The sequence below is a fragment of the Lolium rigidum genome, chromosome 7 (genome assembly GCF_022539505.1).
Source record: "Lolium rigidum isolate FL_2022 chromosome 7, APGP_CSIRO_Lrig_0.1, whole genome shotgun sequence".
NCBI lineage: Eukaryota > Viridiplantae > Streptophyta > Magnoliopsida > Poales > Poaceae > Lolium > Lolium rigidum.
The window spans coordinates 144581082-144686109 of record NC_061514.1 but is presented as its reverse complement, the minus strand read 5'-3'; the positions used below and the strand labels follow the sequence as shown (position 1 = coordinate 144686109).

General features: G+C 46.5%; 3 protein-coding genes, 1 long non-coding RNA gene and 1 pseudogene across 10 annotated transcripts; 2 read left to right on the top strand and 3 right to left on the bottom strand.

The window, feature by feature from the left end:
• Positions 1-29915: 29915 nt before the first annotated feature.
• On the bottom strand, positions 29916-30975 carry LOC124672120 (annotated as a pseudogene).
• A 5848-nt stretch (positions 30976-36823) lies between these two features.
• LOC124674043 lies at positions 36824-48288 on the top strand. 7 transcript variants are annotated; one of them, XR_006992919.1, is made up of 12 exons: positions 36824-37018; positions 37100-37258; positions 37532-37633; positions 37719-38022; positions 40887-40948; positions 42769-43119; positions 43694-43778; positions 44845-45048; positions 45179-45234; positions 45615-45663; positions 46009-47559; positions 47979-48288. It is a non-coding gene; the product is annotated as an uncharacterized LOC124674043 (long non-coding RNA). The 7 variants fall into 7 exon arrangements; XR_006992917.1 differs by having other exon boundaries at positions 47940-48288; XR_006992922.1 differs by having other exon boundaries at positions 36826-37018; positions 46009-46090.
• Positions 48289-51444: 3156 nt separating this feature from the next.
• Positions 51445-52848, bottom strand: LOC124672117 (tyrosine--tRNA ligase 1, cytoplasmic-like). Its single transcript, XM_047208399.1, has 2 exons — positions 51992-52848; positions 51445-51790 (listed from the first exon to the last, which is right to left on the bottom strand). The coding sequence occupies exons 1-2, from the start codon at positions 52846-52848 to the stop codon at positions 51445-51447; spliced, it is 1203 nt and encodes a 400-aa protein (XP_047064355.1).
• A 3242-nt stretch (positions 52849-56090) lies between these two features.
• Positions 56091-57254, bottom strand: LOC124672116 (tyrosine--tRNA ligase 2, cytoplasmic-like). Its single transcript, XM_047208398.1, has one exon. The coding sequence runs from the start codon at positions 57252-57254 to the stop codon at positions 56091-56093; it is 1164 nt and encodes a 387-aa protein (XP_047064354.1).
• Positions 57255-74827: 17573 nt separating this feature from the next.
• Positions 74828-76371, top strand: LOC124672115 (protein NRT1/ PTR FAMILY 3.1-like). The gene is made up of 2 exons (XM_047208397.1): positions 74828-74915; positions 75374-76371. Exons 1-2 carry the CDS (start codon positions 74828-74830, stop codon positions 76369-76371), a joined length of 1086 nt encoding a protein of 361 aa, XP_047064353.1.
• Positions 76372-105028: the final 28657 nt, after the last annotated feature.

Here is a 105028-nt window from a genome sequence, read left to right as displayed (position 1 = left end):
AATCCTTGACACGCTGGATGGATCATGCAAAACAAAGTAAACTACGGGCGAAAATGCAGGCAGAAAACCCTGGGGGAAGTCTCTGGAGCCAAGTTGTCTAGCACTCCTGAAATTGGACGCCTGGCAGTTGGGCTGACGTAGTCAGTCTAATCGGCCATGCTTTTGTGATGGATGGCGCTGGTGACGAAGCCTAAAATTGTCACGCGATTATCGTGTCCTACTCCTAGTACCCCGACCGAAACAGCTAGGTGCTCTTCCGTGTGGGCCGTCTATCCTCACCCATCTACTCCTTCTTTCTTCGGAATTTCTATTAAAAGAAGCGACTCTTTCTTCCCACCTTTGATCGAAAGAATTTCTTGATTTGCAAAAGCTACGACCTGGAATGGAACACGTCGTAATTAAAGCTACGACCTGGAACACGTCTTACGACTCACTCCTAGTACATGTGCTCACGATGGATGGATTACCACATTTCCAGCCTAGAATGTACACATCTTATGGCCATCCTGTATCGATGAATTTTCCTTAACACATCGTGTGCTCAACTTGTTCTCTGGCAGGGCACCGATTTATAGTATGACAGCACAAGCAGTAGTTCTTTTTCAACCACAAATTCAAACCAGGGTATGAACCACGTCGATTTCTGTTACCATCATAAGCAGACTACGAAGTCCTCCTATGAAGACATCATGTGTTCATAGGTCCAGACACCCCGAGCTCATTATTAACGTTGTTGGTCTTGTTGGATAGTTACGTGTATTTCAACATTTTGCTTTAAGCATTATTTTTTTAAAGAGCGGCTGTTTCTGAACTCGGGCCGGATAAGTGTGCCGATGTTTCTATTGGACTGTCTCGTTGGCCTTTCAGCTGTTCATTTCCTCTTTTTTTTTTTTGATAATAAAGGAAACATATCGAAATCAAGACATCAATGATGCACATACCCAAGAAGACAAAAAAAGAGAGGAAAAGAACAAAAAAAACCACCAGCGATGAGCAACTCGTAGCAGTAAGAAACAACCACCACTATCGACAACACATGCGGAAGTGGGTATCCAACGTCGACACCTTCAGAAGGAACAGTGTTCAAGCGCCAACATCGCTCAATCTAACCACCAAAGTCACATCATCGGATTTCGCCCTTGCCATTTCCATGTACAATCAACGAAGGTTAGACCTAGGGGTTTTACCTATTTTTTTTCTTCTTCCAATAAAACGAATATATTGAAATCAAGATATCAATTACACCTGACCTTTGCAACAACATAATGTCCCAAACTAGTCAAGACATCAAGGACACGCACTTGTAGCATCAGAAACAACCACCGCTACTAACAACAAAACCGGTTCTCCAACATTGCGACACCTTCAGGCGGCACAATGTTCAAGCGTCGCGACACACTCAACCCCCAAGAAGAGGAATCACACGCTTTCTTTCACCATGTACAGACAAACCAGAGCTTGTGATGCGCCTCTCGACACCTACATGGGACCCTGCGACCGCGGCCAGGGCAGGAGGCACCAGAATCGCAATCATCACGAAGAACAAGGCGTAGCATCACCGACCCGTAGAGGGTTGCCCCCACGCGACCACCTCGATGTGGCTCGTCTCATCCACATAGGCGGTACAACTCACCTACCCCCTAAGAGTGTCGCCTCCGTATCATACCGTATGTGACCAAACCAGAGGGGGCGCTGTCAGAAGGGGGGCCACCACATTTCCGAGTTATATAGTTTCTCCGACGAGCGTAACATGTACATGATCACTGTGCAGCCTTCTGAGCTCGGCAAGAGGGCTCGCTAGGCGACAAGGGGTGTCATTGTGGAAAGCGTGATACGCACGACATCTCTTTTTAGAACCAAAACCCTAATTGCCTGAGAGGGACCCGCTAGGGCAGCACAGAGACTATAGGCTGCTCTAGGTTGGCCTAACCACCCCATGAGCCTCGTGGTTTCTTAGCTCGCGGACAAAGCTAACTACACCAGTTCGAGAAAGCAAGGTACAATGATAAAGATAATTCAACACACAAATGTGTGATGGATTGTTAGATTTGATTGGTGTCATTCAGTTGTCCATCACCGAGGCGGTTGTTCTTCCGTACAAGCCATTCTGTCGGCTAGGAACATATGGCGGTTGCCTGCCTACTAGGATATGGCAGCTTGGCGAATTCTCCAGAACAAGAAGAGTCATATTTGGTCACAATATGTAACATCCCAAATTTTAAAACAAAGAGAAAATGAATTTCCTTTTTTCCAAAAATGGGAACCAACAAAAACATTTATTGAATAAGGTGCTATGCATAGTATTCAAGCATATAGGTGCGATCCTTGCCATGATGATTGTTGGTATGCTTATCAAATGTTCCAAAACCCTAAACCTCACCCTTCTTTTCACAATCCAAAATAAAACAAAATAAAAATAAATTAAATTAAAAAGAAAAGGCCTATGTAAGCCTATGGCTATTTTTGCAAATAATCAACTATGCCATGCTCTACCTTGTTTAGATGGTTTGAAAAACCTCAAAAAGACCAACCTATCATTTACCAACTAAATCTAAGGTGAAATAAAAAGAAAATAAAAAGATACATAGAGGCATATGTGGCACATAGCCATAATGGCAAATCTTGACCTATGCACTTCTACCTTGCCCAAATGGTTTGAAACTATCACTAAACCCCATCTAACCCTAAATGGACCCTAGACCATGCCCAAGTAAAGCAAGTGGAACAAAATAGAAGAATAAGGAAAATTGGAATATCACCTCATATGAGGCTATGGCCATTTTTGCAAATCTTCACCCAAGGCCATATTGAATTGTGCCAATGGTTGGGAAACATAAATAAACCAATAACAAACACTTTGGAACCAAAGAAACTCAAATCAAATCAAAGCAAAATTCAAATTCAAGTGACATGTGATAATGGTCACTTGTGCCATTTTTAACATCTTACCCACTTTGAGCCCTTGTATTAAAAGATTTCTAAACTAAACATTCTCAAGTCTTTGCACCTCATCTAAGACCTCATCAAGATGAACACTTTTTGTGTTGACCACCATGGTTGACTCTGCCTCCATTGCTTAATATAAAAGTGACAAGTGGCAACCTTGAAACAAAGAGAAGATCATCCACTTTTTGAAATTTCACAAACCAAGACCATTTTGCACACCACCAGCACCATTATGCTCCAAATATTATTCAAATCAACTCCACCAAAAATCTCTGCAAAATTCAAAATAATGGTTCATGCGGCCATTTGGTCGAGCACCTTGTGTGCAAAAATCAGTAAAGTGGACACATGCTATTACCCATCAGATTTTGGGTTAAACCTAGGACCACTTGTGATCATCAACACCCTGGTACTTCCTCTGCATCAAGCCATGACTTTGAAACCCCTTTTTCAGTGGAGACATGCTCCCTTTTCCTCCATGCCGAGCACACTTGCCACCCCATGCCACTCCTCCTCTCCTTTCCTCTCTGGACCACTTCACCATGTCAACAAGATTGCCCACACTCCACTGAGCATGCTGGTACCTTCCCTGACCAGAGACACGCACGACATTGGCCAGCCCAGACATGCCCAGACCGCGCCCAGACATGCCAGGCCACGCCAGAGCGCGCACGGGCACAGCCCTGGACGCGCCAGAGCACGCCGTCGCGCCATCGATGTCGTCCTCCCCTCGCATTCTCCTCTCGCATGCGCGACCACCAGGACCACTGCTACCTCGCAGACACACTCGAATGCACGCGGAGGCCCTGTCGCCGTCGTCCCCTTCAATGGATCTCCGCCGTACCCGTGGCAGACATGGAAGCCACCCGAGCCGTCCCCTCCTCCTTTCTCTGCGCCAGCACGTCCTTGAGCATCGCCATGATGTCGGCAACCGCACGCCCACCTCCCCTTGCCCCTTCGCGCACCAGAACCGCCGCGCCATGATCGACCTGCCCGCACCCCTCGGCCACCTCGCGCCGCTATAAAAGGAGAGCCCCCGCGCCTCAGTTCACCACACCAAACTTGCTCCTCTCCCTTCACTCGATCTCCTCCACTCCTCTCCCATCCACATTGTCCACCGGAGCGAGCCAATTCGTCGCCGGAGCCCGCGGAACTACCGCAGACGCCGCCGTTGATTGGCGCCACCTCGAGCGATGCCACCTGTACCAGCAGCTTCCCCATCCTCGACAACCTCCTCCTGCACCTCGCCAACCCTCGCCGGAGCGCCGGTGAGCTCGCCGGACCCCAACCCTCGCCGCCAGTAAGCTCCCTTCTCGCCGGAGACGACGACGCTCCTCAGCCGTCGATCGTCGATGTCGAGGGTGCTCCTCGGCAATGCCCTCCGATTGGGGCTTAAGGTTGATGGAAACATGTAGGCTGACACGAGACATCGGTTAACAGACAAGCGGGGAGAGCGATTTACCCAGGTTCGGGGCCCTCGATGAGGTAGAACCCTTACGTCCTGCCTGTCTGATCTTGATTATGAAAATATTGGGTTACAATGGGGTGCCGAAGGTTTCGGCTGTGATCTCGTCGAGAGGCTAAGTACTACGGCAACCTAGCTCTAGACTTCTGGTGGCTAAAGTTGCTAAGATTGATTGTCCCCCTCGGCAGCCCCTCTCATGGCCTTTATATAGGAGGCCAGGTCTCAAGAGATATGCCCGGGTACGACTAGGTTTACAAGAGACCTAGCACTAAACTTTCCTTGTTCGGCTCCTCTTCGTCTTGTTCTTCAAGGAATCTTCTCCAGCACCGTCCTAGTGGCCCACCTTGCCATCGGGTATCTTCATGGGCCTCCATTTGAGCCGTACAGGATAGGGCAATATCGGTTACCCGAAGGGTAATACCCACGTCAGTAGTCCCCGAGTGTCTAACCGAAGATTTTTCGGGTAGAGACTAAAGCATGCCTCCACCAAGCATTCTTCTCTCTTGATTGCTTCTTGTCCATCTTGTAATAGCTTCATCTTCTTTTATCGAGTGCGCGTCCAGCGCTCCCGATAGGAGTAGCCCCCGAGTCTAGATACGGATGCTTGCAATCCGTGTGTAGACTCAAGTTGTGCCACTCGAATGTCTTCTTCTGCCGAAGTTTCTTGCAAGTCTTCATAGGTCCCCCGATACATACATATCAGGGCTTGTACTTTTCAATAAAGTTTGAACGCGTAAAGGATATTGAGTAACGTGCCCAGCTTTGCTGATTAACTGTCGTTGACAAAACAACGTTACTCTACTCAGAATCAAGTCCCCGTACATGATCCTGGAGTGCCACACAGTTTTATCGGGTGCGCGTCCAGCGCTCCCGATGGGAGTAGCCCCCAAGTCTGGGCACGGGCACTTGTGACCGGGTGCAGACTCGAGCTGAGTTTTTCTTCAAATATTTCTTCACAGGAATATCTTCGAATCCATATTTATCGGGTGCGCGTCCAGCGCTCCCGATGGGAGTAGCCCCCGAGTCTAGGTGCGGGTGCTTGCGATCCGTGCGTAGACTCAAGTTGTCCACTTGATGCTTCTCATTTTTCTTCGGACGCTTCCAAAGGGTTTTACGACGTCACTGATGACGCAATCACTACCACGACAAGACGTGACCTGACGGGCCCATCCTAGTTCTGCGAGGGCAGTTTTTAGGAAATGACCAATGCATGCGCATTAACCGAGGTGCCTCCTCGATTTCCGCACATCATGGGAATAATGGGCCGCCTGCTCCGTTCTCTGTAGAGTGACACGTGTACGACTAGATCTTGTCCACCTCCCATGATGTCTTTTAAGGTTAAGGCCACGATCTTCCAGCGGTCTTACGGTATAAACAGGGGGCCTTCGTCATTTTTTACTTTTTACGCCTCTATACTGCTCATCTTCTTCCTAGCCTTCCTCTTCACCTCTGTTCCTTTCCTCGAAAGCTCCGGACGCCATGGGCAAGAAGAAGAGTGGTAGCGCCTGATACGTCCAAAACGTATCTACTTTCCCGAACACTTTTGCTATTGTTTTGCCTCTAATTTGTGTATTTTGGATGCAATTAATACGGACTAACGCTGTTTTCAGCAGAATTGCTCTGGTGTCTCGTTTTTGTGCAGAAATTCAACTTTCAGGAAAATCCTCGGAATTTATGGTGAAGGGCTTATTTTTCCAGAAGAATCATGGAGCCAGAAGGGCAGGCCTGGGGAGGCCCAGGGCCCCCACACACGCGGCCTGGAGGGGGGGCGCGCCGCCCTAGCGTGTGGCCCCCTCGGCTGGCCTCCGATGCCCTCCTCTGGACTACTTAACACCTTCGACCTAAAAACGCACGGGGGTTAGACGAAATCGCCAGAAGACATCCAGTACGCCGCCACCATCGCGAAACTCCGTCTCGGGACCAGAAACTCCGTTCTGGCACTCCGCCGGGACGGGGAATTGGAGGAGATCATCGCCATCATCACCACCGACGCCTCTCCATCGACCAGCCATGTTTCCCCCATCCATGTGTGAGTAATTCCCCGCTGTAGGCTGAAGGGGATGGTAGGGATTGGATGAGATTGGTCATGTAATAGCATAAGATTGTTATGGCATAGTGCCTAGTGTCCGTAATTGGTACTTTGATGATATTGTTGCAATTTGTTATGCTTAATGCTTGTCACTAGGGCCCGAGTGCCATGATCTCAGATCTGAACATGTTATTGTTTCATGATGATATTCATTGTTTTATGATCTTACCTGCAAGTTGTATACACGTATTGTTGTCCGGAATCCGAGACCCCAAAGTGACAGAAATTGGGACAACCGAAGGGGAAGGCGGTGATATGAGGATCACATGTGTTCACGGAGTGTTAATGCTTTGCTCCGGTGCTCTATTAAAAGGAGTACCTTAATTTCCAGTAGATTCCCTAGAGGCCCGGCTGCCACCGGCTGGTAGGACAAAAGATCTTGTGCAAGTTTCTCATTGCGACTAAATATGGAACACATGCCTATTGATTGATTAGTACTTGGATACCGTTTTATTATTATCTGCAAATGCCCTGCTTTGATTGTTACATGAGTTTCTCTCATCCATGCAACGCCCGTTCATCCATCCCTGTGCCTACAGTATTTTAATCCTGATGTTTACTATAATCACTACTGCTGTCTTTGTTACACTGCTGCTGTTATTTCACTACTGCTATCGCTATAAAGCGTTACTATCGATAAACTCTTGCGAGCAAGTCTGTTTCCAGGTGCAACTGAATTGACAACTTCGTTGTTAAGGCTTACAAGTATTCTTTACCTCCCCTTGTGTCGAATCAATAAATTTGGGTTTTACTTCCCTCGAAGACTGTTGCGATCCCCTATACTTGTGGGTTATCAAGACTATTTTCTGGCGCCGTTGCCGGGAAGCATAGCTTTATTTGCAAGTTCACTTGGATTGATATTGTTCGCTGCAAATTCTCCATCATGGGTAAACCTCGCGATACTAAAGTCGCCATATTACCATCCACTACAAGAAAAGGTACAACTCGAGTACCTCTGTCTGCTCTTGATTCACCATCTGTGATAGATAAACTTGTTTCACCACCACAAGCCTCACATGCTGGTACTTCTGCTAGATCTGAAAATTCTTCTTATAATTTTGATGATGCTTCTGCTGTGCTTGATAATGATGGTTCGTTAGGATCTTTTCTAGATGCTACGATTGCTAGGTCTAGACAAATTGAAAATATTGAAACTCCTAATGAAAATGCTGCTACACTCGTTAATTCACCCGAGTCCGTTGAATACTCTAGTGATGATCTTGATGAAGATTATGTAGAACTTGATGATGATTTCATTGATAAATGCAATGCTACTACCGATGCAAGTAATATTAAAAAGCTTCTTGCACAACGTGTCGTTAGATATAAACTGTCTCCTGATCCTAAATTTGCCACATCTCCTATAAACGTTAAGGATAAGGATTATGATTTTTCTCTTGATTTATCTCATATATCTATTGTGGAGAAAACACCTTTTTGTGGTACTGAAAAAGAAAGTGTTGTAAAACACATGATTGAGCTGTCTACTCTGAGTAACTTGTTTTCTGATGATGTTAAAAAGCGTACTTATTTCGTTGCTAAAATTTTTCCTTTCTCATTAAAGGATGATGCTAAAACTTGGTACAATAGTTTGCCACCTAATTCCATTGATAGTCCAAAAGATTTGCTTGATGTTTTCTTTCGAAAATACTTTCCTGCTAGTGCTCAACATATTGCTTTGCAGAGAATTTATAATTTTGACCAAGGAGATGGAGAGAAGTTGCCTGAGGCTTGGGCGAGATTATGCTCTCTTATTAGAGCTCGGCCTGGACATGATCTGGAAAAACATGATTTACTTGATATATTTTATAGTGGACTAACCATTGAGTCTAGGGCATACCTGGATAGTTGTGCTGGTTGTGTTTTCAGGAAAAGAACTCCAGACGACGCTGAAGAATTATTGGCTAGAATAGGCCGGAATCATGATGATTGGGCTACACCTGAACCAACCCCGACACCAATATTGAAGAAGAGGGGTATGATTAAATTAAATGATGAAGATATGAGGGAAGCCAAGAAATCTCTTAAAGAAAAAGGTATTAAATCCGAAGATGTGAAGAATTTACCTCGCATAGAAGATTTATGCAAGATAACTCCCCCTTCATCCATGATTGAGGTACACTCTCTTCAACGCTTTACTAGGGAAGATATTCCGTATTCAAAACCTCCTGATCAATGCTTAGATGAGTTTGATAATTATATTGTTAAGAAAAATTATTTTAATATGAGAGTAGAGAATCATTTAATGGAAAATTCTCGAGCTATTAGTGAATTGCATGGTATTGTGGAGAGAACCTCCAATGATGTTAAGATGCTTGTTAAACATTTCATATGGTTCAAACTCAAATTGATCAACTCACTAAAGTGCAAAATGACTTGTTAAAAAATAATTCTAAAGAAAAACATGCTTATGAAGTAACAACTAGAGGCGGTGTTTCTACCCAGGATCCTCTATATCCCGAAGGGCATCCCAAAAGAGTTGAACAAGATTCTCAACGAACTGAAACTAGTGCTTCATCTAAGAAAAAGAAAAAAAAACATAAAACTGTTGTAGAATCCTCTGAGCCTGTTAATGATCCTAATAGTATTTCTATTTCTGATGCTGAAACTGAAAGTGGTAATGAACATGATAAAGATAATGATAAGAATGATGCTTTTGATAAAGAAGAGGTTGAAGAAGAACCTGAAAAACATGCTAAAAATAAAAAGTATACTAAAGAAGATTTTATTGCTAAGAAACATGGTAATGAAAGAGAACCTTGGGTTCAAAAGCAAATGCCTTTTCCTGCTAAGAAACTAAAATCAAAGGAAGAAGAACACTATAATAAATTTTGTGATTGGATGAAACCTTTATTCTTGCAATCCCTTTGACTGATGCTATTAAATTGCCTCCTTATTCAAAGTATATGAAAGATATTGTCACTAACAAAACGAAAATTCCTAATGAGGAGATTTCCACTATGCTTGCTAATTACTCTTTCAATGGTAAGGTTCCAAAGAAGCTTGGCGACCCGTGTATTCCGACTATTCCTTGTTCTATTAAGAATAATTATGTTAGAACTCGCTCTATGTGATTTGGGAGCGGGTGTTAGTGTTATGCCTTTCTCTCTTTATAAGAGACTTTATTTAGATAAGTTGATACCGACTGATATATCTTTGCAAATGGCTAATAAATCTGCTGCTATTCCTGTTGGTATATGTGAGGATCTTCCTGTTCAAGTTACTAATAATTGCTTAATATTAACTGATTTTGTTGTGTTGGAAATGTCTGAAGATGATAATATGTCTATTATTCTTGGGAGACCTTTTCTTAACACCGCAGGGGCTGTTATTGATTGCAATAAAAGAAAAGTTACTTTCAATGTCGATGATAAGGAGCATACCGTTTATTTTCCCAAGAGGATTGACAAAGTATGTGGAGTTAATACAATTTCTAATGTGAGAACTATCAAAGTGGGAACTATTGATTGTCCTATATATGAGCCTAAAGAAGAATATCAAACTCTTGTGATTGGATCCATATCAATACAATACAAGGTAACATGATTTATTTGAGGTTTAATTCTTCTTATGCTATGTAAAATTTATTTGGTGGCAAGACTTGATCAACCTTGTTAACAAATTCATTTTATATGCATAGAGGAACTAAACAACATCTCTTTCTTCCTCCATTTGTTCTAGTTGCTGTAGTACTTTTGTTTTGCAAAGTTCTTTAGTTAATTAGGGATTTCAAAAATCTTTTTCTGCCCAGTAATAATAAATTTAATACCCAGAAATGTGCATTTTTCAAAGTTTTCAAAAATTCACAAAAATTATACCATTGGTCTTATTTTTCGAAGAGGCACTGGGAGCACCTGGGAATGACCAGTGGGGCACCCCAGGGTGGCACCCCACAGGCCGGCGCGGCCAGCAAGGGGGGCGCGCCACCCTGGTGTGTGGGCCCCTCCTTGCCCCACCACTTCATCTCTTTCTCCCATCTCATTCTCTCTCCCGAAAAAACTCGCACCAGCTTTCTCTCACTCACGTTTCTGCTCAAGAGCTCAAGATTTCTCGATCTCTTTGCTCAGCCCAGATTTCTGTCTGAAATTTGGCACATTTTCTCTCCGGTATGTGACTCCTTCGATTATCCAAGTAGAATTTTGTTTGGTTGAGTATATCTTGAATATTTTGCTGCTGTAGGTAACATGTTTAGTGAGCTTGCATGCTTGTTCTAAGTGGTAAAAACTAGTTTTAATGCATGTTTAGTACTCTAGCAAGTTCATATAGTAGTTTCCCTCAATTATATGTCACCAAATCAAATTTTATAATGTTTGTTGAAAAATTTCAGAAAAGGAAGATGGATAACCATAACTTTGGAGAAGTGTTTGAAAGGGAGATGACAAGCACGGGGAGGCCCTCAAGGTCATCCACTCGGATTAGACGGTCCTATAATGAGGATGTCATCGCACCGAGCTTCGAAGCCGAAGAGGATGATACGTCTCCGACGTATCGATAATTTCTTATGTTCCATGCCACATTATTGATGATATCTACATGTTTTATACACATTATATGTCGTATTTATGCATTTTTCGGCACTAACCTATTAACGAGATGCCGAAGAGCCAGTTGTTGTTTTCTGCTGTTTTTGGTTTCGTAAATCCTAGTAAGGAAATATTCTCGGAATTGGAAGAAATCAACGCCCGGGGTCCTATTTTGCCACGAAGCTTCCAGAAGACCGAGGGAGAGTCGAAGTGGGGCCACGAGGTGGCGACACACCAGGGCGGCGCGGCCCAAGCCCTGGCCGCGCCGGCCTGCTGTGTGGGGCCCCCGTGACGCCCCTTTACCTGCCCTTCCGCCTACTTAAAGCCTCCGTCGCGAAACCCCCAGTACCGAGAGCCACGATACGGAAAACGTTCCAGAGACGCCGCCGCCAATCCCATCTCGGGGGATTCAGGAGATCGCCTCCGGCACCCTACCGGAGAGGGGAATCATCTCCCGGAGGACTCTTCACCGCCATGGTCGCCTCCGGGGTGATGAGTGAGTAGTTCACCCCTGGACTATGGGTCCATAGCAGTAGCTAGATGGTCGTCTTCTCCTCATGTGCTTCATTGTCGGATCTTGTGAGCTGCCTAACATGATCAAGATCATCTATCTGTAATGCTATATGTTGTGTTTGTCGGGATCCGATGGATAGAGAATACTATGTTATGTTGATTATCAATCTATTACCTATGTGTTGTTTATGATCTTGCATGCTCTCCGTTATTAGTAGAGGCTCCGGCCAAGTTTTTACTCTTAACTCCAAGAGGGAGTATTTATGCTCGATAGTGGGTTCATGCCTCCATTAAATCTGGGACGAGTGACAGAAAGTTCTAAGGTTGTGGATGTGCTGTTGCCACTAGGGATAAAACATTGATGCTATGTCCGAGGATGTAGTTATTGATTACATTACGCACCATACTTAATGCAATTGTCTGTTATTTGCAGCTTAATATTGGAAGGGGTTCGGATGATAACCGGAAGGTGGACTTTTTAGGCATAGATGCATGCTGGATAGCGGTCTATGTACTTTGTCGTAATGCCCAATTAAATCTCACAATATTCATCATATCATGTATGTGCATGGTCATGCCCTCTCTATTTGTCAATTGCCCGACTGTAATTTGTTCACCCAACATGCTATTTATCTTATGGGAGAGACACCTCTAGTGAACTGTGGACCCCGGTCCATTCTTTTACATTGAATACAATCTACCTGCAATACTTGTTCTACTCGTTTTCCGCAAACAATCATCATCCACACTATACATCTAATCCTTTGTTACAGACAAGCCGGTGAGATTGACAACCTCACTCGTTTCGTTGCAGCAAAGTACTTTGGTTGTGTTGTGCAGGGTTCCACGTTGGCGCCGGAATCCCTCGTGTTGCGCCGCACTACATCCCGCCGCCATCAACCTTCAACGTGCTTCTTGGCTCCTCCTGGTTCGATAAACCTTGGTTTCTTTCTGAGGGAAAACTTGCCGCTGTACGCATCACACCTTCCTCTTGGGGTTCCCAACGGACGCGTGCTGCACGCGCATCATAGGACAATGGAGTCCCTAACGCTTCATCTTTTCCATGTTATGACTTTTTGAGTAATGCAGGGTTGCTGGATGATTTCTTGGTCCTCATCAATAATGTGGGCTTAACCGCCTACATGGAGGACGAGAGAGATCAATACTACATGCTTACTAAAATCTTTGTTGAGAGCTTTCAATTCAACAACAAACACTACCAACCATCAGTTACATTCAGGATTTATGATGATCCTATTACTATGAAGTTGAAGGATTTTTGTACTGCATTGGATATTGCCCCTGTATGTACAGCAAAGAAGATCGAGAGCAATCCCAAGAATTTGTTGGAGCTCTATCGAGGAGTCACCAATGATGATTGTCGCACCATTCAGCGCGGCAAGATAAGAAACATTCAACTCCCTGCTATTAAATATTTCGCATACTATCTTGCTACTAGCATTCTTGGTAGGGAGAACACTAGCAATATTTCTAGTTACCATCTTGCTTTCTTAGTTGCTGCACTTACTGGAGAGACAACTTATCATCTTGGTGCCCTAGTTGCTCGCCGTTTGTCTAACAAAGGGCCTATTTTTGGAGGAATTATTGCCTCACGCATTTTAGCATATGTAGATCTTCCTCTTGACCCTACTGATGTGAAATTAACTCCTATAAGGCTTGATATTGCTGCTATGAAGAGTCATCAATTTGTTATAGCTGACTCTAGTTTAGATAATATTGTCTATAGAATGTTGTTTGCTGACGGGAAAGAAAGGGAAGTCCCATTGCCGCAGCCAGATTTGTTCAGTATTCACAGGGAACCATGGTCGCGCTCTAAGGAGGAGGTGGATGAGCAGCTGAAGATACATGGCTTCCACCAGCAGCATGACTCCGAGGACGCCGAGCCCTCCTACGACTACATCGTCACGTATCCGGGTGCTTCTTCCAGCACATACCCGGATCCATCTTCGTCGTACTACGGAGGTGCTACTTCATGGGCACCATGGGATTGAACTCCACTTAGGCCAAAAGCCTAAGCTTGGGGGGAGGTATACCGACATCACTCATTCTTTGCATATTATAGTTGCTGGATACTTGTACATACTTGTTTAGCTTCTTAAAGTGGTTTTCTAATAAGAGGGAGATGATATTTGGGGAAGTGCTGATTGAAAACAGATTCTGGATTGATACCAAAAAAATTCTAAAAAACAGCCAGAATGTTATTTTGCGAAGCCAATTTTTGTGCATGTTCCCCAGGTTGTTATCTAACTTTCATTAGTTGAACACTTTTCGAGCTGAGCAGCGGAAGAATTTCTTAAAAATCGATTACTGTACTGCTGTCAAGTTTGACGAATTTCTGCTGCTTTGTGTTTATGTGACTCTTCTAGTTTTCATTTTCATGTTTTTTGCTTTGTTTCTTTCCTAAAACACAAAAAGACCAAAAATATTTCTGTTGTTTCTCTTCACCATTTGTTTACTTTGGTTTCTTGCTTTTATTTTGCTTTGTTTGCTATTGTTGGTTTGCTATAAGAAAATCCAAAAAGATTTTGCTTTGTTTGCTTGTTTCCTTTTGTTCTTGTTTCCAATTCGAAAACACCAAAAATATTTGCTGTTCTTCTTTGGTTTTGTAAAGTTCATTATGGAGTTCAGAGGTCTTCGGTGGCGGGAGCTTGGTTTTCATTTCATAATATTCAATCTACACAAGTGAAAAGGCAATAATGACGATCTACGACAATCCGACTGTGGTGAGAGGCTGGTATGAACTCTATTTGTTTTCATTTTTGTACATATACTCATCCATGTGAGCATGCTTAGTTGGTTCATGTGAGGTATATGTTATTTAAGAAAGTCTAGTGGTTCATGATCTCTCATTATTAGCTCCAATTTATTAATATGAGTAGCATATCATAAATATTTGCTTGCATTGCTTTATTCATAGATAGGTATGACATTGTGGTATCCTCCTCTGAATAATTCACTTGAATCAACTTTGCACATGCTCACGCATGCATATGACTGAACAAAAGTCAATTAAGCCGCGATGATTTACTTTACCTCAGAGTTCTTGTATCACTTTTATGCCTCCGTTAATTTATTTTGTCGCAAGCATGATTATGACGAGTTCATTGCTCTCTTGATTGTTGCTTCCCAGTCTATTGCTAGCCTTCACTTGTACTGAGCGGGAACGCTGCTCGTGCTTCCAAACCCCTGAAAACCAAGTTATTCCAAAGTGTCCACCATAAATACCTATGCATGGAATTTCAAACCATTCCAAGTAAATTCTCATGTGCTACCTTTAAACCTTCAAAATGCTTCTCAATTTGTGTCAATGTTTTATAGCTCATGAGGAAATATGTGGTGTTTATCTTTCAATCTTGTCATTTACTCCTGACAGACTTTCATAATGGACTAGTGGCACATCCGCTTATCCAATAATTTTGCAAAAAGAGCCGGCAACGGGGTTCCCAACCCCAATTAATCAACTTTCATTAATAATTCTCTTCACATGTTTTGCCCTCGATTTATCGATAAGCAACTTAAATTGCAAATAGACACTCCTCCATGGTATGTGATTGATGGAAGGCACCCGAGGATTTGGTTAGCCATGGCTTGCGTAAGCATAGGTTGGGGGAGTGTCATCCATAATAAAACTAAAGTACGTGTGTAAACAAAAGAGAAGAGGGATGATTTACCTTGTCTGGTAGAGATAACGTCCTTCATGGGAGCCGCTCTTGAAAGTCCGGTTGACGAGGTAGTTAGAGTACCCACTATCATTCGTTGACAACAACAAACACCTCTCAAAATAATTTTACTCCTGTTTTACAAATGAAAAGCTCTAGCACATGTTAATCCCTACTTTCCTCTGCGAAGGGTCAATCTTTTACTTTTACATTGAGTCACCATCCTTTCTTTGAGCACTTTCTTGAGAGCACAACTGTCATTCTTAGTATAATATGCTTGTCCCAAAATGTGATTAACTGTGGTATAACTTTGATGCTTTTATCTTTGATAACCTCTACTTCCAGTCTTCCATGAACTTCAAAGGTGCCCGAGCATTTATGTTTTGCTGTACAAATACGGGCAAGCAAGATACCACTTTATCATATCCTTTTATGAACATTGCAATCCTGCTGATAGACATGATTCATGATGCTCATTATTAATTTGTTGGTACCTTTTCCATGATTGACATAGCTATTAGATGATTTTATTTGCATGCATCTTATTATGAAATGCTTAAGTACTTGCCATATCATGAGAATATTTACACCATATGAACAAATGTGTTCGTGAAAGTTCTTTTATCGCACTCAGTTGTTAACTGAATTGCTTGAGGACAAGCAATAAGCTAAGCTTGGGGGGAGTTGATACGTCCAAAACGTATCTACTTTCCCGAACAATTTTGCTATTGTCTTGCCTCTAATTTGTGTATTTTGGATGCAACTAATACGGACTAACGCTGTTTTCAGCAGAATTGCTCTGGTGTCTCGTTTTTGTGCAGAAATTAAACTTTCAGGAAAATCCTGGGAATTTATGGTGAAGGGCTTATTTTTCCAGAAGAATCACGGAGCCAGAAGGGCAGGCCTGGGGGAGGCCCAGGGCCCCCACACACTAGGCCTGGAGGGGGGGCGCGCCGCCCTAGCGTGTGGCCCCCTCGGCTGGCCTCCGACGCCCTCCTCTGGACTACTTAACGCCTTCGACCTAAAAACGGACGGGGGGTTAGACGAAATCGCGAGAAGACATCCAGTACGCCGCCACCATCGCGAAACTCCGTCTCGGGACCAGAAACTCCGTTCTGGCACTCCGCCGGGACGGGGAATTGGAGGAGATCATCGCCATCATCACCACCGACGCCTCTCCATCGACCAGCCATGTTTCCCCCATCCATGTGTGAGTAATTCCCCCGTTGTAGGCTGAAGGGGATGGTAGGGATTGGATGAGATTGGTCATGTAATAGCATAAGATTGTTAGGGCATAGTACCTAGTGTCCGTAATTGGTACTTTGATGATATTGTTGCAACTTGTTATGCTTAATGCTTGTCACTAGGGCCCGAGTGCCATGATCTCAGATCTGAACATGTTATTGTTTCATGATGATATTCATTGTTTTATGATCTTACCGGCAAGTTGTATACACGTATTGTTGTCCGGAACCCGAGGCCCCAAAGTGACAGAAATTGGGACAACCGAAGGGGAAGGCGGTGATATGAGGATCACATGTGTTCACGGAGTGTTAATGCTTTGCTCCGGTGCTCTATTAAAAGGAGTACCTTAATTTCTAGTAGATTCCCTAGAGGCCCGGCTGCCACCGGCTGGTAGGACAAAAGATGTTGTGCAAGTTTCTCATTGCGAACACGTACGACTAAATATGGAACACATGCCTATTGATTGATTAGTACTTGGATACCGTTTTATTATTATCTGCAAATGCCCTGCTTTGATTGTTACATGAGTTTCTCTCATCCATGCAACGCCCGTTCATCCATCCATGTGCATACAGTATTTTAATCATGTTGTTTACTATAATCACTACTGCTATCTTTGTTACACTGCTGTTGTTATTTCACTACTGCTACTGCTATAAAACTGTTACTACTGATAAACTCTTGCGAGCAAGTCTGTTTCCAGGTGCAGCTGAATTGACAACTCCGTTGTTAAGGCTTACAAGTATTCTTTACTTCCCCTTGTGTCGAATCAATAAATTTGGGTTTTACTTCCCTCGAAGACTGTTGCGATCCCCTATACTTGTGGGTTATCAGCGCCTCGGGCACGACCAAGGTTAGCCGTGATTGGGGCGCCTCTACCATCACCAATCGCGAGGTGAGCAAGCTCCGCTCCCTCGGCTTCATCTCCTCTTCCGACGATGATATTTGTCTTCCAGGTCCTTCCTCTCGCCAAAATCCTCCAATGGGCTTTACCATCATGTTCGTCGCCTTTCTGTTTTGCGGGCTTTCGCTTCCTGCCCACGAATTTCTTCGTTCTCTAATGTTTTTCTATGGGATCCAGCTTTGGCAGCTGACCCCAAATTCTATTCTCCACCTTTCTATTTTCATCACTGTCTGTGAAGCCTTCCTCGGCATTGATCCCCACTGGGGTCTTTGGAGGAAAAATTTCTATGTCAAGCGCCATAACGACAACAATGCCCCCCCCCCCCCCCGTCGTTGGTGGCGTTGGCTTTGTTGTTAGAAAGGAGGTTGATTACCTCAACTTTCCGATGAAAGAATCTGTCCAGGGCTGGCGCCATAAATGGTTCTACCTGCGGGATACTCCAGTACCTGGGCGGCGTTCCAACCTTCCTCCCTTCAAAGATGTCTTGGTAGCCCAGCCAAAGAAATTTTGGCGCAACACCTTGTCTCCCGAAGAAAGCGCTACAGCCGACGAGTTGTTCGAGCAAGTTGTTGACCTGAAGAATGCAGGAGGGCTGATGATGTGTGGCACTGAGGTAATTTCAGTGTTCCTGAAACGTCGGGTGCAACCGCTGATGTCTTGGCCTCACCAACTATGGATGTACAACGGGAAGAATGATGCGTCGAGAGTAAGTTCTGCCGATCTATCGGATGAAGACCTTCACGATGAAGTGCGGCGTCTTACTTGCTTCAGCATGAAGGACACCATTGTTCTTACTTCTGCCCGCTCTCCATATGACCTCAAACACCTTCCGGCTGAGGTAATTTTTACTGTTCTCGCTTTTGTTATTAGCATTGTGCTGCTCTTCAACCTCTCATTAATTTCTCTCTTGTCAACAGGCCTCTACCGTGGCTCAATGTTATCCTCCCACACCCGAGAGTGGCGTGGAACCAGAGGATGATGATGAAGACTCTGATGAGACCGAGGACGCCCATCACATTATCGAGGACAACGACGTCCAAGAGGATGAAGCCCCCGACGATGATGCTCTTACCAGAAGCAGGCGGTGCAAAAGGATCAATGAAGATTTGATTACAACGGCTGAATCGAGTCCCATCAGACAAGATAAGGATGCCGATGAAACTGCATCGCCTCCTCCTGCCGCCAAAAGTTCAACAAGCCTTTTTGCCATGGAGGATGACTTGGACCTGTGAGTATTTGTCTTTTCTTTCATAGTCAATTCTAGGTCATCCCGCATGATGAACGTCTTTGCTTTTCAAGCAGTTCTGACGATGACGACGATGTTCCTCCCGCAAAGAGGGCTAAGTTATACTTCGAGAAACCTGCGTCATCCAAGGAGCCGAATCCTTCTCCCGCCAAATCGACGCCGCCCTCACGGACGACCGTAGAGAAGATTTCAGTGTCGAAGGTTATCCCTTCTGGCAACGCACCCGCTCCATCGGCTGCTCGCAACCATGTAAGTAATGTATCTATTTTGGCTTCTGATGCATTTTCATGTTCGACTGAGGTTTCTTGACCCTTTGCTTTGCAGCCAATTTATGCCACGGTTGACGCTGTAGCAGAGTTTGCTGAGCAATTCACCCGCCTGGAGTCTGAAAACGCTCATCTTTGGAAGACCATCAAAACTTCGGCTGACCAGGTGTTGGAGGCCAACATGCTCGCCACTGACGCTCAGAAGGAAAATACCCTGCTAAAGGAGGAGCTGAAGAAGCTGAAGTAAAAAATGAAGGATGATCAAGATGCTAGGCGCAAGGCTGCGATTGCTGCCGATGAAAAGGAAGGCGTCCTCCGTGAATCCATTGCAAACTTAATGGGTGAGTTTTTCCGCGCATATCTTTTTCCCAATACTTTCCTCCAAGTTGCTTACCTGTTTTCCTTCAGGCGCTGCTGATCTGAGCATCAACCGAGCTAGCAAGCTTCGAGAGGATTCCATGGTCGACGCTTTGTCACTTGCTGCCGAATCCAACATCCAAGTCCTCGGGGTTTTGCAACAGACCAAGGGAGCACTGTCGAGGTTATTCTCGATGATATTCCCAAAGATGAAGCAGGACAAGACCCTTGGCGAGATGGCAGATGCTTTCCTCATCGATCCTTCTGAACCTGTGGAGGTACTTAAGCGTCATTCCCGTTTATTTGGGGCGGTACTTACTTTCCAGCTGCTGATGGGTCATGGGCTGGGCTCTGAACTAGAAAGGTTGTCTAAGGCATTGCCCGTAGATGACAATGATTGCTTAATCAATCTCGAGCCCTTCAAACAATCAGCAGTAACATGTGCCAATCAACTCCTCAAGCTGGTTGACGAGGCGAAGACCAAGACTGCTCCTGGCTCATCATCGGCTGCTCCTTGAATGATCACTTGCTTTATCAATTTGTAATTAAGACCCGATACAGTTTATTCTACTCGCCTTTTACTTTTGGCTCTGTTGCCAGTACCAACAACCTTTTGAATGTGATATATACACTGCTGCCCTCCCGATGGGAGTTTTTTATTAATGTTTTTCTGAACTGAGACTTGTACTGCAGATGCCTTCGTCTTCTTCTTCTCGTGCCGATCCTTCTTTGAATCTTTCGGCTAACGACAAATCCGAACTTGTTCGACGTTTGCACGATCAAATATCTCGATTGAGCAAAGATATTACCACCCTTCATGCAATGGCAGCATTGGTGAAAAGAAAAGGTGAGATTGCGACTGCGATTGAACAGCACGCTCTCGATCGTCTCCGTGTTGCTACTGAAAGCTTGAGCTGTAAGTGTCTACCATCCGTCAATTTTATCGAAGCTTGAATATCTTGTTGCTGATCTTTGCCTCTCGACAGTTGCGGCTCCTGATGAATCGGAGGAAAACAAGAGGATCCATGAGAAGAACGAAGCGATGACCGATGTTGCTCACCCGAAGCATGAGTTGTGGTCCAATCGCCCGAAAGCTGTTGGCGTGGCCAAATTTGAACATCGAGCAGAGAAGATGCACTATTACTTCAATAAGTTCCATGCACATCTCTCGATGGTCTGGAGAACACTGTTTCCTTTGGACCAAGCACCCGAAACTTTGTCTGCCCTGTTCACTCGGTTCAAGACCCCTGAAAGGATTCGGCTGTTGGTGCGAAAAGAGCTCCTGGCCGGCGCTGAACTTGCCCTTGCTTCGGTGTTAGCATGTCATCCGACCTTGGATTTGGAGGCCATAGCAAACACCAATAGGAGTTTAGACCAATATTATGATCTTGCTCGAAGTCCTGCGTACATCATCATCTCTCGGATGGAAACATGTATTGAGAGGGATCTGAAGGCCCGAGAAGACCAGAGAAACCTGCCATGAATTTACGTATGTAATGACATTGTACCTGCAAGGGATAATCTTATATAAATGTAATATGTGTTTTGTACATCATGCACTTTTGGTGAATTTGCTAATTCGATTGATAATTTTTTGTTTTGTCGGGGGCGGCTGAGTGATCAAGTCAACCTGCTCACCCGACGACTCCGTTGTAATTGCAAGTTTATTGCGTAGTCGATATGTAAGTTCTGTATGAGCGATACCCGTCGAATAATCGAGGGATTTAGACGCTTGGCTTCGTCACGCGGTGCACCGGTTTGAGCCTTTTTTACGATAGTAAGTCCATCGTCTGCAGCGCTCGCGTATTTTCTCGAGGCTTGGATGGGTTGTTGTGTGTCATTAACCTTAGCTCCCGATGGCAGTATTTAATTAATAACACTGTGCGCGCGTGTTTCTGGCCAGCGCTCCCGATAGGAGTAAGAGCCAATGACAAGGGCCCCGAACAATTTGTTCGGATGATGAGGCCTGGAACAATAAAGGTAGAAAACCTGGTTAGAATTTTTATTCATAACATAAGACAGGCTTAAGAACTATCGAATAACAGGAGGGGGATAATTATATCCTATGCGTAGAAACGTCGCAGATGTGCAACGTTCCATGGGTTTTCAACGTCTTTTCCCGAAGCTGGATTCTTGAGCCGATAAGCTCCCCCTGGTATCACTTTAGTAATGATGAACGGGCCTTCCCATGGAGATTCGAGCTTCGAGGGTTTCTCCTGCTTCAGGCGCAATACCATATCTCCAACATTGAAGCTTCGATTGCGTATTCGTCGACTATGATAGTTTCGTAGCGCCTGCTGATACACCGCTGTTCTTTCCAGGGCAATATCCCGAGCTTCATCGAAGAGATCCACAGCATTCTGCAGCGCGCTATTGGAAGTAGCTTCCGTGTACGCGGTCACCCGAGGGGCTTCAAACCGGACATCGGCTGGCAACACAGCTTCGGCTCCGTACACCAGGAAGAACGGGGTGTACAGGGTTGATCTATTGGGTGTGGTACGCAAACTCCAAAGCACAGATGGTAATTCTTCGACCCATGCTCCAGCTGCACCCGTAAGGCGTTTCTTGAGGCCGTCTCCGATGAGGCCATTGATCCTTTCAACCTTCCCGTTTGTCTGGGGATGTGCCACCGATGCGAATTTTAGCTTGATGCCACCATCGTCGCAAAACTTCCGGAGCTTTTTGGAGTCAAAATTTGTTCCGTTGTCTGTGACGATACTATGAGGCATGCCAAATCGACAAGTTATTCCTTTGAAGAATTGGACGGCAGTTTCGGCTTCCTGGTTTCGAGCAGTGCGGCTTCAATCCATTTGGTAAACTTGTCGACTACGACCAACAGGTACGTGTGACCCCCAGGCGATGACCTCGGCAGTGGCCCAACCTGATCGAGTCCCCACTGTGCGAAGGGCCACGCAAGTGGTATCGTCACCAGATCTGTTGCAGGAGCGTGAGGTCTTGGTGCAAAACGTTGACAAGGGTCGCATTTCATGACCAGGTCCCGCGCGTCTGATGCTGCCGTTGGCCAGTAAAATCCTGCTCTGAAAGCTTTCGCCACGAGGGCCCTGCTGCCTGCGTGATGCCCGCAGGTTCCTTCATGTATTTCCCGTAACAGAGCCTTTCCGTCGTCGATGGCGATGCACCTTTGAAATATACCAGAGATACTGCGCTTGTAGAGTTCTCCATTTACCACGGTGAAGGCTTTCGACCGCCTCACAATTCTCCTAGCTTCCACCGGATCCTCCGGTAGCTGTTGATTTATCAGGTATGCTAAAAAGGGTTTGGTCCACAAAGGTTCGAGTAGGAGGACCTGCTCTGTAGGTTGAGGTGGAGGTTCTTCGACATCTTGCTGCGAGCTAGTCTCTGAATCGCCAGCCGATGGTTTTGGAGGTGCCGATGCTTTTTCCTTTATCGATCGCTGAGTCATGACTTCGTAAAACACCCCTTCTGGAATGGAAGAACATGTGGAACCAATGTTTGCCAGAGCATCGGCTTCCTCGTTCTTTGGCTCTGCCGATATGCTTAAGTTCACACCCTTCAAATTTGGCTTCCATATTCTGGTATAGCTGATGGTAGGCTATCATGTTGTCGCTGACCGTGTCGCACAAATTCATCGACTGCTGCACCACCAGGTTCGAGTCTCCATAGATCTCCAGGCGAGTGGCGCCGCATGCTATCGCCATCTTCATCCCATGCAACAGTGCTTCATATTCTGCCTCATTATTTGTCGGCAGGGCAAAGTTCATACGTAAGATGTACCTCATCTTGTCCCCTTGTGGCGATATCAATATCACCCCTGCACCTGCACATGTACTCCGCTTAGATCCGTCAAAATACATTGTCCACGAACCCGACATGTCGGGTGCTGCCGGTGTTTGCGAATGGATCCAGTCTGCCACGAAATCAGTGAGTACTTGAGATTTAATTGCCGTACGGTTTACATAGTTTATGTCGTGTGGCGCTATCTCGATGGCCCATTGAGACACCCGACCTGTGGCTTCTGGGTTAGTGAGTATATTCTTTAATGGTGCCTCACTTACGACGATAATCAGATGCTCAGTGAAATAGTGGCGCAGCTTTCGAGCCTTTCTCCATACTGCGTATGCCAGCTTCTGGTGATGAGGATACCTCTGCTTTGCTGGTGTAAGTACTTCGCTGAGGTAATAGACGAGCCTTTGCACACCGTGGACTTTTCCTGCCTCCGCACGTTCAACGACCAGGACGCTGCTAAAGACTTGCACTGTTGCTGCTATGTACATGAGCAATGTTTCCTTCTCATGTGGGGTTACGAGTACTGGAGACGTTGATAAGATCTTCTTCAAATTGTCAAAAGATTCCTGCGCCTCATCCGTCCACTCGAAATTTTCTGACTTCTTCATCAGGCTGTAAAACGGCAAAGCTTTCTCTCCCAACTTTGCGATGAACCTGCTGAGTGCTGCCAGCCGTCCTGCCAATTGCTGCATTTGGTGCAGATTCTTTGGCGGTTCCATGTCGAGGATTGCTTTGATCTTTAAGGGATTAGCCTCTATCCCTTTGGCTGAAATGAAGTATCCGAGTACTTGTCCTCCCGGCACCCCGAAGAAACATTTCTTTGGATTCAGCTTGATTTTATACTTGTCGAGGTTGTCGAAGGTTTCCCGCAAATCGTCGATGAGAGTGGCGGCGTGCTTTGTTTTCACCACGATATCATCAATGTAGACTTCGATATTCCTTCCAATCTGTTCTCCAAGACAAGCTTGCATACACCGCTGATAGGTTGCTCCCGCGTTTTTCAACCCGAAGGTCATGACGTTGTAGCAAAAAACGTCGTGCGGAGTGATGAACGCAGTCAACTCTTGGTCTTCCTCCTTGAGCTTGATCTAGTTGTAGCCGGAGTATGCATCGAGAAAGGAGAGACGATCACACCCCGCTGTGGAGTCGACTATCTGGTCGATGCGAGGTAGAGGGAAATGATCCTTGGGGCAATGCTTGTTGAGGCTTGTGTAATCGATACACATGCGAAGAGCAGTTGTGTCTTTCTTCGGTACCATGACTGGATTGGCCACCCACTCGGCTTCCTTGAGCTCCCGAATGAATCCGGCCTTGCGGAGCCGACTAACTTCCTCACCGATCGCTTTTCTCTTCGGTTCTGAAAACCGGCGCATGGACTGCTGTACTGGTTTGGCCTTCGGGTCAACATTGAGGGCGTGCTCAGCAAGTTCCCTGGGAATACCTGGCATGTCGGATGGTTCCCATGCAAATATTTCCCAGCACTCACGGAGGAACTCGATGAGCGCGCCTTCCTATGCGTCAGTGAGGTCTGCCGAAATATTGACCGTCTTCTTCGGGTCAGAGGGATGCACCTGCAGCTTCTTTGCTTCCTTCGCGACAACGAACCAATCGGATCTTACGTTTCGGTTGTCAGCCGGTGGCTTCGTGTGGTCTGTGATAGCATCGACTGCATTAAGTTCTTCCTTAGCCCCAATCCTTGAGGCAATCTTCTGGAAATCCCTATCACAGCTATCCGAGCGGGAGAAGCTTCCATGTATGGTTATTGTTGTCCCGTTGTTGCCTGGCATCTTCAGTTTTAGGTACGCGTAGTGGGGTACCGCCATGAATTTGGCGAATGCAGGTCTGCCGAGGATGGCGTGGTACTGGGACTCCCAATCGACCACTTCTAACTCGATTTTCTCCTTCCTGAAGTTGCTGGGTGTGCCAAAAAACTACGTCCAGTGATATCTTGCCAAGGGAATAAGCGGGTCGAGTCGGTATGATGCCATGGAATCCTGTGTCGGACTCCCTTAGCATGTCGACTGTTAGGCCCATTTCTTTCATCGTGCTGGTGAACAATAGATTCAGGCCGCTTCCTCCGTCCATGAACACTTTGCTCATATTGTATCCCCCAATCTGTGCCTCAAGGGCTAGGGCCGCGTGGCCGGGCCTTGGGACGGCCTTCGGGTGATCTTCTTTGCCAAAAGTTATACTTTGATCTGACCAGTCAATATACTCGGGCATGTCGACCATGGCCACTTCTGCATACTTTACTTCCCACGAAAACTTCTTAACTTCTCTCTTCGAAAAGTTGGTTTCATGGATCATGTTGACCTGTCCGCGAGACTGTGGAAACACCTCGGCTGGCGCATACTTTTCTCCTCCTGCTGGTGCGTATGGCTCTGGTATATATGGTTCTGGCGGGTAGTTGTAGGATGCCGCCCTTCTCTCCATTGTGTGAACTCTTGTTGTGGCCTCTGCCCTAAGATCGTCGCAGAACTGCCGAGTCTCAAGGAACTGCCTACAATTTCTAAGCAAGTGACTGGATTTTTCAAGGCCGTCCTTTGGATCGATGTACGAGTGCAGATAGCACGGTGCTTCAAGTTGTTCCGTGGTTGATAGGCAAGTCGTGCGAAAACGATTCCTGGTTGATTGTGTGTTGCGGCATCCTCGTTCGTCCTGCTGGGGGCGAGTTGCGATTTGTTCTTCATCTTCACGACGTGAGTCCCTTCGTCGTTTCCTTTGCTCCTCTACGGCGCCGAGGCTACCTCGGCTTCCTTCTCCTGAACTCTTGAATAGGACTGCCGAAGCTGCCGCTAGCGTGATATCTTCTGGAACCGAAGTTCTTAGGCTTGATGCGTTTGAACTAGGGACGCGAAGAAACCCTCTGGAATCGATGGTGAAGTGAACACCACCGAAAATAGTATCCATGTTGCCGCGTGATTCTGCGGAGATCGGACGCGACGCCTCAGTATGCGGCACGAACTCGAAGGACCCGCAACGAACTGAATTTTTCGGATCCGACGGTGTTGGTGACTCTAACACGAACGCCGCGATGTGACTGGTACTGCCGATGACCTGCCTTGTGCTGACAGATTTCCCACAGACGGCGCCAATTGTCGAGGGTGCTCATCGGCAATGCCCTCCGATTGGGGCTTAGGGTTGATGGAATCCTGTAGGCTGACATGAGACATCGGTTAACAGACAAGCGGGGAGAGCGATTTACCCAGGTTCGGGGCCCTCCATGAGGTAAAACCCTTACGTCCTGCCTGTCTGATCTTGATTATGAAAATATTGGGTTACAATGGGGTGTCGAAGGTTTCGGCTGTGATCTCGTCGAGAGGCTAAGTACTACGACGACCTAGCTCTAGACTTCTGGTGGCTAAAGTTGCTAAGATTGATTGTCCCCCTCGGCAGCCCCTCTCCTGGCCTTTATATAGGAGGCCAGGTCTCAAGAGATATGCCCGAGTACGACTAGGTTTACAAGAGAGCTAACACTAAACTTTCCTTGTTCGGCTCCTCTTCGTCTTGTTCTTCAAGGAATCTTCTCCAGCACCGTCCTAGTGGCCCACCTTGCCATCGGGTATCTTCATGGGTCTCCATTTGAGCCGTACATGATAGGGCAATATCGGTTACCCGAAGGGTAATACCCACGTCAGTCGATCTAATCCTACGCCCCTCATTCACCCATACCTCTTCGCTGTTTAAACGCACTGACGCGTGGGTCCCTCGCTGTCAGTTGGCCCGCGTGCAATGTGCGCATAGCTGGGCTGGCCCGTTAAGCTTTCCCGCGCAAGCCCATTCTTTTGAATTCAAACAATTCGAATTAAATGGTTTCAGTGAAATTCAATACTGGTGCTGTGATAGAAATTAAATAACTTCAAATCCACTGAGCCAAATTTGATGAAATTTATATATTTGGAAAGCTTGTGAAATTATCTATCAAACCCCACTGGTCTCAACCCTAGATTCTTTGTAGAATTTATGTGATAAAAATAACAAGGCAGTAGGTTTTCAAACTTCAAATAATTATTAAAAATCAACCATGATGAATTTTGAGGTGATTAAAATTCTCATAATTCACATTTCAAATACTCTAATTGTTTATGTAAAAATATGATATGGTTGTTTCATATGATCATGGGCTAGAACAAAATAATGGCTATGTAGCCATTTCTAGTCCATTTAAATTATCCAAATTTAATTATTTAAATAGTATGAGAGGTACTCTCTCATTAAGCCAATGTCCTAAGTAATCCAATATGAAGTAATAACCTTAATTTATAGCACCTCATATTTAATTACTTAGTGATATTAATTTGTTCCATAGTAATATTTAAATTGCATGAGATGAAGTATCTCATTTAAATCATTTTCCCCAAATGATAAATATGAAGTGTTGACCTTGGTCAACATGTACTCATACCTTATTATTTGAGGAGATTAAATCTTAACAAGATTCAATGAGGGGAAATTATTTCTCAAGGATAATAAATAGAAACCCTAATAAATATATCAATGAGAGGAAATTATTTTTCAAAGTAAATAGAAGTAAAACCCTAGTATGGATGTTTGTGATGATCATAGATCATCTTGAATGAGCCATTAAGGCTAAGTAGTCCCCTTAAGTATTGATTGGTGATTGTTATCCTCGTATTCGTTTATAGATGCTAGTACCGGAGACTACCAAGAAGAGGAGGTCTACTTTAAAGAGGAAGAAGAGAACTTTGACCACTTCCCCAACCAAGGCAAGCTATACTCTTGCTAGTTACCCAAGTGCAAAGCTCTACTAGAGCAAGGCACCATCACATATTACTTTATGTTTGTTGATCCCTACCCAAGTTTTTACCTTACAAGTTTGACTTTGGTTGATCAAATATTTAGTTTTGATTCATGATTTACTTAGTCTAAATATGGAGTAGCACAAGAGCATCACACTTAGCCTAGAGAGCTACAAGTTAATTAGTACCCCTCATGACTAGTTGCTAGTGCTAAACTAAAAATGACTACTCTAGCTGGGAACATGTGAAAACCAATGCCTTTGAAAACCTTGGAATGATGAGTCATTCTATTGAAAGAATTTGAAGGTGAATATGACTTGTGAATGACTTGGTGAACTTTACAAAAACTGATGGTTGGATTCGGATGCGATACCATTCCGATTTGAAAGTACCCCCACAATACCCAACATGGGTAAGGGCTTAACTGGAAATTTATGTGCTTTAGTATGGGTTCCCTCTGAACAAGCGTCATAGGGGTTATGCCGAGGCTGCCTCCCTTGAAATGTGAAATGATGTGAAATGACGTGAAATGAGGTGAATGTCCTACCCAAGCCCTGTGCGGTTCCCATGATGACGGTTGGTTATCACTGGGAGGCCAAGCTCATGGGGAGAGGTGCCTATACTAGGGTATGTAAGTGAAAGGTTATGGTTGGTAGTCCGCACACGGAGTGTGATAAATCGAGGCCGATTAACCTGACGGATTATTGCAAATGTTGTGGCAAAAGTGTGCGACCTCTGCAGAGTGTAAAACTATTCGAATAGCCGTGTCCACGGTTATGGACAATTGGAAATGCCATACTGTTCCGTCATCAGACCAATTTCAAAAATGTGACATGTGAAGGGTGACTTGTGACTTGAACTTGAAAGATGAATTTGAATTGATCAAACAGGGTTGTGGGAATGACACTAATGTTCCCACTGGAGTTAAGTTAGGCAAATGAAGAGTCTTTTACTACTAAAGTGCTTATGAAATAAAATTGGCTTTATGCAAATAAACCTAGAGCTTAGCACCCCCTTACCATAGTTGATAGTAATTACATTAGTATTAGTTTGCGGGTACTTTAAAGTACTCATGGCTTTATCCCTGGCTATTCAAATGGCCAGACTATGAAGAGGAGAACCAGTACCAGAATGATGGACAGCAGGACGTCTACGATAACTAGGATCACTCCTGACGTCAACAGTTGCCTGTGGAACAGATGGACCGCAACCGCTACTTCGCTTCCGCTATGTGTTTTGTAATTGGATCTCTAGATCCACTATGTTGTAAGACTGGATCATGTGATCCTCTATTTGTAAGACGATTATGGTATGTAATGAATGATGTGTTGTGATATCAATCTATTATGTCTCGCAAAAACAATATTCCTGGGATTGCGATGTACGGCATAATAGGCATCTGGATTTAAAAATCTGGGTGTTGATACAATAGACCTTGTGTTCCTCTAGCTCCCGAGTATAGCTCCTGAGTGCCTTTCATCTGTCTCCTACCGGTTTGTCCATGTTCTAGGTGCCTCCTCAGCTACGTCTTCCTGTCACGGCATGTTTTAGTGTGTGGCAAGCTACATATCAAAAAGAGTGCTAATAACAGTTCAAAAAAAAGTGCTAACACTATCTAGTCTAAAATAGTAACATTTAGATAGACTTCCTCACTCCCCAAAAGACTCAGATCGTTGCCTCTAGTCTAGGAATAAAAATCAACATGGACCATCCAAAAGCAATAACGTACGGTGCATTGGTTAGGTGAGCCTGTTTGCCCATAAACAAGAAATACATGATAGAAATACAATAAATTTTGGCATATAGTACATGAGTTAACTTGCATGCTAAAACATTCGACAGATCAGGCCTTGGCGGTGTTGAAAATCAAATAATCCAAAATACTCAATAGTCTATTTATATTTTTTTTCCAAAATTTCCCCGAGAATCTAATTCCTTTTTAATGGGATTACATGATCTACTTAATTATAGAATTCCGCAATAATCTCTTGACTCGGAATTACGAACTCGTGCATCATCTCATGAATCGACTTCCTCCGATCCAAACTAATTATCGCAAATTTAGGTAAAATGTTGCTGCCTAAATCTGTCTAGCTAGATTCAATGAACATGCAACAACTAATTTGAACCAGAGGTAGCACCTCCTTTGGATCTCACTCTATATCTTGCATCTTTGCTTCAGCCTTGTTTCTGAAGTGATCTCGAACGGGCTGCAACATCATGTTTAGTGCCCTCTCAAGGGCCTGCTTCACGTCAGGAGGATGCAGAGCGCCACTTTTATAATCGGCAGCAAACTCTTCCATGCTCACAAACGTCTTGTTGCCACCGTCCTCATCCCCCCGAACCACCTCAAACTTTCCGAACCGAGGTAGGATTATATGCTGGATGTACTCCAAGCACGGGTTGCCTTGTACAGATCCCGGAGGGCAGAAAGCTTTCCTCATTGCCCTACCGATGGCATGCTCGCTATCTTCCATGAAGACGGCCCATCTCGGATCGCCGCACATCTCCATCTCAGGCATTTCTAGTAAGTTAGGAAGCACATTGTTGAACAGAGCAACCGGCCGTGTATTGCCCTGCTTCCCCCGGGCATCGCAGTACTCTCTAGCTAACATGTGTGCCCCGCGCTGATCCAGGCTCAGCAGCCACAAGTCCGCCTCGGGAAACAGGAGCATCCCAGCGCTCTGCAGGCAGGGAGAAAGTATCTCGGCGCGCGGCGTTAAAGTCTCTCAGCGCGTACCGATCGATGCTCCCGTAGCCCTTTGTATGTTTGGACGACTCGTGGAAACGGAGAAACCTTTTTATTCCACCCAGCTCGCTTGTTCTTGCAATATCCATCGTAAGTGGCCAGTATGCATATGCGCAGCGACTTATTCCGTCTGACAGCCTGACGGGCTCTACCCTGTCAAGATCCATGCCGGCCGCTTTCCAGACCTCGAGGTTGTACGAGCCAAGTTTCTTCATCTCATCTGTTAGATGGCCGCCAAACCTGCCGCCGGTGTTCTCCGGGTCCAGCCGAGCAAGCCAATCTGCCATCAGAATCTTCACTTTGCAACCAGCTTTGATCATCTTGTTGACATTCACCGTCACGGAGATCCCCTGGGTTATATGCATACAGGGGGAGGGATCACACCAGACGTAGCAGACGGGGGCAGCTTTCTTTTCCAGTAGCTGCTTGAGCTCGTTCTGGTTGACACAGTCGCCGATGCTCATTAGACTTGCGAACCTTTGATCAGGATAACAACCGCCGGCGGCACCTAGCTCCCTCGTAGAAGCGTCATCGACTGAATTCTCCACCGTGGAAAAACTACGCTGTACGGTCCAGTTTGGTTGGAAGAGATACAGGCAGTGCCTCTGCACGGAATGAACCGCCCGAACAGCGGCTTGTGCGTGTCGGCCTAGGCGTCGTGGTCCGTCTCGTATTGCTCACGTGGGCCAGCGTCGATGCCGTCATCCACTCCGTCTGAGGCGGGGGCCACGCTCGCTTCATGCATGCGCGCGTGAGACTAGCACACGGAACGCTCGATGATCACGTTTTTTCTGTTTCTCTCTTTTTTTTTTTTGCGGCGCTCTCTCTCTCTCCGCGCTCCGCTCATTCATCTCGGGACGACTGCACAAGTATTGTCATGTCACGTCACGTTGCTCCGGCCGATCGACCAGCAAACCAAAATTCTTTTTTTTCTTTCTCTCTCTCCATAAGCCGGCGGCGCTAGTATCAATTCTGATTCTAGTGGCTTAATTAATTGCCGGCGGCGGCGGGGAACCGGCATGCCAACCAAGGCACTCGTTCGGTCGTTTCTTTGTACACGATCAACTCTGCTGCATTGTAGTACTACAGTAGTATTGTACACCATCGAGTCTCCAATTAATCGATCCGTAAAACGCGCGCTTCTTTCCTTCGTTTTCCTTTTGGACGCCATGCGATTAATGGAGCAGGTAATTAATCATCATGTCGATCGATTCGATTCCCCCAACCTGCATCGGACTACAAAGCTGGATTGGAGTACTACGTACTGTACCTAATTAAGCGTGCCCAATTAAATGGTGCAGCTACGTAGTGCAATTCCTTTTCTTTTCTTTCTTACTACTAATTCTCATCTCGTTCAACTTCCACATGTTTTTGTTTGCATTGCTACATCCATTCATCTCAAACGGGCGCGCGGAAACCTCAATTAATATATACTCGATCTGGGAGTTTAATTCCCACGTACGCGAACGAACCAAGAAATAATCCAAATTAACCTTGTCATTTTTTTTGTCACGCGCGCCTGACCCAAATCCTCTCTTATAGCATCTCCAACACACGCTGCAAAAGACGCGCACGCTAAAACAACCACCAATTTGGCGGACGCGCGAAAAATAGACTCGCTATAAACTTTACAGCGCTCGCGCTTTTGCGTTATCCCGCGCGGGAAATTTGCCGCTTTGGCTGCCGCGAGCGCTACAAACGCCACGCGCGCGCGCGCCAACTGTCCGGAAACTTCAGCCGCCCGCGTGTCGCTCCGCCTCCGACGACACGATGCCTCCGCGCCGTCGCTCCGCCTCCTGCTACCGCGGCGTTCGCGCACGGCCAAGCGGTCGCTTCGACGCCGAGATCTGCTCCGACGAGGAGCGCATCCGCCTCGCCACGTTCGACACGGCGCACGCCTACGATGCCGTCGCCTGGCGCCTCGGCCGCTCCCGCCGCACAATGAACTTCGACGATGTGTGGACGCGAGAGCAGGCGGAGGCGCTCACGCCGCCGTCGCCGGCCATCACACGCGAGCAGCAGCGGCGCCAGCGCGAGCGGCTCGTCATCGCGGAGCGCGACGAGCACCTCCGCCTCGAGTGGGCGCGGCAATTCCCGGAGGATGTCGCCGTGATGGAGGCGTTCTACGCGCAGAAGGAGGAGGAGAAGGCGACAACGGCGGCGAAGAAGAAGGCGGACCGCGAGCAGTGCCGGGCGGCGTCGGCGACGAGGAAGACGGAGAGGACCGAGAAGGCGGTGAGGAAGGCGGAGGAGAGGAAAAACGGCGCCGGGCCGTCGACGATCATCCTCTCCTTCTCCTCCTCCTCCTCCTTCGAGTGGACATCCACTCCGGTATCCGACACCACCCACTCGTGGCTTAATTAATTGAAGGCGGCGGCGGGGAACCTGCGTGCCAAACAAGGCACTCGTTCGTTCGGTCGTTTCTTTGTACACGTTCCACTCTGCTGCATTGCACTACACGATCGAGTCTCCAATTTATCGATCCGCAAAACACGCGCCGCCGTGCGCGCTGCTTCTTTTTTTCTTTTTGGTGGGCCATGCGATTAGTGGAGTACTCCGTAGTGTACTAGGTAATTAATCAGGTCGATCGATTCGATTCCCAACTTGGATCGGACTCCCACGCGGGATGCGAACGGACCTAGAATTAATCCAAACATTGTTTTGGTCACGCCTGACCCAAACCCTCTCTTTGTCATCAGCCCGCGTAACACATATTTCTTCTGTACCTTTCCTGACTGAACCAAACCAATTTCTGAAGCCATCTGCCGCGTGCATGCGCGCATCAAGCGACGTGAGCGGGAATTAATTTTCGAGAATTCAATATTTCCATCGATCGGCTCCTATTTCACAGTTATCCACACCACATATTATCGGACAACAAAAATGCCGACCTACCTTCGATTCTTCCCTCAAAACTTCAGGATTTTTCAATCTAGAAAAATCAACTACGTACTAGTCAAGTGAAATTTACAAGAGTATCTCAAACACTCATTAGTTGCCAACCCTAGATTACATAGTGAGTAATACCAAATGAGATGGCACTGCTACACATATCTACTCAACTAACACAGCCTCCGATACACGTTTATAATGGATTGGATCCGGTAAACGCTCCTACTAGATAGAAAAGATAAAAAAAACTTTATACACAACTTTGATCGTGGAATCTACTTTACAAACAGGACACACACATGCGCGCGCGTGCACACACAAAATTAAGTCACATGGAATCAGTTGAAAAGCTAGGGGTAGAGACCGCAGGGCCCATAGAACAAATTATCTCATGAAATTCGTGCGAACAAGGGTCGGGCTCCCTTCTCCCTTTGCACATGGTCCAAATATGGGTATATAAGGTTAATGTAAATAGGAAAATCTAATACAAAACTTTCAAGTAACACTTGCTTCATATTTAGCCACTGCTTTGAAGTGGCATTTGCTTCACTGACGGAACTATCCGCATAAAGATTTTAGAATTACAACCCGAAACTCCCACTTCGAGGCTGGCCACCCAACTCTTGTAAGAAGTTGAACTAATTTTTATCTTCTTATGTTTCTATATCCTATAGATCATTACACACTAAACCCTAGGTCTAAATCCTAAATCTATATCTTAGACCCAAACCATGGCAACCTAAGCTTGATTTCGTCGTGCATAGAAGAAAAAAACTGGCTAGTTGCACATGGAAAAAAAGGAAATGGTGGTGCACAAGGGCGAAGCTCCCATTAGGGCAAGCTAAGGTGGTGCACAGGAAATGTGTACTTTGCCTTTTAGCTCGTTACCGATTGTCGAGCAAAAAAAAAAACACTTGGGGTGAGTGTTCCTGAGGGATTATGTAGTACATGTAGCTAGATATAAAAACCATTCGGAGATCTACGCGTTTTGTATGAAGCTCGAAATGAGACAAAAATGTTTCGTTTACAACAACCACCATCACGGATCACCAGGTAGAAACTGCCGTAAAAACACTATCTAAATGTCTCTCAAAAGCCTAAGCTATACTGTAACCACGAGCGCCACTCATCAACAATCGTGTCACAATGATATGTAGCTAGATATAACATTGGATCGTACATAGCTATAACAATTTTTTTCTTGATGTTGCTATAATATGCACCCCAAGAAAAAAATGTTCACGTAGACATGCATGGTAGCTTTTCCTAGATACTAGCTATATAGTAACATGCATGCATGCTACATAGGTATAATACTCCCTTCGTTTTAAAATGAATGTCGCAATTCTTTTTTGATACAGACATATATACACGTTAAAATGCATATGTATCTAGATAAAACTTCTAAAATTATTTTGTAAGGGAAGGTAGTAGTATTAAAATTGGGTCGATCAGTATGCATGTATCCAAAGTTCAAATTATGAGCTAGCTAGCTATAAGCTTAGTTTCGTCGTGCATGGAAAATAAATAGGGAGTACTCTAGGTAGTTGCGCGCCCGAAAAGAAAAGGGAAATGATGGTATACCAGTACGTAGAGCTGGCTAGCTGGCCAATCTAAGCTACTACCAGTCGTGATCGTGTTACTAACTTTGAGCAATCGACCGCTGGGTAGTATATGTCTATAGTCGACACATATATACACGTACGTAGTACTATTGTACTGAACCGCGTCAAGAGGAAAAAAAAAAAGGTTCCTGATCCATCAAGAAGTAGCCAGGTCTAAAATAAGACTAGTCGACCTCAGTCGTCCAATGATCCTCTCCCTCTCCGATTCGGCGGCTCTGTCGGCCAGAGATAGCATAGGAGAGGAGGCTAGCCTCCTCTGTATAGTCCCGTGCTTCTCTTCCTCACCTCTTTGGTGGCTCTGTCGGCTGGAGACGGCGGGGGAGAGGTGGCTGGTCTCCTCTGTAGAGCAGTAGCAGTAGAGTAAGTTTAGATCTAGGTTTTACACATGTGGAGATTGGCGAGATGCCAATGGGGATTTCGTCGCCGAGCTATTCGAGATTTTGAGCTGCTTTTGGTGGTGGTTGGTGGTGGTGCGGCTGCTCATGGTGCTCGAGTGGAAGGAGACAGAGGCGGGCGGCGGCACCGCATCTAAATCCCGCCCCCCCAACCCAATAAAGCTCGATTGGATCCCTCCAGATCGAGGTGGCGAGATCCGTTTACTTCTTTTTCAGGCCACCGAGGTGGTGGTCAAGGAGATGAGCACCAGCCTGCTGCTGTCCTTTGCAGATCTACGGAGCAGGCAGTCGTGGAGACTGCGACAATCTTCGAGAGCACTCTCTGGAAAGCTCACCACCAGGGGGACTGATGCTGACGTCTTTGCCTTGCCCCTACATCCTATGGCCAACTAGGGGCTCTCTTCCAGGAGTTCAACCTCCATCTGGATGCCTTTCTTGTCTACCAAGCATCGGATCTTGTCGTCGCTTCGTCCCCAAGTGGTTCATCCCCGGAGGCGTCGAGATGGCCAGCGAAATTGGTTTTGGGTTAGCAAAGAGAAAACCTCGAGCACCTTCCTGTCGGACCTTGGCGCGGCATGCGCCTTGAGGTCGCCGGTGAGCGCGGAGAAGGAGCCCAGGTACCCAATTTCTTAGTTTTTCCTTGTGCTAGGGTCTTTTTTTTTAAATAAAGTTAGAGGCTTTATCTTCAAATATTAGGTTTTTGAAGACAATAGAAGCCACAACCGTCATAAGTAGTCGATAGGTCGACCTGCCTTAGACTCCCCCCTTTCTTTCGGGGAAAGTTGGTGAACGCAAAAAAACCAGTAATTCGAAGTTCTTGTAATCAAACTGAACCAATTGTGAAGTCTTACAAAACTAACAAATGAGGGTCTCCATGTAATTGTGTACCTGCAGCTTCTTAATGCAGCTTCTATTCCTTCAGATGCCGCTTAGTGTTCAAAAAAAAATCGATAACTATTGTTGGCATAGAAAACAAGACTAATGCTAAGCTATCGAACTAGGATATACTACCTCCATTCTAAAATAAGTGTCGCAACCTTTGTAGACATAAATGTGTACAGTAAAATATATGTAGAATTGTAGATACATCTAAACCTAGATAAATTTGCGATACTAAAAGGAAGGGAGCACTATGTGCCAGTGCCATCGTGACTTGTGAGTATACATGAACAAGTACGTACTACTGAGTACTGAACCATGCACTTGGCTGCAACACAACCAACGCTTCGATTCCATTATCATCACCATTAATTAAGGCGAGGAAGTCAATGCATCAGTAGAACACACAGGAATCGACCGCCTCCTAGCTCCCATGTATCCCCATTCTTCCTCCATAGCCCGCGCTCGCCCGGCCGCCGCAGCCTCGCCGCCCTCCCCAACGCCGCTTCCCCACGCCACCATCCGCGGTCCCCCGAAACCCCAGCTGCTCCTCTTCAGGCAACGCATCGAGGACGACGCGGCTCTGCCGGAACGGCACCGGCTGGGCCTCGCCGGACGACTAACCGTCTGCGGCCGTCTTCTTCTCGTCCGCGGAATCAAGCGCCGCCCCTCCTAGCCGTCCCAGGCCACCGGACACATCGACTTCTCATCGGGCAGTCTGTTTTCCTCCTCCTTAATCCTATGCGTCTTCGCCGTTCTGCTCACGCCCGGGAACACCCACTTGCGCTTTGATTCAGACAAGGTAGAGGAGGACGGCCACAGGGAGGATGGTTGAAAACAGGTTGGTCATGAGGAGCTGCTCACGTCGCCGTCCGGAGTGGGGAGCCGGGAGTGGGCGCACAAGACGAGTAGGCCATCCAGTCCAGTCTCGACCTCGTTGTCCAGCCCCGTGAAAGGTAATTTCTTTCGAGAATATATGTTGTATTCCCCCACTTCAAACAGTCCCGTCAACCAGCCAAAATATGGAGTTTATTAGGATTAATTGCAGATATATTTGGATTTGCCGTCCCTATCTACTTGTTTATCCGAGAAGTAAGTGAGTTAGAAGTTTAATTTTAGGTTTGGCTTGCACGTACAGACAGAAAGCTCATTGTGTGCTCTTTTATTTTCAGTATAATCTGCAAGGGAGTTCTTTGTTTAGTCGCGTGAAATCTTTGTGATTTTTGTAGAGCTCTGTCACGGGCAAGGGCGAGGCTTCCAGCCTCGACGTTGTTGTTTCGATCCTGGCCGGCCAAGCGCGGGCACTTCTCCCGATTCAGAATAAACTCTAGGTCTGGTTTCTTTCTCTATCTGTTCCCCACCGCCGCCTACCTCTGGCTTCGCTGATTCAAGATTTTCTGTTTTTTGTTTCTTCAGATGGGGATCGATGTGGTAATCTTGATCTTCAGCCTGCTGCCAGCCCTAACCTACGGTGACACGGAAATGGAAGCAAGTAGGCGTCCACCTAGGCGCTTCAGTCCATGAACGCCCAGCTGCAAAGCCACCGGCTCCCATCGGCTTCTCGCTCTAGGGCTCGAGGCCTGCAAGGACTTACTGCCGACAACACGGGTCGCTGACGCGGACCAAGAGTCGCCTTCCAGGCCCTCCACCAGCACGTCGCAGCAACCCCCTCAATTCCGGTTATGCTCCACCGAGAGCAAGACCACCACAGTACAAGAAGGTAGCCACCACCCATTTTTCTTGTTGACTACTTTTGTTGGGTCGTTGATGCTAGGATGCTGTTGTTGTATGTGATCTTTGTGTTGTGCTAAATTTGGGTCAGATTAATTTGGTCTTTAGTTGTACGGTTGTACCACCTAATAAGAATATATCATGAGACGATGAAATTGATTTGGTGACTTTGCTTCTCATCTTTGCATGCATCTATCATGCCATCGATGAGGAGAGCTGAAACCTGACTGATTCCATGTATGTATCATATCCGCCGTTGTCCGTGCTGTGTTTAACATAGCAGCATTCAAGGGTGTCGAGACCTAGTTGTAACCTGAGTTTGTGGTGCTTAAGTACAACTACATATGTTTGGTAAATGGCCATGCATGTGTATAACATATGCTACATTTCAGACTACGTACGGTATGGTCCGATTTAATTAGCTCGTTCTACTTGTACATCCACCCAATGTTCATATAAGCACACAAATCAAAATGACCTTTTATGAACGATCGGATTAAAACCTGAGTATTTATTAAACATGGAACTGGTTGAGGCCCTAATATTCTTCTAATTTGGTCCTCTACAGCATAACCTCAAGTTGATTAGTTTTCAGGTACTAATTGCATTTAACTGCTTTTGTTGAAGCTATGTTGCGAGAGCATCCAGTCAGGTGCAACGAATTCCTTGTACCTAAGTATAGAGACTACTCTCAAGCATTTATCAATTGTAATCCTGTTGTTGATTCAAGAACCAGTATGGTTCAACCTAGCTAGCAGTTGTATATCGGAAGCGAGCATCCATTTTATATCTGCAAGATAGGGATTTTCTCTTATGTACTACTTGTTATTTGTTGGAGAAGGTCTCCCGGGAGCTGCTGCATGACAACAAGCTCAAGCTTGTAAACCTTGTTAGCAATTTTATCACAAGGGCACTAGCACTCATGGTTATGGCATGTTTATTTTTTCTTGTTTCTACGTTGTTGTTGTTGAATGCTTTTGACCGGCGTACTTAGTACTTATTGCTGCCTGTGTATATAGTGATTGCTGTCCTCTATGTATATTAGTTCTTACATATCATTGGTTGTGCTCAAGTAATTTCAGTAAACTGAACTACTAGTTGATGTATTTACATTTTTACTCACGGTTCTATCTTTTGGATAGTTGTTTTCCCCCCAGAATGTGTATCTTCTCTCGGTGTTGGCTGATATGTCCAACTATGTATAGGAGAACATGGACTACCAAACATAATCTTATACTAGGCCAAGAGGTGAACCAGAAGAAGAAAAAACCGATGTCTGAATTCTGCAGATTAGTTCTTGTTATACATGCATATGCAAGTAATTGAGTATGGATCAGATATCTTTGGGACAAATGCTAATTAGATTATCTATCTTGTTTGCATTGTTAGCCACCAAATCGGGGTACAAACGGGGGGCTTTGTTCGTATTACTGTTCCACTGGTTCCGAACGCAGATGTTCGTCGGAATTTGTATGTACATGTTGCTGGGATCATGTAAAGTGTAAAACAGAAAAATTCTGCTGCTAAATAGATTTTATTCCCTTTTCTTGTTTAACATCGGATTTTTCCTCGGTTTGGGCCTGAATAATTTGTTTGGTTTCCATTTGCGTAAAGTGTAGAACCAGAGGTGTAATTTTTCAGGTTTGTTCTACGATTCGACGTGATGTGCAAAATAAGCTAGATTCATTGCGTGTTGGTTCTGTCCAAGAAATGATACATGTGTAGTTTGTGTAACATCTGGACATCAATCACACATGTTTTTTTTGTCAGTATTGTATGTTACATCCTCACAAGTTTCGTCACAATGTTATCTGTTTATTGTTCAGCCTCCTTAAACCCATCACAAAAATTAACCTGGTATTCTTAGCGCTTCAGAAGATTTCCCTTTTTCACCTCTGATATGTGCTAAATTACAACTATATTTCTATCCATTTGGATGATATTCCTTTGCAACTGGGCACCGCCATTCAGGAGCTTGACCCCAATTTTCTTTTTCTTTGGTTACCCTCATATCGATTGCTGCCATGCTTCTATCCACTTCCTTTATGTCGTATTTACTGAAAAGATGCTTCTATTATGTACCATATCTGGCAGGCTTCGAAATGAATATTGTAGGCACATTTCTTGTTTAGAAATGTGCATTGGTACTACTATAATTATTTTCATGTCTATCTGATCTTATGTAATTCGAAAAATGCTTCTGCAAATTGCATCAATGTGAATTCTAATGCTACTGCATATTCCATGCATGGTTGTTTCTAGTGTTTTGCTGGGTTATGAGTGAATCTACACTGGCAAGCAATCTTGTCTTGGAAATAATTAATATTTGTGTTTAGCAACTTAGTCCTCTCAGGCTTAAGTTTGTTGAATGGTTATCATTTTTTGATAGTACAACTTTTTTTAATACGAGTTAAATTGGTGGTGGTTGCTCTGTCGGATGGCTTCGATCACTTGTCTACATCCAATAGTACTTGCTCTGTTTTTGCTAGTATTAGTGTCCAAATGCATGCTGTTATTCACCTCACTCACCTCATGTCTGGCAATTTTAATTTGGGAATTAGCAATGCACTTTTTGCTATTTTTTTGTAATTATTTACCTTTACTGTTATTAACACAACAATCATGCCATGAAATGGGATATGTATTCGGTCATTTATTAAGTTTATATGTTTGTTCTTTGTTTCATCAGTTTCTTAATTCTCAGACAGTAACTAAACAATTCGATATATCTGATATTGTTCTTTGTATTATCACTACACCCAAGATTCTCTGTGTGCCATTGGTATTGCTATGTCTGGTTAACCATTTCATTGTCTTTTTTTTATCTGACTTTGCTGTTTGTTGGGTCTGCAGATATACGGGGATAAATCTTTGCCAGTGGCAGCGGTGGCCTCCTCTTGGTCTTAATGTTGTAGGTGAGCTTCTGATTGTTCCCTTCTCTCCTAGTATTGGGCTTATTTCTAATAACCACATGTTTTTCTATGGTCTATGCTAGTAGAGAATTCATCCTCAATTAGGAAGTGGAGGTTTTGTGAACTACTTGGTTAATAATTTGTGTGCCCTAGCTGGGAGCAAAAGTTTTCTAGACTTCCCGGTCTCAAGTCTCAACAGGAGCTTTTATATGTGATTTACCACATTTTGTTTTATACTTATTCTTGGTTAATTTTCAGGATTCCATAGTGCTTATTTTACTAGAACACATGTTTCGAGCACAGGTTAAATAGTCACAGGTTCCAATTTTTTTATGCAAGCTAGGGTCTTGATAGCGGAATCCGGCAGTCTTATCTACCTACTGATAGTTCTTAGGGTCATTCAACGAAATCATTAGTACTGCTACAAAGTAAAGAAATTAGTGGTAGTCTGATAAGAATTGTCACTGTCATGTAACTGTTGTATCGGTGCTAGTACGTAGTAGCTGAAAGTGGAAATGCGTCGGTAGCATTATTATTTATCTTCTTTCAGTTTATATAAGTATCGTGCATTGACTTTCAGTTAGTATTCCTTATCATTTTTCTCCACTGGGAAATCATCCGTGTGAAGCTGCAGAGTGCAAATATCAAACACTTGACAGTTTACAAGGCCATTTGTTAGTCTGTCTTCCACCCTTTAAAAGCCAAGAATAGAAACTTTGATTGTTGTGTGATTCAGCTTGTTTCCAGTGCCGTTTTAGGTGGTCCTTGCTGTGAAACAAGTGCCGCTTTGCACTAGCAGTTCTGGTGAGTTACATAATGAACAATCAGCACATTTTCAGTTCAGTTCATCGTATGTGGTGATCTAGATTTTAGTCTTACTAGAATAGGGTCAGTTCTGAATACAAGTTTAGCTTTTAGAATACTCATAGATACTAGTTTCGATTCTCACCCCTGAATTCTAGATAAATAGAACTTGCCTTGGCAAGTTTATAGTTTTTTTTCTCTCGAGAAAACGCATAAAGCTTTTGCGTCTCATTTATTTATTTGAATATGTAGAAGGTTTGTTGTCACATGCCTCCGAAGAGGAACAGAACAGAAGAAGCTTTTGCATTATATACTACTATTATGCTAAATGAAATTCCAAACTTTGAGATGGTCTGATGATATACATCCTTTTAGTTCAAATATGATTCTGTCTTTAGTTTATCAGCTTCATTCAGAGTGCCAGGCTGCTTCATAAAACATTACTATATGTTAAAGTTTTGATCATGCTATCAGGCTCTCTATCCACTTTATATCAGTCGATGCTGCATTATGTAGGGTAATGGTGATTTTTATTCTGGCTGTTGTTCTAGATGTGATAAATGTAAGTGAAAAAACATGAGGAAATTGATTACTATCTATGTTGTTAAACATGATTCACAGAAATAATTACCAATAGATTGACGAATTCAACATTAAATCATCTTTTGAACACACCATACGACTGTTTTACTTGCTGTTGGACTTATATTATAAAGAAATAGACCTAGCTTGTTAATTTGGGCCAGAAATGAAGTATTTGGGTCTGTTAAGTACCTACTGAGGTTGGCAAATGTTGTGTTTTGCCAAGGCAAACTACAAGTTGGATGAGAATGGCTCATGTGTACTTTTGTCATGAAATGTTGTAGTTGTTTGTGCACTTCTCTGTTAGCTGATTAGAAAATATTCTTCTCGCATTCGTTCCATTACTGTTTATCGTTATTATTGTTTATTTACTTATCCTGTTGTGGTAAGCAAAACTATGTATTCTGTTTTTTCTTATAACCATTATATTTTTTCAGCATTTATCCTCTGTCCAAGTAAGAAGAACAGATCAAGCGCCACCATGGTGCTGTCATTGTGGAGCGCCGAGTACGCAAGCCCTGCCGTGGCACCGTACGAGCCGAGCTTCTTCAACCAGTGGTAGTCGCTAGAGCAGTACAAGGAGGAGCGGATTAACATGGCATTCATGAAGGGGAGAAATGGATGTGGCCCTGATGCAGTAGCGGTAGTGGAGTATTAAAGATGGAGATGGCCAGGAGGTAGCCATGGTTTCGACTACTTCAACTTTCCTTGCTGCCATGTGATGGAGGCGAGTTCACTGTGTCGCAGCCATGGCAGCGTCCGCTTTCTTCTAGGACTCCATGCGCTAGGTGAGTCATCATGTTCCTCTTATTTCTCCTCTACATGCTATGTGTACCTCGATCATACAACGGTTGCTTGTGTGATCCGGCCGAAGAGTCGATTATCTACTTATTTAGGGCTCAGTGGTGACGTTTTTTGATTAATATTTTGTATTGGCAACGATTTGGTATATTATTCTACATATTTCGAATTACTGTGTAGTATCATCTGCATAGATCTATATGATTTTTGGGTTCCGACATGATTTGTTTTCAGTTGATATTACAGGCCCCTGTCGAATTTTAATTTAAGCATATAAAGTTGTGTATTTTGTCCTGATTTGATGTCGTTCTCTAGATCTATCTTGCAATGTTGTAATACAATGAGCTAGCAATGTTTGTTTGTGAAATATTGGAGGCTACTTTTTCATGTCTTGGAATCATTGAGACCACGTTTTGGAAATATTGGAATCTTGTTTTGACTACAGTTCTGTTGAGGTTGCATATCAGTATGAACATCCTTTTAATGGTAAATAACCTAGGTTTTGTTGAAATTCTGGTCTGATTGAGCCTAACACAAACCTTTTAATTACCGCCAATGCAGCTTATTGTGTTCCACGGCCTCCTCACTGGTAGACTTGTATGCGAGAAGGTCAATCCGGGCAGTGCAGCAGGCGTTCCGGAGCGAGGTCAGTTGATCATCATCTGCAATTTAGCATCATAACATGGTTTCATCCAAAGCATCTTGTCCAAAATCAGTTGCATGGTTTTGGCATCATACATACATGCATGGTTTCATATACATGTGCGCTTCCTCTCCCCGGACAAATAAAATAAGTAGCCGGTATGGATAACTTCTGCCATTGCATGTAAAAGCATCAACTCCTAGAATTATTACTTTTGGATAGTTGAGGTTAGAAGTTTGAGCTCTGTTATTATTGGCCACTCTCTTGCAATGCCCAGAATTATATGGGCCATCTCCCTCTCACATGTTCTTTATTTTCTTCTTTTTGGCGCCTTTTCATGTATTGTAGATGACTACACACATTGAGTAGAGATGGACTCAGACCGAGATGCATAAAAAATGCTCTCAGATTTGTTTACTACCATAATAGATGAAACTCAAATACCTATGAAGATTATTCTGACATGAATAATTTTCATTAATTCGTATTTGTATTGTTTGGCATATGTTTTATCTTTCCAACTAAGTACGAACTATAATAGTGGCTGGAATCTCAAGTGGTATTCACCGTACGACCTGTTCATCTCGGAAGTCTCAGGGGAGGTATTGAAGAAGTCTGCAAGCTCTACTGATCTGTACAATACCAACATTTGAGAAGTCAGCCTGTATCATGGAAATTTCATTCGTATCACTGCTTGCCATGTCTGGTTTTTTAGCCACTTATTTCCTTGTGAGACGACATCGAATATGGATTTGGTCATTCTTTGGTGGATGTTTAGGATTATGGACTGATTGATTCTATTGCTAGCTCTTGGCATGATCTGAGTGTTGCTAACACCGTTGTGTGTATATATAAATATCGTGCCGGTGAAATTTAGGTATTCCTTATGGTAGTATCATTCTCTGCTTAAGTATAGATTTATGTGGTATGTCCCTGCATAGGAATCATGCTCCTGTGTATGCGTTGGGCAATAGTGAACTGGTTTCCTTTGCACATTTGTGATTTTCTTTTTAACTTGCATCTCTTCTTAAATAACCATCTGATCGAGTTGAAAGATTTTCTGGTGCAGATGATGGTGACGAGGGTGCCCAAACGTTTGGACATGAGCTGGATGAGAAGCTTCCCATGATCAAGTGCTGTCCCACAGCGGTGTTGTCCAGTAGCACAAGTGCTGTCCTCGGCGGCGCTTATGAGAAGTCCAAGAAGAAGGAGCAATCAAGTCTCTCATCTGGAGGTATATCTTTCAAAGGCTTCCCTTGAGGAAAGAGGACCGGTAAGGATGACATCCTCAATGTAATTTGCACTGCCTATCTTCCTTTGTTGTGTGGGTTCCCTATAACACACTATTCATAGTGGAGAAACATAGTTTATACAACTAACTGACATCTTTCTTTGTCAAACAGGACCTTACCTCATGGCGGCCCTTTTGACAAAGAGGTTATGGCGGCTCTTCAGGATGGTACAGTTTAACACCGAAAAAGTTCCCTTGTTTACTTTATACTAGTCTTCCTTGCTATAGTTAGCCTTTTTGGTCAAGTCTTGGTGCTGGACAAGAAGTGCTGAATGGATATGCATAAGAGTAGTGTGATCTCTTTGCAAAGTCTAGATGTAGAGTAGAGTGGTCATAAGGGGTATATAAGTGCAAGTTTGAGCCGAGTCAAGGAAGGTGTGGATTAGTTTAGTTGAATGTTGTGAACATATGAACTAGAATGATTGTGTTGCATCATACATCTCAAACCACTAATGCAGCACAATAATCTATAGGTGTTGCTAATAGAAGAAATTATTTTCAGTAAATTGGGCACACTGTAACTAGAATGATTGTGTTGCTTCTATCAGGTGCACTGGATACTGATAGTCTGATGCACGTTGTGAACCACTTGGAAAGGTATAGGTCTCATAATGGATGATTTCGTGTCTACCTTTAATATTTGTGTTGTGAAATTTATCAAATTGTTTCCTTATCTGCTGTTGAGGTACATGCCTGGACTTTGGCCAAGTGGACAAGGGTGCAGTTGCAAGTTACCTTCACTGATATATATTTTTGTTCTTGGGGCATTAGCCAATTGGAGTAGGGCGAGTTTCTATTTAGTGGGCATGATTGATTCTTTGTGTTGGCTGTTCATGAATATGAATGAAATGTAATATGTGATGTTCTCAGTATAGAATTTTGAATGATTTTTCAACTTATTTCTTACTCGGAAATAATTATGGTATGCCTCTGATGTGTCAGATATACATACACATCGACTGGACGGCCAGAGCAGCAGCTAGACATGTATTGAGGACTTGGGAGCATTTGGTCCCGCTTACAGGTAGACAAGGAACAACATATTTCCTTTCATGCAGATTAACGTGACATGTTGTTGTGGGTGAGTGGAGTTCCTGGATAGATGGAGTAAAATTGGTCAAGTAGAATGAATAAATTGGCGAGGCGTAGTGTACATTTTTCTACTCGACATATACTTTCTTTAGGGGGAGCTGATTTATAGTTTGCTTCAAATTGCCTACCGTGCTGAGCTACCCTGCCAACTTGGCCTAGGACTAAGCCAACCCGAAGGTGGGTCCCATCATAAAGAAGATGATGTCCCAGTGAACGTCATGAGAAGTAGATGAACTCTCAGGTGAAGAGTGTCGTCTTTTTTGTGGATGGGGATTGGTGAAGAGTGTCGTGTCTTTGTCATGAGGATCTTACTTATGCTGGCTTTCACATTGCTTGTGTGTTGGATGTGGAACACCTTGGGCTTAGTGGGCTGGATGTGTTAGAAAGATACTTCTTTCTAATTGCTTGTTCACTGTGTTATTACTTTGTGTTCCTGCTCCCTATAGTTTATCCGAATAATGAGCGTCATGTTATCCAAATTAGTTGTGAAGTCAGTTGACAATGAAACCAGAGTAGGTTCAAATTGTGTATGCAGTATTGCAAAAGTACATGCTTAGGTGTCTTCTGTCAGTGCTTATTTTCTTGATGTCGTGTGCATGCTTTGAATTTGATACTGTCCTATTTGAACTATTAGTTTGTTTACGGATGACAAGTGTTAGATGTAATTATGCAACTTGCGGAAGTTTTTTATACTTCTTGTAGACATAATGGTGTACGGCAAGAACTAGTTCTCTGTGTTAAACTAATTTTGCAAATAGTTACATCTATGATCCCTTAAAAAAATATGCCAGGTAGTATGGAATGATACATCGACTTTGAGCATTTCTTGTGTGCCATCTCTACATTTTATGAAGAAAATACCAGGTACATGTTCTGGGTTCATGTCTGAATAGTACAAATCTAGAAGAGACTGTCTCTGAATGTGAGCAGCAAATAAATAATTTAAGATGGTGTCTGAATGTGAGAACACATGGGTCTGGCACACATAAGTGAGCCTGACAGACTGGTACAATCGGCTAGATACTTGATTTTGCTCTTCATAGTGCATCTAGTAAACTTTGAAGGAATATGTTGCCTATTTGCTCCTTGATTTCCGCCTGAATTGTAAATTGTTTTCTAGATTTAGTAATCCTACTTTAGTTGTGTTTTTGTATTTCGGCGGAGAAATGGAGGTGGCCAGCAGAGGTGGCTCTGGTCCCTGGATCCAGGCAGCAAGTAGCCTGTGGGTTTGGGTACTTTTCTGGTTGCCTATTGTGTTGTCTGGGATCAATCGTGTGGGAGTGCAATGAATGCTTCTTTGCACTAATACCAGTTATGGTGAGATACATAGCGAGCAACCAGCACTATTTCGGTTGAGCTCATCATGCTTGGTGGTCTAGATTATAGTTTTACTATAATGAGGTGAGTTGTGAATTCAGGTATAGCATTTACAGCATTTTGCATTATTGTGCCTTGGAAACTTCTCATTTTCCATTATAATATCCCAATGATAGGCTCATTGAAATTCCAAACTTTGAGATGGTCTGCTTGTCTTTTAGTTGAGATATGAAGCTATCTTCATCTGCATTCCAGAGTGCCAGCCTGCTACATAGAACCTTACTACATACATACTGGGTGCATATTAACCTAAGAGCCAAAACACCATGTCCTAAATCATCATGCTATTTGCTATTGTTGTTTTTCCTTTTTGTAATGGACAGAAAACCAGTGAGTAATGCTCTGGTTGTGTTGTGTGGGTTGTTTAGTCAAAACCCTCATTGAAATCTATTTATTCTTGCTAGATGTGCTCTAGAACTGACCAAGATAGGTTCTTGTGCAAGGATGACGACGAGGACTAGATGGCAGCCAGGGTAGCAGCTGTGACCTGTAGCAGCTGCAGCTTGGTGCATCTTACTCGGATGGCAGCTTGAAGACTCGTGGGACAATGGACATCTTCATATATACGGCTTGGTCGTTGAACAATCTCTAAGCAGCTGCAGCTTTCTTTCTAGCTTATTTATCTCTGCGATATTTATGGTTGCAACCGAGCTTTGAGATTTGAGAGCGCATGATTGTGTTGTACGTCCCAACTTTCATTGATGTTTGTTGTTTGGTATTGCACTATTTTTGTTTAATTATTCCTTTGGTTGAGGTTGATTGTACAACTGAATGTCAAATGAGTTGTCATGTGTGCACTCCAGTGTTTTCCGATGTATATTGCTTGTGTGTTCTGGATGTCCGAAAAACATCAAAGGTCAGGCTGATCAACCTCTAGCTGATTAATTAGTTACCCTATTTTTTTTGAAGAAAATCCTGATCTCCCTCGTTTATATCTAATTGATTAACTACAGTTTTTGCTCATTAACCTCTCTATAATTCATTGTTTGGACAAGGTTTTTCTGCTCCCGAACTCATGCTCCTGCTCCAATAAAAACTGCAGAAAAAGTAGCGAATAAAATCAAGAAATTCTGAAATATTTGTACAATGAACTATTGTCATTTCTCACCACAATATTACTTGCAGTTAGAACACATCATCATGTTCGTTGTAAAAAAAATCAGAATTTTTGATATTGTTTGCTATGATCTCGGGTTCAGATGTGCATTTTTCGTCATTGTTTATGTAAAAATAATCAGGTATTCATTATCATCCATTCATTACTACCGTCAGCTAGTTTTCATGTGATGCACGTTTGAGCCACCACAATGCTAATTTCTTTAGGGAAAGCAGAAGGAAAGCATCAATCTACCTATCAGTATTTAGGGAAAACATGAAACAATGTATCCACCGAACAAGCTGCCATAGATCTCTACCACTTTTTTTTTTCCAGAAGCAACACTTCACTTGTGAATGATACAAATTCATTGTCATAAGGAATCAAAGCTCTAAAAAATCACGGAGATACCAATTCAGCCCATTGCCGGAGCCAGGTTTCAAACAATGGGTGTACAAAGATAAACAGTCAAACTTTCAGGATTATGTATGGCATGTTGTCACAACCTATACACCAGTAGAGCCAAGTACCTCCGCCCATGTGTTCCAGCCGCACTCCATACCATTGGATGGAACAATCAAATTTAAGAAGTGAGTGGAAGCCTACTTGGTTTACAGAGGGGCTCTTAGGATTCCCACGATTTATATCCTAGAAATCGCCGAGTATATAGGATGCTATGGATTTTATGGTCTCATGATTGATGGCAAATTAATCCTGGAAGCGTGATAGGAATCCTCCCGTATTAACTAGATTTGTCTCTTTTCCATGCTTGCCGTTTGGTCTTACAAGGCATCTAGCCATGTCAATGATCCGTGAGAAAAAGGCATCCCAGCGGTCAATCGCTCTCGACGAGCAGCGCGAGAGAAGAGAACCCACCGAAATTAATCTTGTTTCCCGCCACACCTCTTAATTCCCTCGAAATTTCAAACCTCTTCAGCAACCTTAGACCTGTCGCTCCTCTATAAGTACTAGGCCATTGTCACGCAGCCGCGCGTCGGCTATCGCGTGACTTGTGACTTTGGACTTTGGCGTCGGCGAGGCGAGGCGAGGAGAGCAGCCACTCCGTTCTTCTCGACGAGATGAGACGACATCAAGGCGTGATCTGCAGCGGGCGGATCTTGTTCTTATTCTGTCAAAGCTGCAGTCCAGCAACGCCATCAACATTTGGATTGATATCGTAAGGTTAGTTCTCCACGGATTCTTTTGATGCATGAATTAGATTTATTTTCTTAGCCTGCTCCAAACTGCTCCTAGTACCCCGACGGAAACAGCTAGGTGCTCTTCCGTGTGGCCGTCTATCCTCACCCATCTACTCTTTCTTTCTTCGGAATTTCTATTAAAAGAAGCGACTCTTTCTTCCCACCTTTGATCGAAAGAATTTCTTGATTTGCAAAAGCTACGTGGTGTCTGGTAGGTCCGGGGATGATGGAGTCCTCGATTTCACGGAGGAGGACGCTGGCAGTGATGCGTTCGCGACTCCGGCAATGGGAGCGACCATGGGGGCGAAATAGCGAGGGGCGCGATCTCCTGCATCCTACAGGTAAGGTTCCTTATTTTGTCAAATTTTATTTACCCTTCATTCAATGTTGGTTCTGTGCTGCCGTGCTGGGACAGGAGCTGTTTTGTACTAGGTTTGTAAACCATGCGCTTCAGTTACAAATTTCATTCACGAGGTACTCAAATCTCAGTGTAAACCATGCGCTTCAGTTACAAATTTCATCCACAATCCCCTGACATTTTCCTTGACATCCTTCATCTTGCGGGGTATTGAGTGTACCACATATATTTATCTATGTTTACTGCCATTGTCATAGAGGATTAATTAGGCGGACAAAGAGGTATTCGTGACTTGATGCTTCTCGTAAAATACAATCGGTAGTATTCAGAAGTCACATATGGCACACATAATTATCGGTGTTTAGTATCTTCTAATGATTGATACATATGTGTTGAAAAAAGATTGTTATTCTTTCTGTATGAATACTGAACCATGAATACTGGAAAACTAAATATTCATACACACGCCTAGATTTGCATTATTAGTGTAACAATGTCAGTAAAGCTGTGGTAGCCTGCCCCATGGTTATATCCATTAGTACTTTTGACTTTTGATATTTAGTTTAGTGGAGGTATTCCTTATACACACTAGTGAAAAATGGTGCTTTTGCACCGGTTGGTAAGAGCCATATGCTACTCGTCGGAGTTGGTTTTATTGACGGTCATGGACAACGGTGCTGCTCGTCAGACTCGGCTATGCTACAATACTATAATATATGACCTCCTTGGCACAGCAACCGTCGCCGTCGGCACACGTCTCGCCATCGGCACAGCGTCCAGCTCGACGGTGGGACGACGCCATCGGCACAGTCGCCACCGGCACACTCGTCGAGGGCCCCGCAGCGCGGCTAACGGCCGTTAGTCCAGCCAAGTTGATGTGCCGACGGTCAGGCCGTCGGCACAGTCGCTACGCTCGGACGGCCAGCTGCTGCCACGCAACAACTTAATGTCCCAAACTAGTCAAGACATCAAGGATACGCACTTGTAGCATCATAAACAACCACAAATAATCCAAAATACTCAATAGTCTATTTATATTATTTTTTCCAAAATTTCCTCGAGAATCTAATTCCTTTTTTAATGGGATTACATGAACTACTTAATTATCGAATTCCGCAATAATCTCTTGACTCGGAATTAGGAACTCGTGCATCATCTCATGAATCCACTTCCTCCGATCCAAACTAATTATCGCAAATTTAGGCAAAATGTTGCTGCCTAAATCTGTCTAGATAGATTCAATGAACATGCAACAACTAATTTGAATCAGAGGTAGCACCTCCTTTGCATCTCACTCTATCTTGCTTCTTTGCTTGAGCCTTGTTTCTGAAGTGATCTCGAACGGGCTGCAACATGATGTTTAGTGCCCTCTCAAGGGCCTGCTTCACGTCAGGAGGATGCAGAGCGCCGCTTCTATAATCGTCAGCAAACTCTTCCATGCTCACAAACGTCTTGTTGCCGCCGTCCTCATCCCCCCGAACCACCTCAAACTTTCCGAACCGAGGTAGGATTATATGCTGGATGTACTCCAAGCACGGGTTGCCCTCTACAGATCCTGGAGGGCAGAAAGCTTTCCTCATTTTCCTACCGATGGCATGCTCACTATCTTCCATGAAGACAGCCCATCTCGGATCGCCGCACATTTCCATCTCAGGCATTTCTAGCAAGTTAGGCAGCACGTTGTTGAACAAAGCAACCGGCCGTGTATTGCCCTGCTTCCCCCGGGCATTGCAGTACTCTCTAGCTAACATGTGTGCCCCACGCTGATCCAGGCTCAGCAGCCACAAGTCCGCCTCGGGAAACAGGAGCATCCCGGCGCTCTGCAGGCAGGGAGACAGTATCTCGGCGGCGTTAAAGTCTCTCAACGCGTAACGATCGATCCTCCCGTAGCCCTTTGTATGTTTGGACGCGTGGAAACGGAGAAACCTTTTTATTCCACCCAGCTCGCTTGTTCTTGCGATATCCATCGTAAGCGGCCAGTATACGTTTTCGTTGCGACTTATTCCGTTCGACAGCCACACGGGCTCTACCCCGTCAAGATCCATGCCGGCTGCTTTCCAGACCTCAAGGTTGTACGAGCCAAGTTCCTTCATCTCTGTTAGATGGCCGCCAAACCTGCCATCGGTGTTCTCCGGGTCCAGCCGAGCAAGCCAATCTGCCATCAGGATCTTCACTTTGCAACCGGCTTTGATCATCTTGTTGACATTCACCGTTACGGAGATCCCCTGGGTTATGTGCATACAGGGGGAGGGATCACACCAGACGTAGCAGACGGGGGCAGCTTTCTTTTCCAGTAGCTGCTTGAGCTCGTTCTGGTTGACACAGTCGCCGATGCTCATTAGACTTGCGAACCTTTGATCAGGATAACACACGCCGGCGGCACCTAGCTCCCTCGTAGAAGCGTCATCGACTGAATTCTCCACCGTGGAAAAACTACGCTGTACGGTCCAGTTTGGTTGGAAGATACAGGCAGGCCGGACTGAACCCTTGCCCAGCGGGCGCTGCAAACCGACAGCTCGCACATCTGGCCGACAATGGAGGTGGCGAAGCTGCTGATGCATCTGGCAGCCGCTGCGAAGCGCGGTAGGTGCCTGGACGAACGCATCTAGCGGGCGCCTGGTTCCTTTGGCCAGTGCGTGAGAAAACGCCCGCGAGAACATTGTCAACTGCGACAATCAATCGGAGTCGGGCGTCGTCGTGGCCGCTCCTTTTTATCGGAACTACACGGCAGGCGAAATCCTGCCTGAAACTCTGAAAGCTCAATCGATACGTACAATCGCCGCCGCCGCCGCCCAGGAGGTAGCAAAAGCGTCCGCTGAATTAGCAACGATGCGTATTTTTTTCCCTTCCTTTCACGGTTTAGGACTTCCTTTGAGCTGGTCCTCTCGTATGATGCGTATCTTCTCTTTTTCTCTTGGTCCGCAATCTCCGGTCTCGAGCTTCCACGAACCCATCCGCAATTCGACCGGCCCAGTTGGACCTTTTTTTCCCATGCGTTTTTTTTTGTTGCTTAATTATTGCTTTTTTCTTTTCATTTTCTACCTTTTATTTTTCTTATTTTTTTTGTAGTTTCTCTTGCAAGTCGTTCGTTTCTTCTTGGGTTTCATATAACTTGTTTTCTTAGTTTAAATGTGCTGCAACACTAAAAATTCTTCTGGGTCAATTTTGTAAAAATGCTCATGCGATATTGCAATTTATGAAATCCATCGCCATCTCCACCAACAACACCGACGCCATCTTTGTACGTAATCGACCTCAACTGCCTTTGCAATTTATGTAAATTGGAACCATGGATAGCTTCTATGCTGTGTTTGGATGCATAGAATTTGAGTGTGGAATTGAATTGGACTAAAATTCCAAATCCAAGATGGAAATGAATTGGCTTCTAATTCGATTCTTTTGTTTGGATGTGTTCGGAAATTATTGTTGGAATCAAATTTTGTAACCAATTCCAAATCTTGTTTGGATGAACAAACTATGGAATTTGATGAATTTTTTCCACAGGCCGGCACAGGCCGGCAAGACGAAGCTGCCAGGGGCACCCGCTCGAGTCGGGCTTGAATCCCCTCCAGGCGGCGGCGGTGGCCGGAATCTGAAATTCCAATTCAAACAGCCGAATTGGGCCAATTGGCCCCAAATTCCAATTCCACACTCAAATTCTATACATCCAAACACAGCATAGTGTTATTTGTATGCTAGTAGTGGATACCGTGATATTATTTGTTGGTGAAGTTATACTTTCAGCTTGTGTTTATTTCATATGTCACTGGTCATTGCCATGCTTTTATCATTGGGACTGGGAGTAGCCTCTACGTTCCTCGGGCATATGGTAAGATTAGTCAGTATTTTTTACTAACGAAGAGATGAGGAAAGGACGGAGTGAAAAAAATCATTTCTCAATTCTTGGAATTGTAATAACCCTAGAATATAAGGTAATAATTGAACATTTATGTCTTAATAAGTCACTTGATTGCTCATGGAGATGACCCGAGGATCAATTATTAGGGTGCAATTCCGCATGGATATGATTGTCAAATAGCGTAGCGTTATTGATAAGCTAAGTTGGTAAGAATCCTAAAAATTGTTCTTGCTATTTTTATTTTCATTTGTTGTTTTAGACATCGTGGGAATGGATGCGTGGTAACTTCTAAAAAATTTGTATCCATGTATTCAAAATACTTTTTTATATTAACCACATGAGGTACTTACAAGACTCGAGAACCTATTGAATATGTGAAAGCTAACCATTACACTTGTGATGGTAGTGTGTGCATCCAAGGGATCATTTGTTGATGATCGATGATGTGTGTTCTCTATTTAAGCTTTCTGATTTATTTAATAAAGTAGTGCAAAGGATGTTCTTCTATATGTCTTTCAAGGGACAAGCTTATAAATGGTTTCATTCTCCGAATGTTTTATTGTCAATATAATTGAAAGGTTCTGAAAATATTTTCTATGCTAAATTTTATCCTCAATATCAAGTTTATATGGACCGTTGCTATGTCTACAATTTTTTTACCACATCCTGGATAAAGTATCGCTCAAATTTGGGGAGGTATAAGGGACGTCTCACCCAAAACCTCTCACATTATCTAGTTCATAATATTATTACTTTACTCAATTAAAAATTCCAAAATAATCTTTGAACTAGTATATCATCTCATGAATCTACTCCTTGCATCTCACTCTATCTTGCTCCCTAGTATCGTTATCTGAAATACAAATTTTATTTCTCTATTGCTTCAACTAGTTTTTTTTTGCTTCAACGTCATTTCTGAACTGATCTTGAACGGGCTCAAACATATCCGTGAACTCGATACGCTATTATTGATGCCATGTGAGGCTTTATATATAAAGCCGGGCCATGAAGTCTTCCGTTTAAAAATCTTGAACGGTTGTAACACCATGTTTAGTGACCTTGCAAAGGCATGCTTCACATCAGAAGGATGCAGAGCGCCACTTCCATAATCTACCGTGAACTCTTCAATGCTCACGTGAGTCCCCCATGCGCGATACGACCGGCCCATTTCGACCGTTCCTATGGTTTTTTTTTGTACTTGCTGCAAGTGCCCAAGCGGTGCTTCAGGTGATTTTTTTTTGGCGAAACACAGTATAGATATAGCCGCTCAGCCACTCACACATACGTGTATACACTTACCCCTACTAAGTCTAAAAATCAACTGCACCCAAGCAGAGTAACAAATGCATGTATCTGTATGTATGCTACCTGATGTGCTGTGACGCTATGGAACCTCATCATGCCTATGACAGGCCAATTATTACATTCATGAGAACCTGGCCAATTCACATTCATGAAAACTTGCAATTTAAAATGATCGGGTGGAGGGCACTACAACACTAGGTTACTAATGCCCGCCCTCCTTCAAAAGTTGAAAAACAAAGAACGAAATCTAATATGTCTAAAATAATACTCCAAAAAAAACTGAGGTCTTCGGCGCTAGCCTAGTAGTATGAATCAACATGGACCATCCAAAAGCAATAATGATGGATCTTGTCTACTTTGGTGAGACTGTTTGCCCATAAACAAGAAATGCATGACAAAAAGACAATACAATTATTTATTTATCTGTTATTTCCAAATCTCTCTGGAAATCTCATTCATTTTTTTCCAGTAAAGTTATAATGATGTGTCTTGTCTATAGGTGAGCCTATTTACCCATAAACAAGAAATGCATGGTAGAAAGGCAATAAAATTATTTATTTATCTCTTGTTACAAAATTTCCAGGAAAATCTAATTCATCTTATCATCTAGAAATATTATTTATTGATGAATTCGACAATAATATCTTGACTTGGAATTAGAGACCCGTGTATCGTCTGGTGAATCTGTTTCCTCTTACACTTATGCATCTCACTCTATCTTGCTGTCCTTAGTACATATTATCTAAAATATGAATAATATTTATCCATTGCTTCCACTAGCTTTTTTGCTCCAGCGTTGTCTCTGAAGTGATCTCGAATGGGCTGCAACACCATGTTTAGTGACCTCTCAAGGGCATGTTTCACGTCGGAAGGATGCAGGGCGCCACTTTGATAATCGGAAGTAAACTCTTCCATGCTCACGAAGGTCTTGTTGCCGCCATCGTGTTCCTCCCGAACCACCTCAAACTTTCCTAACCAAGGCAGGATTATATGCTCTACGTACTCCAAACACGGGTTGACTTCAGCAAGATCTAGAGGGCAGAAAGCTTTGTCCATTTTCCAAGTGATGTCATCCTCATCATCCTCCATGAAGATGGCCCAGCTCGGATCGTCGATCATTTCCGTTTCAGGGGATTCTAGTAGGTTAGGCAGCACGTTGTTGAACAGAGCGACTGGTCTAATATTTCTCTTCCCCGTGTCATTGCAGAACTGCCTAGCTACCATGTGGCCTCCGCGCTGATCCAGGCTCAACAGCCACATGTCTGCAGCCTCGTGGAACAGGAGCATCCCCGCGCTCTGCAAGCAAGGATAGAACATCTCGGCAGCGGTAAAATCTCTTCGTGAGTAGGGATCTTTACGCCCATGGCCCCTCGTATCCTTGGATGCGCGGAAACGGAGCCACCTTTTTATTCCGCTCACCTCGCTTACTATTGCAATATGCATGGTAAGCGGCCAGTATACATCTGCATTGCGGATTATCCCGTCCGACAACCACACGAGCTCTACCTTTTGAAGATCCATGCCGGCTGCTTTCCAGACCTCGGCATTGTAGAGGCCAACGGTCTTCATTTCGCCTAGATCGCCGCCGACCTGTCCGCCAATCTTACGGTCCATCCGAGCAAGCCAATCCGCCATCAGAACCTTGACTGTGCAGCCAGCTTTGATGAGCTTGTTGACGTTCATGGCCACCGAGATCCCCTGGGTTATGTGCATGCAGGGGGAGGGGTCACACCAGACGTAGCAAACAGGGGCGCTGTTCTTCTCCAAGAGCAGCCTGAGCTCGTTCTGGTTGACGCAGTCGCCGATGCTCGTCAGCGTTGCGAACCTCTGATCAATGTTCCCGCCAACAGTGTCATCCCCCGTAGTTGTGTTGACAGAAGCATCGGCTGAATTCGCCACCATGGATGAGAAGCTACGGTTCGTTTTTTTTCGATAAAGAAAGCTACGGTTCTTGGTCAAGTTTGGCTGGAAGACAGCGACAGGAGGAACTCCCGTGTTGGTACCTTGAAGCGGGTGCTGCGAGCCGTCAGGTTGTACTGGCCGGCGATGGAGGCGGTGAAGCTGCTGTGGCATCTGGCAACCGTGGCGAAGCGCAGCGGGTGCCTGGACGGACACAACTAGGGGGCGTCTGGTTCCCTTAACCAGCGCCCGAGCAAACGCCCACGATAACATTGCTTCGACCACGCGCGAGATCAGGCGTCCTCGACGGTGTGGTGGTTCCGGCCACCAAATCGGCACCCGTAAACGCCGCCGCCGAGGAGATAGGAACGACAGGGGATGCGGTTGGGAAGAAGTATGACAGATGTTTTCGCTGTATTTGACCTGGTCCTCTCGCATGCAAGTCGCGCAAATCTTTCTTTTCCTACTATTCCTTCGCTTTATATATCTTGCTCCACACTCCAGAGGCAACGCAAATTTGGGAATGTGGATTTCCTAATTAATTAGTTGTCCGCAATTAATCTCCGCTCATTGCCGAGAATACAGGAGCTACTGTACGTGCGTTAGAAAGGAAACGAACTCTCTGCATTCTTGTCAATGTCAGATACGTACTCGTATAATTTGACAGCCAAATTAAGCACGGGTCCGCGGCAATCGGCAGTGCTCGTACACACCATCCGGATTCAGCAATGTTTGGTCAGAAAAATTCAGGAGCTGTCACAAACAAGCCTACTACAACTCGTCGCTCGAAGAATCATCGGCAGGATCGGCCTGCCGCTGCCAGCACGCGGCGTTGGCGGCAAGGCTCTCGAGCCAGAGGTCGTCGTGGATGGTGGAGTCGGCGTCGTCGTTGCGGTGCCACGCCCAGCGCGCTGTGGTGGTGTTCACCACTCTCAGAGCCTCAGACGGCCATGCCCGAAGCTCGCCTCCCTCATCAGCGAGAGCCGCGCAAGCTTGTGGTTCTTCTGAAAGCTGCGTGCCGCCAACACAAGAGAAAAATCAGGACCTGACCTTGGAAATGTTCGGGCAACGCTAGGCATCGGTCGTCCGATGGGGACCCCGAAAATCGGCCGTTCTCCGCTCTGTACGATCACGATCCGACGTCTGGAATCAACCGTGGGTCCGTGGCGTAATATTTGTATTTTACCCCCTGCTTTCTTAAAACTTAACCCGCAGCCCTATTCTTCCTCTTCCTCCTGTTAAAGCTAAAGGTATATCTCTTTGGGTCTAGCCTTCCTGACATTTACAACAAGAGTGCCACCTAAGGGCATTTCCGAGTCATACCAAGTATTTCAACAAAATCTCTCAACGGGTTACAAAAAATATTTAGTATTACAACAAAATCTTCACATTTTTATAAAAATAGTAATGTTATAATAAAATGTTTAAACAAACAAATATTTTGCTACATGTAGGTTTACAACAAAAATCGCCATCCATTTCCAAAAAAATTGCAAACTATTACAAAAAAATGTGTTTGTGTCTATAAAAAATTGGTTAAGTGATAGCTACATATTTGATTACAACAAAAATCAACAACTATTTTATTTAAATTTATAAATGATTACAACAATAAGTTAACAATAAAACCAATGTTTTTTACTAGGGTGTTTACAACGACAGGCTGCAACAAATTTAATAGGAAAACAACAATTCCAACGCAAAAACAATATTCCAATGCCAAAAAATATTTTTACAAAAAATTAAAAACATATTTACAACAATAATTAACAACGAAAACAACAAGTAATCTGGGTGTTTACAAATATAACCACCAACATATTTTAACCAGAAAACAACAATTCTCATACCTAAAAATATATAGAATAAATCAATAATATATTTACAACAATAATTAGTAACAAAAACAACAAAAAGGTATCCACGCCTCACATCACCTTGCCCATCCCCTCTCCTCCAGTACCTCCTGCGCCGGTGACAACTCGGGCATCGACAGCATAACAGTTCCGGCTGCGCATTCGGTTAAATCGGTTCGGTTTATACGAGTTTTCGGTAAATACGATTTCAATACTTCGGTAAATACGGTTTTGTACGAGAATACGATTCGGTTTCGGTAATAACCAATAACATCCGGTTCGGTTTCGGTAATAACCAAATTAACCAAAGTTGACGCGAATTTTTGAATAGTAGACAACTTTTGGCATGTATTTTCTATGGTGCATTCGGTCAAGTGAAAATTTTGGCATGACCTTTTTGCTTCATGGCAAAATATAACAGGAGAGATATATATCATATATTCACAGATATTGTGCAAACTCATAAATTCACAAGAGGAACAAGTAACAAGCAATGAACCAAAAGCATACAGCCATACACCAAAAGCATACAGCCATACAGTATCACATCAGTACATCATAGATTCATAGATCAGTAGTTCAGTACATAGAAAATAGCACTATAGCAGATTGGCAGCTACAGCTAGCAAAGCATACAGGCAATCAGGCATACAGGATACATCCATACACTGATACACCATGTCGCTGCTAGCAAAGCAATGAACCAAAAGCATATAACCATGCAAACGACTCAGCTTTTAAGCTGCTGCCGCTGCTTGACTCTTGGACCCAATAATTCTGCCTTTGAATCTGCAGGTGCAGCTGGGTAGATAACTAGATATGGCCACCTAGACCATGGTCCATGGGGCAAACTTAAACAGGCAGCAATTCTCAAACAGCAATTCTGAAATTCTCAAACAGCAACTACAAACAGGCAGATTAGCAGCTATAGGCTACAGCTAGCAATACACCATGGTCTTGGATTTTCGCCAACAGTTACTCCACGTCTCCACACATGAGGATCAGTCAAGAGGTATTATCTCATCATCATCCACTTGGAGGCCTCCAAAATCTACATTATAACACCAGGAATAGAATTAGTATGGAATGTTGTATAATCCATAAACAATAGAAATGCACACCGTTTTTACCTTCCTCTAGCTTGGTCAACTCAGCAAGATCAGCCTCAATATTGATACGCTTACGGCGCAACCAGTCTTGTGTACATATCAAGGCTTGTAGTGTCATCGGGGTCAAAGAGCTTCTAAAGTCATCTAGAATACGACCACTAGTACTGAAAGCTGATTCAGAAGCAACAGTCGAGATGGGGATTGCTAGTATGTCACGTGCCAGTTTTGAAAGGACGGGAAAACGAGCAGAGTTGCACTTCCACCAACAGAGAACATCAAATTCAGGAGATTGCTCTTCTGGATCCTCGGATAGGTACTTGTCCAATTCAGTTTTGCTATTTGCACCATCCACATTATTAAGTCGCATTCTCTTGTTGTATCGTTCTCTCATAAGAGAATTCTCAGGAGCATTGTGAGTAGTTTCAGACTGTGATACAAATTCGGTAGAAGGAGCACCATACAATTGTTTGTATTCTACAAAAAGAGATACAAATTCTGTGTGTGTCGCAGTCAATATTGAGTTACCTTTAGTACTGCCATATGTGTCCTCAAGTAGGTCCTTGAAGAAATGAGATTCCTTGGTCCTTGCATAAATAATGAAAAAAGAGAAGTTAGGATCAAGGATGGCAGCAAAGAATATATAATCAGCCGAGACAATTAAAGATAACAATAGCCATATATTGACAAAGATGGCAGCAATTTAATACCTAGGATCAAGGATGGCAGCAATGAATATATATTTGTTCATCTTCTCCGGATCACCCCAATACTTATCATACTTATCCTTCATCTTGATAGCCATGGTTTTAAAGATTTCATCATCACCACAAATCACATGTTCACTCCATTCACCCAACAAATAGCTAACAGCAGCAATCTCTTCAAAGAAAGTGTTGGAAGTGATATACTTGGTGCCAGAAACCTTATTGGTGAGGTCATAGAAGTATTTGAGGAACTTATTAAACTCACGGATATATACCCAATCACCATGAGTTGGAGCACCGCGTTCAGCAGGAAACTTATCTGAACCCATTTTTGCTAGCTCACTCTTGAAGTTAGGATCATCAAGTGCATACTGACAAAAAGCTCTCTCAAACTTCTGACCGCTATTTAACATCAGATACGTGGAGTTCCATCTAGTGCAGCAATCAATATGAAGCAAACCTTTACTCTCTATCTTGCTTTTTACCACACACTTTTTAAATAAAGTCATCCTAGTTGGAGAGCTTCTCACGTATTTGATAGCATTTCGAACTCTGTTAACTGGATGGCACATTATCTTTAGCCCATCTATTTGAGGGAAGAAGTACCTGCACTTGAAGATAAGGAAGCAGTATTAGAAGAAATCAGTGAAAAAGTTAGGAGTTGTAGAGGGTCGCGGTAGCCGACTAGTAGGAGTTGTAGAGCACGCTCGCCAGGGAAGGGGAGGGCGCTCGCTAGGAGGAGCAGGGGCCGCTCATCGGGGGAGAAGCAGGGGCGGCATGCTCGTTGGGCGGCGGACCGCCGGGGGAGGAACAGGGCGGCTCGCTCGCTGGTGAAGGATCTTGGGCAGAGCGCTCGCCGGGGATGGAGCTGGGGCGGCGCTCGCCGGTAGAGGAGCGGGGGCTCGCCGAGGGAGGAGCATGGTGGTACGCTCGTCGGTGCAGGAGCTTAGATGGCGTGCTCGCGGGGTGAAGATGTGGTGCCGCGCTCGCCGGTGGAGTATTCATGTCTACGGGTGCTTCTATTCTTGTAGACAGTGTTGGGCCTCCAAGAGCAGAGGTTTGTAGAACAGCAGCAAGTTTCCCTTAAGTGGATCACCAAGGTTTATCGAACTCAGGGAGGAAGAGGTCAAAGATATCCCTCTCAAGCAACCCTGCAATCACGATACAAGAAGTGTCTTGTGTCCCCAACACACCTAATACACTTGTCAGATGTATAGGTGCACTAGTTTGGCGAAGAGATAGTGAAATACAAGTGGTATGAATGAATATGAGCAGTAGTAACGGCGCCGTGAAAAGTGCTTGCCGGCGTGCAGTTGATGGTAGTAATATTGCGGGAATTAAACATGCAGTAGAACAGTAAACAAGCGGTGTTTGCAGTATTGGAAACAAGGCCTAGGGATCCTACTTTCACTAGTGGACTCTCTCAACATTGATCACATAAATAAATAAGTTCTCTTCCTTTGTGCTACATATACTCTTGTTTGATAATGAACACCATTCGTTGCGTAGGGCTACTAGAGCACCTCAATGCCGGAGTTAACAAGCTCCACAACATTCGATATTCATGTTTAAGTAACCTTTAGAGCATAATAGATCTTTGCAATCTAAACCGAGTACTAACATAGCATACAACACTGTCACCTTTACACTATGAAGGGGGAATAAATCACATCAATACTATCATAGTAATTATTAACTCCATAACCTACAAGAGATTATGATCATAACCTACGCCAAGAACTACACGATGCACACACTATCACCATTACACCGTGAAGGAGGAATAGACTACTTTAATAACATCACAAGAGTAGCACATAGACTAATAGCGATACAAAGCTCATCATATGGATCTCAATCATGCAAAGCAATTCATGAGATCATTGTATTGGGGTACAGAGAGAGAGATTAACCACATAGCTACCGGTAGAGCCCTCAGCCTCGATGGAGAACTACTCCCTCCTCATGGGAAACAACAGCGGTGATGAAGATGGCGGTGGTGTCGATGGAGATGCCTTCCGGGGGCACTTCCCCGTCCCGGCGGCGTGCCGGAACAGAGACTCCTGTCCCCCAGATCTTGGCTTCGCGATGGCGGCGGCTCTGGAAGGTTTCTCGTACCGTGGTTTTTCCGTATCGAATATTTAGGTCAGAGACCTTTAAATAGGCGAAGAGGCGGAGTCGGAAGGCTGACGGGGCCACCACACAATAGGGCGGCGCGCCTGGCTCCTTGGCCGCGCCGCCCACACGTGTGGGCCCCCCAGGGCTCTCCTCTGGTGGCTCTCGGGTGTTCCGGAAGCTTCGTGGATTTCTAAGATGCTCGGGCGTTGATTTCGTCCGATTCCGAGAATATTTCCTTACTAGGATTTCTGAAACCAAAAACAGCGAGAAAACATGAACCGGCACTTCGGCATCTCGTCAATAGGTTAGTTCCGGAAAACGCATCAAAACGATATAAAGTGTGAACAAAACATGTAGGTATTGTCATAAAACTAGCATGGAACATAAGAAATTATAGATACGTTTGAGACGTATCAAGCATCCCCTAGCTTAGTTCCTACTCGCCCTCGAGTAGGTAAACGATAACAATGATAATTTCTTAAGTGACATGCTACCAACATAATCTTGATCAACATTATTGTAAAGCATATGAGATGAATGCAGCGATTCAAAGCAATGATGAAGACAATGAGTAAACCACTGAATCATATAGCAAATACTTTTCATGAATAGTACTTTCAAGACAAGCATCAATAAGACTTGCATAACAGTTAACTCATAGGCAATAAATTCTTAGTAGAAGGCATTGAAGCAACACAAAAGGATGATTAAGTTTCAGCAATTGCTTTCAACTTGTAACATGTATATCTCATGGATAGTTGTCAACACAAAGTAATATAACAAGTGCAATAAGTAAACATGTAAGAATCAATGCACACAGTTTACACAAGTGTTTGCTTCTAGGATAGAAAGGAGTAGGTAAACTGACTCAACAATAAAGTAAAAGAATGGCCCTTCGCAGAGGGAAGCATTGATTGCTATATTTGTGCTAGAGCTTTTATTTTGAAAACTTAAAGAGAGCATAAAAAGTAAAGTTTTGAGCGGTGTTTGTTGTTGTCAACGAATGGTAGTGAGCACTCTAACCCCCTTGCCAGACAGACTTTCAAAGAGCGGCTCCCATGAAATTTTATTTTTGGGTGGCACTCCTTCCAACCTTGCTTTCACAAACCATGGCTAACCGAATCCTCGGGTGCCTGCCAACAATCTCATACCATTTCACCTCTGGTTGGTTTGGTGGAAAGGAGGCTAAATGCGAGCGCCCGCTTTCTTGGCTATGGTGGACGTCTGGAGTTTGTAAGATCAGTGCTTTCAACCTTACCTTCCTTTTATATGTCATCTCTTAAAATTCAGAAAACGGTGATTAACATTTGTAATAGAGCACAAAGACATTGTCTTTGGGCCAAGGATGAAGATTCCTCGTCGGTGAATGCGTTGGCATCCTGGTCCCTGGTTTGCCGCCCCAAGAAGCATGGGGGCCTAGGGGTGTTAAATCTTGAGCTTCAAAATAAAGCGCTGCTTATGAAACAGTTGAACAAATTTTATTCTCGAGCAGATGTCCCTTGGGTCAAATTAGTATGGTCTTTATACGGGGACAGTGTACCACATACTAAATCTCGGAGAGGATCATTTTGGTGGAAGGATATCTTCAGTTTGGTGGATGAATATAGGAGCATTTCTCAGTGCAAAATTGGAAATGGTTCCTCGGTTTTATTCTGGAAGGATTTTTGGGCCAATGGGGAGATTCTTTGTGATAAATACCCACGCCTTTTCTCATATGCACTAGATGAAGATGTCTCCGTGGCGTCGTTAGCTTCAAATGATGATATTAGCTCTTGCTTCTCACTACCACTCTCTGTTGAGGCGTTCCAAGAACTCCAGGAAGTGAGCCAGATTGTGCAAGCAACTACCATTGATGATGCTGTGGTGGATCAGAGGGTCTTTGTGTGGGGAGACAAATACACTCCGTCCAGCTACTATAATTTCTTATTTGGGCAAGTTCCTGTGGATGAAGCGCTTAGTGCAATTTGGTCTTCTAAGGCTTTGCCTAAACTTAAGGTCTTCCTTTGGCTGTTGATGCATGATCGGCTGAACACCCAAGATATTATGATCCGTAAGAATTGGAATGTGGACACAGGTCCGGCTTGTGTTCTTTGCAATACTGCACATATTGAGACAAGGAATCATCTGTTCTTTGAGTGTGAGTTTGCGATCAATTGCTGGAATACGGTGAATATTCAGTGGGCGACAAACTTAACTTTTTCGGATATGTTTCTCCTAGCTAAGTCTACCTTTCAAGGTCCTTGTTTTTTGGAGGTGGTGGCTTGTGTATCTTGGAACATTTGGAAGATTAGGAATGAGCTCATATTCCAATCAATCCCAGCTTCTTTTGTTCGGTGGAGAAGGAGTTTTCAGAGCGATCTTTGGGTTCATAAGTTCAGAATTAAGGCGACTTCAGTTCAACCACTTATTGACTGGTTGTTGTCTATTCCATCCTAGTTTTTATGTATTTCCCTTTTCTTTTTTTCCCACCGTGATGTAATCTGTTTCAAACTTTAGGACTTTTAGTCCTTGTACAGTTTCTTTTGCCATATATATAGAAAATTACACCGTAGGGGTTTCCCCTACGGTAAAGGTGTCAAAAAAAAACAATCTCATACCATGAAGGAGTGCCTTTTTATTTTAGTTTTATTTAGATGACACTCCTCCCCACCTTTGCTTTCTCAAGCCATGGCTAACCGAATCCTCGGGTGCCGACCAACAATCACATACCATGGAGGAGTGTCTATTTGTAACTTTATGAAAGTTAATTAATTGAGGTCGGGAACCCCATTGCCAGCTCTTTTTGCAAAATTATTGGATAAGCGGATGAAGCCACTAGTCCATTGGTGAAAGTTGCCCAACAAGATTGAAAGATAAACACCACATACTTCCTCATGAGCTATAAAACATTGATACAAATAAGAGGTAATAACTTTTGAATTGTATAAAGATAGCACTCAAGCAATTTACTTTGGAATGGCGGAGAAATACCATGTAGTAGGTAGGTGTGGTGGACACAAATGGCATAGTTTTTGGCTCAAGAATTTGGATGGACGAGAAGAATCCCTCTCAATACAAGGCTAGGCTAGCAAGGTTATTTGAAGCAAACTCAAGTATAAAACGGTGCAGCAAGACTCACATATGAACATATTGTAAGCATTATAAGACTTTACATCGTCTTCCTTGTTGTTCAAACACCTCAACCAGAAAATATCTAGACTTAGAGAGACCAATCATGCAAACCAAATTTTAACAAGCTCTATGTAGTTCTTCATTAATAGGTGCAAAGTACATGATGCAAGAGCTTAAACATGATCTATATGAGCACAAAAATTGCCAAGTATCAAATTATTCAAGACATTATACCAATTACCACATGCGGCATTTTCTGTTTCCAACCATATAACAATGAACGAAGCAGTTTTCAACCTTCGCCGTGAACATTAAAAGCTAAGAACACATGTGTTCATACGAACCAGCGGAGCGTGTCTCTCTCCCACACAAGGATGAACTTATTCAAACAAAACAAAAACAAAAATAAAAGCAAACAGACGCTCCAAGTAAAGTACATAAGATGTGACCGAATAAAAATATAGTTTCAAGAGAAGAAACCTGATAAATTGTTGATGAAGAAGGGGATGCCTTGGGCATCCCCAAGCTTAGATGCTTGAGTCTTCTTGGAATATGCAGGGATGAACCACGGGGTCATCCCCAAGCTTAGACTTTTCACTCTTCTTGATCATAGTATATCATCCTCCTCTCTTGACCCTTGAAAACTTCCTCCACACCAAACTCAAAATAAACTCATTAGAGGGTTAGTGCATAATCAAAAATTCACATATTCAGAGGTGACATAATCATTCTTAACACTTCTGGACATTGCACAAAGCTACTGAAAGTTAATGGAACAAAGAAATCCATCAAACATAGCAAAATAGGCAATGCGAAACAAAAGGCAGAATCTGTCAAAACAGAACAGTGCGTAAAGACGAATTTTACAGAGGCACTTAACTTGATCAGATGAAAATGCTCAAATTGAATGAAAGTTGCGTACATATCTGTGGATCACGCACGTAAATTTGCAGATTTTTCTGAGTTACCTACAGAGAACCCTGCCCAAATTCGTGACGAGCGAAATCTGTTTCTGCGCAGTAATCCAAATCTAGTATCAACCTTGCTATCAAAGACTTTACTTGGCACAACAATGCAATAAAATAAAGATAAGGAGAGGTTGCTACAGTAGTAACAACTTCCAAGACACAAATATAAAACAAAAATTGCTGTAGTAAAATAAACACATAGGTTATATTCCAAGAAGTGCTTTCTTTATAACCATTAAGATGGGCTCAGTAATTTCAATGATGCTCGCGCAAGAAAGAAGAGTTGAGGCAAAAGAGAGCATCAAGAAGCAAATTCAAAACACATTTAAGCCTAACCCACTTCCAATGAAAAGGAATCTTGTAAATAAATAAATTCATGAGGAGCAAAGTGACAAGCATAGGAAGATAAAACACGAGTAACTTCAAAATTCTCAACATAAAGAGGGGAAACTTAATATTATTAAGATGCATATAACCATGTTTCCCTCTCTCATAATAACTTATCCTCCATAGTATCACATAAAGCATTCTTGTCATGAGCCACATGCATAAAATTATTACTCTCCACATAAACATAATCAATTTTATTAGTTGTAGTGGGAGCAAATTCAACAAAGTAGCTATCATTATTATTCTCATCAAGTGTAGGAGGCATATTGTAATCATAATTAAACTTATCCTCCATAGTAGGCGGCACCAAAAGACCACTATCATTATAATCATCATAAATAGGAGGCATATCATAATCAACATAAACTTTCTCCTCAATACCCGGAGGACTAAAGAGATCATTTTCATCAAAACCGACCTCCCCAAGCTTAAATTCTTCCATAGCATTATCAACAATGGTGTTCATACTAATAACATTGCTACTAGCATGCAAATAAGATTCCATAGGTTTTTTAATTTTCGCGAGCAAACAATTCTATCTCGGGGAAAAGATTAAAAAGCTCACCTGTTGCTTTCCATTATGCCTTACTAGTGTAAACAAGAAACAAAAAGATGCAATTGCAGGATCTAAAGGAAATAGCTTCGAGCACTTACAACGGCAACAGAAAATAACTTAGTTACCTGGGACCGGAGTATGAGTGCCTTTTACCTTTCCTCCCCGGCAACGGCGCCAGAAAAGTGCTTGATGTCTACGGGTGATTCTATTCTTGTAGACAGTGTTGGGCCTCCAAGAGCAGAGGTTTGTAGAACAGCGAGCAAGTTTCCCTTAAGTGGATCACCCAAGGTTTATCGAACTCGGGGAGGAAGAGGTCAAAGATATCCCTCTCAAGCAACCCCGCAATCACGATACAAGAAGTCTCTTGTGTCCCCAACACACCTAATACACTTGTCGGATGTATAGGTGCACTAGTTTGGCGAAGAGATAGTGAAATACAAGTGGTATGAATGAATATGAGCAAGTAGTAACGGCGCTTGAAAAGTGCTTGTCGGCGTGCGGTTGATGGTAGTAATATTGCAGGAAGTAAACATGCGGTAGAGACGATAAACAAGCGGTGTTTGCAGTATTGGAAACAAGGCCTAGGGATCCTACTTTCACTAGTGGACTCTCTCAACATTGATCACATAAATAAATAAGTTCTCTTCCTTTGTGCTACATATACTCTTGTTTGATAATGAACACCATTCGTTGCGTAGGGCTACTAGAGCACCTCAATGCCGGAGTTAACAAGCTCCACAACATTCGATATTCATGTTTAAGTAACCTTTAGAGCATAATAGATCTTTGCAATCTAAACCAAGTACTAACATAGCATACACACTGTCACCTTTACACTATGAAGGGGGAATAAATGACATCAATACTATCATAGTAATAATTAACTCCATAACCTACAAGAGATTATGATCATAACCTACGCCAAGAACTACACGATGCACACACTGTCACCATTACACCGTGAAGGAGAAATAGACTACTTCAATAACATCACAAGAGTAGCACATAGACTAATAGCGATACAAAGCTCATCATATGGATCTCAATCATGCAAAGCAATTCATGAGATCATTGTATTGGGGTACAGAGAGAGAGAGAGATTAACCACATAGCTACCGGTAGAGCCCTCAGCCTCGATGGAGAACTACTCCCTCCTCATGGGAGACAGCAGTTGACATAGGCATCCCAAATGGGCCTGCCGAATATAGTACCCGGGGTTTATTGAAGGCCCACTACCCGAAGAATAAGAAGACTCGAGAGCCCAAGATGTATTTAAGGAAAAGATAGAGTTGTAATAGGAAGTATTATTTGTAATCCGGCGGGATGAGTTAGAAACCATCCCGGACTCTCGTAATCCTTGTATAGCACGAATCCCTCGGCTCCACCTATATAAAGGGGGGTCGAGGGACGAGAAGATCATCGAATCATTGTCTGCAAACCCTAGTTTTCATATTCGTCGAGTACTTTTCGGCTGAAACCTTCGAGATCTACTTGCCCTCTACTTCTAACTAAACCCTAGCCTACAATCCATAGGCATTGACAAGTTAATCCCTTGTCAGCAGCGGTGATGAAGATGGCGGTGGTGTCGATGGAGATGCCTTCCGGGGGCACTTCCCCGTCCCGGCGGCGTGCCGGAACAGAGACTCCTGTCCCCCAGATCTTGGCTTCGCGATGGCGGCGGCTCTGGAAGGTTTTCGTACCGTGGTTTTTCCGTATCGAAGATTTAGGTCAGGGACCTTTAAATAGGCGAAGAGGCGGAGTCGGAAGGCTGACGGGGCCACCACACAATAGGGCGGCGCGCCTGGCTCCTTGGCCGCGCCGCCCACACGTGTGGGCCCCCGGGGCTCTCCTCCGGTGGCTCTCGGGTGTTCTGGAAGCTTCGGGGATTTCTAAGATGCTGGGCGTTGATTTCGTCCGATTCCGAGAATATTTCCTTACTAGGATTTCTGAAACCAAAAACAGCAGAAAACAGGAACTGGCACTTCGGCATCTCGTCAATAGGTTACTTCCGGAAAATGCATCAAAACGATATAAAGTGTGAACAAAACATGTAGGTATTGTCATAAAACTAGCATGGAACATAAGAAATTATAGATACGTTTGAGACGTATCAAGTATCTGGGGCTCCCCGAGAGGATAAGGATCTATGGGGCCCATCCACGTGCGGGGTTGCGTCTCCAGTGTCAACAAAGATGCAACAAACGATTTTTTGGGTGTTATCGGTGGGCTGATGGGAAGCGTTTTCCTTATGTAAACCGGCCCACACGGGTTCGCCTCGTTGTTGTAGACCCTGGTCTGCAACAATGAAACATGGCAACACATCAGGACCTGCATCCCGTGTACAACGTCAGCCTAAGACACTTTCACACGTCGGAAAAGAAAAGCAGGCAACTCACGAAGCGCTCGCAGGCATGGACGTGGCAGGAGAAGACGACATCGATGCGGGCGTCGTAGAGGAGGCGCTCCATGGCCTTCCTCATGGCCTCGCCCTAGAGGGGGTGAATAGGTGTTCAAAAACGATATGCAGAGGTGAAGAATGTGCGGAGAGAGTGGCAGAGGACGGGCTTTTATATGCGGAGGCTGATATAACCATATGTCCCCTAGAGGGGGTGAATAGGTGTTAAAAACAATTACGAATTTGGCCTGTGAGAATGCGGAATTAACAGACGTTTATTTTACAAACATAAAACCTAAATAACCTAGCCTCAACTAAGTGCACCAACATGTCAAGCTACGGAAGATAGCACAGGATATATATGTATCACAGCAGATAAGAAAAATATAGTACTTCAAGTTCGATGGCTATCACAACAAAAGTAAACTCAGGTATAGAGATAACCAAGGCACGTGGAGAAAAGACGTATTCTCGTGTTCCCTTTCATGAGGTAAGGTACGTTACATTGGAGAGATATGGGATCCCACTAAGGATTTACCAACGCCACGAAGGCTCACATTCTTCTCCGAACCTATTCCACGAAGGACAAAGGTCCTTTCTTTATGGCTAGCTTTTCATCCACTTTGGAGATGGCGAACTCCACAACCACCTTAGAAGCTACATGAAGGAGAAGTCTGGGCATCTTCACAATCTTCCACGAAGTGGTCACCGGAGCACCAACCGCCAAGCCAACTAGCAGGTCACCCTCCAAGAGTAATAATCTCACGGTCTCTCACTCGAACAAATTATACTAGAGAGCTCAATGCTATGCAAGGATGTAAAGCAAGAACACCAAGAAAAATGCTTCAACCCTTCTATCTCAAATCCCAACAAAACAACAAATGCCACGAAAGAACTACAGAGGAAGAACAATAGTGGAGGTCAATTAATGACTCCAAGATCTAGACCCAAGGGGTTCGCTTCACTTAGAAGATGATTTGTTTAGTGGGGATTGTAGATCTAGATACCATCTTCCAAAGACCACAAAAGGATGCAAAATCATAGGAGGGAAGGGAAAGGAAGAAAGCTCAAGAGGGTCAACAATGGAGGTCAACTTCGTTTCTAAGAACCCTAGAAAACTTTTAGGGAAGAAGCCCCTTTTATGGAAAAAGCAAATATGACCGTTTGGGGCAATCCCGACCAAAGTCGGCGCCAGGGCCGGTCAAACCGCGACCCACACCAACCTTCCCGATACCCAGCCCAGCACACCGTTTCCCACGCCGGAATGGGCACCAGCAGCGAAAAAGCGCTGCTTCATAGTCATTCCGGTGGGCTCTAGTGAAGACCGGACGTTCTGACGCCATGCCCGGTGAAGGGCTGGTACACCGGAATTCAAAAACCCAATTCCGGTGCCAGGCCCTATGATACCAGATTGCTCGTCGATAGAAAACTGAACATATGAAGATGATGATAAATTTTGCATCCGGACTCCGATTTTAGCAAACTTTTGGATTTTTGGAAAAGCTAAGAACAAGATCTTTCTAATTGATACTGTAAAACCCAATAACAAGCAATATATTAAATACCAAAAATTTGGAGATGTGAAACCTCCCAAGTTGAAGAACCGACAAAACCTCCAACCTCGAAACCGCAGTAGAAGATGCATACAAATTCTGTTTTTGGTGAGCTTGGGTTGTTGAGAAGCTAGCAACAAGGTCAAGAACCTCACACAGAGAAACACCAAGAAGCAGCAAGATAAAAAAAATGCAAATTATGCAAAGGATTGATCTCCCTATGACGATGTGATCAAGTTAATCAACCGAAAGCCTCTCTTGATAGTGCGGCTATCACTCCTATAACCTAGTTTCCCAACAACCACCTTGAGACCGGTGAAAGGAGAACCTAGCAAGTCGATACCTTTGTGTTGCTCCCGCTTGAACTTGATGATGAAGCTTCATGCTTCAATTAAGATGGAGTGCTTCACTTGATCATTTGCTTGGTGAAGACTCACATTTTGGTTAGCCATACACCACTATGTGGTAGCTTCATTAAAGCATGTCTTACAATGTCCATAATCATCAAATGGACAACAAGCTTCAAACATATGATCTTCTTGAGATTCTCATCTTGAACTTGTGTTTCTCAACCTTGACGACGATCACCACTTCATGCCATCCTCTCATGTACTATATAAAATCTTACTTTTGATGCATACCAATGGAAACATATCTAACTGACGCAACAACACAAAGACATATATAATGAGTTAGTTCAAGAACTGACAAAGCTTACCGTACCACAAGATGTCATGATCCCATGTGGTACAGTCTTTATGCTTTATATGTTGATCAACTTGAATCCATTCTTTACTGTTTGTGAGCATCTCCAGTCGCGTCCCCCAAACCGTCCCCCAAAGAGATTTGGGGCGCGCCGGACAAAAAAAGCGTTCCAGCCGCGTCCCCCAAAGCCCTTTTTTGTCCGGCGCGCCCCTATACGGTGTCCGGCGCCCCGAGCCCGTCCCTGTCCCACGGGGACGCTCCGGGGACGCCGGACACAACGAAAAGCGAGGCGGGGAGTGGCGGGGCCGACCCGTCGGCGGCACAATTAATTTAAACCTAACCGTCGCCTACCTCGCGACGGAAGTTATTGGCGCGCAGCGACGGTGCAGTTCCCGCGAGGGCGCAGCGACGCGTCCCGTCGCGCCTAGCTCTGCGTGCCGGCGTTAATGAGCGCCACCGCTCCTCCGCCTCCCTCCGGCCTATAAAAAGGGGCGCCTCTCATCGTCCCTCTCACACACAAACCCTAGCGCCTCTCTCCCAAACCCTAGCCGCCACCATCTCTCAACAAGACTCGACGCTATGTCTGGTAGAGGCGGAGGCCGACCTCGCGGCCGTGGCCGTGGTCGTGGTCGTGGTCGTGGCCGCGGCATAGCTGAACGCTCGCCGTCGCCTCCCACGCCGTCGTCTTCATCGTCGGAGATGGACGTGGAGCCGGACGTCCTGTTCGAGTTCGTCCACGTCCTCAAGGGCGACCCGCGCGGCATCGAGAGGCTGCCGGACTCCTTCGCCGAGTACGTCGGCGGCGTACGCCCGCGCACGATGCATCTGCGGGAGCATTCGTGCGGCTACTGCCGGTGGATCGTCAAGGCGATCTACGACGCGCGCGGCAAGATGTACCTCAACATCGGATGGGAGAAGTTCGCGCGCCACCACAGCCTCGAAGCCGGCTTCATCCTCGTGTTCTCCTACTTCGGCAATAGGGACATGAGCGTCAAGGTCTTCGACGAGAGGCGCTGCCTCCGGGACTACCACGTCGACAGGGACGACGACAGCACCGACGAGGAGGACGACTGAATGAGTGTTGTTTCTTCGCAGCGAATACGTGCACGGAGGTTTCTGCCTGTTCGCCTCATCGGTAGAACCAACAAGGGCACCATCCTCCCGCTGGATTTTCCAGTTTAGGTGATCTGGGTGTGCCCTCGAGTGTTCTTTCTTAGCAGCGAACACACGAAACCTTCGATGCACGGCCTAGTTAGGTTTAGTTTCTTTGCAATATTTTATATTTGTGTCCACCATGGTTCAAACTATGTATTAGTTTGTGGAAAACCATGTTCCAAACTGTGTTTTCGTGTAAACCACGTTCCAAATTATGTATTAGTTTGTGGAAATTGAAATAAAAATGCCAGAAAAATTATTTTAAATGTTTGGGGGCGGCGTTTGGGGGACGCGGCTGGGGAGCGACGTCCCCCAAACGCGGCACGAACGAAACACGTCCCCCAAACGCTCGATCCGGCGCGGTTTGGGGGACGGTTTGGGGGACGCGGCTGGAGATGCTCTTACATCTTCTCATGGTCTATCACAATATCTTGAGGCAAATAAAGAATTCTCCATTTGATTGATTTGTCTGGCACATCAAAAAATATTTGGGGAATGGCTTAAGGGACACGGCTATAGATGCTCTTATGTATGCTACACTGCAAACTTTGCTGGCTCGGCATACCAGTACACTTGAATTTGAAGAAGGGTGCGTCTTTTACCAAAGCCTTGAATCACCTCTACCCCGAACGCAAAATCGAGGCAGATGGAATAACCTTTGACGATGGCACGTTGTGTAAGCCCAAACTCCTTTTCCTTGGATATACAGATGTTGCTAAAAAAATAAACAGATGATGCTCCCTCGATCGGGCAACGCTGCGGGCCGGGCACAGCGCGTCTATATAAATAAACGTGGCTCCATCCTCACCTCGCATCACATGTAGAGGCATGTGAAGGCCACAGTCGGCCTGCTCTCCCCGCTAAAGATCTGCAGCTGAGCACCTCACCGGCTTCATTGGAGCAAGTAGCGCCTGTGTGCGTAAATCGGCTGGGGCTTGGGCTATCAATCTCCGGCCATGGCGACAACAACGGTGGACAGGGAGAGAGCTGGAGACCGGACGAAGAGGAAGCTGGGTGGCTTCCGGACCATGCCGTTCATACTAGGTGAGCACCATGCAGCTTGCTTCCATGAGCATTTCGCATCTCTAGATTGATTCTGTGGGAAAGCAGAGTTCATTCTCGGTCCGGGATGGTGGTTGTCGACAGTCTTTGACAGTTTTCCATTTCCAAAGCCGTGTGTTCGCATCGAGCGAAGATTACGAGCTACTCGCGACTTTGCAGTTTATTTATTCTTTTTGTCCGTAGGCCTCGATATCGTCGGAGACATGAAAAAATTGCCTTGCGGTTGCCCGGTAACTTTGTTTCATTCAAAAAGAAAATTACTCTGTTGGCAACTAGAGGGAGCATCTTGCAGCATTTTTCTCACACAATCCCACTGGCCTGTCATCACTCTCACGGTAGAACAAAACTGAACGATGGTAAACTCGAAGAAGCGGCTGTGTTAGGCTGGAGATTTCTTATCGATCACTTACTCACTTGTATGTATGTCGACCGTGGTGCAGTGAACGAGGTCTGCGACAGGTTCGCGTCGGCGGGCTTCAGCGCGAATATGATCACGTACCTGACGCAGGAGCTGCACCTGCCGCTGGTAGAGGCCTCCAACACGCTCACCAACTTCAACGGCACGTCCAGCCTCACGCCCATCCTCGGCGCGCTCGCCGCTGACTCCTTCGCCGGCCGCTTCTGGACCATCATCGCCGGCTCCGTCTTCTACCAGCTCGGCATGCTAGGCCTCGTGGTCTCCGCCCTCGTCGCTTCCCTCCGCCCCGGTCCCTGCTCTCCTCCCGCCACCCCGTGCCGCCGCGCCAGCGGGCTGCAGCTCGCCGTGCTCTACCTCTCCCTGCTCTGCACCTCCCTTGGCTCCGGCGGTATCCGGCCGTGCGTCGTGGTTTTCGGTGCCGACCAGTTCGACCAGCACAAGGAGCAGCATGGTGAAGCCGAGGCGGAGGCGGTGGCGGGGCGGAAGCGGCAGTACTTCAACGTCTACTTCTTCACCATGGGGTGCGCGGTGCTGCTAGCGCTGACGGTGGTGGTGTACATCCAGGAGAACGTAGGGTGGGGGTGGGGGTTCGGGATCCCGGCCATCGCCATGTTCTTGTCGATCCTGGTGTTCGTGGTCGGCTACCCGCTATACGTCCGGCTCAGGCCCGGGGGCAGCCCCTTCACGCGGGTGGCGCAGGTAGTGGCCGCCGCTTACAAGAAGCGGGCCGCTCCGCTGCCGGAGGACCCCGGCATGCTGTACATGGGCACGGTGCTTGTCACGGCGGTGCAGAGCGCCACGCGGAGCAGCGGCGAGTGGCTTCAGGACAATATCAACAGGGGCAGGCTAGACGCCTACTACTGGCTCGTCACCGGCCTCATGCTGCTCAACCTTGGCTACTACTTTATTTGCTTACGTTTCTACACCATGAAGCCATTGGAGCTCGGCAAGGACGGTGACCACGAAAAGGAGTTTGAGCTGTCCTATGTCCACAAAAATGGCGGCGGCGGCGCTGTATAAGATTAAGATCAAGCATAGTGTAATTACGCCGAATGTTTTTAATTGCTGACTAATTAATTAGCTGCACATGCGTGCACAGCTCTTGCAATATCCAAATGTTCTTGGAGCTAGCTAGTAAAGCATCCCGTGACAAGATCCAAAAAAAATTTAATGTGGAAGGCAAAAGATTTGCCTCCATTCATTAATTAAGTAGAAGAGTCTTGATAAGATCAACAACAAAGCAACAAAGAGAAAAACGAAAAAAGGTTTCAAGAAGATTAAACTTAAATACTTTGCTTCCGCGGCAACCCAAAGTTTTACTTCTCGCTTAATGGCGGCAAGTAAGATGGTAGAAGGCGCAGCTTTGTTTTCAAAGACCTTTACATTTTGCTTCTTCTAAATAGTCCAAATAACAAGCATTGTGAGGGACATTAGTCATGTCGCGGAAAAGGAAGATATCATGCAGCAGAAAGCAGCCCTGATTGCCACGCCTGCATTATCTTTGCTCGAAAAGAGTCGGCTATTTCGTACTACTCCATCCTAAGACTTAAGGCTTACTACCTCCATCCCAAGGCTTAAGGTTTGATCAAACTTTTAGAAAAATTTATGAATAAATATGATATTTTGTAGGTACCATATGAAAATATATTTCATTATCTATCTAATGATATTGATTTTGTACTTTTCATGTTAATGATTTTTGATAAAAACTTTGTCAAACTTAACATAGTTTGACTTTCTGGAAAAAATAGGCCTTAAGCCTTGGGATGGAGGTAGTATATTTTTTTAGAAAAGTCAAAGCAAGTAAAGTTTGACCGAAATTTTAGAATAATCTATCAATAAATATAATGTTTTGTAGATAGCACATGAAAATATATTTCATTATCTATCTAATAATATTAATTTTGTATTTGACATATTAATGATTTTTTATAAAAACTTAGTCAAACTTAACATAGTTTGGATTTCTGGAAAAAAAATAGGCCTTAAGCCTTTGGGATGGAGGTAGTAATAAGTTATAAATTTCTTTTCAGAGATCATTGAATGACAGATCACCTTTTAAGAATAGAAGATCTGAATCTGTAATTCTGTATAGACCAGGAGGACCCGCTGCTAGTTTTCTTGTTCAGGTCGCATGTAATTTGCACGCACCTGCGTGCGTCAGGTTGAACCGCTTAGAGCTAAACAAATGCAGAACCCAATGATCTGGATGCCTGGATATGCTGATTACGAACATTGTACCGTGGATAGTTTTCTTCACGGAACCTGATTACTATACATCTACTCACCGACTATAGTTTCAATTCCAAAGAACTATTTCTGCGTGCATCGAAATTTAATTTAAGTAATGTACTATCCACGATGTGACTTTTTTAGGAACTTTTGTTTAATTTGTTCCATCTTGTGGCTCAACAAAGCTGATTTCTTTAATATTATGCTGTATGGCCACGGCATGCATGTGCTGATTTCGATCGTCAACTATAAGCTTGATAAATTCACTCTATCGACGCTATATGGTGGATTTTATGGAAGGCCTATGGTCCTGCTTTTTATAGTAAAAATATAAAAGTTTCACAAACTCAAATCCGTTGTGATCCACCAGCTTTGCAAGAGCACCACCAAGAAACACCTAAACTCCTGCTACAGAGGCTCCCAAGGAGAACACACAACAGCTACAACTCGAGAAAATAGAAAGACAAGAGCTACACAAAGGAACGCGACATAAATACTGTAGAAACGACATCAAAGGAAAGTAGCTCTGCAAACTTCAAGGTTGTGAGCAGAAGGATCACGAGAACTCCGAGGAACAAGTTGCTAAATGTCAGACTCCCAAAAATGACTCCCTCCAGCGGCTCCAATAAACACACAAACATCAGGATGAGGGATATTAGAAAATCCGCTCCCACAACAAATGCTTCACTTTTTTGATAATTTATCTTCATACTAGACATGCTTTCAAAGTAGTATAACAGAAATTTCATATGTAGAATCAGTTTTCTCAAGTAGAACCACAGTACCATCTGCATATCGAAGCATCTCAACTCCCCCAGGAAGCAGGTGAGAAACATGTCCAAAAATATGACCCGAAGATTTAGCATTCTCCACTATAGCAGCTCAACCCTCAACAACAAAGTCAAAAAAAGGTGAGATGGGATCTGTGACGCCCCGGAACCGGTATCCTGAGGATCCCAGCGAACCCGCCGAAATCCGCACGATATCGATTCAGAGACGCCCTCCGACACGACGTGCGCGACGAATCACACACGTGATGCCAGAGGAATTAACACGAGCGGTAACATTACAACAGGATTACAATAGAGCCCACAAGATACATATATTACAACAACGACTCCAACGAGTCAAGATACAAATATACAATACAAAGATACAAGTCATACAGAAGATCGAATACGTCCGAGTACGGACAAGATACAAATTGGACTAAGAGCCCTGAAGATAACCAGTGGCGTCCATAACCCTGCCCAGGCCAAGCCGGTAGGGTAACCTTGCTAACGTCGTCATCTCGTACCTGTCAAAGTCGGGCCATCGGTTGCCGACAAAAGGGAGGAAGCAAAAGAGAAAGGGAAAAGGCGAGAGTAAGTACCAAGGAACGAACTCCGGCACGTACTTAGCGAGACTTAGAAATGGCTATGCTCGCCGAGCGAGTATATATATATATATCGCCTGGGGCTATATGGTAGGTTTAGCGGCAGTAAAACTATAACCAATAGAGACACACTACAACATCCGTCTACTCAGAGAAGATAAGAGAGCGCATAAGGTAACAGATAAATACTACACAAACATAACCCAGCCAAATACACATATCCCCTTCAACAATTGCAAAGAGACAATGTAAAAGGCACTCAACGGTGGACAAGTTTTATTAGGTATCGGTTGTAGTAGTGCTATATTACTACGCAAGTTATTAACAGATTATTAGCAACAAGATAACGGTGTAAGTTGTTCTATGATCAAGCTATACAATTCCAAGTCGTCCATAACCGCGGACACGGCTTATCGATAAGATGTACACCCTGCAGGGGTTGCCCAAATGTAACCATACGCATGCTCGACCCACTTACGACAGGTGGATGTCTCACAACAAGACCGTTCCCAGTTCAACAAGAAAGTCTAGGGGGGCCACCCAACTAAGCTACCCGTGACGAAGTCCGGCCGTACTCCGAGACGGACTCAGGGTTTGCGTTAACGGCTAGGCGTGCAAACCACACGCTTCGCTAAACGTTCCGCGGGGTACAGTACAGAATATAAACACCCGAAGGCAACAGTAAGTAAAGCATGGCATACATGGCATAGGCAAATAAAACCAAGGTTGTGGCCCCCTTTTCAACTGACTTGAGAAAAGGTAATGGGTGAGGGGGGGTCCCAATAATCGTCCCCACGCATGGGTAGAGCGCTCAATCTCGAAACGAGATAACAAGAACTCGGGTCCTAGGGGACATTAGCGAGTCAAAGTTCCGATGCTTTCGCAAAGGGGCTCACGGATGCCTCTGCTTACAATTTTAGTTGTTAACAAATAAGTAAAGCATGTGTATCTCCAACAACCGATATAGCATGTGATAACCTCCCAACAACCCAACATATCCCGATAACGGATCGAGATAAACAACAGAGCCTAAACACGCCTACGACTCGCAAGGCTCAAACATCAAGCAACGGCTATGGGTAAGGAATGATACATATAGGATTATTATAGTAAACAAGTGGAATAGGACACGTGACTCGATAAAGAATCGCAACATAAGGATAGCAATGCGAGGGAGAGTGTATAATAGGTGAAGAGAGAGGGCTCGCCTGTGAAAAGCTGCAGAAGAACTTGTCGGAAAACTCGTCGTATCTCACCACACCACTTCGTGATCCTATCCGGGAAGAAGCAAAACGCTACAACAACCAACGGATGCACATCTTACTACTACGGATAAAGAATCGGCATGCTCATGATATGGTATGCATGACATGGCATAGATGGTGCAATGCATCTTATCCAAATTAAGCGGGATCGGAACCCCGGACAAACAAATTAGGTTAGAGTTGCATTTCCTACCGACAAATTTAAGTGTTGATTAGCATGGAATAGCATGGCAGGGGTGCGCTACATCAATTTAAATGGAACCGGGATAAGAGATAAGTAGTCCCGCACAATTCCATATTTATTTAGGTGATTCTCTATTTACCCGAACTCATGAGATATGCGGTGCGATGCAACATGTATGATATGGCAAATGCAACAAGTTATATGGAACATTTATAAAATAGGGTTAGTTTGGGAGAGGGTCTCACGGTATCGGAACAAAGAGTGGACGTCGGATTTGGGTTCGGAGAGGAAGAAGCGGAAGCGGGGTCTCGACCTTCGAATCCGGGAAGGAGGCCTTGGGGTTCCGTCTTCGGCGTTGGTGGCGGACTTGTAGTTGCCGCCGGCAGTCTTCAAATCGTTTCTCAAAGATCCTCCAGGTTTATCTTCGTTCATCGGCAGGGAACTCTTGCCAAAACCGTGCGGAAGAGCTTTACACGGACAGATAGATAGATGTCTGTGAATAGATTGTCACATTCAGGCACGTGGTCGAACAAGTTGCATACATGGGCACAGATAGATAGACGCACAAGAAACTGCTATAGGCCACGCACACGCAAGATGTTGTCCAGCAGCAGACAGAGGTGGCCAGAGAAGACACAGCAGCGCGGCGGCGGTCGGTGTCGAACATGACCGCGTGGACACGCACAACAACCACGGCGACGGGCGGAACTTGAGGAGGAACCGGCCTTGCGCGGCGGCGGTCTCCCGCACGAGGGTGGACGACGTGCTGGACGGAGCTGGGGTCGACGCGGGCAGCACTTGACGACGCGGAGGAGAGGCGGGCCGGGCGCGACGAGGCGTCCAGGAGGAGGCCGTCTTGGTGGCGGGGAAGGGCGTCTGCGGCGGCGTGGCTCACGGGAGGTCACGGGTAGGAGGCGGACTGGCGACCGTGGCGCTGCGGAGCAGGGCTTGGCGAGGTAGGCGACGGTCGTCGTCGTGGCAGGCGACACGAGGGGAGAGGCGGTGCTGCAGACGGCGCCCAAGGCGGCGGCGCTTGGAGAAGGAGGGTAACAGGGGGCGGCGCCGGCGGCATCTGGTGGTGAGGTGGAGAGGGGCGCGCGGCCGCGCTCGGACCGTGCAGAGGCATGGACGCGAGGAGATGGAGGCGACGGGGTCGCGTGCGCGGAGGAGAGATGCTCGGGGTCGAGCGGGGAGCGAGAGAGAGGTGGGAGGACCAGCCCGGAAAAACAAACGTTGCGGGGGGTTTTTGCAAAGAAGGGTGGCCGGCGGCGGGGGGGGGGTAGGAGCGCAAAAGCGCCAGGGGAGGATCTGGCCGGTTAGGGTTTGCCCTAGCGGGCCACAAGAGGCCGCCCGCTGGGCCAGACTGGGCCAAGGTTGGGCGCCGGGGTGGGCTGGTGAAGAGGGAGCCGGCTGGGCCACTTGGCCTGGCCGGTTGGGAGGTTCATCTCCCTTTTTTTTTTGTTTAAAACTGTTTGTTTTTGTTGTTATTTTCTGGTTGCTTTTAAAGCATTTTAAAATAGTTTTGATACCAGAAAATTACTAGAAAAACATAGATTTAGTTTTGGGATGAAAAGGAGAGAATACTTTTGGCAATAAAATAATGTTTAATAAAATAATTTAGAGTTCAAAATATGCATGATGATATGATGACTTAGAACGACACGGAAAAACGGGCGTCAAACAAAACTAACTTAGGGGGTTTTTCCGGGTCGTTACAAACGACACCACTAACAAGGAATCTCGCCCCGAGATTCCACGTCCAGGTACGGGGAGAGAGGTGAACTATCGGATCTTCACGCGGCATGTCGATCTCCTCGACACCACTAACAAGAATTCTTGCTCCACGTAGATCGGCGACACCACCAACAAGAAGTCGTTGTTCCGTTGACGATGATGACTCCGGAGAAAACAAAGGAAGGAGTAACAGTCACACGGATCCACCAATTCATCGTAACAAGAGCGAATAATAAGAGTAGTCGGTATGGTCATGACTCCATCCCGCACTCAAAGTATTACTCTGCACAAGAATAGGAGAATCGTGTAACCAACTCCAGGAATACAGATTGACGATCTTGACAAGCGTCGTTAGCGGAGATTCGACGGGGTCAAAGCACAAAGAGTTGAAAAAGGATCGCAGAACCAAAGATGATGTCAACGAAAGCAGATAGAGGTAGCCGCCGGTGATGTTCTTCTGTCGGAAGGTCTTCAAAGATCGGTCCTATTAGGTGAAGGCATAGATGGTCCAACCCACGTCGGAACCTAAGACTCGGGGAAGCAGATAAGAGAGAAGACTCAAAACTCGCAAAGGTAAGAGGAGCAAGATTAGAGATAAGGAGAAAAATCAGAACTAATCAGATCTATCCAACGGATTTTAGAAAATAGGTTTTGACACTCTAAACTTAACGACCATTGGCAAGGTTATCCTACAGGCTGGACTAGTGGGGTACCGCAACCTGAGCTCTGATACCAACTTGTGACGCCCCGAACCGGTACCATGAGGATCCCAGCGAACCCGCCGAAATCCGCACGATATCGATTCAGAGACGCCCTCCAACACGACGTGCGCGACGAATCACACACGTGATGCCAGAGGAATTAACACGAGCGGTAACATTACAACAGGATTACAATAGAGCCCACAAGATACATATATTACAACAACGACTCCAACGAGTCAAGATACAAATATACAATACAAAGATACAAGTCATACGAGAAGATCGAATACGTCCGAGTACGGACAAGATACAAATTGGACTAAGAGTCCTGAAGATAACCAAGTGGCGTCCATAACCCTGCCCGGGCCAAGCCGGTAGGGTAACCTTGCTAACGTCGTCATCTCGTACCTGTCAAAGTCGGGCCATCGGTTGCCGACAAAAGGGAGGAAGCAAAAGAGAAAGGGAAAAGGCGAGAGTAAGTACCAAGGAACGAACTCCGGCACGTACTTAGCGAGACTTAGAAATGGCTATGCTCGCCGAGTGAGTATATATATATATTGCCTGGGGCTATATGGTAGGTTTAGCGGCAGCAAAACTATAACCAATAGAGACACACTACAACATCCGTCTACTCAGAGAAGATAAGAGAGCGCATAAGGTAACAGATAAATACTACACAAACATAACCCAGCCAAATACACATATCCCCTTCAACAATTGCGAAGAGGCAATGTAAAAGGCACTCAACGGTGGACAAGTTTTATTAGGTATCGGTTGTAGTAGTGCTATATTACTACGCAAGTTATTAACAGATTATTAGCAACAAGATAACGGTGTAAGTTGTTCTATGATCAAGCTATACAATTCCAAGTCGTCCATAACCGCGGACACGGCTTATCGATAAGATGTACACCCTGCAGGGGTTGCCCAAATGTAACCATACGCATGCTCGACCCACTTACGACAGGTGGATGTCTCACAACAAGACCGTTCCCAGTTCAACAAGAAAGTCTAGGGGGGCCACCCAACTAAGCTACCCGTGACGAAGTCCGGCCGTACTCCGAGACGGACTCAGGGTTTGCGTTAACGGCTAGGCGTGCAAACCACACGCTTCGCTAAACATTCCGCGGGGTACAAGACAGAATATAAACACCCGAAGGCAACAGAAGTAAACACCCGAAGGCAACAAGTAAGTAAAGCATGGCATACATGGCATAGGCAAATAAAACCAAGGTTGTGGCCCCCTTTTCAACCGACTTGAGAAAAGGTAATGGGTGAGGGGGGTCCCAATAATCGTCCCCACGCATGGGTAGAGCGCTCAATCTCGGAACGAGATAACAAGAACTCGGGTCCTAGGGGACATTAGCGAGTCAAAGTTCCGATGCTTTCGCAAAGGGGCTCACAGATGCCTCTCGCTTACAATTTTAGTTGTTAACAAATAAGTAAAGCATGTGTATCTCCAACAACTGATATAGCATGTGATAACCTCCCAACAACCCAACATATCCCGATAACAGATCGAGATAAACAACAGAGCCTAAACACGCCTACGACTCGCAAGGCTCAAACATCAAACAACGGCTATGGGTAAGGAATGATACATATAGGATTATTATGGTAAACAAGTGGAATAGGACACGTGACTCGATAAAGAATCGCAACATAAGGATAGCAATGCGAGGGAGAGTGTATAATAGGTGAAGAGAGAGGGCTCGCCTGTGAAAAGCTGCAGAAGAACTTGTCGGAAAACTCGTCGTATCTCACCACACCACTCCGTGATCCTATCCGGGAAGAAGCAAAACGCTACAACAACCAACGGATGCACATCTTACTACTACGGATAAAGAATCGGCATGCTCATGATATGGCATGCATGACGTGGCATAGATGGTGCAATGCATCTTATCCAAATTAAGCGGGATCGGAACCCCGGACAAACAAATTAGGTTAGAGTTGCATTTCCTACCGACAAATTTAAGTGTTGATTAGCATGGAATAGCATGGCAGGGGTGCGCTACATCAATTTAAATGGAACCGGGATAAGAGATAAGTAGTCCCGCACAATTCCATATTTATTTAGGTGATTCTCTATTTACCCGAACTCATGAGATATGCGGTGCGATGCAACATGTATGATATGGCAAATGCAACAAGTTATATGGAACATTTATAAAATAGGGTTAGTTTGGGAGAGGGTCTCACGGTATCGGAACAAAGAGTGGACGTCGGATTTGGGTTCGGAGAGGAAGAAGCGGAAGCGGGGTCTCGACCTTCGAATCCGGGAAGGAGGCCTTGGGGTTCCGTCTTCGGCGTTGGTGGCGGACTTGTAGTTGCCGCCGGCAGTCTTCAAATCGTTTCTCAAAGATCCTCCAGGTTTATCTTCGTTCATCGGCAGGGAACTCTTGCCAAAACCGTGCGGAAGAGCTTTACACGGACAGATAGATAGATGTCTGTGAATAGATTGTCACATTCAGGCACGTGGTCGAACAAGTTGCATACATGGGCACAGATAGATAGACGCACAAGAAACCGCTATAGGCCACGCACATGCAAGATGTTGTCCAGCAGCGAGACGGAGGTGGCCGAGAAGACACAGAGCAGCGCGGCGGCGGTCGGTGTCGAACATGACCGCGTGGACACGCACAGCAACCACGGCGACGGGCGGAACTTGAGGAGGAACCGGCCTTGCGCGGCGGCGGTCTCCCGCACGAGGGTGGACGACGTGCTGGACGGAGCTGGGGTCGACGCGGGCAGCACTTGACGACGCGGAGGAGAGGCGGGCCGCGCGCGACGAGGCGTCCAGGAGGAGGCCGTCTTGGTGGCGGGGAAGGGCGTCTGCGGCGGCGTGGTTCACGGGAGGTCACGGGTAGGAGGCGGACTGGCGACCGTGGCGCTGCGGAGCAGGGCTTGGCGAGGTAGGCGACGGTCGTCGTCGTGGCAGGCGACACGAGGGGAGAGGCGGTGCTGCAGACGGCGCCCAAGGCGGCGGCGCTTGGAGAAGGAGGGGAACAGGGGGCGGCGCCAGCGGCATCTGGTGGTGAGGTGGAGAGGGGCGCGCGGCCGCGCTCGGACCGTGCAGAGGCATGGACGCGAGGAGATGGAGGCGACGGGGTCGCGTGCGCGGAGGAGAGATGCTCGGGGTCGAGCGGGGAGCAGAGAGAGAGGTGGGAGGACCAGCCCAAAAAAGCAAACGTTGCAGGGGGGTTTTTGCAAAGAAGGGTGGCCGGCGGCGGGGGGGGTAGGAGCGCAAAAGCGCCGGGGGAGGATCTGGCCGGTTAGGGTTTGCCCTAGCGGGCCACAAGAGGCCGCCCGCTGGGCCAGACTGGGCCAAGGTTGGGCGCCGGGGTGGGCTGGTGAAGAGGGAGCCGGCTGGGCCACTTGGCCTGGCCGGTTGGGAGGTTCATCTCCCCTTTTTTTTGTTTAAAACTGTTTGTTTTTGTTGTTATTTTCTGGTTGCTTTTAAAGCATTTTAAAATAGTTTTGATACCAGAAAATTACTAGAAAAACATAGATTTAGTTTTGGGATGAAAAGGAGAGAATAATTTTGGCAATAAAATAATGTTTAATAAAATAATTTAGAGTTCAAAATATGCATGATGATATGATGACTTGGAACGACACGGAAAAACGGGCGTCAAACAAAACTAACTTAGGGGGTTTTTCCGGGTCGTTACAGGATCACCTTTCCTAACTCCCCTAGAAGAAGAGAAATAAGAGCCTTGCTCCCCACTAATGTTAATAGGCAGACTCACTCTATTCACAGATCGCATAACCCATGAAATCCACACGTAGTCATCAGAACCTCGAAAAATCCTAGGAGACTCTCGCATAGGCCTTTTCAAAATCCAATTTAAGCACAATGCCAAGAATTTTCCTGACCCTCAGCTCATGCAGCAACTCTTCAATCACCACAATCCCATCATGAATTTGCATCCCCTTGATAAAACCAGTATAACCTGGATTAATCATTGAATGAGCAACATGAGCCATCCTAGAGGCCAAATTTTTTGTCACCAATCTAAGGATCACATTAATAAGAGCAATGGGGAACTGCTTTAGGTTGGAAGAATCTTTGACCTTGGTAATCAAAGATAAAAAAACCCATATTTTACTCTGCCTATATCCCCTCGCCATGCCCACAAATCATCCATAATGCCTTTTTTTGATAAAGATCATATATTAATATCGTGGAGATGCCAATTACACCCAGCCTCTGCAACAACATCATGCCCTAATTTCATAAAGGATGCACACAACCAAAAAGAAGAAGAAATACAAATAAAAGTCCCGCTACGAAAATCGAAAACTTGAAACAGCAACACTGGCACCACCAAGACAACACCAGAAGATCAGCTTCTCCACAAGCGAGGCCTCCAAGAAGGAAACAGTGCACAAACGCTGTCGTCGCCCGATCAAAGATCTTAGATTTTCATCCCGAAGAAAGTCCTCACTCTCAAAACAATGCCTTCAACAAGAACATTGCGAGGCACAACCAATTAAAGCCAGACCTTGGGTTTTCACCCTAAAAGATCTGAACTTCCCTTATGCAGTCGCCACCACATACAAGTCGTTGTTTGAAGTAACGAAGACCAAGCCAATTTGTGGTGACCCTGCATACCACTACATGTTGTAGTATGCCAGTCGTTGACATAACATGTGCGAAGTACCAATCCGCAAATGTTACATCCCTCAGAGTAGTACAACAGAAACATAGCTGGTCCATAACTCATTCACATATTATTACAAACCATATACATACATCATCTCGGAGCTCCTCCTGGGATCGAAGAGGTTTACTCCTAGGTTCGAGCTACTACTACTACTACTACTACTACGAAGAGGTTTACTCCTAGGTTCGTTGTTCACATTTGTTCTCCTTCTGGAACCTCCCCGGTTCCGTAGACAATAAGGTAGTCGACCCCCTCTATTCATGCTGAGAGGTATGCTTCCTCGTAGTAGATCCCATCTGCTCCGTCTTGTCCGTCATTGGCTTCCTCAAGGTGATTCAGACAGTCTAAGCAGGGGATTATAAGAGGTATGAGTACGAGCGTACTCAACAAGTTCATAATAGGAAAAGAGGTGTTTAATGCACTAACTACGGTACTAGACCATAAAGTCTAATACCAATGCATGTTTTTATAATCATTTCTTCAAAATGTTGCTTTTATTCAAAGAACTATGTCCGTCAGCCTTCACCGGTTTACTAGAACTTCATGGAGTTCCTTTCCGGCAGCGTTCGCAGTTCCATATCCCGGAACAGGGATTGACAGGTCATGATTCATTACGCTCTGCAGAGGTGTGTTGCTTTACCCATAAGAGATCTTAACCTTGGTGCCAACCGGGCAGCTTTCCCGTCCACACTTTTGTGGTGTGAGGCCCGGTATAAGGTCCTAGTCAATAATGCATTCCCCTGCGACCTCGCACACCCACCCTTTATTGCAATTCCGACCTTGGGTCCTCACCGGTCAGCGTACCCCTTTGGATACCTTCCGACGTCGACAACAATCAGGTTCTCGACCTGATTCCTTCGTCGGGCGTTGCAACCCATCATAGACCGCATTACCGTGGGAACTTAGGGCTCCCCAACCACTCCGCTTGTCCATCTCCGGATTCAAGTGACTACGGTAAGCGCATCCGTTGATGAACGAGAGGAGAGAACACACTTGACTACTCCGTCCCACTCCAGATCTTATGGTTAACACGGGTATTACGGCACAAGAATCACTGGACGACATTTGTTGTTTAATCCTAGATGGATATAAACCCTTGCAATGGAACCTCCACCATACTCATACCATGGTTCCATTGCCCACCACATAGTCATAATCATAGTTATGAAATTATCATTTTTGTTGTTCATGCAAGAGTGATAAGTATAGTACTTTGCAAGTAATTTGGTACAAATACTCAAAGTAACATGAGAAAGCGATGAACTTGCCTTGCAACTGCAATGTAGTGCAGTTGGATTGTTTGGACTGACCCTGGTCCTCTGTTTCTGAAAGATAGCATCATTGTTCGATAAGGGCAATGGTTAAAGATTCAAATATGCATGCTTTCAGATGTTAGGTTTGGTTCCCCCATCCCGATGTTTTATTATTTCATGTCAGAGGTGGCTACTAAGAACAAATTAGGGATACTCCTTAAGAGTAAAATATTATCTTGGAATATTTCCAAGGTGTTTTTAAGTCCAAAAGAATTTATGGACTTATTTTATCATTAAAAATATGGAGTTTATTTTTAATGATTATTATTAAATTCTTATTCTTTGTATTTAATTATGGCTCAATTTTTTTTTGTCTCAATAAATCCATTTCATATTTTATTATGACAGAGAATTTTATTCTAAGTGGTTTACATATCTTTCTTTATTTTTTAGAGCTATATTTATTTTATAAAATTCTGTGAAAGATTCAATTTAAATGGCAATTTTTGGAAATGACCAAAATGCCCCTCGGGCCCACCTGTCAGGCAGCCCGAGCTGGTTAGTTTGGACCAGCCCGTTGGGCTCGGTCCAACCGACCTAGACGTGCCCGTTGCCTCCTCCTCGTCCTAACCCTAACTCTCACGCACGCTTTGGCGACTCGTGGTCGCCGCCGCCGTCGCCGCTTTGTTCCGGCCACCTCCGGCCACCTCTGGCGACGAGATCGGTCACAAACAAACCGCCTCTCGACGGTGCACCTGGTGGTTTCGTGGTCGCTGATAACCCACAAGTATAGGGGATCGCAGCAGTCTTCGCGGGTAGTAAAACCCAATTTATTGATTCGACACAAGGGGAGACAAAGAATACTTGAAAGCCTTAACAGCGGAGTTGTCAATTCAGCTGCACCTGGAAACAAACTTGCTCGCAAGAGTTTATCAGTAGTAACAGCTTTATAGCAATAGCAGTAGTGAAATAACAGAGAGCGAAGTAACGAGACAGCAGTAGTGATTATAGTAAACAAGCAGGATTAAAATACCGTAGGCACGGGGACGGATAACGGGCGTTGCATGGATGAGAGAAACTCATGTAACAATCAAGCGAGGGCATTTGTAGATAATAATAAAACCGTGTCCAAGTACAAAGCAATCAATAGGCATGTGTTCCAATTATAGTCGTACGTGCTCGCAATGAGAAACTTGCACAACATCTTTTGTCCTACCAGCCGGTGGCAGCCGGGCCTCAAGGGAATCTACTGGATATTAAGGTACTCCTTTTAATAGAGTACCGGAGCAAAGCATTAACACTCCATGAACACATGTGATCCTCACATCACTACCATCCCCTCCGGTTGTCCCGATTTCTGTCACTTCGGGGCCATTGGTTCCGGACAGCGACATGTGTATACAACTTGCAGGTAAGACCATAAACAATGAATATCATGATGAAATAATAACATGTTCAGATCTGAGATCATGGCACTCGGGCCCTAGTGACAAGCATTAAGCATAACAAGTTGCAACAATATCATCAAAGTACCAATTACGGACACTAGGCACTATGCCCTAACAATCTTACACTATTACATGACCAATCTCATCCAATCCCTACCATCCCCTTCAGCCTACAGCGGGGGAATTACTCACACATGGATGGGCGAAACATGGCTGGTCGATGGAGAGGCGTCGGTGGTGATGATGGCGATGATCTCCTCCAATTCCCCGTCCCGGCGGAGTGCCAGAACGGAGACTTCTGGCTCCCGAGACGGAGTTTCGCGATGTGGCGGCGTTCTGGAGGGTTTCTGGCGACTTCGACTTCTCTCAGTGCGTTTTTAGGTCGAAGGCGATAAGTAGTCCGAAGGAGGGCGTCAGAGGCCGGCCGAGGGGGCCACACGCTAGGGCCGCGCGCCCCCCTCCTGGGCCGCGCCGCCCTAGGGTGTGGGGCCCTCGGGCCTCCACCTGACTTGCCCTTCTGGCTCCGTGAGTCTTCTGGAAAAATAGGACCTTTCGTATAAATTCCGAGGATTTTCCCGAAAGTTGGATTTCTGCACAAAAACGAGACACCGGAACAGCTTCCGCTGAAAACAAGCGTTAGTCCGTGTTAGTTGCATCCAAAATACACAAATTAGAGGCACAACAATAGCAAAAGTGTTCGGGAAAGTAGATACGTTTTGGACGTATCAACTCCCCCCAAGCTTAGCTTATTGCTTGTCCTCAAGCAATTCACTTAACAACTGAGCGATAAAAGAACTTTCACGAACACATTTGTTCATATGATGTAAATATTCTCATGCTATGGCTAACACTTAGGCAGTTCATAATAAGATACATGCAAATAAGATCATCTAATAGCTATGTCAATCATGGAAAGGTACCAACAATTAATAATAAGCATCATGAATCATGTATATAAGCAGGATTGCAATGTTCATAAAAGAGTATGATAGAGTGGTATCTCGCTTGCCCATATTTGATCAACAAAACATAAATGCTCGTGCACCTCTGAAGTTCATAGAAAGACTAGAAATAGTGATTGTCAAAGATAAAAGCATCAAAGTTATACCGCAATCAATCATATTTTGAGACAAGCATATTATACTAAGAATGACAAGGTTGTGCTCTCAAGAAAGTGCTCAAAGAAAGGATGGAGACTCAATGTAAAAGTAAAAGATTGACCCTTCGCAGAGGGAAGCAGGGATTAACATGCGCTAGAGCTTTTCATTTTTAAAACAGGAGTAAAATTGTTTTGAGAGGTGTTTGTTGTTGTCAACGAATGGTAATGGGTACACCAACTACCTCGCCAACCGGACTTTCAAGAGCGGCTCCCATGAAGGACGTTATCTCTACCAGCAAGGTAGATCATCCCTCTTCTCTTTTTGTTTACACACGTATTTTAGTTTTATTATAGGTGACACTCCCCCAACCTTTGCTTACACAAGCCATGGCTAACCGAATCCTCGGGTGCCTTCCATCAATCACATACCATGGAGGAGTGTCTATTTGCAAAATTAAGTTGCTTACCGATGAATCGGAGCAAAACATGTGAAGAGAATTATTAGTGAAAGTTGATTAATTGGGGCTGGGAACCCCATTGCCAGCTCTTTTTGCAAAATTATTGGATAAGCGGATGTGCCACTAGTCCATATGAAAGTCCGTCAAGAGTAAATGACAAGATTGAAAGATAAACACCACATACTTCCTCATGAGCTATGAAACATTAACACAAATTGAGAAACATTTTGAAGGTTTAAAGGTAGCGCATGAGAATTTACTTGGAATGGTTTGAAATGACATGCATAGGTATTTATGGTGGACACTCTGGAATAACTTGGTTTTCATGTGTTTGGAAGCACGAGAAGCATTCCCGCTCAGTACAAGTGAAGGCTAGCAAAAGACTAGGGAGCGACAAATCAAGAGAGCAGTAACTATCATAATCATGCTTGCGGCAAAATAAATTAACTGAGGCATAAAAGTGATACAAGAACTCTGAAGCAATGTAAATCATCGAGGCTTAATTGACTTTTGTTCAGTCATATGCATGCGTGAGCATGTGCCAAGTTAATTCAAACGAATTATTCAGAGGAGGATACCACAATATCATACCTATCTATGAATAAAACAATGCAAGCAAACATCCATGACATGCTACTCATATTAATAAATTGGAGCTAAACATGAGAGATCATAAACTACTAGACTTTCTTAAATGACATATACCTCACAAGGACCAACTAAGCATGCTCACATGGATGAGTATATGTACAAAAATGAAAACAAATAGAGTTCATACCAGCCTCTCACCACAATCAGATTGTCGAATATCGTCATTATTGCTTTTTTCACTTGTGTAGCTTGAATAATATGGAATGAAAACCACGCTCCAGCCACCGAAGACCATTGAACTCATAAAGAACTTTACAAAACCAAAGAAGAACAGCAAATATTTTTTGGTGTTTTCGAATTTGGAAACAAGGACAAAAGGAAACAAGCAAACAAAGCAAAATCTTTTTTGGGTTTTCTTATAGCAAACTAGCAATAGAAAATAAAGCAAAATGGGAATAAGAAACCAAGATAAACAAATGGCGAAGAGAAACAACAGAAATATTTTTAGTCTTTTTGTGTTTTAGGAAAGGAATAGAGCAAAAACAAGAGAATGAAAACTAGAAGAATCACAGAAAAGCAGGATTGCAGAAATCTGCCAAAACCTGACAGCAGTACAGAAATCGATTTTTACAAAAATCTTTCGCTGCTCAGCTCGAAAAGTGTTCAACTAATGAAAGTTATATAACAACCTGGGGAAAATGCACAAAAATTTGCAGCTTAAAATAACATTCTGGCTGTGCGCATGAATTTTTCTAGTAACAGTCCAGAATCTGTTTTCAGGCAGCACCTCCCCAAATATCATCTTCCTCTCATTAGAAAACCACTCAAAGAAACTAAACAAGTATATACAAGTATCCAAGCAACCATAATATGCAAAGAATGAGTGATGCCGGTATACCTCCCCCCAAGCTTAGGCTTTTGGCCTAAGTGGAGATCAACCCCAACGAGGGTCTGTGTCGTCGTGGTGAACAGACAGATGCCATAGGATGGCTTGAGTTGGGGCCGAATGGACGCTAGAGGATTCGGGGGAGGGTTTGTGATTAGATGGGACGAACTTCCGGATGGTTTCCTCAAGAACTTAGCCAAGGCTAGAGGTTGAAGAAGAAAGACATAAGGAAGAACTCGCTCTAGATCATCTTCTTTATTGATCACCACAGGTTACAAGTTTCTCAGTACAAAGGCTCAACTACGCGTACATGTGTTCGTCGTCCCTGAAGAGGGCTGCCCCCTCTCCTTATATAGGGGAGAGGGTAGCTTACAGTGCAAGAAACCCTAATGGCATCTTTGACTAGACAAACTACTTTACAAAGTTACTTTAATCATAGATGACACCGGGGTCTTCTTTAATCAGGGAGGCTGACGTCCTCCGGCTTCTTTGATCGTCATCCTCCTCTTTATCGTCAGCCCTTCGTTTAAAGCTACTTTGCTTAGCTCATCTTTGTCCTCTAGCTCTGGAGAGAATCTTTGACCAGTTCTGCCGACATGCTCTTCTTTCCGGCAGCCCGGTGTCTTTTCTATCCGGTTCCGGTATACCCCTCTTGGGGATACCGGCTTAGCTTTACTTAGCCAAACTCTTATCTTCGTGCTCCGGTATGAGCATTAAACCGGTATCTTGATGGCTCAAACCATCCGGTTTGGCATGCCTTTGGCATACCGGGGGTTATCCCCCCAACATTAGTCCCCGAAGCTGGTATAGTCTGGCGGATTCTATCCAACAGACCATGCCAGGTTCTTCTGTCTTGGGGTACCGGTTTAATCTACCCGGCTCTTAGCTTAGAACCGGCATCTTTGCCCGGACTCACGTTTTCTCTCTTTGCAAGGCATTCTCCGGTGTCTTATCCTCCGGCATCTTAGTCATTAAATACTTCCTCGGAGAAGTCGAGAATTTCTCGGGCCCCGCGCCTGTCAGTGACATGCGCACTTTGACTGACGCGCCAGTGTCAGGGGTCACTTCCCTTCGGCTTCTGCGCGCGCATTAACTGCCTCACAGCCGATCCTGGTCGCCGTTCCGGATCCGTGTGCACCTCCCTGTGGCTTTTTGTTTTTCGAGCGTGTATCTGCGCGCCACGTGGCGGCCCACGAGGCGAAACGCCGCGACCCGACGGTTTTCGGCCCACTTTCCCTTCTCTCTGTATAAGGGCGGAGCGGTTTCTCTTCATCTTCTTCTTCGCACTTGCCCCCATTCCCAGAGCGACTTGAGCCCTTCGCCCCTTGCTTCCTCTTCGCCGCCGGTCGCCGCCAGAGCGCTGCTTCTGTCGGCGCTAGGACGTCGCTCTCACCGCGCCTAAGCTCTTCACCGCGCGGAGTTCTTGCTGCGCTTCTTCCTCGCTGCAGATTCAAGCTTTCTCCGCGGACCTTGCTCTTCTCCGTCGCCGGCCTTCGTCTACGGCCAAGAGCTCGCCGTTTCTCCGGCGAACTTCTCCCTGAACGCCTCCGCCGCCTCAGGTTAGGCTCGATACGCCTCTACCTCTTTTCTTCTTGCTTTCCAGATCTTGGGGCGGTAGAGTATTTATCCCCTCTTTATTTTGCTTTTTCTCTTACTCGTAGATCTTCTCGCGAGGGTCTTTTTGGGGAAACTGTTTTACGGTAGATTTCGGTGTCTTCCAGATCTACATGTCTGGCGAAGAATCTCTTCTCGCTTCCTCTTCTAGTAGTCAAGGAAGTAGGACTTCCGACGGGCTAACCGAAGATCTCGCCCGGATGGAAGCTGAATCCAGCAAAGACCAAGAGGTCGGCACTTCTAGCCGGGCCCCCGGAAAGGATCTTTCCGGTATCACACGCGTGAGCTCGGAGAGGCTCCGATGTCACACAACATGAGATTGATTGGCTCTACCGGTCTAGGAGGATACCGGAGGGGTCTCCTGCCGGCTTCCTGGTGATGAGATCGAACCGGTGCTTGAACCCGGTGAGGTCGTTGTTTTTCTTGCTCACTTTGAGTGTGGCTTCGGCCTTCCCGCCTTCGATTTCTTCCGCCAAATTCTGGACTTCTATCGACTCCAGCCTCACCACCTTCCCGGCAACGCCGTTTTTATCTTTCTTGTTTTGTGGCCTTCATGGAAGGCTATATCGGCATCCGTCCCGCTCGCGAGACGTTTGCCCGCTTCTTTTCTCTCCCGGATCAACTCGGTCCAGGGCAGGGATATTCCCAAGCCCAAACCCCCCGTACAATGCGGGTCTTGTATCATCGGCTCCCGCCAAGGGAGCCCCTTCTTTAAGTTCAATGGCCTCGAGTCTTGCCGGTTGTGGCAGACGACGTTCTTCTACGTGAAGAACAAGAGCGCCACTGACCTCATCAATATGCATGCCGCCCTTCAATCCGGCGTCGCCCGCCAAGGTCAACTGGAACTACAACCCCGGTACGGATCACATAGAGACGAACCGGGTGGTACGCTTCATGTTGAAGCTGATGAAGGAGACCAACATTTGCTCCGATGATATCATCCGCACCTTCATCTGCCGCCGGGTGCTTCCCCTTAAGCGCCGCGCTCACAAGATAAGCGAGATGTACGGCCCTGGCGATCCCACCAAGATCACCGGCCTACCCTTGAGCAAGGCGGATGTGGTCCTGAAGGCTAATCAAATATGCCAAACGGACATGCCGGATGACTGGGAGTGGGGTTTTCTTCCTCTCAGCTCCCTCAACCCTCCAACCAAGGAAGTAAGAGACCGCGCCCCCCGGGTTGCTCTACCGGTAACTTTTGCGTTGTGGCTGACTGTTTTTATTTCTTTTTGTTTTCAGGCCAAGGACCGCTTCCCTCGCATCGAGTCAGAGCAGCGAGGCCCTTGCCGGAAGCGCCCTTTGGACAAGGTCGATCCAGATCCCTTCGTTCCTTGGTACGATCTCAAAATGGGTCGCCTCCCCGCTCAGCGCCCTGGTAACCCCTCTGCGGCTTCCGACGATGAGCTCACCATGCTTGAGGTAGTTCCCTCTTCCGGTCTCTCATAGCTTGTTGCCTATTTCGTTCTGTAGACGCTCCCTCAGCTGGCCCCGAACCACAGGTCCACGAGCACGTGCCTCCCCTGCAGGCCGAGGTCGGGGATGAGTTCCTAAACAAGCTCATGCCCCAGAGTAAAAAGAACAAGGCGCCTTCTGCCGACGCCGGCCCTAGCCAAGCTCCTCCCGCCAAACGCTCCCGGACGGAAGTCATTGGGGGAAAGCAAGTAGGCACGAAGCGCTACAAGCATAAGCATATGCCGGTCTCTTCCGGGTGAGTCCTTTATTTCTCTTTTTGTTTTCCAAACTTTTCCTTTCTCTTTGCTGTTTCTGATCTTTTCCTTTTCTTTTTGTTCAGCCCTGCTCTCACGCTGTCCAAGGGCGCCGGCGGCCCGAAGCCGGTGACCTCTGAGGGAACCGCAAGGGCTCCGACTCCTTCTCCTCAAACAAGCCCGGTACCATCCGGTACCGGCGACCTCTCTGCCTCCCCTCTGGGAGGCACTACAAGTACGGGGCGCGCGGCCCCTACACCTCCTGATCACCGCGCGGAGGAGGATCTCACCTCCCCTCCTGAGACCCAAGACACCGGCGCCAGCAACACCGGCGCCGACGATGAAACTGCCGGGCGGGCGGAACCTCTGGTTCCTCCTGCCCCAAAGAAGAAGAAGAAGAAACAGCCAAGCTCTTCCCCCACCAAGGCCGCGCCGGATACTTCCGCGCCGGCCTCCTCTTCACCGCACCCGGAAGCTCCTACTCTTGAGCCTACCGGGACTACTCCAACGCCGCCACCGAGTCAAGGACCTTCCGCGGCCAAGCCAAAGCCGCCGCCCGAGACCCCCAAGATCACCAAGTTCCTCAAGCCGGGGGCTTCTCGGGGAAAGGCCGTGGAGGGCAGCGCCTCAGCCGGCTCGCAGTCTCTAGTGCTGCACGTCGGCCCTGCCGCTGCTGCGGTCCAAGAAAAACCTTCCGGCCTCCTGGGCCGGATCGTTGAGCTGAAGCGCGAGGGCCGGGACCTGGGGCACCTTCTCCCCTACGCCCAAAAATGGAACGATGCGGATATCTCTGCATCCACCCGCGGCTTGGGGAAGGACCGTCTTCCAGCGCCAGACCCTGCTGGGCCCCGGTCCACTGAAGAACACTTCATGCGGCTCAAGCGCGCCGTGAAGGAGTTCGACAGTGCGTGGTACGATGCCACCAACAACGTGGTGGTAAGTTTCGCCAACCTTTTTGCAACTTTTTGTTGATGCCAGTTTCTTTCTTTCCGGATCTTATCTATCTTCCCAGTCCCCGAGTTTCGTGTTGAGAGCATAGCTTTCAGCGCGAAACTTAACTAGAAACGCGTGAAACCGGCATAGTCAGTCCCCGAGTTTCGGGTTAAGATCTGTTGCTCTTAGCGCGAAACCTAACTAGAAACGCGCGAAACCGGCATAGCCAGTCCCCGAGTTTCGGGTTAAGATCTTTTGCTCTTAGCGCGAAACTTAACTAGAAACGCGCGAAACCGGCATAGCCAGTCCCCGAGTTTCGGGTTAAGATCTTTTGCTCTTAGCGCGAAACTTTAACTAGAAACGCGCGAAACCGGCATAGCCAGTCCCCGAGTTTCGGGTTGACAACATAGTTTCTTTCTTTTTCACAGTTATCTTCCTTTGAACAGTGCACCGCGGACGCCCGGAAGCAGCTCTTCGAGGAGCTTCTCTAGGAGCACCGGGACCTTGCCGAGGCCCACAGCCACTGCCAAGGTTTATTTCCTTTCTTTTCTTCCGGCATCTTTTTACCGGAATGTTTTCTTCTTTAACACTTACGAATCTTTTGTTCAACAGCTGTCCAGGAAGCTACCATTGAGGCCCTCAAGGTCCAGATTGCCACTCTCCAAGGTGTCACTTTTTCTTTTCCAGTTGACTCGTTCTTTCCTCATTTTATCAGCTGCCACTTTGCTAACACCTTTCTTTCCGGTGCCTAGGTGAAAAGGAGCAGCTCATCAAGGAGCACCACGAGGCACTTGTCGGGGGGAAGACCCCGGGTAGGGCAATGGACGCGGAGCAGCCGGCTGGCCACTGGCCGGCTCGCGGCAAAGGCCGGCTGAGGAGCAGCCGGCTGGCGCCGTGGCCGGCTGGTCCGGAAGCCGGCTGGCTCTAGGTCCTAGTCGGCCTGGCTACGGCCGCCAATGCTGTAGTTGGGCCGGCTTCTACAAGCCATATCCGACGAGGGTCCGTACCTCGGACCGACTCGAGGCTGGCGAGTCTTGCACGTGGAAGGAACCGGGTTGGTGATCCGGGTTCCCAAAATCCACGGCTGACTTCATCTTCCGTAAAGCGCGGGGCACTGTGGAGCAATAGTGCCACGCGCCGGACAGGCCATCATGGCTTACGACGCGCCGTACAGGCTACAGTGGCTGACGGCGACAGAGACACTTCCTCTCCATACCGCTGACCTGAGCAGCCGGATGGGACAGGCCACGACGCCTCAACGGCTCCTGACGTCACCGCCTCGGGGAAGGAGCGGAAGCCGAAGCCGGCCAAGCCGGCCGATGGACTATAGGGTCTTATATGTAAAGTGCCGGTGCCTATATAAGCCGCACTACCCCTCTCGTGCGAGGGGACGATCGAACACTTATTGCTTTCACCTACCTACGGCGCTGCCTCGTGAGAGAGACCATCGTCTCCCTTAGCCTCTCAGGGCAAGCCGGATACAGCTCTAGGAGCACCATTGTACTGTGTGTTTACCATATACACTCATAGCAGGAGTAGAGGTTTTACCTCCATCGGAGGGCCCCGAACCTGGGTACGTCGCCGTGTCGCTCGTGCCCAAACCCGCTTCCGGATACCGCCGTGAGATCTCTCTGGAGCCCCTTCGATTAGCCACCCTATGGCATATGCCGTGACGATACCACGACATTTGGCGCCCACCGTGGGGCCTTCAGCATCCTCGGCCGGTGTCTTCATCCGGACGGGCCTCACCATCACCACCGGCGAGCGAGACGCTTCGAGGCTTGATGCGGGAGATTCGGCTCCCTCAGCTGCGTCGGCGACAACGGCCGGCTGCTTCGCCGACCGGCCCTTCCCAGCCGGCGGCAACGTCATCTCCTTCGGCGGCCACGACGTCTACGTCGCCACCGTCGCACCGCCGCGCTACCCGCGGCAGGTGTTGCGCTGCGCTAGCCCTCCTCCGCGAGCCGGCTGCAGCGTTCCCGCCAGCCCCGCCGTCGTGCAAGTCATGATGGCTGGCGAAGAGGTCACCAAGAACCCGCGCACCCGCGGCCCCAACCTGGAGCGCCACGTCGACCCCAACGCCTCCGGCTCGGGCCCAAAGGCGCCACCACCACCGTCCCGGCTGGAGCAAGTCCGGGCAAAGCTGAGCACCCCGCTCACCACCGGCGCCGGCACCGACGCCGCCGCCGCCGTCGAGGCGGACACGGAGGCGCACCGCGTGCTCCTCCTCAAGCAGACCGAGGAGCTGGCTGCTGCTAAGCGCCAATGGGACATCACTCAGCGCGAGTACAACCGCGCTCACGGCCTCACCCCAGGCGGCGACAACCCCAGCCGAGCCGGCGAGATCCGCCGCAGAGGCCGCGACCTAGGCGCCGAGATCGACCGCGCCGGCGCGGACGAGCCGGCTCCATCCATGGAGCTGCCCATCTACAACACCCCCGACAAGAACATGCTCGCGGCCGAAGCCGCCGCAGAAGAGCTGCACCGCCTCGAAGGCGAAGAGCTACGCCGCCGGACTGCGCGGGTGGCTGATTTGGTGAAGGCTGCCAACGGGCGGTCGAAAGACCCCGAGTACGCCCGAGACCCTAGAGCTTCTCACGCTCGTGGTGCCGCGAGCAACGCCGGGGACACGGCCGAATCCGCCTCCCCAGCACCAAGCCGGCGCAGCGACTCCCGCGCCACGCGCGCGCAACCCCGAGCCGGCCGAGCCACCGGCCGGGCGGCGGCGGCGGCCGCGGCCGGGCTCCGCCAAGCCGGAACCGGGAGCAAGACTCCGAGCCGCGACGCCCTCACCGGCCGGCTCCCGAGCGGGCGGCGCTCGCCGGCCGGCCCACTCCCGGCTGGGCCCGCGCATCGAGCCCACGCGACGCCGGAGACCGCCTCGACCGGCTGATCGAATCCCGCATTGCGGAAGAAGAGGCGCCGGCTTGCCCCAAGTGCTTCGGGCCCCGCATCGCCAACGAGCCCGTGCTCGACGGTTTCCCGGCTCCCCGCGACACGCCCAAGTACGACGGCACCGCCAAGCCGGAGGACCGGCTGCGGGACTACTCCACCGCGGTCGGCATCTCCCGGGGCAACAAGCGGCGGGCCGTGCGCTACTCCCCCTCATGCTGCTCGGCTCCGCCCGCACATGGCTCAACAACACTGCCGGCCGGCGGCATAAACGGCTGGCTGGACTTCGAGGCCGCCTTCATCAGCAACTTCACCGGCACCTATCGCCGGCCGGGTCGCCCTCAACAGCTTGAGATGTGCAAGCGGGGCCCGGACGAGACGGATCGCGCGTACCTAACGCGGCTGGTGCGAGATGCGCAACTCTTGCGAGGGCGTGCACGAGATGCAAGCCATCGGCTTCTTCATGGGAGGCTGCCGGCCCAACACCATGCTTTGTGGCACAAGCTACGCCGCAGCGAACCCAAGACGATGGCCGCCTTGATGGCCATTGCCGACAAGTACGCGCTGGCTGAGGAAGCCGGCAAGGCGCCGGCTGACGTTTCACCAGCCCCGGCAAGACGGGACAACCACAAGTTGGCTGAGCACAAGCAGGCCGAAGGCGGCTCGCATGGAAGCCGGCGGGAGAACTACCGCGGCAAGCGTCACAGCGACCAGCCGGACCGCCGGTACGGTTCCGCCCATGTGGCAGCCGTGTCGGACAACGCGGCAGGCGGCAGCCGCCGCCAGAAGCAAACGAGACCGGCAATGGAAGCCGAAGTACACCTTCGAGCGGATGCTCGACTCGCCGTGCAAGTACCACAGCGGCAAGAACCCCTCCAACCACACCACCCGCGACCGCCACTTCATGAAGCGGGCGACAAGCGGCGAACCCCTCCCCCTCCACCCCCGCCCCCTCCGGCCGGCGGGCCGGGTGGTCAAGGCGGCGCGAGAGAACGCCAACCTCGAGCACCACGAGGCTAACCAAGTGCACCATGGCGGCCGATATCTGGCCGAAGATGCTACCTACATCATCTTCACCTCCGAGCCCGAGGACAAGACGAGCCAGCAGAGCCGTTCCCTCGAGGTCAACGCGGTCATACCGCCGGTCCCCGAGTACCTAAACTGGTCAGAGCAGGCCATCACATTTGATCGCCGCGACACACCGGCTGTCCTGCCGAAGCCGGGCAGCTACGCCATGGTCCTCGACCCCACCATCGGCACGACCCGACGCAGCGTGCGATTTTCGCGCGTCCTCATCGACGGCGGCGGCGGCATCAACATCCTCTACCGCGACACCACCCGCAAGGCTGGGCATCCGGGAGGCCGAGTTGCGCCCCACCCCCACCGTCTTCCATGGCATCGTGCCAGGCCACGCTGCCGGCCGATAGGCCGGATCACGGCTGGAGGTGATGTTCGGGAAGCCGGACCACTTCCGCACCGAGAGAATCGAGTTCGAGGTGGTGGACCTCGTGAGTCCCTACCACGCGCTCTGGGCAGGCCGGCCCCGACCAAGTTCATGGCGGTGCCCCACTATGGGTACCTAAAGATGAAGCTGCCTGGCCCAAAGGGGTCATCACCATAGCCGGCGACTATCGCCTCTCCATGGACTCGCGCCACGCGGAGCTCCAAGATGGCCCGGACGCTGGTCATCGCCACCGAGAAGCAGCTCATCCACGACGCCGTTGCCCTCGCCAAAGCCGCGCGAGACGGACATGCCGGCTGGAGGCAACCCGGCTGGGACGACTCACTTCCGGCCGGCCGACGGCACCAAGAAGATCCTGCTGGACCCGGCGCAGCCGGACAAGTACGTCACCATCGGTGTCGGCTTGAACAAGAAATAGGAAAGCGAGCTCACCGGCTTCCTCCGTGAGAATCGGGACATCTTCGCATGGACTCCAAGAGACATGCCGGGTGTGCCGAGGGAGTTGGCTGAGCACCACCTCCACGTCCGGCTCGAAGCCAAGCCGGTGAAGCAGCCTCTCGGGCGCTTCGCCGAAGAACGAAGGAAGGCCATCGGTGAAGAAATCGCCCGGCTCCTAGCTGCCGGCTTCATCATGGAAATCTTGCACCCGGACTGGTTGGCGAACCCGGTCCTGGTTTTGAAGAAGAACGGCTCCTGGCGCATGTGTATCGACTACACCAGCCTGAACAAGGCGTGCCCGAAGGACCCCTTCCCCTGCCGCGCATAGATCAAGTCATAGACTCGGCTGCCGAGCTGTGAGCTGATTGTCTTTCCTAGATGCCTATTCGAGGCTACCACCGGATTCCTTTGAATCCGGCTGATCAAATAAAGACTTCGTTCATTACCCCGTACGGGGCTTATTGCTACACGACTATGCCGTTCGGCTTGAAAAATGCGGGCGCCACCTACCAAAGGTGCATGCAAAAGTGTTTGCGAGGATCAAATCGGCAGAAATGTTCACGCATATGTGGATGATGTCGTTGTAAAAACCAAGGAGATGCCTACCCTCCTTGATGACTCGAGAGAAACCTTCACCAATCTGCGAAGATTCCGGATGAAGCTCAACCCGGCCAAGTGCACATTCGGCGTGCCGAGCCGGCCAACTCTTGGGCTACCTCGTCTCTCGGCGAGGAATCGAAGCCAACCCGAGAGAAGATCGGTGCCATTGAGAAGATGGAGCTGCCGCGGTGCCTCAAGGACGTCCGAGAAGTTCGGCGGGCTGTCCGGCTTCCTTGAGCCGCTTCGTCGGCCGGGCGGGGAGAAGGCACTGCCCCTATATCAGTTGATGAGGAAGGCGGACAAGTTCGTCTGGTCACCGCAGGCGGATGAAGCCTTCCGTGACTTAAAGCGCGTGCTCTCAACCGCGCCAATCCTCGCAACGCCGGGTTCAATGGAGCCGATGCTGTTGTACATCGCAGCCACCAACCGAGTGGTTAGCGTTGTCCTGGTGGTGGAGCGCAAAGAAGCCGAAAACAGAGAACAACTGGTCCAGCGCCCAGTTTACTACCTCGGCGAAGTGCTCTCCCGGTCGAAGCAAAACTACCCCCACTACCGAGAAGGTCACCTACGGTGTCTACATGGCAGCCAAGAAGCTCAAGCATTACTTCCAAGAACATCCCATCCGGGTGGTTGCCACAGCGCCTCCGGCGGAAATCATCGGCAGCAAGGATGCCAACGGCCGAGTTGCCAAGTGGGCCACTGGAGCTAGCCGCCCACACCATCCTCTACGAGCCACGCACGGCCATCAAGTCGCGAGATCCTCGCGGACTTCTTCGTCGGCCGGGCTGAGATGCGAGTACCTGCCGCTGTGCTCGGATTCCACACATTGGAAGATGCACTTCGACGGCTCGAAGATGCGCAACGGCCCGGGAGCCGGCATCGTCATCACCTCTCCCAAGGGAGACCGACTGGACTACGTCCTGCAGATCCACTTCGCCGCATCCAACAATGTGGCGGAGTATGAAGCGCTCATTCATGGGCTGAAGCTGGCCAAGGAAATCGGCGTGCGTCGCATACTTTGCTTCGGCAACTCCGACTTGGTTATACAACAAGCATCTGGCGACTGGGACGCGAAGGACGCCAACATGGCCTCATACCGCTTCCATGTCCAGCAGCTATCCGGCTTCTTCGACGGCTGCGAATTCCATCATGTGCCACGAGCAAACAACGAGGCGGCTGACGCCTTGTCCAAGATTGGCTCAACCCGGCAAGCCATTCCGCCGGGTATCGCCTTGGCGGTTATCAAGAAGCCGTCCATCATACCGTCACCGGATTCGGATTCAATATTCGTGCCGGCTGACCCGGGGCTGCTCGGCCGAACCGGGGGCTTCATCGCCCAAGTCGGGGGCTAACAAGCCGAACCCGCCGGCTACCATGCCGAACCCGGGGACTTCTCGGTCCAACCCGGGGCTTCATCGCCACACTCGGGGGCTAGCAAGCCGAACCCGCCGGCTAGCAAGCCGAACCCGGCGACCACGCGAGTCGGAGCCGGAAGCTCCCACGCAGGAGACCCTGTTGGTCAGCGTATTCGAGATAAGATGCGTACCTTCATGGGCACAAGATTTCCTCTCCTACCTCACCGACGGTGTGCTGCCTGATGACAGAGTCCAGGCCAGGCAGATTGAGAGAAGGGCCAAGGCCTATACAATCATCAACCACGAGCCCGTACAAACGCAGCGTAAGTGGGGTGTTCCAGCGGTGCGTCGAGCCGGCTGAAGGGATTGAACTCCTACGGGAAATCCATCGGGGCGAGTGCGGCCATCACGCCTCCTCCCGAGCCATAGTGGCCAAAGCCTTCCGGCACGGTTTTTGCGGCCGACTGCGCTCGAAGACGCGAAGAACTGGTGAAGAAGTGTAACGGCTGCCAACGCTTCGCCAAGCAAAGGAACACGCCGGCTTCGCCTTGAAGACCATCCCCATTACCTGGCCATTCGCCGTATGGGGCTTGGATATGGTGGGCCCATTCAAAACAGCCCGAGGCGGCATGACTCATCTCTTGGTGATGATTGACAAGTTCACTAAGTGGATCGAAGCCAAGCCAATCAAGAAGCTGGACGGCTCCACGGCCGTCACATTCCTCAAGGAAATAATCGTGAGATATGGCTACCCGCATAGCATCATCACCGACAATGG

Bases quoted from the DNA above. Each gene is read 5' to 3' on its own strand.
- LOC124672117 (XM_047208399.1), bottom strand. From the start codon at position 52,848: ATGTTCTCGCGGGCGTTTTCTCACGCACTGGCCAAAGGAACCAGGCGC. The intron at 51,791-51,991 runs GTTTCCCGAGGC...CATGGAAGATAG, and splicing joins CAGAGCGCCGGGATGCTCCT to TGAGCATGCCATCGGTAGGA.
- LOC124672116 (XM_047208398.1), bottom strand. From the start codon at position 57,254: ATGGTGGCGAATTCAGCCGATGCTTCTGTCAACACAACTACGGGGGAT.
- LOC124672115 (XM_047208397.1), top strand. From the start codon at position 74,828: ATGGCGACAACAACGGTGGACAGGGAGAGAGCTGGAGACCGGACGAAG. The intron at 74,916-75,373 runs GTGAGCACCATG...ACCGTGGTGCAG, and splicing joins GACCATGCCGTTCATACTAG to TGAACGAGGTCTGCGACAGG.